This window comes from Hypanus sabinus, chromosome 23 (assembly GCF_030144855.1).
Source record: "Hypanus sabinus isolate sHypSab1 chromosome 23, sHypSab1.hap1, whole genome shotgun sequence".
In the NCBI taxonomy this organism is placed as follows: Eukaryota; Metazoa; Chordata; class Chondrichthyes; order Myliobatiformes; family Dasyatidae; genus Hypanus; species Hypanus sabinus.
In genome coordinates, this window is record NC_082728.1 from 13,410,603 (window position 1) to 13,554,781 (window position 144,179).

Sequence of the window (144,179 nt, forward strand, 5' to 3'; positions counted from 1 at the left end):
TTTTGAAAACAGAGCATTATATAAAACTTCTCTTCACTCCCATTTGAGGTGTAACTGGTATTAGTATAACTGAAGTATCAAATGGGAGCTGCTTCAATATCAGCATTCAACTTCCCTAATTACTGGTCAAGGGCCCAGCAATCTCAATCTCCTGCCCTCTTCAATAACCTGGGGTGAATCATATCATGAGAGGGGGAGGGGGGGAGAGGGGAGGGGAGGGGAAGGGAGAGGGAGAGGAAAAAAAACAAACAGTACTGTGTATAATTATATTCCTGCCTCTCTTCCACACAGAACAATCATCAGCATATAGTATAAAAATTTGAATGAGTGAACATTTAACAAAATCATTAATCATATTATTAAAAAAGGAGTGGGCTATGCACACTCCCTTGTGGAGTCCCAATCTCACTCATACACCTTAGAGAATATTATTCCCACCTTAATTTGTGTCTTTCTATTACGTTAAAAAATCTTGAGTCCTATTCCCAACTATTCTACCATCTATTCCCACCTTTTCCTGTGTGAGCAGCAACCCTTGTGTCCATAATATATCATAAGCTTTCTCTACATCAAAGAAAATTGCTACCAGAGGTTCTTTACCAACTTGAGCTTTAGGAATGTCATGGGTGACGAATTGGAGATATGTCTCTATCGAAGGAGCAGTAAGGCATTCCTTCTCTCCACTAGCCTGCAGGGTTACACCTTGGGCAAGGTGTAACACCTACTTAGCTCCCTCCCCACCCAATCAGGGTCACATGAAGCCATGGAAGCAGGTGGTGGATGGTCGTACGAGCAGCTGATGCAGATCACAAGCCCTGGTTATGCGACCACTGACGCCAGGCAGACAAACTCCGAAGTGTGTTGATAATGGCTGGGGTCACCTGTCTTGTAAAGACACTGCCCAGAAGAACCAAAAGCAAAGCACTTCTGTAGAAAAATTTATAAAGAACAATCAAGGTCATTAGAAAGACCAGGATCACCCATGTAATTATGACACGGCACATAATCATGATGATATTGATTACGGATATCAGATTGCAAATTTAAAACCAAGTCCATGGCCATTCCCCCTTTACAAAATCCGGATTTGTATATAGGTAATTATCTACTACTTTCCACAAAATAAGAAAGCCTTGCTATAACTATTTGATTCATTATCTTACATACCTGTGAAATTAATGAAATGGGTCTATAATTGGAAGGATCTGATCGACCTTTTCAAGGTTTCAATATAGGGATAACAACTGCTAATTTCAAGGAAGCAGGAAGTCACTCTTCAACACATACTGTGTTAAAGAATTTCAAAACCAACACAATTTTAGAATCCAATAACCATGTAAAAATAGTTTAGCAAATATCACCTTTCCCAGTCAGTGTCTGACCAGCATCAATAATAGCTCTGACAATGTGAACCCTACATCCAAGCAGGAACTAAAACATTCTTTTCTCTTGGCCATCTGAGGATTGTTTGCCAAAACTTTCTCTGCATGACTTCTGATCTTTACTTAAACTGGCCAGACTATGTACACTGATGTATACCTTTGCTAATAATTCTGCTTTTCCAGAGTCCGGAACTGCAACCTTCTCCCCACCACATAAAACTAGCACTGCATCTGACTAGCACTAACACAGAAGTTTTCTGACTCCTCACCCAGTTTCCTGCATCTTATCCCTAACTTCCCCTACCTGGATCAACTGAACCTTTTGGCCATGTCTACATGCTTTTAGGTGTTGAGTGGCTGTCACATGATTGGTTGATTAGATATTTACATTAACAGCCAGGTGTATTGGTGTTCCTAATACTGTGTGTTACTCCCCTTTGGACTCAGTATTAGGAACACCAATTAGGGCCACTAAGTGTATGGCGTCATATACAGTATATACTTGATAATAAAATCAAACTTTGAACTTTGAAGGCAAACAGGAGGAAATCTGCAGATGCTGGAAATTCAAGCAACCCACACAAAATGCTGGTGGAACACAGCAGGCCAGGCAGCATCTATAGGGAGAAGCACAGTCGACATTTCGAGTCGATACCCTTCGTCAGAACTTTGAACTCTACCCAGCAGCTGCCCGATCTGAAATGTTCTATTTTCTCCTCCGGTTCTTTCCAAAGCTCTAATCGTTATAAAAAACTAACACCTTAATCAAACAAATTAGCTGCTGAGTAAATTTGCAAGTTCCCTGTTAATTGGTGCTTAACAAACTGTAAAATAATTAACACTGAGTCGAATGGCAGCCATTTGCGACCAATTAGTCAATCACAGTTGCACAAAATAGTCTCTTTTCACACCACAATTAGCATGTGCAGATAAATGAAGCCACTTCTACTTTAATTATACCTGGTCCTGTTAGTCTTGCCCACACTGGATTTGTCTGCTGTCTCCTAATGTGTGTACACTACACAGAAAGCAGTACAATGAGGACTCAAGAGACTGTATATCTGTTTGGCTCCATCTGTCCATCATCTCTCATCTCTCTTTAGTCCAGCCATCATCTACTGGGTTCTAGCCAACTCGTCTCCTCCTCCCCTTTATACCAGTAATCATCCCCTCCACTCACAGTCCTGCAAAGTCTCAACCTGAAACATTGACAATTATGCCCCCCTTCACCCCTCCTCCTCGCCTCCTCCTTCTTTCCCGCTTTCTCCACTGAGTTTGCCCCGCAGTTTAAGTATTGTGGCTATAACAGCGCCAGTGACCTGGACAACACACACAAAATGCTGGTGGAACACAGCAGGCCAGGCAGCATCTATAAGGAGAAGCACTGTCGACGTTTCTGACAGAGACCCTTCCTCAGGACTAATGAAGTGCTAACGACCAGTGATCTGGGTTCAGTTCTGCAGCTGCCTGTAAGGAGTTTGTACGTTCTCCCTGCGACCATGTGGCTTTCCTCTGGGTGCTCTGGTGCTCTGGTTTCCTCCCACATTGCAATGACATGGTAGGTGAATTGATCACGTGGGTGTAATTGGGCGGCGTGGGCTTGTTGGGCCGGAATGGCCTGTCACTGTGTTGTATCTCTAAATAAAGTAGAAATTAATCTGTAAGCAACATACAAAAGGTGCTAAAATCCAAAGGGCATTGGTTTAAGGTCAGAGTTGTAAAATGGACGTCAGGGGTGGTTTCTTCATGCAAAGAATGTGCTTGGAATGAGCTGATGGAAATAGCAGTTGAGGCAGGAAACTTAGCAACACTTAAAAGCCATCTGGATGTGGGCATTGATGGGAGGGGTTGAGGAGGGCTATGAGCCAAATGTTGGCAGATGGTACTAACTCCCTGGGCAGCACAGTTGACATTGAGTTGGTCTATAGGGCCTGCTTCCATGTTGTTTGTCTATTTTTAAAAGTTGTTTGGGCAGACACATTGATAGAAATGCTTGAGTGGGAAACAGGCCAAATACAGGCAATTGGGGCGAGCTTGGTTGGCATGGATGAGTTGGGCCGAAAGGCCTACTTTCTTTCTGTATGTATGCTAATTGGATGCTTCCCTTAGATGGTTTTGATTGGAGTAAGGATGAAAATGGCATGTTTAAGAGAGAGCAGAGTACAGAACATTAAATTGCAAATTGGCATCGCTATCCTCAGTGAGGGTAATTCTTGGCCGGCTCTGCAGACATGCAAGCGTCCTCAGCCACAATCACATGCACAACTTCCTCAGCAATTTAGAGCTGTACATTGAAACAGATAGTGGAATGTGTCATTTGTGTTAACAATCGTGACCATCAGCCATCGGAGCAGAATTAGGCCATTCGGCCCATACAGTCTACTCCGGCTGATCTCCTTTCCCTCTCAATCCCATTTCCCTGCTTTCTCCCAATAACCTTTGACACTCCTACTAAATCAGAACCGATCACAGCCTGCATTTTAGGCCAAATAGTATCAAACATTGGTGGAAAATGGACAAAATACATGCTGTGGGAGGACTGGAATTTTAAGATGATAGTAAGCCATTTGAGCCATTGGGTCTTCACCATTCCACGATGGCCGATTTATAATCCCATTCTCCTGCTTCGCTGCTATAACCATTGACGCCCTTACTAATCAAGAACCTACCAGCATCTGCTTTAAATATACCCGATGGCCTGGCCTCCAGGGTCGTCTGTGGCAACGAACTCCACAGATTCACCACCCTCTGGCTAATGAAATTCCTTCTCATCTCCATTCCAAGGTATGCCTTTCTGTTTTATGGCAGTGCCCTCTGATGAGACTCTCCACTATTGGAGATATCGTCTTCTGCATCCGTTCTAACTATTAAATTCAATTTTCTGTGTGAAGTAGTGCTCTGATGGCACTTTGACTAGAAGTGTGGAATGTGTGACCCAAGAGCTTTTGTCACCAGAGCTCTGTAAAGAGAGAAAATAATACAACTGTTCTCTGCGCAGGTTTGCACGGATATCAATTTTATTTATGTCAAATTTCCATGGCAACAGGAGAGATGCTTAAACTCAGAACATCTAATCAGAGTAGAAAATGTGTATAATCAGATTGCTTTCTGCTGTCTGCTTTCATCTAACATTTTTTCTGGGTTTTTTTGAAAACCTCAATAGAAATTGATAATCATTCATCCCCCACACACACACAAAAAAATCCTGCAGACTTTGATGAAATAGCAAAACCAGGAATTTTTTCTGGATAATAATGTGAAATGATTTCTTGTCAATAACTTGCTTCATAGAACAAAATTTAGATTTAGATTCAGATTTATTAACTTATCACATGTACGTCAGAACAAATTGCGAAATGCATCGTTTGTGTTAACGATCATGACCATAAGATGTAGAAGTAGATTAAGGCCATTTGGCCCATTGAGTTGGGTCCACCATTCCATCATGGCTGATTTATTTTCCCTCTCAATCCCATTCTCCTGCTTTCTCCCCGCAACCTTTCTCTCTTGTTAATCAAAAACCTATCAGCCTCTGCTTTAAATATACTGAGCGCTAGATTGAACTGAACCGAGCTGAAACTGAACATTCCTACTGATTCGTTGCCTTTGTGGTTTGGTGCTTTCTAGACTGTGTTTCTCACCCTTTTTTTTGCCATTTGCATGATTTGTTCTTTTTTACTGTGTGCTGGGGGTTTGATGTTTTTCTTTGAGTAGATTCCATTTGTTTTGTGGCTGCAGGCATACTTTGATAATAAATGTACTTTGTATCTTTGAAATATACGCAATAACTTGGCCTCCACAGCCATCTGTGGCAACAAATTCCACAGATCAGTTTAAGGATGTGCTGGGGACAGCCTGCAAGTGTTGCCACAATACCGTGCCCACCATGCTTAGCAGTAAGCAGTACATTAGAGGAAGAGACCATTTGGCCCATCATGTCCATACTGACCATGATGCCAATTTAAACTGATCATCTCCCTGTTTGATTGTCTAAACTACTCTTGAGAATTTAATAAATGGCATTAGCCATCAGAAAAGATACCCGTTGCTCACAGATAACCTTCAGATAACTGGATGATGTATACTGAATGAATTGAACAGTATTTTGAGGCAAATGAAATAGTTAATGAAAAAGGAGTGTCAATGTTGCTGAGTGCAAAAGGTGGAAAAGCATACAGATTACTTAGAAGGTTTGGCTCCAACCAAACCAGCAGAAGTGAGCTTTGCTGATATCATGAACTTAATGCAGGAGCATTTAGAACTAAAACCATTATTGATTGCAGAGTACTTTAGATTTCATAATCAGAATCAAAAGGAAGGGGAGTCCATTTCAGCTTATGTGGCTGAATTGAACATTGTTCATTCAGTGAAAGGCTTAATGATCCACTGAGAGATAGTTCAGTTCATGGAATCTTAAAAGAAAGCATTCAAAAATGGCTCCTAACGGAAGCACAGCTCACATCTAAGAGAGCAGTTGAAATTGCTGTATCAATAGGAAAAAGCAGCCAGAGATGCAATTGAGTTGCAGTCAGGAATGAAAGTGAATGTGAAAAAAATTGAAATATCTTAACAGAAACTTGCCTGGCCAAACTAATTGTGTTACCATTGTGGCAGGGGCTCACATACGCTAGACCAACTTGCAGGAAATGAAACGAAGCAGGACACATCCAAAGACCATGTTGGACAGACAAAAATAAATGGACTGCACAGGGAAGAGAAACTGATAAAAAATCAAGTTGCGGTTCCCAAGAGAGCACTAATCTGGCACGGGACTGAGTAGCTTTGAGAATTACAATGTGAAAACTAACGGGAGAAAGGCAACACGGCTTACACCAGAAGCGAATGCAAATTAATTAAAATAGAATTGGATACTGGCTCATCTGTTTCAGTTATTCCACAAAATAAGTTTGAATGGCATTTCAAAGGTATTGAACTGGAGCCTGCAGATATCCAACTAGAACATATACTGGAGAAAAGATAACCCCTGTGGGAATGACTTTCCTAACAGTGAAATGCAACAACCTACAAGCAACATTATGTGGTAAAACCAGGAGGGTCAGCATTGTGGGGCCATGATTGGCTGAGACAACTACAACTTGATTGGAGATTCCTTCACTATTTGCATGCCACATCCCCTGTAATAGGGTCAACTAAAAGCAAGTTAAGAAAGGTGTATCGCTGAATTGAATAAATTGTCTGATCCTTACTTTGTCCATTGCTATTTTTTCCCAATCCATAGTAATGAGTTCAAGGTGTGGAGCATATTAGCCAGGTTTGACAGGGACCTGTTATATTGTGGTCACACCATTGACGCACAAGACTTACGCAAATGTGCTGAAAAAATTCAGACAGTGGTGAATGCCCCAATGCCAAAGTACATGACAAATTTGTGGACCTTTTAAGGATTTTTCAATTACTATGACAGGTTCCTGCCAAATCTAGCTACTGTGCTCCATGCCTTTAACTCATTGCAACAGATGAGGAAGAAATGGTGATGGACAAAGCAGTCTGAGGTGACCATAAGACCATAGCTATAGGAGGAGAATTAGGCCATTTGGCCCATTGAATCTGCTTCACCATTTCATCATGGCTGATCCAATTTTCCTCTCAGCCCCAGTCTCCCATCTTCTCCCTGTATCCCTTCATGCCCTGAGCAATAAAGAACCTATCAACCTCTACCTTAAATGTACATAAAGGCTTGGCTTCCACAGCTGCCTGTGGCAACAAATTCCTCAGATTCACCACTTTCTGGATAAAGAAATTCCTCCTAATCTCTGTTCTAAAAGGATGCCCTTCTATTCTGAAACTGTGTCCTCTGGTCTTAGACTCTTCAACCATAGGAAACTTCCTCTCCATATCCACATTATCAAGGCCTTTCACCATTCGATAGGTTTCAATGAGGTCACTCCTCATTCTTCTGAATTCTAGTGAAGACAAACCTAGAGCCATCAAATGCTCTTCATATTACAAGACATTCAATCCTGGAATCATTTTCGTGAATCTCCTTTGACTCCTCTCCAGTTTCAGCACATTCTTTCAAAAATAAGGGGCCCAAACCTGCTCACAAAACTTCAAGTGAGGCCTCACCAGTGCTTTATAAAGCCTCACACATTACATCCTTGCTTTTATAGTCTAGTCCTCTTGAAATGAATGCTGGCATTGCAAATTAACCTTTAGGAAATCATGCACAAGGATGCCCAAATCCATTTGCACCTCAGTTGTTTCTGTATTTTCTCTCCATTTAGAAAATACTCACCCCTTTCTACCAAAGTGCATGACCATACACTTCCCGACACTGTATTCCAAATGCTATTCCTATGTCTGTTCTCCTAATCTTTCCAAGTCCTTCTGTAGCCTCTCTACTTTCTCAAAGCTATCTGCCCTCCATCTATCTTTATATCCTTTACAAGCTTTGCAACAAAGCCATCAATTCCATCATCCAAATCATTGACACATAGAGTGAAGAGAATTGGTCCCAATACCCACCCCTGTGGAACACCAAGCAACACACACAAAATGCTGGAGGAACTCAGCAGGCCAGGCAGCATCCATGGAAAAGCATATAGTCAATGTTTCTGTCCGAGACCCCTGAGCAGAAGCACCTCTAGTCACTGGCAGCCAACCAGAAAAGGTTCCCTTTATTCCCACTCTTTGCCTCTTGCCAATTAGCCGCAGATTTATCCATGCTAGAGTCTTTCCTGTAATAGTATGGGCTAGAAGCTTTTTAAGCAGCCTCGTGTGTAGCGGTCTCATGTGTAGAGATCGTTGTTGGCTTCAGGAGGGCACGGAGTGACCACTCCCCGCTGAACATCAACGGCTCCTTGGTAAAGATCGTAAAGAGCACCAAATTTCTCGGTGTTCACCTGACGGAGAATCTCACCTGGTCCCTCAACACCAGCTCCATAGCAAAGAAAGCCCAGCAGCGTCTCTACTTTTTGTGAAGGCTGAGGAAAGTCCATCTCCCACCCCCCATCCTCATCATATTCTACAGGGGTTGTATTGAGAGCATCCTGAGCAGCTGCATCACTGCCTGGTTCAGAAATTGCACCATCTCGGATCGCAAGACCCTGCAGCGGATAGTGAGGTCAGCTGAGAAGATCATCGAGGTCTCTCTTCCTGCCATCACAGACATTTACACTACACGCTGGATCTGCAAAGGAACCAGCATTATGAAGGACCCCATGAACCCCTCATACAATCTCTTCTCCCTCCTGTTGTCTGGGAAAAGGCTCCGAAGCATTCGGGCTCTCATGACCAGACTATATAACAGTTTCTTCCCCCAAGCTATCAGACTCCTCAATACCCGAAGCCTGGACTGACACCTTGCCCTACTGTCCTGTTTATTATTTATTGTAATGCCTGCACTGTTTTTGTGCACATTATGCCTTCTGTTCTTGAAGAGTGCAGTGATATCTGCAATTTTCCATTCTTCCAGAACCATTCCAGAATCTAGTGATTCTTGAAAGATCATTACTAATGCCTTAACAGTCTCTTCAGCCACCTCTTTCAGAACCCTGGGATGTACACCATCTGGTCCAGGTGACTTATCTACGTTCAGACCGTTCAGTTTCCCAAGAACCTTCTCCCTAGTAATGGTAACTTCACACACTTCATGACCCCGACACCTGGAACTTCCACCGTACTGCTAGTGTCTTCCACAGTGAGTAATGGAAAATACTTGTTCAGTTCGTCCTCCATTTTGTTATCCCCCATTACTACCTCTCCAGTATCATTTTCCAGCAGTCCGGTATCCACTCTCACATCTCTTTCACAATTATGTATCTAAAGAGACGTTTAGGCAAAGGAAGTAATGATGTACTCACACATTATGATCCACATTGTCCAGTGCAGCTTGCCTGTAATACCTTGCCTTATAATATAACTGTAGTATACTATATACAAAGGCTTATAATATAACTGTAGTATACTATATACAAAGGTTTGAGGGATGAAGAACATGTCGAACATAACTGCATTGACCTTGTATTCAGTCTGTAGAAAGTCATGCAGGAAGTTCAAGGGGAACCTTGAACTATAGTATAACTGTAGTCATGTCACATGCTTTGAGTGATGGAAATGAACTTCCCATTGCCTTTGCACCACGTTCCCATCCCGCTGCAGAGAAAAATTAGGCACAGGTTACAGAGAGGCCTTGAATCCAGTTTGGGGTGTAAAATGTTTCAACTCGTACTTGTATAGGAGAGACAAGCAGTCCTGGCGTGGGACTGCAGAGCTGATCAAAACTGGGTACTCAGAAAGATTGAGGACAGACAGACCACTCTCCTACACAGTGGAGAGTGCATCTGACAACACATCAAGAGCAGAGTCGATTGTTGGAGAAGAAAGGTGACTATCGCTGTCAGAACAACTTCCTGCAGTCCCAGAGTCAACTCCTACAGTCGCCACAGAGGAGACAAAGAACCTCAGATTGTTTTCACAGCTGCAAGTTTCACTGCCCAAGATGCTTTCCCACAAGTGTATGAAATCCTCCACAGCAATTAAACCTCTAGGCCTGAATGGGACAATTTAAAAGTTACTTTGCTGTGGATGTCTATTTAGTAGATGTATTTTATTTATATATATATATATATATATATATATATATATATAATATATATATATATATACAGTAAATATATATATATATACTGTATGTATATGTGTATGTGTGTGTATAGATATAGATAATTAGAGAGCAATATGTTACATATTTGAGTTGAGGTGCATTCTACATTGAGTTGGAGCTTATAGCTAAACAGAGATGAGTGCAGTGCATTTAATATTTCAGTAATATTTTTATATTGTAATTACATTGTTTACTTGAGCATTTTTGTTGATACATAGTTCATTACGTGTCATATGTAAGAAGTACACGAATGGCACATATCACCACACCTCCGTGTCACACGTGAGCGCCTTGCTAAGAGGAAAGTAAGTCGAGCCATTCCCCAGCTCCTGTGTTTTCTCTTTTGATTAGCTTTTGGAGTTACATAACATAACGGAGGGGAAGCGTGGGTCAGAAAAGGAAAGAGAGTTAACGTTTTTGGATCATAATTTCTTCAAAGTGGCGTCACGGGTAGAAATAAAATAAAATTGAGAGAGTGCAAAGAATATTTTCAAGGATGTGCCGGAACTTGAGGCAAATGAAGGGTGGTTTGACAAGAGGTTTACAAAATTGCGGGGTTTCGAAAAGGTAAATACAAACAGGCTTTTATCATTGAGATTGGACAAGACTCAAGGTCATGGCTTAAGGGTGAAAGGTGAAATATTTAAGGGGAACCCGAGGGAGAACTTCTTCACTTATAAGGTGGAACCAGCTGCCAGTGGAAGTGGTGTATTACAACATTTAAGAGAAGATTGGGTAAGTATGTACATGGATGGGAGGAGAGGGATATTTTCAGGTGTGGGTCGATGGGACAAGGTGAAATATCAGTTTGAAGTGGACTCGATGAGCTGAAGGGCTGTTTCTGTGCAGTAGGCTCTATAACTCAATGTCAAGATCCACTAGCAGAGAAAGAAAAACAGATTAATTGTGCAGATGGATGACCTTGATCAGCACTGACTAGTTCGGAAACAAACCGAAAAGGCGACTTAGTTGGCATCGTTGAGTTTCATATTGAGTCTGCAAGGCTACAGCAGCCCCACTACATTGTACACAAGTACGTGTACAGATTATACACAGAAGGAATGAGAAACGTACCTACACAGACACACAGCATCAGAAACACAACATTCACAAGAGAAACATAAATTGAACGTAAATTATCGTCAATGATGAGGTGCTGTAACAAGCTCAACACAGCCTTAAAGTCAGAATCAGGTTTAATATCACCAGCATATGTCATGAAATTTATTGCCTTTGCAGCAGCAATAGATAACAACAGGGAAAACAACTGTGTGTTACAGTAAGTATATATAGAGCATAAAATAGCTAAATTAACTAAGTAGTGCAGAAGCACTTAGTTGAAATGGGATGTCTGAAATAGGTGTTATCTCCATTTTTCTCACACAATAGCAACCTGGATGGTAATAGAGGAGGTAAAATTAGGAAGTCTACAGCCAATACAAATATTGGTGCTGTTGTTAACAGTGAAGAGAATTTCCTTTGGCTGCAGACCAATACTGATAGGCAGAGGAATGGCAGATGGACTTCAGTTTGGAAGATGAGATTTTTGCACAGCACTGTCCTACCCTGAAATTCATTTTCTTTCAGGCATTCACAGTCAAACAAAGAAATATAAAATAATCAATGGAAAACTACACACAGGACTGAGAAGCAACAAGGTACAAAAGAAGACAGACTGAGCGCATATAAAAATAAATAAATCAATAGATAGATGAATGAATGATTTAATGAATAAATAAATACTATGAACAAGAAATAAACAGCATGAGTTGTAGAGTCATTGGAAGTTAATCCATAGCCTGTATTCAGTCAACACACATCAAATACTGAAGGAACTCAGCAGGCCAGGCAGCATCTCTGGAAAAGAGCACAGTTGACATTTCAGGCCGAGTCCCTTCAGCAGAAAAAAAATGAGTGGAGGGAAAGGGTGGAGGAAGGGGAGGGAGAACCACAAGGTGATAGGTGGAACTGGGAGCGGGAGAGGTGAAGTAAAGAACTGGGAAGTTGATTGGTGAAAGAGATACAGGGCTGGAGAAGGAGGTATCCGATCGGAGAGGACAGAAGGCCATGGAAGAAAGGAAGGGGAGGGAGGAACACCAGAGGGAGGTGATGGGCAGGTTCACACCATTCTTTGTAAATTCTAGAGACTGTTGTGCATGAAGACCATAGGAGGTCATAGATACTCAAACCACCCCCATCTAGCACCAACAATCATCCCATGGTTAAAGTCACTTTGATCACATTTCTTCCCGATTCTGACAGTTGGTCTGAACAACACCTGAACCTCTTGACCATGTCTGCATACCTTCATGCATCAGGTTGCTGCCACATGACTTTCTTTCTTTTTCAATCTTTTTATTGAGTTTCATATAAATATAAAAAAACATAACATAATAATGAATAGGTTATGAATACAATAGACTTAAGATTACATTAATAATAGGATAATGATATCCTATTAAACATCAACAACAAAAAAGTACATTAATCAATCAAGTCTATATAATTATATATAAAAAAAACAAAACTAATCATCAAAAGAAAAAGAAAGAAAATTAGAAATGTGTGAAAGAAAATATATATATGAAACAAACACTAAACTAAAACTAACATGGGCAATAATAACAGTTTATAAGTATATGATAGTGTCAAAGAACTCCGGAACTCCATACCTGAACAAGAATAAACAAAGAGAAGGTCTGGGAAAGGCCAAATTAATTCATATGAAAATGTCGGATGAACGGTCCCCAAGTTTCTTCAAATTTAATTGACGAGTCAAAAATAGTGCTCCTAATTTTTTCCAAACTCAGATAAGAAATAGTTTGAAAAAGCCACTGAGACGTGGTAGGAGGGTTTACTTCTTTCCAATTTTGTAATATAGACCTTCTGGCCATTAATGTTACAAAAGCAATCATTCATCTGATTGAAGGAGAAAACTGATTACCATCCTCATTTGGTATACCAAAGATTGCAGTAATAAAGTTAGGTTGTAAATCGATGTTCCAAATTGAGGAAATGGTAACGAATATGTCCTTCCAATAGTTATGTAAAGTAGGACATGACCAAAACATATGGGTCAGTGAAGCCACTTCTGAATGACATCTATCACATTGAGGGTTAATATGAGAATAAAATCGAGCAAGTTTATCTTTAGACATATAAGCTCTATGTACAATTTTAAATTGTATTAAAGCATGTTTAGCACATATAGAAGAAGAATTAACCATTTGTAAAATTTTTTCCCATTTATCTGTTGGTATATTGTATCGAAGTTCTTTTTCCCATTGTTGTTTAATTCTATCAGACATCTCTGGTTGTATCTTCATAATCATGTTGTAAATAAAAGCAACTAATCCCTTCTGACAAGGATTTAAGGTAAAAATCAAATCTGAGAAATCCGTTGAAGTTGAGTTGGGAAAAGATGGTAAAACTTTATGTAAAAAATTTCTGATTTGTAAATATCTGAAGAAATTAGATTTAGGTAATTTAAATTTATTGGAAAGTTGGTCAAAAGACATCAAAGTACCTTCAAAAAAAAGGTCATGAAAACATTTTATACCTTTCCTTTTCCATATGCTAAAGGCTTGATCTGTCAAGGAAGGTTTAAAGAAAAAATTAAATAAAATAGGGCTATCAAGCACAAAGTTTTCCAAAGTAAAAAATTTCTGAAATTGAAACCAAATTCGTAATGTGTGTTTAATAACAGGATTAGATATCTGTTTATTAAATTTAACTAAATCAGCAGGAAGAGAAGAACCAAGAACAGAGAATAAAGAATATCCCTTTACTTCATTGCATTCCAAATTTACCCACTGCGGACACAATAATGAGTCCAAATCTAATTTCCAATACGTTAGGTTATGAATATTATTCGCCCAATAATAAAATCTAAAGTTAGGCAAAGCTAAACCACCATCTTTTTTAGATTTTTGTAATTGCCTTTTACTTAACCTGGGGTTTTTGTTTTGCCACACAAATGAGGAAATTTTTGAATCAATGTTGTCAAAAAAGGATTTAGGAATAAAAATTGGTAAGGCTTGAAATAAATATAAAAATTTCGGTAAAATCATCATTTTAATAGCATTAATCCGACCAACTAATGATAAGAATAAGGGAGACCATCTTGTAGTAAGATGTTGTATTTGAAGAAGCATAGGTAAAAAATTCAGTCTAAATAAATCTTTATATTTCTTGGTAATTTTTATACCTAAATAGGTAAAATTATCAGTAACAACTTTAAATGGAATCCTGTCATTCAATAAAGTTTGCGCATTTAAAGGGAATAATTCACTCTTATCTAAGTTTAATTTATAACCAGAAAAACTACCAAATTGAGCCAACAAGGATAAAATAGTGGGAATAGATCTATCAAGATCAGAAATATATAACAGCAAATCATCAGCATAGAGTGATAATTTATATAATTTCTCATTACGAGTAATACCAAAAATATTAGGAGATTCACGAATAGCAATGGCTAAAGGTTCTAACGCAATATTAAATAATAAAGGACTTAAAGGACAACCTTGTCTCGTACCACGAGATAATTGAAAAAAGGAGGATCTATAATTATTTGTAAGAACAGAAGCAACAGGTTTATAGTATATTAGTTTAATCCACGATATAAAATTAGGACTAAAATTAAAATTTCTCAATGCATTAAATAAATATGTCCATTCAACTCTATCAAAGGCTTTTTCAGCATCTAATGAGATAACACATTCTGGGACTGTGGGTGATGAAGTATGAATTATATTAATCAATTTTCTAACATTAAAAAAAGAATACCGATTCTTAATGAAACCAGTTTGATCTTCTGAAATAATCTGTGGTAATACCTTTTCTAATCTAGTGGCTAAAATTTTTGTAAGAATCTTAGAATCTACATTTAATAATGATATAGGCCGATAAGATGTACATAAAGTAGGATCTTTATCTTTTTTAAGAATTAGAGAGATAGTAGCTTCATAAAAAGACTGAGGTAATCTCTTCTTAGCAAATGCATCGTTAAAGATTTCACATAACCAAGGGGAAAGCAAAGAAGAAAAAGTTTTGAAAAATTCTACAATATAACCATCAGGGCCAGGAGCTTTCCCTGAATTCATTGATGAGACAGCCTCACCTATTTCGGCCATAGAGATAGGAGCATCAAACAAGCTACGATCTTCACCAATCAGTTTAGGAATATTCAAATTGTTAAAAAAATTATCCACCATGGACAGATCACCATCAAATTCTGATTGATATAAAGATTTATAAAAATCTTGAAAAGTATTATTGATTTCTTTATGATCAGTGGTTAAATTACCATCTTGTTTACAAATTTTAATAATTTGTCACCTGGTCGAAATAGCTTTTAATTGATTAGCTAACAGTTTACCAGTTTGATCACTGTGAATATAGAATTGAGCTCTAGTCCTAATTAATTGATTTTCAATTGAAGAAGATAATAATAAACTATGTTCCATTTGAAGCTCAACTCTCTTCTTATAAAGTTCTATGGTAGGAGTCACGGAATAAATCTTATCAATTTCCTTAATTTTATCCACTAATAAAGCAATATCTAAATATCTTTGTTTCCTTTTACCAGCGGAATACGAAATAATTTGTCCACGGATAAAAGCCTTAAAAGAGTCCCAAAGTATTCCTCTGTCAATTTCTTCAGTATAGTTTGTTGAGAAAAACAAATCAATTTGCTGTTTTATATAGGTGACAAATTCTGGGTCTTGAAGCAGAGTAGCATTAAGTCTCCAAGATCTAACATTATTGGAAAAGTCCGGAATCTTAATAGATAACTTCAAAGGTGCATGATCTGAAATAGTAATAGAATCATATTTACAATCAATAACATCCGTTAATAACCGATGATCAATAAGAAAGTAATCAATTCTAGAATAACTATGATATACATGTGAAAAAAATGAAAATTCTTTATCTTTAGGGTTCAAAAACCGCCATATTTCTGTAATTCCCGAATCAACCATAAAAGAATTAATAAGTAAGGCTGATCTATTCGGAAGAGTTCGAATAGGTTTAGATCTATCCATCAAAGGATTCAAACAACAATTAAAATCTCCACCCATTATCAACATATATTCATTCAGATTAGGAAGGGAAGTAAATAAACGTTTAAAAAATTCAGGGCAGTCAAAATTTGGGGCATAAATATTAACTAGAACCACTTTCCGATTGAAAAGTGAACCAGTTATCAACAAAAATCTGCCGTGTGGATCAGAAATAATTTCGTGATGTATAAACAAAATTGAGGGGTCTATAAAAATAGACAGACCCCTAATTTTAGCGGTACAATTCGAATGAAATTGTTGACCCTTCCAGAACCTAAAAAAACTTTGATTATCCTCCCTCCTGATATGGGTTTCCTGTGCAAAAATAATATTAGCATTCAATCTATGGAATACCTTAAATATTTTTTTACGTTTAATCAGATGATTTAAACCATTAGTATTCCAAGAGATAAAATTAATAGATTTATCCATCATGCCAATATTAGTTGTGTATATCATAATAGGTTAAAAAGACACATAACCCATAATTTAGGAAAAAGGAAAATAGATTCAGGAGCAACCGGAGAACATGACACCTCAACAATATTAATAATTTAAAGTTGGCCCATAAACTAAAAGCAGAAAAAAACGCAAAAGCGTGAAAAAAGATCCCCACCCCCTCCCCCCACCCTTCGAAGAAAAGCCAAGCGGCAGGCGCATAATCTAACACTAGCCTTACCCCCATTTCAAGATGGCAGCTCCATAAAAAGTTTTTTTAAAAAAAACTATGTAACACCCATATTTAAATATAGGGTTGCAGAAAGAAAATATATGTCAATCAGAATGAGAAAACTAATATAATAAAACAAACAATCTTTAACAAAAAAAATAAACATCAAAATTTAAGAGTGTAATATACCTTTAAAAAAATTTCATATATAAATGCAAGAAAGATGACGTTTCAAAAGCAAAGACTTATGGGAAGAAGAAACGACATTTTGAAAAAGCCATCTTACAAAATATAAATGTAGATTCAACAATCTATTAAAAAAGTTTAATAATAAAAAAATACCAAAATAGGATCAAAAAAGATTCAATAAACACTACAACATATATAAAAAAATCTAAAAAAAAATTCAAAACATTCGTCCCATTTCTAAGTACAGGCAAACAAATAAATGTTTATAAAAAGCAGAGTCTTATGGGAAGAAGAAACGACATCTTGAAAAAAATAAATCATTATTACAAGATATAGATGTATATATCTGAAACAGAAAAAAGAATAAAATAAAAAAAAATATTGTAAAAGTTAAGAAAGCATCCATAAAACAGTGATAATAGTGAAAAATAAGAGCCAGACCCGTAGAACGGGATAGAAAGTTATAACCCAACTTCGTAGGTTACTTAAAATGAGGTGGCACCCTCTCTCCGAGGAATCTTCAACATGACACATAGTTCAAGTTGCACTAGAAGATCTATATTCTTCAACAAATTTCTTCGCTTCTTCCGGTGTTTTGAAAAATTGCTGACTGTTGTCGTTTAACGTAATTCTGAGCTTCGCTGGATACATTAAAGCTTGTTTAAGGCCAATTGAATAAATCTCTGCCATCACTGGTTTAAAAGCGATTCTTGATTTCATTACATCATAAGAATAATCTTCAACAATTCGAAATGAATTGGTGTTATAAGAAATCATGCCTTTTTTACGAGCTAATCGAATTAAAAGCTCTTTCTCCCGAGGATAATGAAGGCGAACAATCACCGCTCGTGGTTTATCAGACAGAGCCGAAAATCTCGCAACTCTGTGAACACGATCGATAACAGGTTTAGCTTGCAAACCTTCAGCACTGAAAGTTTCCCATAGTAAATTAGAGAAAAATTCAGTTAAATCACCGGACTCAACTTTTTCGGGAAACCCGATGATACGCAAATTCTGTCTACGAGATCGATTTTCGAGATCAGTAATTTTAAACTTATACTGATCCATAGTTTTAGCATTCGACTCTACCTTCTTCTCCAACGCTTCAATTGTACGTACTTTTTCACAAATGGATTTTTCAAGAGTCGCGATCTTATCTTCATGCCGCTGAATGTCCGATGCCTGTGATTGAAGTTTAATTTCAAGCGATCTATCAGCTTCTTCAAGTTCGGATATTTTCCTGGTAAGCTTATTTTCCAAACTTGTCAGTCTGCTTCCCAATCTACCATCCAATCTGCCTTCCAGACTCGAAAGTTTAATATCCAGTTTAGCGTCCAAAAGAGTAGAGATTGCGTCGATGGATACAGGTTCCTTAGACGATTTCTTGCTTGTAGCCATTTTAAGTTTGTCGAGATTAGATCAAATATTATTTTAGGAAGAAAAAGTTAATCAAAAGTATCAACCCATGTGATTAAATTCGAAAAGATTTAATTAAGGGGTGATTATAGTTGAAAAAATGAAGAGCGCCTAAAGGCAGATGTTTACGTCGCCATCTTGAAACTCCACCCCCTTGCTGCCACATGACTGGCTAGTTCGATATTTGCATTAACAAGTGGGTGTACGGGTGTAGATGGCCACTGAGTCTATGTCCCTACTTTATGCTCTGCATTCATTTCCAGATTGTTGTAAATAACAAGGCTCTCAGCACCAATGGCTGTGGCTCACCATTGGTGACTGTTATGTCCGTAGCCCCCTCCTTTGTGAGAATCGCAAGATCACTGTTGGGTTGGGTCAAGGGGCCCAGGAAATGAGAGTGGGACGTGCAAAATGCCTCGTTTCCCCAGCGATGTAAAGCTACGGGACATGGCCATTGTCTCTGGAAGACCAAGTTGTGTATTGAGTACTGTACTATTCATTGAAGCCCCTCAGGGGATGACCAGAGTGGGCTGGTTGAGGGATTGCATCATCCCAACCTGATTGACATCTGAGACCCCGTGAGGAAGTATAAAAGAGGGTCTGGGGAACAACCCCTTTAGACGCACCAGAAGAAATGTTAAGTGACCACATAACAGCAGAAAGTCATCGGAAGGAGGCCACGTGCGTTCGATTCCGTGGCTGGAATTGGTGGCTGGAACCACGGAAAACAGCTTTTAGCTAACAACGGGGGAATCCACTCCCCTGACTCCACGGATTGGCATCATAAAAGACTTGGGAAAGTTTAAACCGCATCGCTTTTAAACCCAACAACGCTGCAGCTTGAACGAACTGCTAGTGACTGTTATCTTTCCATCAGACAATACATTATCCCCTAGACAACGATAGAGCTATTTCTTATTGATTATTATTATACCCGCGCTTTAGATTTAGTATTGATGACGTATATTATCTGTATGTTTGCATTAACCTTAATTTTGTGCCCTTTATCAGTAAATACTTTTAAAAATAGTACCATCAGACTTCAACAGACCTCTCTATCTTTGCTGGTAAGTGATCCAGTTACGGGAATTCGTAACAAAGTTGGGGTTCTCATCTCGAGATTTGACACCAAATTGGGAGGCCAGTGAATCGGGATTGTAAATCCAAAACTTGGATCAGGTTACGCGGGTAGCCGGACGGGAAACCAGCAAAGATGGAGGTGGGTGAATTTATAGAAAACCCGACTCTGGAGGCGCTGGAGGTGGCCTCCAAATCGGACTTGATAAAATTGGCAAAGGAGTTAAACCTCGCAGGAGTGAGGTTGTCAATGAAAAAGCGGGAGGTTCGAAGGGCAATAACTCAGTATTATATTGGGAAGAATGTGTTTATGGATGAGGTATTGGAAAATATCCCTGAAGAGGCAACAGCTAGTGGGACGGCTCAGTTAGAGTTGGAGAAATTAAAGTTGGAACATGCAATTAAGATAAAGCAGCTGGAGGCAGCCGAGAGAGAGAAAGAGAGGGAGAGGGCTGAGAGAGAGCAAGAGAGGGAGAGGGCCGAGAAAGAGAAAGAGAGGGAGAGAGAGAGAGAGAGCATGAAATGAGGTTAAAACAGCTGGAAGCAGATGAAAAAGAGAAACAGAGGAAACATGACTTGGAGATGGAGAAGTTACAGCAGGAGCCACGAGTTCCGGGGTCAGACCGAGAGGAGTGGTTCAATGTTAGTCGAGAGTTGAGGCTAGTACCTCCGTTCGAGGAGACGGATGTGGATAGTTATTTCTTGCTTTTTGAAAAGGTGGCCGTGAATCAGAAGTGGCCCAGAGGTCAGTGGGTGCTGCTGTTACAGAGTGTGTTAATGGGGAAGGCACAGCGGGCATATATGGCGTTGGCCATGGAGGAGGGGGAGGAGGAGAGTTATGACAAAGTAAAGGCGGCCATTCTCCGGAGTTATGACCTAGTACCTGAGGCCTATAGACAAAAGTTTAGAAATTTAAGGAAAGGGTGGAATCAGACGTATACTGAGTTTGCCTATGAGAAGGGTGTGCTCTTGGACCGGTGGTGCACCGCAGAGAGAGTGGGAGAGGATTATGGGCGTCTCAGGGAGTTAATTCTGATTGAGGAATTTAAAGGTTGTGTTTCGGAGGATATCCGGACGTATTTGAATGAGAAGCCGCATAAGTCCATCTCGGAATTTGCTAGGTTCACAGATGAATATGCCCTAACCCACAAGACCAAATTTTCCTCGAATCAAAGCTCCCAGAGAGACCATGGGAACGATCGAGAAAGTCCGCCGGCTGAGGCAGAGGTCCCGCCGGAAGCTAGTGGTAAGGTTGAGGGGGAAAGGCAAGACGGCCAGAGATTTCCGGGCTTGACCTGTTTTAATTGTGGAAAGGGGGGGCATACTGCATCTCGGTGCTTTGCTCCGAGGAAGGAGACAGGGAAAGGGACAGCAGCAGTCCCTATCGGATGTGCCGTGGTAATCCGTAAGTCGACAAGAGAGCCTTGGGTAGACAGAGTACGAGAAGGGTCTGAGACTTGTCTGTCACACGGAACCGTGTCGGTGAAAGAGGGAGGCACACCAGTTCCAGTACGGATCTGGAGAGACATGGGGGCTGAGCTGTCATTGATTAGCAGTAAGGTGCTAGATTTTGGTCCTCAGACGGGAGAGTTAGCCCTGAGAAGCATAGGAAAATGGACCAAAGTGGTGCCCTTGCATAGGGTCATTCTGAATTGTGAGCTGGTGTCTGGACCAGTGGAATTGGGAGTACTGCCGGAGTTGCCGGGGGAAGGCATGGACGTCCTTCTGGGTAATGACTTAGCGAGTGGAAAGATGGGTGCAGCCGTGAAGCTGACAACCAAGCCTGTGAGGGTTGAGGTCCCGCCCCTAGATTCCAAGATCTATCCCGCATGCGCGGTCACTCGCAGCCTGCCGAGAGAGGCAGCTGAGAACGAGAGCAGTTTAAATCCGGCCAGTTTTGATTTGGCCGAGACGTTTCTACCGACCCTGTAACACGAGGGTTTAGAGGGTGGTAAAACGAAGAGTAGTAAAGTGAAAGAGGGTAAGGGAGCGGAGGTAGATCTGCCCTTAGCGAGGAGAAAGGCCCTAGAGGCAGAAAATAAAGATGAGGAACCGATAGAGCGGTTAAGAGGTCCAGAGTTGGACAGGGATGATCTGTCTGGTTTGGCAGAACTGTTTGAAGAAGTTGAAAATTCTAAAGGTGTTCCTGATAATGAAATGAGGGCAGTCCTGGATGAAAAGGGTGCCCTTGCCTTGAAGAAGTCTGCTGGGTTGGCAGATGACGTTGTTTCAGCCCGCGGGGTTGAGTTTACTCTGGAAGGGAGTTGCCCAGAGAGTACCTGGGAGGATTGGGGAAACATAGAATTTGAAAAGGGTACGGGTATTGTCCCGTTTGAGTGTGTCCAAGATGGGGATGCACATGGTACTGAACCTAGTAACGGAGCTCAGAAAAAGTCTGAGGTATTTGATTCAGTGGAACGAGACGGCCGTCCTTGTGGGTCAGATAGACTTGGTTCAGTGAAGAAAGGGTTAACCTTGGTAATAGTGGGAAGTGAGAGTTCCCAGGTGTGTGTGCTCGAAGGTGTGCTGAAAGTTAATGCGGAGTTCACAAATGGGGAGATAAATATTATCATTGAAGGAAACGGGAAATCTGTAGTTCCCAAATCGAATGAAGAAAATTTAAACCCTGCCGATCGCTTACCGATTCAGCCGGAAGGTGACGGGGGGGGGGGGGCCCACGCTATTGTTATTCCAGAATGTGGTGTGAAGAGGCAGAATTTGAAATGCTGCTTGAGCAAAGCTGTCGAACGAGAAACACATAGCCTGAAGGGTCCTGACGAGAGGGTTAGCCACCTGTGTAAAATTAAAGAGTTGGGTGGAAATTCAGAAGATGGTCTAAGTTTGGGACACGGTGTTGATAAAATAATTCCTATATCTCACCGCAATACCCACAATACCACATGGGAAGTACCCGGAAACGAGGCGAGGGTTAATGGGAACGCCATTTTTAAATAGCAAAGCCGGTTGTATGGGATTTCGACACAGCCTGTGAATAATAAAGACAATCCCCTTGAAGCCTGCCTGTTCAGTTTGAAAATGACAGAAAGATTTGTAGTTCCATAAACTTTTGTAGATGCACGGAAGCTAAGATCACACCTCCTTAGAGTTGTTGCTGAAGGAAAGAAATTAAAAAAATAGGTGGTTATTAAATTGAAGTCTGATGCTACAAGACTTTAGTACGGTACACGATGTTAAGATATTGAAGAAAGTGACACTGTAATTGTTAACTGTTTAGATACTGAAGTGAATGTATCACTGTATTACTCTGTAGAAAAAAAAACTTTGGTGTTGTGTTAGATTCTAACACCTTGTGAGACTCTGTATTCGTTTTTTTCCGATGGTAAAAAACGCGTTGAAGAAAGGGGGTGTTACGTCTGTAGCCCCCTCCTTTGTGAGAATCGCAAGATCACCGTTGGGTTGGGTCAAGGGGCCCAGGAAATGAGAGAGAGACATGCAAAATGCCTCATTTCCCCGGCAATGTAAAGCTACGGGACATGGCCATTGTCTCTGGAAGACCAAGTTGTGTATTGAATTCTGTACTATTCATTGAAGCCCCTCAGGGGATGACCAGAGTGGGCTGGTTGAGGGATTGCATCATCCCAACCTGATTGACATCTGAGACCCCGTGAGGAAGTATAAAAGAGGGTCTGGGGAACAACCCCTTCAGACGCACCAGAAGAAACATTAAGTGACCACGTAATAGCAGGAAGTCATCGGAAGGAGGCCACGTGCGTTCAGTGCCGTGGCTGGAATTGGTGGCTGGAACCACGGAAAACAGCTTCTAGCTAACAACGGGGGAATCCACTCCCCTGACTCCACGGATTGGCATCATAAAAGACCTGGGCAAGTTTAAACCGCATCGCTTTTAAACCCAACAATGCTGAAGCTTGAACGAATTGATAGTGACTGTTATCTTTCCATCGGAGAATACATTATCCCCTAGACAACAATAGAGCTATTTCTTATTGATTATTATTATACCCACGCTTTAGATTTAGTATTGACGACGTATATTATCTGTATGTTTGCATTAACCTTAATTTTGTGCCCTTTATCAATAAATACTTTTAAAAATAGTACCATCGGACTTCAATGGACCTCTCTATCTTTGCTGGTAAGTGATCCAGTTACAGAAATTTGTAACATTACTAACTTCCAAACTCCCTGATTATTAACACAGATGCTGGAAATCCACAGCATTACACATACAAATAATTGGTGAACTCAGCAGTTCAGGCAGCATCTATAAAGAGTCAATGTTCTGGGCTGACTCTTCATCAGGAAAGAGATGGGGCAGAAGCTGGAATAAGAAGGTGGGCAGGTGCTCTTTTATTCCATTCCCCAATTTGGCTCCCCACTTTTACCTCTTCTCTCCTCCTCACCTGCTTATCACACCCCCCTGGTTCCCCCGTCCCCTTGTTCCCTTTCTCCCAAAGGCTGCTTTACCTTTTCTAGCCATCAACTCTCAGCTTCTCACTTCATCCCCCTCCCCCTTCTGCCTACCTTCCCCCTCACCTAGCTTTACCTATCACCTGCCAGCTTGTTCTCCTTCCCCTCCCTTCCCAACCTTCTTATTGCAGCTTCTTCCCCCTTCCTTCCCAGTGCTGGTGAAGAATCTCGGCCCAAAACATCAACTCCTTTCCATAGATGCTGCCCGACCTGCTGAGTTCCTCCAGCATTTTGTATGTGTTGCTAAAGAGCAAAGAGTTGCTTTTCAATAAGTTAAATTTCCAATCAATATTCTTTGTTCAGCTTACTGGCATAAACAGGAGCCAGTCTTCAGTTCTTAATGTAAATTGTAAGCAATAATCAGTCTGAGGTTAAAAGGGCAGCTTTATAAACAAACAGCACTGCCTATAGAACACAGGATGCTGGCTGACAAACAGGGCTGGCTGCTCAGTAGATGCAGTATAAGACAATAGAGTTATGTTAACAGGCTTGCATCAAGCCAGGCAAAACTGGCTAGGTTATTTAGTTCAAGGAAACTTGCAGAACAGATTGATACTATTACTTAGCACATCAAATAACTGATCTGTTAATAGTTGGAAAGTTTGTGTGCTCAGAGAGTCAGCTTCACAGCATTAATTGTGGTTTCTGGGAAATCTCTCCCCAGAATCTTGTAGATCACTTGCGTGAAATGGTATCTGATAAAATATGACATGTGTGTGAAATCTCCCAAGTGGCAGAAAAACGGTATAAATGTAGAGAGCAGTCAGGATTTTTAGGAATGGTCCAGAAACACGAAGAAGAATAACAGAAAACCAGGGAACTTGAATCCATTCCTCTGCCTTCAATTTCTGTGACAAACAATTTCTTTGTCTGCAACCCATTGGTATGGCTTTTTAGCTTACAGGAATTGTACCTGTGCTTTGGAAATCCTTTGTCTTTGAGAAATGGTATGTAATTTGGGAAGATAGAAATCCACTGTGAGATTTAAATGTGCTTTAAGAATGTTGTTTAAATTTAATCGTGTATCACTAAAGGTAAGTGAACTGTATTTAAACTACTTTGTTAGCTGGAAGTATCTCTTCCTTGGTAGAGGGGGGACATGCCATTCAAACACTGATAGCTAAACTCGCCATGGAGAACAAATGGGGAAGTGAATTAGTCTTTGGAGATTGGGTAGTTACAGTATAATCTCCCTTTAGTAACGATACTCATGGCCATTTATAATTGGATAAGGGTTAAGACCTTCACCTGAGTTTAGAACTTCACGATCCAGAAACCCAATACCATCACAAAATTAGGTAGTGTTTAAGGTTGTTGAGATGTTGAAGGGGATTGGCCGGATAAAGGACGTGTGTGGTAAACTGGTCAATTAGTTTCATTTGTGGAGTCATGGACCACTACAGCATAGAAACTAGAATGGTTGATCAGATTAACTGTCTGGGAGAAGAAACTTTTAAGGTGGTTCAAAATCTTTTCTGCTGATGGTTCTGTAGTGCCTTCCAGTGCTTTTGGAAAAGGCAGTTTGCGGGTTAGGTAGTGTCCGCAATGATTTTACTGCTCTTGCCCTGGATGCACACAGGTCCTGTAGTGATGGGAGTTGCAGCCAATGACCTTTACTGCTGACCTGACAATTTGCTGTAGCTTCTGTAAATTGTGAGAGGATACATGGCTGATGTGAAGATGCTCTCTAATCCATCATTAGTAGTTCCCCAATCAATTTTGGCCCAATGTTTCTTAAACACAAACATCACAATATTTGAATTATGTTTATATCCATCCATAAAACAATTAATAAAGTAAATATTGGTCTGTACAGAGTGCTTTATTGGTTGTAAACTCTTGAGGGCCACCTTGTGGTTACACAAAGTACTGTATAAATATAAGTATTAAGTCCAGGAGTTGGATGTTATGTTGAAGTTGTAAGAGACATTGTTGAGGCCAAATATGAGTATTGTGCACAGTCCTGTTCACCACTGACAGGAAAGATAGCAATAAAATTGAAAGAGTACCGAGAATTTAGAAGAATGTTTCCAGGACTTTAGGACCTGAGTTATAGAGAAAGGTTAAATAGGTTGGAAATGTATTCCCTGGAGAATAGGAGAATAAGGGGAGATTTGATGTAGGAATACAAAATTGAGAGGGCTTAATGCAAGCAGGCTTTTTTACACTGAGGGGAATGAGAGGTCATAGGTTAAGGATGAAAGGTGAAATGTTTAAGGGGAATCTGAGAGTGAACTGCTTCATTCAGAGGGAGGTGAGAATGTGGAACGAGCTATCCGCGGAAGTGGTGGATGCAAGTTAGACTTCCACACTTAAGATATGTTTGGACAGGGATGTGGGTGGGAGGGGTTTGGGGGGCTATGGTTCAGCTCTAGGCAGAATAACATTTCAGTACAGACTAGATGGGCCAAAAAGCCTCTTTATGTGCTGTAGTGCTCTATGACTCCATAACTCTTTAATTATTGTCTTTCTTCATTAATTATCTCTTGTCTGGATTCATAGAACAAACCAAAATAATTCATTTGGAGCTCCGTTTTCACTTCCGCCTACGGCTCACCCCACAATCTCACCACCCTCTGAATGAAGAAGTTCACCCTCAGATTCCCCTTTCATCCTTCACCTTTAACCTTGTGGTGAACTACATATACCTGTCTGGACATGCCCCTGCTGACTGCTCCTGTGGCTCCTCCCATAGACCCCTGTATAAAGGCGATCAAGGCCTGAGCCCGGCCTCTCAGTCTCCAGGATGTAGTATGGCGGTCACTCACTGCTTGTTCCTTCTTCTAGTCAATAAAAGCCGATATCTCGCCTTACGTCTCAGAGTGAGTTATTGATGGTGCATCAAACCTCTAATTCCCCTCAGTGGAAAAAGCCTGCTTGCATTTACCTCTCATCATTTTGTATACCTACATCAAGTCTCCCCACATTCAAAGCCATTTCTTATGTGCCTCCTTTCAGTCATTGGTGGCTGAGTTTTACTTCCATTTCAAGCAAGTTTGATAGTTTAGTCAAAAGAATAATTAAGTTTGTTTTGGAACAGTTTCTGTGGAAAATAATACGGATATAGTGGTTTAAGAGAATTTAATCAGTGTCCCATAGGAAAAGTAACTTGCATTCATGGTATTATTCTAACAGGGAAAATCTCCCAAGACAAAACAGAGTTTAATATTAAGCATGAGTAGCCAAGGGTTGGGTGAAAGGAGTGGGGTTGTCTTTAATCTAGAACATTGAACACAGTACAAAACAGGAACAAACCTCTTGGTCCATTATGTTGTACCAGACTAATTAAACTAATGATACCTAAAAGTCCCAATCTGCTTCCGATAAGAAGAAAATTGTAAAAAGCCACATAAATGAGTATTACAACAGGAAACTGAAAATGTGTTTATATAAACATGAATAGAAGTAAGAGTGGATGCCCTTTTGAAGCTGCTCCTCCATTTCATAAGATCGAGGCTGATCAGATTGTCGCCTCAAACTCCGCGTTCCTGATGACCCGTAAAACCTTCCTCCTCCTTGCTGATCGAGCATCCGTTAAGCTTGGCCAAAGAGGCCAGTTTTAAATTGCTCCTCACAGGAGGAGGAAAGATGTGAGAAGTTTAAGGAGATGTAAGAAAGATGGCAGATGCTGGAAGTCTGGAGCAACACACACACAGAATGCTGGAGGAACTCAGCAAGTTGGCAGCTTTTATGGAGGGGAATAAACAGTCAACGTTTCAGACTGAGACCCTTCACCCACCATCTCGTACTTGTCCCCGTACCCCACTCGAAACATTAACTGTTCATTTCAAAGTTCAAAGTAAATTTATTATCAAAGTACGTATAAGTCACCATACACTACCTTCCCCAGCTATGGGTAATTAGCCCTATTGCCTTGCGGACAGCTTCAGGAGAGCTGAAGGCTACGGGAGTCAACTCAGACAGCAAATCCAGAGTGGAGCCCCTAAGGCAGTTGGACATCATTGAACATTCTTCCGGCAGCTCCGCTCCCGCAGCCAAGCTGGTGCCAAACATATTGCTTCATAAGCTTTCCTTTGGACTCCACTGGTGAGGCCGAGAGGAGGATCTTGACGACTGGGCATCTCAGGATATCCATACTTTCTGCCCAGGCTTGTGATGATCATTATCATCACCCATTGTCCCTCGAGACAGATGCCAATCAACCAACCACTACCTTGAGATACATATTGCGAGCTTCATGGATGGACAAACAAATACAAAAAAAAAATCAATGAAAAATGACACACAAAGACTGAAAAGCAACCAGTGTGCAAAAGAAAACAAAATGTGTAAACGCAGTAAATATATAAATACCAAGAGCACGAGTTGTTGAGTCATTGAAAGTGAGTCCATAGGTAGTGGAATCATTTCAGCGTTGAGGTGAGTGGAGTTGTCCACACTGGTTCAGGAGCCTGGTGATTGAAGCATAATAACTGTTTCTGAACCCAGTGGTGTGAGGCCTAAGACTCCTGTACCTCCTTACCAATGGCAGCAGCAAGAAGAGAGCATGGCCTGGATGGGGCGGGGGGGGGGGGGGATTCTTGATGATGGATGCTGCTTTTCTAGTGGCAGGGCTCCTTGTAGACATGCTGAATGCTGCCTGCAGATGATCCCTATTCTTCCATTCTCGGTATATTCATGAGCCTCTTAAACAGCTCCATCATACCTGTCTCCATCACGTCCCTCAGGCACCCATCACTCTGTGTCAAACACTTGCCTCTCATATTTCCTTTGAATTTCAACCCTCACCTTAAATGCATGCCCTCTAACCTTAGATATTTTGACCCTAGGGTAAAGAAACTGGATGCCTACTCAATAATCATAAACTTCCATCAGGTATCCCCTCAACCTCTACAGCTCCAGAGAAAACAACCCGAGATTGTCCATCTTCTCCTTACAACAGCGGTCCTCTCACACAGTAGTAACCTGGTAAAATTCCATTGAACTTCTTCTAAACTTTCTTCCTATAATGATGGTGGGGTACGTGGGAAGTTGGAAACCAGAATTGAATACAATACGCCAGATACCTAACGATTTACTCAAAAATGAGGATCAAGTTTATATGATGTGAAATGTGTTGTCTTGCAGCAATAGTACAATGCAAAGACATGAAATTGCAATAAATTACAAAATTTAAAAAAATGCAATAAAAGGGAATAACAAGGTAGTGTTCATAGGTTTCTGGACCATTCACAAACCTGATGATCAAGACACAAGAAGATGTTTCTGAAACATTGAATGTAGGTCTTTGGGTTCCTGTACCTCTCCCGTAATGGTAGTACTGAGAAGAAGGCTCGTCCTGGATGGTGGGGGTCCTTAACCACCTCTGGAAGATCTCCTGGTGAAGGGTCTCGGCCTGAAATGTTGACTGTACTCTTTCCCATAGGTGCTGCCTGACCTGCTGAGCTCCTCCAGCATTTTGTGTGTGTTGCTCGGATTTCTGCAGGTTTTCTCTTGTTCGAAATTTCACATTTGTCAGTGATAATAAACCTGATTCTGATTTTAAATACAGAACATTCTGCACTTGCCAAAAATCCAAAGTAGCATACGGGTCTCAGCCTGAAACTTCAACCATTTATTCCCCTTCATGGATGCTGCCTGACCTGCTGAGTTCTCCAGCCTTAGCTCTGATTCTGATGCTGACTCTGTTCATTTCCAGATGTGGCCACTAGGTGGCAGCAAATGCTTCAGCTTTCCAGGTACCGGTCAGCAGATTGCCTTCCCTTATTTTAGCATCTTTGCATATGTTGGTATTATATATGGATGTGAATATCCCTGTCCAACGTCATCAGTGTAATGATTCTGGTAGGAACAAAACTTCTGCACTTAAAGCACACACTTAAATGGCAAACTTTCAGTAATAATTCCCGAAAACTGTGCAGGGGAACAACGCTGTTAGAAACAGTGCAAGCAATCACTGTGAGACATCATTTTTTTAATATATCAAAACAAACTTTCATAAATTCATGAATTTCAAAATTATTGACAAGAATTAACTGTGCAACACCTTGTTTTCCTTACATTTAGTCAATAAGTAGTATTCAATACATTTCTTAAAAACCAATAGCATTGTTGCCTGTCATGTAGACCCTTGAGGTGGTATGTTACTACAGTAATTGAGGGGCTTCCTCATCCACCCAGCCCCTCCCTCTTGTAGGACTCTATACTGTGGTCCTTCCCCACTGAATCCTTGCAGTGGCTGCATCGAGCTTCAGTGGGTCCCTCAGCACGTACTCCTGCCGACTGGCAGCGTTCCTCCACGGACATCTCCATGTGCTGGTGTAAGGAAGACCAAGTCCAGGATGTGGCCCCACAAGCCCTTTGAACTAGCAACACAAGAAACATCAAGTGGTTATTCTTTTGCTGCCTGACCTACTGGGTTCCTTCAGCATTTTGTGTGTATTACACAGACAAGAAGGCACAGTCTGACCCCAATGCCTACTTAATTGCCATATTTATTCATATGGATTCCACCTATAAAGAGGTATTTCCTTTGTTCTAACCATCCCATCCCAACTTTCTTTGGGAATGAAAACTAACTTGTCTTCTCAATCTCAGTTCTGAATTATTAGCTTGTTTCTCTTTTCACAGATGCTGACTGACCTGCTGAATTATTTCCAGCAATTTTTTTGGTTTTACTTCAGATTTTCTGCAATTTATTGACTTTTGTTGCTCTTGAACCAGAGGGGATAACTTCACTCAACTTCACTTGTCTCATCACTGAGCAGTTCCTACGATCTATGGACTCACTTTCAAGCACCCATCTCACATTCTCAATATTTAATGCTTACCTATTTATTTATTTGATTGTTTGTTTATTATTTCATTTTTTCTTTTTGTATTTGCACAGTTTGTTATCTTCAGCACACTGGTTGTTTGACCATCCTGTTGGGGGTGGCTTTTCATTGATTCTATTGTGTTTCTTGCATTTACTGCGAATGCCTGCAAGAAAATGAAGGTCAGGGGTGACATTTCCTATATGTACTTAGATAATAAATTTACTTCCTACTTCGTGCTGTGTCAATAAAATTAAGTTACGGCCTGACATACAGTAAGCCCATTCTTCGTGCCACCCTTCTTTCGCGAAGGTAACTGTGGGTCCTGTGAGAAGGGAGGTCAGCTGACTGTGATGGCAAGTGGGTATCTGTAGCTGACACTGACCCAGGTAACAGGAGCCAGCCGGGGCTCGAACAGCCACCACGCGTGTGGAACTCATTGCCACCAGAGGGCAGAGCTGCCCTGCACCAGAGCACCCACCAGCCACAGGTTCAACCCCGGCTTTTAACTCTGGGATTCATTGTGAGGGAGAAGCTGTCTGAGGACATTGTCCAGGGGGTGTTATCACCTGGGGTTGGGGAGGGAGGTTGAGCGGGAAGGAAAGGAGAAGCAGTAGACATTATTTCAGTTCTAAACACAGAATAGATTCTGCAGATACTGGAAATGCAGAGGAACAGGCACAAAATGCTGGAGAAACTCAGTAGTTTAGACAGAAGCTATGGAGGGAATAAAGAGTCAAAGTTTTGGGCAAAATGTATGGAAACAAAGAAATCGATGTTTATGCCATCAGGTTGGAGGCTACCCAGATGAAATATGAGGTGCTGCTCCTTTAGCCTGAGTGTGACCTCACCATGACAGTGGACTGACATGTCGGAGTGGGAATGGGGAGCGAAATTAAACTGGTGAGCCTCTGGAAAATCCTCCCTGCTGCCGGCGCTAAACCCTGCAAGCAGAACACGCACTACAGCTGTCCATTCCGCTCCTCGCTCACCGCCATTCCGAGCCCCAAACTCTCCTTTCATGTGAGACAACACTACACCTGCCAGCCTCCATTCTCACCCCTGTCAGGGCCACCTACTGTATCCGGCGTAGCCTCCTCAACATTGCTGGGTCCTGACATAGATTGGGGGACCTTTGCTCTGTCCACAACAGGGAGGATTTGCCAGTGGCCAACCATTTTAATTCCAATCCCCATTCCCATTCCCATTCCAACATGTTGGTCCTTGGCCTCCTCTACTGTCACAATGAGGCCACCCTCAGGTTGGAGGAGCAACATCTCATATTCTGTCTGGGCAGCCTCCAATCTAATGGCATGAACAGCAATTTCTCTAACTTCTAGAAATTTCTCCTCCCTCCTCCTTTTCCATTCCCCATTCTGACTCCACTCATACCCTTTCTCTTGTCCTCCCCTGTCTAGGGGAGTGATGAGAATTCCCTGAGGGCTAGATCTGATGGGCTGAATCACCTCCTGAGTTAGAGAAAGCAAGTGCTGAACTGTGAAAGTTTCCCAGGTGCTTGTCAAAGTCGTGGCAGAGAAAGGGAGATGTTTGTCCTCAATTACCGGTTCTGTGTAATTCCTCTCCGCGCCTTGTCGCACATTGGGCGGCACCTTGCCGTTTCTTTGGCACTCGTCCGGTTTTTACGGGGCTGAGTGGCTGGGTCGATGCTCAGCCCGGCACGGATGGAGAGCGTGCAGGGAGCTGGCCGGATTCGAACCCTCGCCTCAAAGTCTGGTGCTGATGGCACTACACCACTGGCCGGTACATTGCCAGTTCTAAAGCAGGTTATCTGACGTACTGAGATGTTCCACACGGATGTACATCTAATACTCTTTGTCTGTCGGTGTATATGTAGCTAATGGGGTTTGAGTGTGTGAGAGAGAGAGAGAGAGAGAGAGAGAGAGAGTGTGTGTGTTCACAAGCACTAGACACACAGGTAATTATAAGCAATTATAGTGCAGACAGTAGGATCTGGAATCACATGAGGAGAGCTTCTCCCTCTCAGTTCCAGCAGTTGGTCCTGTGTGGACTTTGCATGTTCTCCCTGATAAGTTTTCCTCCCACACCTGTTGCTATCATATGCAGGTTAATTGGTGAGTATAAATTCTTTAGTCAGATTCTATTGTGGTTTATTTATTTAATGAGATACAGCGCAGAATAGATCCTTCCAGGCACGCCACCCAGCAATCCTCTGATTTAACCCCCAGCCTAATCACGGGCAATTTACCAATTAACCTACCAACCAGTAGGTCCTTGGACTGCCGGAAGAAACCAGAGCACCCGGAGGAAACCCACGCGGTCACAAGGAGAACGTATGAACTCCTTACGGTCCACGGTGGGAATTGAACTTGGGTCGCCTGTACTGCAAAGCGATGTGCTAACCACTATACTACTGTGCAGCCCCATTTAATTCTTACCTCCGTTCACCCACTACTTTTAAATCCTGCCAAAGGGTCTGGGCCTAAATATTTTTGAAAATTTGGCGCCCTTATTTACAAAAGACAGGATTAAATACATAGGTGCTCCGAAGATAAAATAATTGGTTATTTGAGGAAATAAATAAATATATATACTAAAGTTATTACGAACTCCGTGGAGCATGTGGGGATCTTCCGATATCCAGGCACTCTTTCTTTCTTTTTTCCTCTTTTTCTTTTTTTCTATAGGGATGTTAGGGGGAGGGGCTAAGGGGAAGGGGGAAGGGTATATATTTTTTTCTTTCTGTAATCATTTGAAAACTCAATAAAAAAAGTTTTAAAAAAAGGGTCTGGGCCTGAAACATCGACCGTACTTTTTTTTCATGGATGCTGCCTGGTCTGCTGAGTTCCTCCAGCATTTTGTGTGTGCTGCTCGAATTTCCAGCATCTGCAGATTTTCTCTTGTTGTGATTTCACTACTTTCAATTATTCACACATTGAATTTGATTGATTCATTTTATTCCATTTCCACCACTAACTGGGCAGCAATACATCAGAACAATTCTGTTTGAATGCACTAAAACAAATTGATTCAGTCAACAATCCCCTGTGGTCTTATGAGCACAAGAAGTTCTGCAGATTCCGGAAGTCCAGAGCAACACATAGAAAATGCTGGAGGAACTCAGCAGGTCAGGCAGCATCGATGGAAATGGATAAACAGTTGATGTTTCAAGTTCGAGATTTCTTAAAGTAATTTCCAGTACAGAAGTGTAAAGGAGAATGAAATAATCATTACTCTGGGTTTGATGAAGCACAAAAAACACAATAAGATAAAGAATACAATAATAATTAAAAAGCTGATTGTATGTACAGGTATTTAAGATGAATCAGAGTCAGAATCAGGTCCTTTATCACCAGCATATGTTGTGAAATTTGTTAACTTAGCAGCATACATGGAATACATAATACAGCAGAAGAAAAAAATTAACAATAAACAATAAATAACATTATATGTATCGTGCAAAAAACAGAAATAATATATTATATAACAGAAATAATATATATTTGAAAAGTGAGGTGGTGTTCATGGGTTCACTGTCCATTTAGGAATCGGATGGCAGAGGAGAAGAAGCTGTTCCTGAATCGCTGAGTGTGCACCTTCAGGCTTCTGTACCTCCTGCCTGATGGTAACAATGAGAAAAGGACATGCCCTGGGTGCTGGAGATCCTTAATAATGGACACTGCCTTTCTGAGACACCGCTCCTTGAAGATGTCCTGGGTACTTTGTAGGCTAGTACCCATGATGGAGCTGACTAGATTTACAACCCTCTGCAGCTTCTTTCAGCCCTGTGCAGTAGCCCCTCCATACCAGACAGTGATGCAGCCTGTCAGAATGCTCTCCATGGTACAACTATAGAAGTTTTTGAGTGTATTTGTTGACATGCCAAATCTCTTCAAACTCCTAATGAAGTATAGTCGCTGCCTTACCTTCTTTATAACTGCATCGATATGTTTGGACCAGGTTAGACCCTCAGCGATCTTGACTCCCAGGAACTTGAAACTGCTCACTCTCTCCACTTCTGATCTCTCTATGAGGATTGGGTGTGTTCCTTTGTCTTACCCTTGCTGAAGTCCACAATCAGCTCTTTCATCTTACTGACGTTGAATGCCAGGTTGTTGCTGCGACACCACTCAACTAGTCTAGTTACAGGAGTGTCTGTACATGATGTGACTGACTGGAACTGATAAAGTAGTGGTGGTGGGGGGGGGGGGGTGTGGAGGGAAGGATTGGTGGGTGGAGGTGTTAATCAGCCTCACTGCTTGGGGAAAGTCTTTTTTTTAGAATCTGGATGCTATGAAGCCTCTTCCCTGATGGGACTGAGATAAACTGCTGAAGAGTGAGTCACTTCATCAGGACTGGCATGGAAGGGGGGAGAAGCCAGAATAAAAATGTGGGGGGAGGAGGAAGTACAAGTTGGCAGGTGATAGGTGAGATGAAGTGAGAGGGAAGGTGGGTGGGGGAGACAGAGGGGATGAAGTGAACACCTGGGAGGGGATGGATGCATGGTCTGTTCTTATGTTAACTGTTTATTCCTCTCCACAGATGCTGCCTGACCTGCTGAGTTCTTCCAGCATTTTGCGAGTGTTGCTCTGGTTGTTTTCTTTGTTGCTGTGATAGAGGGATGGGAAAATCCTCTGGGGCGTCCTTCTATAAGACATCCCGGAGTGGTATAGAGGCAATAAAATTGTTTTCCAAGTGCAGTCATCATTGTAATATGAGAAAGATGACAGGCAGCGTATACCTGGCAAGGTGACGCAAGACAGAAAATGATACCCTCAGTGGCCACTTCATCAGGTGCACCTGTAAACCAGTCAATCAGGTAGCAGCAACTCGATGCATAAAAGCACACAGACGTGGTCAAGAGGTTCAGTTGTTGTTCAGACCAAACATCAGAATGGGGAAGAAATGTGATCCAAGTGATTTTGAACAGTGAATAATTGTTGGTGCCAGATGGCGTGGCTTGAGTATCTCAAATACTGCAGATCTCCCCGGATTTTGATACACAACAGTCCCTAGGGCAGGGGTTCCCAAAATTGTTTTATGCTACGGACCAAAATCAGTAATTAAGGGGTCAGTGGACCCCTGTCCTGGAACCCCAGCGTTAGAATTTACAGAGAACAGTGCAAAACATAAAAATACATCCAGTGAGTGGCAGTTCTGTGGGTGAAAACAGCTTGTTAATGTAAGAGGTCAGAGAAGACACAGGAGGACACAGGTTTAAGGTGCTGGGGAGTAGGTATAGGGGAGATATCAGGAGTAAGTTTTTTACTCAGAGAGTGGTGAGTGTGTGGAATGGGCTGCTGACAACGGTGGTGAAGGCGGATACGATAGGGTCTTTTAAGAGACTTTTGGATAGTTACATGGAGCTTAGTAAAATAGAGGGCTATAGGTATGCCTAGTAATTTCTAAGGTAGGGGCATGTGCAGCACAACTTTGTGGGCCGAAGGGCCTGTATTGTGCTGTAGGTTTTCTATGTTCTATAAGAATGGCCAGACTCGTCGAAACTGACATGAAGCTGACAGTAACTCAAGTAGCCATGCGTTGTAACAGTGGTGTGCAGAAGAGCTACTCTGAATGCATAACTTGTCGAATCTTGAAGTGGATGGGCTACAGCAGCAGAAGATCGTGAACATGCATTCAGTGACCACTTTAGTGGACACATGAAAGACCTAATAAAGTGGTCACTGAGAGTAGATATAAACTAACAGGTAAATTGGCTGGGACTCTTGCTTGCCTTTGTTCATACTGTGCCTGGAGAGAACTTTGCTTTAATGTACCACGAGAAAAGTCTTAATATTTGAGTAGTTGTTTGATCAAACCATTTTCCAATGTGAATTGTCATCAAAAGATTCACATCACTCCCAAAAAAATCTCTGGAGATAGAGAGGATGGTTCTGCAGGTTTAATTTACCAAGTTTAATTTACCAATTCACCATGCTCAGAAGCACTGGATGGAAAAATCTCTAACAATGCAAGAAATTGCATTCTCCTAAGCAAAGCCCCATAACATACTCTTGCCAAAGCAAAGCTGCAACGGAAATATTCGGCTGTCTGAACATGTGCTAATCAATTATTGAAACATGAGGATTACAGGTGCGACACTAGTGATGAGAGGTGATGGTGCAATCAAGAAAAATGGCTTTGGCTTCACCTGTTTACTGGCTGCGTCCAATTTCAAACCCTGTCACAGGAAAGCAGCATCCATCATCAAAGATCCTCACCGTCCAGGCTGCGCTCGGTTCTCGCTGCTGCACAAGTACCTCAGGACTCACACCACCAGGTTCAAGAACAGTTACCACCCCTCAACCATCAGGCTCTTGAACAAAAGGGGATAACCACACTTATCCATTGAGATGTTCCCACAGCAAATTATCCTACTTTAAGGACTCTTTATTTTGTTACTTCATGCTCTCGTTATTTATTGCTATTTATTTATATTTGTGTTTGCACAGTTTGTTGTCTTCTATGCTCTACTTGATCTGTCACTGATCCTGTTACAGTTACTATTCTACAGATTTGCTGAGTATGCCCGCAGGGAGAAGAACCTCAGGGCTGTATGTGGTGATAATAAATTTTACTTTGACTTTTTGACTTAGATTTTAATGTTCCTTTCAACTCCTTATTCCAGTCTGCACCTCTAATCTCAAACGAACTCAATAAAAACAAGCTGACATCCACAATGTAAATATAACCTTTCCCCTCATTCATTCATCTGTAAAATACCAGGCTTTGTAAATTGTCATGTTAATGAAACAGTGATTATATATTTTTTTACTCTCCACAATGCAAACATAAAATGCAATTCAGTTTGGTGAAAGAAACCCGCTGGTATAAATTATAGCTGCTCTCTAAGATGTTAATAATACTGAAATAAAATGTCATGTAAATGTATTAATGATAATAATGAATTTGCAAGCAGTAGTCTTTCTGGCTCACCTTGAAGGAAGCTCTGCATAAAGATTTGGTGATCCTTTGCGTGACCAGAACTTCTCCTTTTCTGCCTGGTTAGCCTCCAACCTGATGGCATAAACATCGACTTCCCCAACTTCCAACAATTTTTCCTCCCCCCCTTCTCTTTTTTCATTCCCCATTCTGGCTCCCCTCCCACCTCTTCTCTTCTCCTCACCTGCCCCTCACCTTCTTCTGATGTTCCTCCCCCCCCCCCCTTTGTTCTACGGTCTGCTGCACTCTCCAGTCAGATTTACTCTTGTTTAGCCCATTACCTCATCCACCTATCACCTCCAAGCTTCTCACTTCAGCCCACCCACCTTCCCCCTCACCTGGCTTTACCTATCACCTGCCAGCTTGTATTCCTTCCCTTCCCCTTGCCTTCATGATCTGATTCTTTCCCCCCCCCCCCCCCGCCAGTTCAGATGAAGGGTCTTGGCTCAAAATGCCAACTGTTTATTCCTCTCCACAGATGCTGCCTGACCTGCTGAGTTCCTCCAGCACTTTGTTTCTCGGGATCTCCAGCATCTGCAGGATGTCTTGTGTTTCCCTTTTCTGATGCTTGCTGTTGTTGGATATTGGTGCAGAGGGATCCCTGGCATCCAACTGTAGTGAGTCGATCAAACTGGTTCAGAGGATAATCCGTTTCTGAGTTCACGCTGGAATCAAACCAGATTGCAAATTTTAACTAAAATTTCACACAGTTTGAAGAGAACTAAATAAATATTTGATCTCAGTAAAACAGAGACTGAAATAAACTTTTATTAATTATTTTTATTATTGCTAAATCCATCATATTTTAAACTGTAAGTGTGAACAAAATACTAAGAACCTTCAGAAGATGTGTCTGGGACAAAGAACTGGGGAGGAACACCAGCTCAGATCTAACAACCCTAAATGGATTTAAAAACTGTTACAGAAGCAGCAATGAAGAATCCTTCTACATCTGTGTGTGACGGTTTTCCTGAGTCTCCACCGGGACTTGCATGACTGGCAGTACACCGAGGGGAAGCTACTGACAAGATGAACACTACCAGAGATGGAGGGCCTTCACTGTGGATTACAGGAGACAGGCTCGGCCCGATCAACATCAATGGCTCTGCAGCTGAAAGGGTGTGCAGTTTCAAGTTCCTTGGATTGCACATCACTGATGATCTCACCCGGACTTTACACACTGACTTTATGACAAAAAAAGAGACAGCGTCTCTTCCACTTTGGGCGACTGAAGAAGTTCAGCATGAGCTCCCAGATCCTCAAGACCTTCTACGGGGGCACCATTGAGAGCACCTTGACTGGCAGTATCACCGCCTGGTACGGGAACTGCGCCAACCTCGATCGCTGGGCACTGCAGAGAGTGGTACGGACAGCCCAGCGCATCTGTGGATGCAAACTTCCCTCCATTGAGGACATTTATAGCAGCAGGTGCAGAAAGAAGGCCTGGATGATCATCGGGGACACCAGTCACCCCAATCATAAACTGTTTCAGCTGCTTCTGTCTGGCAAATAGTACCGCAGCATTAAAGCCAGGACCAACAGGCTACGGGACAGCTTCTTTCTACAAGCCATTAGACTTTTAAATTCACATCTGTAACACCCTGGAAAAGGTTTCACTGCTAATGTAATGGTTTTTCTGTACCAGCAGTGTTTGGGTCATGCCTAGAGATAACGGGAGCTTTGGAATGTGTGCCGTCCATTGAAGGGAGGGTTTTTTTCCTGTTGTGTGCCTGAGAATGGGGTGACCTGTTCAGTGAGAAATGAAGAGAGGAGATGCCTGAAAGGAGAGGTCGTAGCCAGCAGGACGGAGTGGATTCGGAGTGGGTCCGGGAGTCGATGAAGCCCGGGGAAATCGATGGAGGACCAACAGAAGGGAAACGGTGAGCTCCAGCATGTGCACTGTAGGCTGTTTCATTAAAATGGGCCCTTTTCTTTACGAACCCTTCAGTCAAATTAAGAATTATAAAGCTAAATCTTTTAATTGCATATGGTGTACTGACTGTTATTTTGTGGTACTGACTCGTAACGGGGAACAGATCACACAACAAACAAGAGGCTTTGCACCTCAGAGACAGTCTTCCCTAAACTAATGCTGCCGACCGTTGCCATGGAGTCATAACGCAAAGATTTTTACTCCCTAACATTGTGGGATGGATGTAAGATTTAAATAAATTCTAATTCTAATTCTAAATGCCAGCGCTCTAATCGGCAACAGAAGAAGACAACCCAGGAAAATGCCTTTTCCAAAAGCTTCTTCCTGGAGAGCGCTTTAGACCTATTAAAGCAAAAACTTCACAATACTTCAAGAGTTTCCTCCTTCAGGCAGTTGATCTGATCGACCATTCTACTTAACCCCCCCCCACCCCAGCCCCCTCTATTTGTTACTCCCATCACTGCACTGTAAACACTTTAAGCTACTTTTTATAATACTGTTTACACTGCAAATACATTCTGGTATTTATGTATTTGTGCACATTTTATTTCATATCTGTGCTTCTAACGTTTTTTATCGAATGTTTTATTCTGCATAATTGTTAAAAGTTGTAATTTGTTTGTTGCCTGTTGTGCCAACACAACACATTCTGAATACATTTGAATGTATTTGGTGAATAAAGTTGGTCCTCAATCCTTGATAAGGTCCGAGTTTTATTCTGCTGCTTGATAAGTTTACCATTAAAGTATACTTTGTTCATTATGTGCCGTGCCGTATGATGTGGGTGATCTTTAAAGTATGCTTAGGCATGGTTTAACCGAAGTATAAGGCTTTTGGGGATAATAGTGAATAAAGGTTCACAGCACTACGGAGGAATTCCCCCATGTATGGTGCACTCTCAGAAGTTCAACTAATGAACGATTTCTCAATCATGTTTGTTTGTTTATTCAGAAATACGATGTGGAACAGGCCCTTCTGCTCCAACGGGCCACAGTGCTCTACAACCCACCTACTTTAACACCATCCTAGTCACTGGGCAACTTACAATGATCAATTACCCTGCTAGATAGGTCTTTGAACTGTGCTCAGGGGGAGAACATGCAGACCCCTTACATATGGCGCTGGAATTGAACTTTGAACTCCAGAACGCCCTGGGTTGCAATATCATCACGCTGACTGCTAAACTACTGTGGTGACGTCTTATGAGAGTAGGACGAGTTGTTTCATTGTCTCTGAACTGAAAAACTGGACCAAGATCTACTGAGGTGTTGCAACTATGCACTCCCCTCTCCACCCCTGCTCTCATTTTAAGACAGCTTTTGTATTCTATGGGCATTGCAAATTCAAACTTCTATTTGTTTTTATGATAGGTAAAGGTCACAGCTTCATCTCTCCTTGGGGTGGGAGTTAATTGGCTCCAAGGGAACAAGTTCTGAAATCAAAATAACGAGTGCCATTGCATCAAATTATCTGGTTACAAGGGGGAAGTGTATAGTAAAGCAAGCTTTCCCTTGTTAAAAAAACTTCTTAAAAATTTATAAAGAATTAAGATTAATTACACCATTCTTTTCCAGTCAACTAGGGATTTTCTTTTGGGATTTAATGTATTTTGTTCATTTTCTGCTGTGTAATAATTTTTCTTTTCTAATCTTTAATTTAGTTCTTTTCTCTCTAGGCTGCTTTAAATGTTAGCTTGTTCTGCAGTTTTATGAACTAATTGTGGGTGGGGAAAAAATAGATTTTTTTCGTACCAGACAAACAACAAAACAAATGTTAATTATAATCTCTAGAGTGGTACTTCCTTTCCTTAGTAATTATCTTTAACTACGCTGGAATATCTTCCCAGAAAGAAACACAAGACTTGCCTATCATAAACATTGATCAAGACTTTCCAAAGCATTTGATATCTGATGTATAATTCCTGTTGTATTCCTAGAAATTTTGCAATTAATTTGCACCCATATCTATTAAATAGCCAGACAACCTGTTTCAGTGATTGTAGTGAAAATACAGAGAGAAGGAGGTACAGGAGAGAGTTAAATCTGATTCCTCTTCAGTGTATGAAAATAGAAGTTACAATGGTTTTAGTCTGGTATGTAGGAATGTTCTAACAAAGCACAAGGGAACCGGTCCATAGATATGTTTTTAAAGCTTAAATGAGCACCCGAACAGTGGTCTACACCCTTGACAAAAGATAATGGTGAAAAGCATGTTTGTTTGGGGAAGTATTGGAGCACAGGATCTTGTGGGGGGGGGGGGTATACGAAGGGGCAATTTCTTTGTGTAAGTGGGAATCTTAACTTAGGCTGGGTCATGATGAGAAAGAGAGAGACAGACAGAGAGAGAGAGAGGGAAACAGAGAGAGAGAGACAGACAGACAGACAGACAGAAACAGTGAGAGGGAGGGAGAGAGAGAGAGACAGAGACAGTGAGGGGGTGAGAGAGAGAGAAACAGACAGATAGAGACAGTGAGGGGGTGAGAGAGAGAGAAACAGACAGAGAGACAGTGGGGGGGGGAGAGAGAGAGAGAGAGAGAGAGAGAGAGAGAGAGAGAGAGAGGGAGAGAATGGAAAAGTTTGTTGGGCATCTGTGGTTTCCTCCCGGCAGTGTATTGTTTTCATTTGTTTGGTATTTTCTTCTTTACATCATAATTTATAGGCATAATGGTAGTATAGTGGTTAGCACAACACTTCACAGTACCAGCAACACTGGTTCAATTCCCGTCACTGCCTGTAAGGAGTTTGTACGTTCTCCCTGTGACCGCGTGGGTTTCAATCGGGGGCTCTGTGTCTTCCCACAGTCCAAAAACGTACCAGTTAGTAGGTTAATTGGTCATTGTAAATTGTGCCATGGGGTACAATTAGGCTGGGGTAAAATCAAGAGATAGGTGGGCAGCACAGCTCAAAGGGACAGAAAGGCCTACTCCATGTTGCAGCTCAATAAACAAATAAGTAAATAACTCTAATAACAGTAATTTCTTATAACCTTTATGGATATCTCTTGCTGCCGAATCAGAAAATAGCAAGGAATAAATCTTAAAGTATTTTAATAACAGTGAAAGGGCCAGTACAGCACCAATGGGCTGAATAGGCTTGTCCTATGCTACACCAGTTCTGTGATTCTTGAATCAATGAGACAGCACCAGCTGCTAATACAATGTAAAAGCTAAAGGGAATCTGGAGGAAGGTTAATTCTTCCTTGCCAGCGTTAATGCTGCCTTGGAATCCCAGCAGTGTAACAGCACAGAACAATGGCATTTGACCATGCCAGCTGCGAGGGGAAAGGGGAGCCTGAGCAACCAAAAAACCCACCCACTAATCACAGTCACCACGTGCCGTCGCCTACACTGCACCTGAATACGTACATCCTGGATCAGACTACAACCACCTGCGGACCCACCAAGAGACAATCCCTCAGGAGGACATCACGCTTGACTCCAGTGATAGCACTACTGTCTATCAACACTCTTCCCCTGCTCCTTCCCCACAGCCCTGCAAATTATTCTCTCCTGCCTATCGAATTCCCTCTCTAAAGGGAACGATTAATTCTGACACTACCTGATTAACTCTGTTACCACCAGTCTTGCTGCATGACGTGCAGATGTCTCAGCATTTACTTATTTCAACTATTAATGACTTTGGCATTATCTTTTATATTTACTGGCCATCGAAGGGTGATTTTCTGGGCATCGAAAAGATCTGGCAAATCCGTGTGTAGCTCGGGAATAATCTGCTGTTGCTTCACTGTGCTGGCTCCCAGATGGAGCACTCCCTTGCTATTTTTTGAAAACCGTAGCTCTATTTTTTGATGTATCATTCACTCAAGATAAAAGATATTACTCTCATGAAGTTAAACAGCATTTTTACCCAATATCAGCAAAGAATGATGTATAGATGTTGTGGTGAACTACATATACCTGTCTGGACACGCCCCACCCACTGACTGCTCCTGTGGCTCCTCCCACAGACCCCTGTATAAAGGCGATTGAAGGCACTGCTCCTCCCTCAGTCTCCAGGATGTTGTGTGATGGTCTCTTGCTGCTGATAGTGCTTTTTCTTCCAGCTAATAAAAGCCTACCTCTCGCCTCACGTCTCCGAGAGTTATTGATTGTACATCAGATGTGAAGTAAAACTTCCTTGATTTCTTGGAGTTAGCAGCCTGATGACATGCCAACACTTCACAAACTTTTAAGAAAGTAGAGGCACTGTCGTGCTTTCTCTGTACTGGCACTTACATGCTGAATGCAGGACAGATCCTCTGAAATGATAACACCAAGAAATTTAAAAATGACGACTCTCTCCACTTCTGGTCCCTCGACACAGCCCAGTCCATCACAGGTAAAGCCCTCCCCACCACTGAGCACACCTACAGTGAGCGCTGATGCAAGAAAGCAGCATCCATCATCAAGGACCCCACCATCCAGGCCAGGCCCTCTTCTCACTGAAGCCATCAGAAAGAAGGTACTGGAGCCTTAAGTCCCACATCACCAGCTTCAGGAACAGTTATCTCCTTTCACCCATCAGGTTCCTGAACCAGTGTGTTTAAAGTCACTCACCTGAACACTGAACAGATTATGCAATCTAAGGACTCACTTTCAAGGATTCTACAACTCATATTCTTAATATTTATTTATGTATATATGTATGTGTAATGCCCTGGTTCATATTTTTTACTGTTATGCTGTATGTTCTCTCTTCATCTCCTCTCGAGCAAAAGCCCCAAGTCCAACCTTAGTGTCCCTCACCAGAGAAACCTCCCCTTAATCCAACCATCCTAGTTGGATGGCTCACAATTCTCCTCATCTCTTATCTTCAACAAAAATACAAACATAAGCTGAGAACAAGCAGCTCTCGGAACAGCAGAAAATGAAATACATACAACGTAAAAATATGAACCAAGGCAATACATATGTAATATTATTATCATTCTTCTTATTATGTTGCTTTTTTTGTATTTGTACAATTTGTTGTCTTCTGTACATTGGTTGTTTGTCCATCTTTGAGTGCACTTTTTCGTTGATTCCATTGTGTTTCTTTAAATTTACTGTGAATGCCCACAAAAAAATGAATCGCCGGGTTGTGTACATGACATATATGTACTTTGATAATAAATTTACTTTGAACTTGTAAGTCCAATCTCAGATCAGCATAGATTAACTGCTGGGATATTTTGTACCTACTGTGCAAGTCATACTAGGGGTTTTCCTTGGTAAGCCTATGAACCTGATGCTGAACTAGGCGTGAATTCTGCTGGGAGCCCAGTATCCAGTGAATCAGTAAAGCAAATTTCAAAGTAAATTTATTATTAAAGTGCATATATCTCACTGTAATTAACCCTGAGATTCAGTCTTGCAGGCATACTCAATAAATCCATAATAGAATCAATGAAAGATCGCACCAACTTGGGCCTTCAACCAGTTTACAAAAGACAACAAACTGTGCAAAAACAAAAAGGAAGAAATCATTAGAAGTCAACAAATAAGCAATAAATATTGAGACTATGAGATGAAGAGTCCCTGAAAGTGAGTTCATAGGTTGTGGGAACATTTCAATGAGGGGCAAGTGAAGTTGAGTGAAGTTGTCCCCTAAGACCAGGTTCAAGGGCCTGATGGCCGAGGGGGAATAACTGTTATAATTTGTTATCAAAGTAACTATGTGTCAACACCCTGAGATTAATTTTCTTTCAAGCATTTATAGCAGAACAGAGAAACACAATAGAATCAATGAAAAACTACACAAAAACAAAGCCCGACAATCAATGTGCACAAGATGACAAACTGTGCAAATTCAAGTAAAAACTATTAATGAACAAGTAAATAAATAACACTGAGAACATAAATTACAGTCATAGAGAAGTACAGCATAGAAGCAGACCCTTCGGTCCATCTAGTCCATGCTGAAACCTTTAAAATTCTGCCTACTTCCATTGACCTGCAGCAGGACCATACCCCTACTATCCATGTACCTATCTAAATTGCCTTGTGTTGAAATCGAGCTTGCATACACCACTTGTGCTGGCAGCTCATTCCAAACTCTCTAGACCCGCTGAATGAAGTAGTTTCCCCTCATGTTCTGTTTAAACTTTTCACCTTTCACCCTTAATCCATGTGTGGTGCATGGCCAAGTGGTTAAGGGTGTTGGACTAGCGATCTGAAGGCCGTGAGTTCGAGCCCCAGCCGGGGCAGCTTGTTGTGTCCTTGAGCAAGGCACTTCACCACACATTGCTCCAGTCCACCCAGCTGAGAAAGGGTACCGGCAAAATGCTGGGGGTTAACCTCGCAATAGACTGGCGTCCTATCCGGGGAGTGGTGGGGGGAGGAGGGAGTCTCAGTCGCTTCACCGGAAACCAGCATAAGCACCGGCCTGATGAGCCTATAAGGCTTGGGACAGACTTTAACTTTAACCTTAATCCATGACCTCTGGTCGTAGTCCCATCCAACCTCAGCAGAAAAAGCCTGCTTGCATCAACCCTATCTATACCCCTCATAATTTAGTATACCTCTATCAAATCTCCTCTCAAACTTCTACATTCTAAGTAATACAGTTCAAACATATTCAATCTTTCTTTATAGCTCAGATTCTCCAAGCCCTTCTCTGCATTCTTTCAACCTTGCTAACATCTTTCCTGTAGGTAGGTGACCAAAACTGCACACAATGCTGCAGATTAGACCTCAGCAATGTCTTATACAACTTCAACATAATGACCCACCTCCTGTACTCAATATACTGATTTATGAAAGCCAATGTGCCAAAAGCTTTCTCTATGAGGTAAAGCTTCCATCCCGCTGTTATAAGACTACTGAATAGTTCCCTCGTACAATAAGATGGACACATGACCTCACTATTGACATTGTTATGATCTTGCAGCTTATTGTCTATTGTCTACCTGAACTGCACTTTCTATGAAGCTATAGCACGTTATTGCTTTACCTCAATGCACTGTGTAATGAATTGATCTGTATGGACAGTGTGCAAGACAAGCTTTTTACCGTACCTCAGTGACCGATTCCAGTTGCCGAGATATTTCATACTGGCAGAGTGAAGGTAGCTTGTTCTAATGGCCTGCCAACTTTTGACCAAAGGATACTGTGCTCTATTTTCATTTACTTTTACTTAGACATACAGTTCGGTAATGGCATTTCTGACCCAATGAACCCCCCCCCCCCCACTGCCCAATTAACATACTAACCTGAACAACTTTGGAAGATGGCAGGAGATCAGGGAACCCAGAGGAAGCCCACACAGTCACAGGGAGAAGATACGAACTCCTTACAGACAGCAGTGTCACAGGCGGAACAATAGTGTTACTGTACTGGGTCTTTACAGCATCCAAACTATCTCGACGTGGGTTAAAAAATTAGACTCAAAATAATTAACCTATAAAGCCAGACAATAGTAGACCATAACAATTATGAACATAGATAAGCCATACAGTCTGCTTCACCATTCAACAAGGGCTCTGGCTGGGTGGATTCCGGCCTTAACTCCACTGTCCTGCCCGAACCCTATGATCAGTGATTCCCTTGTATAGTAAAACAGTTACTGAAAACATCTTGATGCCAATTACATCGTCTGTCTCCATTTATCACAATTATTACCAGATTTCCACTTGTGTGTGCTCATGTGCAAGATCATTTGGGAATTTTTCACATCATTCAACATTTACAGGCCTGCCTTATAAACTCCAACCCATTAACTGAGATTACTCCAAATGTAACAGAAAGAGAATCAGGTTTATTAGCACTGACAGATGTCACAAAATTTGTTGTTTTGGGGGCAGCGGCACAGAGCAATACTTTAAAAAATCTATAAATTACAATAAGAAATGAGCAGTACACACACACACGCACATATATACATACAGTAAATATATGTGTCACTTAAGCATCACTTTATGTACATACAATCAATCTGTGGATATGAGCCAATCTTATGTATTAATATTTATTGTGTTTTTAAATTATTTTTATAATTCTGTACTTTATCTTTGTGTATTTTTTAAATCTTTTAAAAGATTTTTTTTTGCTCAGCATAACAAAACTTTCAATTTCCGTTTACATTTCTTCCCCTCACAGATATCAGGTATCACAACACTTCCATCAAAATATAGACATCACCACAACATCCTATACAAAAGCCCTTATTAGTATAACATCTATATACTGCAGAAAAGGTTGCCATGTTTTATGAAAACTATTTGCTTTTGAGTGTACCATACATGTCAAAAAGTCCAAAGGAATGTATTCCATGATTAATTTATGCCAACCAAAAAATCCAGGGGCCTTATCAGATATCCAACAAAGTAAAATGTTCTTCCTCGCACAAAAAGTTAGTGTGTTTTTTTAATTATATTTCATTGGATCCTGAGTAGCAACTATTTCATTCTCCTTTACACTTGTGCGCTGGAAATGACATTAAACAATCTTGAACCATATACCTATATTTATATCGGTTGATTCGTTGTTTGTTCAGAAACCTGACGGTGGAGGGGAAGAAGCTGTTCCTGAAACATTGAGTGTGCGTCTTCAGGCTCCTGGGTGGTGGATGTTCTTAATGATGGATGCCACCTTTTTGCAATGTCCTCGAATGTGGGGAGGCTAGTACCCGTGATGAAGCAGGCTGAATTTGCAGCCTTCTGCAGTTTTTTTCCGATCCTGTAAATGGTCCCTCCATACCATATGGCGATGCAACCGGTTAGAATGCTTTCCATGGTATGTCTGTAGAAATTTGCTCGAGCCTTTGGTGACACACAAAATCTCCTCAAGCTCTGAATGAAATATAGCCACCGATGTGCCTTCTCTTTGATTGCATCAATGTGTTGGGTCCAGGATAGATTTTCATCAGAGATGAAGCCAATCTTATGTATTAATATTTATTGTGTTTTTAAATTATTTTTATAATTGTGTTCTTTATCTTAGTGTTTTTTTAATTTTTTTAAAATTTTCTTTTTGCTCAGCATAACAAAACTTTCAATTTCCAGTTACATTTACGTCTCTTCCCCTCACAGCTATCAGAACACTTCCATCAAAATATAGACACCACCAGACATCTTCGTCAGAGATGAAGATCTACTTTTCCTGCCAGCTTAAGGGTGAGAAACAATTCTGACTGAGGTTAGAGACAGAATCAGATGCACATCTGCTCTGGCAGAGTTTGCAGGCCATTACTTCCTAAAAAAGCAAAACTTAATATCCTGAATAGCAGTGATGCTTCACTTCCAGATGAGCTCAGTGCCTTCAAAGGGAAAATAAAACTACTCTGCAGCATCTGGTGACATTGTGAGCTCTCTCTCGGAGGCCAGCGTCAGAACATCCTTCAGGAGGGCGAACCCTCGCAAAGCACCAGGCCCTGACAGTGTACCTGTGCCCACCAACTGGCGGGAGTGTTCAAGGACATCGGCAATCTCTCACAGCTGCTGTCGGAGGTTGCCACCTGCTACCAAAGGGTGAAAATCATACCAATGCCCAAGACAGCGTGAAATGCCTCAGCAACTACCACCCAGTGCACTCAGATCTATTGTGACGAAGTGATTTGAGAGGGTGGTCATGGCTGGAAACAACTCCTGCCTGAACAAGGACCTGGACCCACTGCAATTTGCCTATCGTCACAATAGGTCAACAGCAGGTGCAATCTCATTGGTTCTCCTCTCTACCTTTTGGATTATCTGGATAAAGCAATACCTACGTCGGGCTGCTCTCTATGGTTACAGCTCAGTGTTCAATACATTCATAGCCTTCTTTATTGTGAGACCCAGTCAATGTGGATCACCTCCTCGCTAACAATCAGGGATGCATGCTTAGCCCACCGCTCTATTGTCTCTACCCCCATGACTGTGCGGCTAGGCACACTCAAATACCATCCAAAAATTTACTGAAACATTTCAGGTGGTGACAAGGAGGCGTACAGGACTGAGTTAGATCAGCTGGTTGAGTGGTGTTGCGACAACACCCTTGCACTCAATGTTCGTTAGGCCAAGGAATTGATAGTGGACTTCAGGAAGGGGAAGTCGAGGGAACACACAGCAACCCTCAGCAAGAGATCAGCAGTGGAAAGGGTGAGCAGTTTCAAGTTCCTGGGTGTCAGCATCTTAAGGGATCTATCCTGGATCCAACATATTGATGCAATTACAAGAAATTGTAACAGCGGCTATATTTCATGAGGAGTTTGAGGAGATTTGGTATGTCACCAAAGACACTCGCAAGTTTCTACAGATGTACTGTGGAGAGCATTTTAACTGGCTGCATCACCTTCTGGTATGGGGGGGGGGGTGTCACAGCACAGGATTGGAAAAAAGATAAACAGTCAACTCCGTCATTTGCATTAGCCTCCCCATCACCCAGGACATGCCCTCTTCATATTGCTACCATCAGAGATGAGGTACAGGAGCCTGAAGGCTCACACTCAGCGATTCAGGAACAGCTTCTTCCCCTCTGCCATCCGATTTCTGAATGACAATGAACCCATGAACACTTACTCAGCATTTCCCCCTCTTTTTTGCACTACTTATTTAATTTAAATACAGTATATATATTTCCTATTGTAATTTACAGCTTTTATTATTATGTATCGCAATGTACCACTGCTACATATATATGTCAGTGACATTGAATCTGACCTGATTCTAATCTCAGCAGGAAATGCTTATACAAGGAACTGTGAAACAATTACGATGCTGGAAGTCAAAAGTAAAGTCAGAAAATTCTGGAAATACTCAACCGTCAGGCAGCATCTGTGGTTAAAGGAACAAACGGCATTTCAATTGTTTTACATTTCCTTCTTTCAGTAGAGCCAATGAGATTAGCTGTTAGTTCTTGTGCAGAGTTAATCCTGTTACTCTGTGGATGCCGACTGAACCGATGGTACTTTGTGAACAATTTATTTCAGAAAGCAGAAGCCATCGCGGGGAGAGGTAGCCTCACAGAGAAATCAAACCCCCGTCATCTTCAGCTCCGAGCAGACGAGGACTGCCCTCTGTGGCAGGATGGTCCAGGTAAACTCAGACACTAATTGGCGGGGAAAGGCTTGAGTCGAGCAAGAACGAAAACTCCGATCAGCTGGACTGAACGTTCAGGGTCGACATAAGTCAATTTAACGCCTGAAGCTTCCCTGACAACTAACTCACCCTGGGGCAAGTTACAGAGCAGGTGATACCCCGGGGGATATGCTACTTTATGACTCCGTGAAGAATCTTTTAAACTGCCGCCAAAGTGCTGTTCAAGGGGGAAGGGGGATTCCTGAGCAAGGCGTGTGAGAGGGAGCGGGCCGCCGAGGCTGGGCAGGGTCACGTCACGCTGATGTCAGTGCACAGACTCGGCGAGTTCGGGAGCTCCGCTCAGTGTGTGGATGCGCCCCGTCGCCGAAGCTCGCCTGCCCCGTGTTTCTGCGTGCGTGCTTCCCCACAGCAGCGAGTGCATTGGCAGTAGACGCTGCATCGTAAGTGCAAGCAAATTGACTTCTTTTGTGTGTGTGTGTGTGTTCCGAAGCAAGCCTTGTTTAATAAGTTTTGCTTTTAGGGGTTGGGTCCCGTGGAGGGGACCGGCCGGGCTCTGTGTGTGAGGGCGGTGGAGGGGAATACGTGCCTTGGGCGCCGGCTGCGCACCCGGGACCCGTGTGTAACAAAAAGCAAACACACGGTAGAGTAACTCAGTGGGTCAGGCAGCATCTGCTGGGCGCGTCGACTGAAAAGGCGAAGGACTGCAAAACTTATAAAATGTATTTGCAGACGGTATCCGTGGTTCCGCCGGAGTTGGGAGGTTGGGAAGTGTATGGCCTCTCCGAAGCACGAGTCCGCGTCCGTGCGGGGAGTTTTCAAGCGAGGGGCTTTGTGCTGTGGAAGCAGCCTACTTTTACCTGCTGCTGACCCCCCGTTGATGCTCCCTCGGGCTTTCCTGCAACCGTGCCCGAGCTCCCTCTCCGAGCAAAGATTTCGAATCGTCCCAACTCTTCCCGTCCCATTGTGTTCGCCGCGTCCCCACGCCTTTCCATTGTCCGCCGGTGTCCGATTCCCCCCGGGGAGTTAGAAACCTCGCCTTCAGCGCTTCTCTCTGGTGGATGGTTCGGGGGGGGGGGGTCTGTTTTTATTTATTTTCAGTGTTTCCCCTTGAGTCTGAGGCTTTGGATTCTACTTCAGAGATAACACCGAACAAAGCGGAGGGCGATAGGTTCTTGTTTGGTCAGGACGTCAAAGGTTACGGGAAAGGCAGGAGAATGGGGTTGAGAAGGATAATAGAACAGCCATGATGGAATTATGGTGTAGACGCGATGGGCCAAATGGCTTCACTCTATTCCAATATCTTATCGTCTTAAAACTGGGCTGTAACTGATCTGGTAGTCTGGCAGTGTCGGAGATGCTGCCTTTAAACTCCACCTGCCCCCTCCTTGCGTTGTAGATGATGGACGCTGACGAAATGATTCTCAAGGTAGTATGTAGTGACGTTTACTAACCTTAATAATACATTTGCTTTATTTTGAACTTTGAAACGTGTTACCTTCTCCTCTCAAGTATTTATTTTCGGCGAATAAACTGGTTAGGTACCCAGACAGTGTTGTGTTACTGCGGCCACGTTTCCCACAACTTTGAAAGTCTCTCATCGTCCAGAGATGATTTTTTAAAAAAAAGTATTTTCTGTATTTTCTCCCTTTAAAACCCCACTGGCTTTATTGGAAGCTGTTTGATAGAAATGCCATTTCTTTATTTCATTTGGAGCGCAGAATTTGCAGGGTTCCAGTGGCTGTTCTCTGGAGTTTGGAGAGGGCACAGAAAGGATACCACCCGGATGAGAGGACATGTGCTGTAGACAAACTTCGAATCTGGCAGAGGAGGTGACCTGAAAAGTTTAAGATTTTGAGAAGCGTAGACAGTCCGTGCTTCTTCCCGGGATTAAATGTCTGATAGTAGAGGGCCTGAACTCTACGGCGAGGTGGGTATTCATTTTAGAGTAATGGGTGTCAGGCGTCCTGATAGGGGCAATCTCAATAGAGATGATTAACTTTTAGATAAGTACATGGATATGCAGAGAATGGAGGAATTGTGCTTTGTGTAGAAAAAAGGGACTAGTTTATTTGGGCATTAATTACTGGTTTAATTATTTTGGCACAGTATTGTGTACCAAAGGTCCTGTTTCGTTGTTGTACTGTTCTATGATAGACCAAGGTTACACTGAATGAGCTACCGTGTTGTTTGTGTACTGCATGGTAATCAGATAGCAAATAATAAGGGTGTAGATAGGGTAAATGCAGGCCTTTTTCCACTGAGGTTTAACAGGAACATGAGGGGGAACTTCTTCACTCAGGGTGGTGAGAGTGTGGAACGAGCTGCCAGCGCAAGTGGTGGATTTGGGTTCGATTTCAACACTTGACAGAAATTTGGATAGGTGTGCAGATGGGAGCGTTATGGAGGACCGTGGTCTGGGTGCAGGTCGTTGGGTCACTGGCATGCACTAGATGGGCTAAAGGGCCTGTTTCTGTGCGGTAGTGTTCTGTCTACGAGAGATCCTCCCTGTTGTCTTTGAGGTACCTTCTTAGTTTAAGCTCCAAATTGCCTTTCCCTCTGCACCAGGAGAAAGCACAATTGAAAACAAACAGGTGATTGTGTGTTCAAGCCTCACAGCAGAAGAGTGACACAGGATCATGTCTCTCTGCAAATTTGTTCCTCTACATCCTGCAGACTGTTTGTTGGGTGATCTATAAGATCACCTCATTAATGTGGTCACACCATTCTTACTCCTCGGATCCACCCATAACGCCCACAAGTTCTCTAGTCTGTCCTGACTGAACACTGCCGTAACAATTTCCCTAACTAGTAATGCCGCCCTCTCCCTTGATCTCTCCTGTTCCATCACATCTAAAGCAACGGAACCCTGGAATATTGAGCTGCCAGTCCTGCCTCCTGCAACCAAGTCTCTCTAATGGCCAGGTTGACATAATTCCACGTGCTGATCCAGGTCCTGAGCTCATCATTCTTTCGTACAATACTTTTTGCATTGAAATACACGTGGTCTAGATCATCAGCTGCACCATGCTCAAACTTTCGATTCCTGACTTTGTCTGAGGTCTTACACACATCTGTCTACACAACCTCTCCACTCTCTGTTCTGGTACTCTGGTTCCCATTCCTTGCACCTCTAGTTGAATCTAGTCATGAAGCTTGTTGTCTTGTGGCAGTGGTACTCTGCAATACACAGAATATACTATAATAAATGTATTGTTTTTTAAAAAATTAAGTACTGTAGTGCAAAAAGAGAGCATCTTCAGGCTCCTTGATGGTAGCAATGAGAAGATGGCGTGCTGTAGGTGGTGGGGGTCTTTAATGATGGATGCCACCTTTTTGAGGCATTGACTTTTGAAGATGTTCTCGATGCTGGGGAGTGCCCATGATGATGGTGGCTGAGTTTACTGATCTCCTTTTCTGATCCCGTGCATTTGTCCCTCCATAGCAGATGGTGATGCAGCCAGTTAGAATGCCGCCTGTATCTGTAGAAGTTTGCTAGTCTTTGGTAACAAGCCAAATCTCCTCAAACTCCTAATGAAATGTAGCCACTGGCATGCCTCCTGTGTAATTGCATCAGTGTGTTCAGGATAGAGATGCTGATACCCATGAACTTGCAACTGCGCACCCTTTCCACTGCTGACCCCTCCGTCATAAGGGTCCTGGGTGATTGTTTAAAGAGGCATCTTCTGAGTAAATCCTCCAAGAGGACAACAACCTTGTAGGGTTTGGAGGCTTGTGTGCCTCAATGACCCAGGGAGGTAGCTTGGCTGGAGTCAGAGTGTTGTGCTTTGGTGCTTGGTAGGGTCACCTAAACAAAACAGATCCAAGGGTAGAGGCCAGACCAAGTGGCCATCAGTCCTCCAGGTTTGGGTGTTCAGCTCAGGGCTAGCAATCGGGACAGGTTTAAAAATAAATTGTAACAGAAACAGCAATCTTCTTTACGGACAAACAGGGATGGAGGACCTTCACTGCTGCCTCAAATGCCAGTGGTGTAAAGGCAGTAAGTTCCTTCTGAGTGAATAGTAATCTGTCGCCTCTTGTACTGGACTCTGAACAAATTGTCCGACTTAATTAGCACAGCTAAGCCTGGCCTGTTCATATTGCTTACACATGCAACAAATACCACATAAATCATAATGATTTCCAAATAGTGTCAGGTGGTCCCTTGGAAATATACCTCTCAGTCTGAATCTAAGTTAGTTGTATTCCTACTTGCCAATTTTGGGCAAATAAACTTTTCACTTAACCATCTTTCACTTATTGATGATATTTGACACTGTCAAGTTTTATCAGAGACACAAAAAAACTGCTGTAGATGGGGTAGATAAAAGTGCAGCCTTCTGTGTAACCAGTTAGTAACACATTAAGTTTCTATGATTAATTAGTAGCTGAAGAACAAAATGTTTATCAGTGGAATTCAACAGATTTTTGCATTAGGACACCCATCAGTGTAACAAAGGTGTAAATCTATAATCAAAGGCTACTTAATCATTTGTACCATTTCAGTATGCTTTCCCGTCAGCTTGAACCAGTCTGGCCATTCTCTGTTAACCTCTCTTATTAACAAGGCATTTTTATCCACAGAACAGCTGCTCACTGGATTCTTCTTTTGATTTTTGCACCATTCTTTGTAAACTCTTAAACACTTGTGCATGAAAATCCCAAGAAATCAGCAGTTTCTGAGATACTCAAACCACCCCATCTGGCACCAATGTTCATTCCACGCTGCTCTTGACCACATCTGCATACTTATATGCATTGAGCTGCTGCTGTATGATTGGGTGATTTGATATTTGCCTTGATGAGCAGGGGTACCTAATAAAGTGGCCACTGAGTGTATATCTAGCTGAGGCATACTTCTGTGGAACTAACATTATTCATTAAGCCAATTGCCACAGCATCAGGGTTTACTTTGCAGATTTCTGAATATTTTAAAAAAAAAACACTTTTAACTTCTGTCTTGCAAAAATAAAATTAGAAGTTTTAGATGCAAGACATTTGTGAATACATTTATTAAAAGGAACCCCATCACCCAGGACATGAGTTCTCATTACTGCCATCAGGAAGGAGGTACAGGAGTCTGAAGGCACAAACCTAATTTTTTAGGAACAGCTTCTTCCCCCTGCCATCAGATTTCTGAATGTACAATGAACACTACCTCACTGCTCTTTTTGTATTACTTGTTTAATTTAATTTGTTATTGTAATTTAGTTTTTCTATCTATTGCTCTGTACTGCTGCCACAAAACAAGAAGTTTCACACCATATGTCAGTGATATTAAATCTGATTCTGAGGAGCTGGCTGTGCAGGGTAAGTTTATAAGCTTGAGGGGGATAGAGCAAGAAAATGTAGTTAGCACACCTGTGATGGGCCGAATAGCCTCCTTCAATGTTGAATGGGTTTGACCTTGACCTGTGCAATACTGTGAAACAGATGATTGTGACTTACCGTTCTATCATTTCCTATTTGACTACTTCATGATATAATGTAGATAGTCAGCTCTACACCCCCACTTTCTCAGTGTGGGACAAAATCTACAGAGACGACACGTTAGTACAGCTTAATGATACTACAGCACCAGTGACCTGGGTTCAATTCCTGCCGCTGTCTGTAAGGAGTTTGTATGTTCTCCCTGTTACCATGTGGGTTTCCTCCCGCGTTCCAACAAGATAATTTAGTAGATTAATTGGGCAGCATAGGCTCATCGGGGCAGAAGGTCCTGTTATTGTCCTGTATCTCTTAAGTAATTTTTTTAAAAACCTGTTTTCCTCAACAAACATTGACTCAGCAATATGTATTTTGAACCAGTCTGACAGGGCAAAAGTTTGTGCCTCTGAGGTTGCAGCTGGCCACTTGGGAGAGAAATTACTTCACTTGTTGGATAATTAGGGTTACAAACAACACCCTTATAAGTTAGAAACTTATGGTCTTAAGTTGACCATAAAATCTGACAAATCTCATTAGTCCAGTCTGTAAATATAAAACACATTCATTTCTCAATTTTTGTTTTTCCAAAATACTTAAGACAAAAATCAAGGACTGCAGATGTTAGAAATCAGAATTCATAACAAAAACGTTGCAAGGTCGGGCAGCATCTGTGGAGAGGTAGACAGTAACATTTGAGGTTGGAGACGAGTCATCAAAACTTTATCAGTTCTGAAGAAAAGTCTTCTACCTAAAACAATAATTGATTCTTTATCCACAGATACAACCTGTCCCACTGTGTAATTACAATGACTTTTTAAATTCCTTCTAATGATTGTTTTACTTAAATAGAAAATACAGTGGATTCCAGTTAATTGGGACACATTGGGGCTAGTACATTTTGGTCAAAATAAGTGTTTATCCCAACTTGCCAAGGTTTCATGGAAATAGTTAAAAAGGTGTATATGTAGTGGTGTGCTACACGCAGCGCTAAAATAATGATGATCAGAACCACCACCCGCTTCCCTCTGCCGCTGCCGCGATGTGTTCCTGCTCCACTGATGTACAGGTTAGGTTAGTAACAGTTGGTAACTCCACAAATTGCTGTGTAATACCTAAAATAATACATCACATATCTCGGGTTTGAATTTTTAAAAAAAATCTGGCGCACATATCCATTTGCGTAATGTTATAATAGACCCGTGCAGAACTGGTTTAATTAAGGCTCCACCTCTGAGGAATGCATCCTCAGCATTAAGTGAGGACTGAGTGTACAGATCAGGTCAGAAAAAAAATCAGCACTACCAGAGAGAATATAAAACAGTGTATTAGTCCCCTATAGTTACTGATGGAGGAATTGCCCTATCGTGTTCTCTTGACTGACTCTTAAATAAAATCATCCAAAACAAAATTGCAGACACCTATCGTAGATAATGTGCTGCCTTCATACAATATACAGCAATTGCAACCTCCAAAATCTTTCATTTTCATTCTAACATTCAAGACGATTGTCAATACCTTCAAATTCTTTCTAGTTCCTAACTTGTTGAAGCAGTGAAATCATCTCGATTGCAGTCCCAGGTCTGGCATCTTGAAATCGCAGTGAGCAAAACAGTTCTGAATTGTCTTTCTGCTTATTTCTCGCCAACTGTCAGTGACAAAAAAAATCTCTAAACACAAACACACGAAACTAACGTTATTTCAAAACAATTCTCTAAGCACAAGTAATACACGCGCGCGCACACACCCCACCACCACTCCCACCACCCCATTGGAGTAACCCTGCAGGTCAGGCAGCATTTATGGAAAAGAGTATAGTCGACATTTGGTCTGCAACACTTCATCTCTCTCTTCTTTGTAACCACAGTTTAGTGTCTAATTGGCCAAGCAAGTGCATGTGTCTGACGCTAGTTGGAAACTGTTCAGCAACAGTCTTCTGTCCCAATTAAGCGACATGATGTCCCGACTAAAAGAAGGGAATCCTGGCTGTTTTTTCAACTAGTTACTCTTTAAGATTTGTCCCAAATAAGGGGCTGCCCGGATTAACCAACAGCCTAATTAACTGGAATTTACTGTAATTTATGAAAGGGCAGTGTCTCCTCACAGAAACTAACTGGAGAATGGCAGCAGGGTTTTCAGGGTACACTTTACTTTACACTTTATATTTTATTTAAGTATTTTCTATTTGTGAAGTAATGTTGGTAAATTATAGAAATCTAATAATATTTACTTTGTCAATACTCTTGCAGCTTGAATGCGTCTACAACCTCAGATTAACAGAAGATTCTGCAGATGCTGACAATCCAGAACAACAAAATGCTGGAGGAACTCAGCAGGCTAGGCAGTTTCTCTGAAAAGGAATGAGCAGTCGATCTAAAAGATCCAAACCTTTTTTTTTAATGCCATGGACCCCAGGTTGAGAACTCCTGATGTACAGGGTCTCTTTTCACTTCACTCTAGTGCCTCTCTCCCTTTCTCCCATGGCCCACTCTCCTCTCCTAGCAGATTCCTTCCTCAGCCCTTCACTTTTCTACCCATCACCTCTCAGCTTCTCACTTCATCCCCACCTGTCCCCCTCACCTGTCTTCACTATCGGCTTCTAGCTAGTACACCATCCTATTTCTATCCCCCCCCCCCCCGCCATCTTTTCCAGTCTGACAAATGTCCATTTCTTCCCTCAGATTAATATTTGATCTACTCTGGCCACTTGATGTGGTTGGTACCCATACAATGGTGGGGCATTTGATTTTGCATTAGAAATGACTGAGCATTCTTGGGGGAAGTTGGCAAGAGGTGATGGTGGGAAGTAATATACCAGGGGAATATATAAAGTTCTTTTTTTTAAAAAAAAATGAAAGGCTAGCAGTCTTATTTAATAACTTAATTGGGTTCACATGTTCTTGAAACTGCTTGAATGGAGTTCTTGGCAACGTGCTTTTATTTAAAAAAAATCTTACATGGCAAATTATTGTTTTTAAGAATATTCTTAGTGATGAATTTGTTATCCTGAATTAGAAATTATATGCTTAATTTTGAAGTTGACCAAGTGCTTATTGTGGCACTGAGTGCAGATATCCATTTTCGCTTCTCGTTGCTGTAGAATTATATCGATGAGTACCCACTAGCTGAGTTCAGCATAGTTTGATAGCTGACGGTCTGTGTTCTTCACTTTTCCAGGTACGAGACAAGTCCTGAGCTCTGGTCGAACAACAGCCCAAGCTGGAGACGATGCTGATCTCGCCACTGTGTGCTTTGGTGGTTGCTCTTCTTCCAGTGACGGTTGCCGCCGCAGTGCCAGCGGGTTGCCCCGCCACCCTCGACCCCCTTTACTTCAACCTCTGTGACCTGTCGGCTGTCTGGGGGATCGTGCTGCAGGCGGTAGCCAGCGCCGGCATTCTGAGTTGCTTCGTGCTGGCACTCGTTTTGGTAGCGAGCATACCCTTCATTCAAGATGGCAAGAAGAAGAGTGCTGTGGGCGTCCAGCTTTTTTTCACTTTTGGCACCTTTGGGCTCTTCTGCCTGGATTTTGATTTCATCGTCAGCGAGGACTTTGCAACCTGCGCGTCCAGAAGGTTCCTATTTGGGGTGCTCTTCGGCATCTGTTTTTCATGCTTGTTGGCACATGCTTTCAGACTTAATTTCCTCGTCAGGAAAAACGACGGTCCCAAAGCGTGGTATGTCTTTCTCTTGGCTCTTTCTCTTGCCCTTGTGGAAGTGATAATTAACACTGAGTGGTTAATAATTACCATTGTACGAAACAACAGTACCCACCCTGTGCCACTTGGAGACCCTTGCAATATTGCTGAAATGGACTTTGTCATGGCTTTAATTTATATCATGTGCCTAATGGTGGTCACATTTGGCCTGGCTATGGCCTCTCAATGTGGTCATTTCAAACACTGGAAGAAACACGGCATTTTTATCCTGGTCACGATTAGTTTCTCCATCGCCATTTGGATTGCCTGGATTGTGATGTACGTTTACGGGAACGAGAAAGTGGGAAGCCGGCGCTGGAAAGACCCGACCATCTCCATCGCTTTGGTTGCCAATGCCTGGGTGTTTGTCTTTCTTTACATCATCCCCGAGATCTGCCACCTGACGAAGGCTAGCATGGAGCAGAATTATGTCGAAGAGGTCTATCCTACAAGAGGCGTAGGCTATGAGACCATCTTGAAAGAGCAGCAAGCCCAGCACATGTACATAGAAAACAAGGCCTTCTCGATGGATGAACCCAACGCAGGTTAGGTCATTTCTTTTTGAGTACTTTGGTAACATGATTTTGTAGAAACTTGTCCTGGTACATGTGGTAGCACGTTTCCAATGGCAGGTAATACTGAAATATATTGATACAGTGGTAGTAGATGTTTCAATGTACAGGTGACAAATGAAGATGATGCTTAGAATTAGAAATTTTGAAAGTGGGTTTCAGCAAGTACACTTTATTAGGTACAGGAGTGCACCCAATAAAGTGGCCACAGCTGTGGAACTCTTCTGTAGTCCATCCACTTCAAGGTTCAACGTTTTATGCGTTCACAGAGATGCCCTTCTGCACACCACTGTTGTAACAGGTGGTGATTTGAGTTGCTGTCACCTTCCAGACAGTCTGATCATTCTCCTGAGGTGTTTTCACTCACAGAACTGCAGCTCTCTGGATGTTTTTTGTTTTTCATACCATTCTCTGTTAACTCCAGAGACTGTTGGTGTGTGAAAATCGCAGGGGATCAGCAGTTTCTGAGATACTCAAACCACCCCAACTGGCACCAGTAATCATTTCAAAGTAACATTGATCACATTTCTTCCCCAATCTGGTGTTTGGTCGAACAACCAACTGAACCCCTTGACCACGACTGGATACTTCAGTTGCTGCCACATAAATTGGCTAATCAGATATTTGCATTAATGATTAGATGTACCTAATAATGTGTCCACAGTGTATATCATAAAGACAAGAGATTCTGCAGATGCTGGACATCTGGAAACACACAAACTGCTGGAGGAATTTCGTTAGTCGGGCAGCGTTTATGGAGCAGAATGAACAGTCAACGGTTTATCAGGACTGGAAATGAAGGGGAGCAGAAGAGAGAATACAAATGTGGGAGGGGAGGAGTATGATTTGTCAGGTGATAAATGACCCCAGGTGAAGTGGGGAGGGGGAGATGAAGTAATAAGCATGAGGTGATGGGTGGAAGAGGTTAAGGGTTGAAGTAGGAATCTAATAGAAGAGGAGAGTGGGCCATAGAAGAAAGGGAAGGAGGAAGGGCACCAGGGGGAGGTGATAGGCAGATGAGGCGAAGAGGTTAGAGCAGGGGAGGGGGAAAAGTTACTGGAAGTTAGAGAAATTCATGCCATCAGGTTGGAGGCTGCCCAGATGGAATATGAGGTGTAGCTCCTCCCACCTGATTTTGGATTCATCATCGCAGTACATCAACATGTATATTACTGTTCACATTTGCCACAAGTGAAGAGAAACTTCTTTTTTTCTTTGATTAATTAAGTGGGTTTGAATTCCCTCTGCTATAAAAATGTATCAAATCATTTTATTTTGAATTGCTGAAGTTTTATTCAGGTGTAGCATCCTTGTGGCCAACCATTTTAATTCCTGTCCCCAATTCTGTTTTGGCGTGTCAGTCCATGGCCTCCATCTTTGCGCAGGGTGGAGGAGCAATACATCATACTCCCTGTAGGTAGCCTCCAACCTGATGGCGTGAACATCAATTTCTCCTTCCAGTAACTTTTTGTTCTTTTCTCCTTCCTTCAACTTCTATTCCCCACTCTGACCTCTTGCCACTTCTCACCTGCCTATCAACGTCCCCGTGGTGTCCCTCCTTCCCTTTCTCCTGTGGCCTTTTCTCCTCCAGCCCTTTATCTTTACCAGCCTCACCCATCCCCTTCTAGCTTGTCCTCCTTCCCCCACCCCACCCCTTTATTCTAACGTCTTCACCCTTCCTTTCCAGTCCTGAAGGGTCTCAGCCCAAAATGTTGACTGTATTCATTTCCGTCGATGCCGCCTGACCTGATGCGTTCCTCCAGCAGTTTGTATGTGTTGCTGATCGATGGGCAGTCGTCGTTCCTCATTCCTTTTAATGAATTCAGTCGTCGTTGTAACAGGCCCTTCCAGCCCAACAGTCCAGTGACACCCAATTACACCCACGTGACTAATTAACCTACTGACTGGCACGTCATGGACTATGGGAGGAAACCCGAGCAACCAGTAGAAACCCACTGAATCACGGGGAGAATGTATAAACTCCTTACAGACAGCACTGAGAATTGAGCCTGGGTCACCGGCTCAACAGTGTTAAGCTAACAGCTAGTCTACCAAGCTGCCCACAAAAATTAGCCAGATAAAAATGAAAATTTAACATCATCCCAGATGGGAATTGAACCCATGATCCCTGCTTTAGGAGGCCAATGCCTTATCCATCTTCTTTCTCTTGACTTTTGAATAAATTCTACGATCATTTAAAAGGGGCAGTACTGGTTGGGGGTGATGAGTCCAGCGGTGAGATATCTAACTGGCATTGAAAAATAGAAAGCTGTGTTGCAGAAGTTTCTATTTCGTTTTTTTTAAGTTGTTTTAGTTGCACTGTTACCTTTGAACTTCCTCCATTGTCAGAAATGGTTCTCAGCTTACGGCCAGCGCAACGTATGGCTGTGGCCGATGTGAGATTGGTGTGTGGGTGTGGCCCCCTAGACATATTGGTTGGTGCAAATCTGACCCATTAAAGTAAATGACTGTAAACCAATCATGGCCATTTTTTCCCCATGACATTAAAAATAATTATAATGTTTTGTTCATTTGCCTCTAAGCATATTTAAAGAGTGGCTTCATTTGTCACGTGTGCATCAAAATGTACAGTGAAATGCGGTGTTTGCGTCATATCAGCAAGGACTTGATGGCCACGACTTGGAGTCTCCTGTCAGAAATGGTTGAGTGGGACTGGTTTTGGCTGTTAAATAAAGCAGAACATCTGGTTCAATGCCTGGAGTGATGGTTCAATCCCTCCTAAATCAAGGTGTTGTGAAAGCAAACAGTTTCACCTTGCCCAAGAGTTTCTGCAGGTGCTGGAAATCCAGAGAAACGTGCACAAACATGCTGGAGGAACTCAGCCAGTCAGGCAAAATCGATGGAGAGGAGTTAAAAAGCCAATGTTTCAGGCCGACCCTTCATCGCGACTGGAAAGGAAGGGGAATGAAGCCAGAGTAAGAAGGTGGTGGGAAGGGAAGGAGTATAAGCTGGCAGTTGATAGCTGAGAGTGGGTGAGGAGGTGTGTGGGTGGCGAGGGGGATGTCAGAGTTTCACCTGACTACTTCCTCGCAGTCACCATGTCCTCCCTCCCCTTCCTCGGACTGAACAGTGTGGGGAAGCAGGTTTACCTAATGTGAACGAGGGAAAACTAATCAAAACGGCCAAGAATAGGACTTTGAGTTTGTGTGGTTGGGCAGTCGCTCAGTGCTGAAAATTCATCCATTTTAACAGTGAGACTGGGCAAAACTAGCGGAGACTGGAGCAGAAGACTTGAAGGGTGGGCCAACTGCAGAGGACCTGACATCTGTTTTCAATCTCTCACGCTTCTTGGGCTCTCGATGGGGGCTGGGGACCAGGTTCAAGGAGCAGACATCTCTCAGGCTTGAGTTACTGATACCAAAAATACCCAGTTACTCCCTGGTGGGGAGGTCCCACCACGGGACTTAATTATTCCGTTCAGGGGTCTAAAGCTGGACTAGGCAAGAGAATTAATTTCATTACAGAGGACATTAGATGTTATCTGGGGTAGTGTTTACTTTGTTAGTCTCCCTTTTTAAGGATTTTAATGCATTGGAAACATTTTGGAGGTTTGCCATGCTTGTACTGGCAAAGGGTGCTACAGTAGTGTGCAGGAACAATTATAAGAGTTCAATTGCTGCAGCTGTCTGTAAGGAGTCTGTCTATTCTCCCTGGGTTTTCTCCGGGTCCCCCCCCCCCCACACATTTCAAAGACATTTGTTGGTAAGTTGTAGGCGTGCTAGCTTGGCACTGCAAGCGTGGTCACTCTTTGGCATGAACATTGAATTTTCCAACTTCTGGTAATTCCCTCCCTCTCCCCTCCCCCATCCCAATTTCACTCTGCCTCCTCCTCCAGCTGCCTATCACCTCTCATGATTCTGTCGTCTTCTACTACCCACAGTGCTTTCCCCTTACATTCCTCCTTCATCTTTCCGGCCTATCCCCTCCCTGCCTCCCCTCCCCCACCCCTTGATCTTTCCCCTGATTGGTTTTTCACCTGGCACCCACCAGCCTTCTCCTACCCACCCTCCCCCCACCTTCTTCATTCCTGACGAAGGGTCTCGGCCAGAAAAGTTGACTGTTCGTTTCCACAGATGCTGCCCGACCTGCTGAGTTCCTCCAGCGTGTTGTACGTGTTGTGTGGCCACACTTGTGGGCCCCCTTGACGCATCCTTGCACGGTCGGTGCAAATGACACATTTTGCTGTATGTTTCAACGTACGTGTGACAAATAATGCTAATCTTTTAAGTTGGCCTTGCTGAGAAAGGTGAACAGGGTAGGCTTGTGTCGGTTGAAGATGTTAGTATGAGAGAGGACCAGACTGAAACACTGAGTTGTGAAGGATTTGGCAGTGTGGATTTGGAGTCGGTTTTTTGTGTGTGTGGCAGAATCTAGCACTGGGCGGGGAGTCGGGCGTATGTCCCTTTTTAAAAAAAAAATAGAGGGCTGTCCGCGTAAAACAGATTATCGAAACTGTTTTCTCTAAGAGCCTTTGGAACTATCTTTCAGAGTATTTGCATATTTGATAAGTAAAGGGTTGCTGGGTTACTGTCGAGTTTACGAACGAGTTGGTTATGATCTTGTCAAATGTTAGAGCAGGCAAGAGGGGCTTGAATGACCTTCTACTCTTAACTAATTTATCTACATTAGGTGTAGTCCCTGCATTTTTAATCTGGAATTTAAAATTTCAATGGGACGGAGATTGTGTAGCCAGAGAGCTTTTGCATTGTTTAAACCAAAAAAAAAAGTTGATTTCCATTGAGGTTTGGACAGCATAGTAGTGTAGTGGTGAAGTGGAACGTGATTGTAGTGCCAGCAACCAGGGTTCAATTCCCGCCGCTGCCTATACGAAGTTTGTATGTTGTCCCTGTGGTTTCCTCTGGGTGCTCCTAGTTCCTGCCACGTTCCTAAAAGAACTACAGATTAGGGTTAGTGAGTTAATGGGCCTGCTACGTTGGTGCCAGAAGCATGGGGACACTTGCAAACTGTCCCCGGCACATCCCTGATCTGTATTGGTCGTTGACGCAAAAAAACAACATGTTTAATTGTATGTTTGGATGCACATGTGACAATTAAAGCTGAAAAAGGACATATGATCTGATCAGTGTGACTCCTGCCTCACCAACGTGTTGGATTCATAGCTCACCAGGAGGTTGCCCACTTCACTGTTACACGGGGAGGGTCCACGCCCCATGTTGCTCAGGGCTGAGAAAGAAATGTAATCGATGGGGGGGGGGGGGGGAGAGGAGGAGAAACAACGCCTTTAATGATTGGCACTAAATGTGTACAAGAGGGCTGGCTGTTGGTCGTTCTCAGTTCGGAGCTTTGTAAGCTGATTCGTGTGGTGACTGTGTTCTACAGCTAATTCTCCGCACCATCTCCATTGTGGACGTCTTGATCGGATGGTTCTTTGTCTGGAACCTTTCCCAGAGTGGCAGGTTCTCCTGAAAGCCATTGTGCTAGATGGTGCCAGAGCCCGGACGTGGCTGAACATGGGTGCCTCTGTACTGACAGTCCCCAGCTGGTTGGACCTGACCGTTCACTGGTCCAAGGGTAGTGCCATGTTCTAAGGGGCTGTCCAGTGGTGGGCCCGCAGGTTGTTGTAGAGGCTGATCTGAGGTCCACATTCAGGCATGGAACATAATCCTGGGTGTTAGGCTGGATTTCCATAATGGAGAATGTCAGTGCATGGCATTGTTTAACGTGGGGAGGCAGGATGAATGGGCAGCCACTGCACAGTCCTTGATAGATCTGATAGATCTTGATAGATCTGGCAGTGACAGGCCTAGGGACCCTTCACAGCCTCTTCCGCCAGCTCCGCTGGTGGATCGTTCTTTCTCTGGGATCTTCCCTTGACCTTTAACGTCGTGGGTGACCCCGATCAGGAGCTGAGCACCAAATGGTTAAACTTCAGACATCATCACTCTCAGGGTCTCAGGAATTCAAAAGTCTCTCCAGCACGAGGTGACAATCATCGGAGGGAGGCCCAAGTGTATCTGCATACTGAGAACCCTTTCTCGCTTCCTTCTCCCTGCTCATCCCAAATGTTAGGGCAACCTGCTGCAATCTTATCAGACCTGTACCGCTGGAGCTTTGCTGGCTGTGAGATACTTTGGGGTTTTAAATCTCTCTGCCTTTTGATATTACTGAAAGACTACTAAAAATCAATTGGGAGAAAAAGTCTAAATACAAACAACAGAACATTTTACTGGTGTAAAATCATTAAAGGACTAATCTTCCACTTTGCATTGTAATTCAGCTTGATAATTCCCTTCTGGAATTCAAAGATTCAGCATATGTATGTAGTATACGACCCTACGATTCGTCTTCCCACAGAGAGCCTTGCAGCGAAAAAAAAACCATGGAACCTGTTGAAGGAGAATCCCAACAAAAATGGGGTTATCCCATTTTTCTCGCAGTGACAGAAAGCCATGATATAGACAGCAATGTCTATCATTCAGCACTTCCCAGCTTCCACACAGAAGTCTTGAATTTGCAATTCTCTGGTTATTTCTGAGCTCTGGCTGCCTGGCCGAACCATGTACCACCAACTTCAGCAAACCTAATAAAGGGTCTAACACCTGAACTGTTTCCATCCATCAATGATGCCCAACCTGCTGAGATTTTCCAACATCTTTTGTTTTTTGTGAAGAACTCCTAGCTCTACAGATTTAAAAAAAAAAATTTGAATTAATTGCTGATTAGCCATCTGGAACGGAACCCAAGCCAGTTTTCTCCCCCTCGAACGCACAGAAGCCAGTTCCCCATCACCTCTGACCCCAGCTGAACTCGGCACACATCTGGAATTAAACTTTGTGGAAAAGTTGTGGAGAAATTACTCCAGGGATAGTTTTGCTGAGAGCCCAGTGAGTTTGGAAGTCAAGCTACTTGTTATTTTCTCAAGATAACATAAATTTCTCTTTACTTTCCCAGCAAACAAGTCCAAGTCTCCTTATAGCGGCTACTCTGGTTACAATGGACAGCTTCGCAACAGTGTTTATCAACCGACTGAGATGGCGCTAATGAACAAGCCCAGTGTAAGTTGTCTTAATTTGTTTACAGATAGCTACAAAGTTAATAACTATTATGTTAAAATGACCAAAGGTGGCAGGGTGGATATATGTCCCTGCCTAAGGAGGTGTAACACACTCCTTCCCTCCGCTAGCCTGCAGGTCGCCCTTGGGCAAGGTGTAGTACCTGCTTAGCCCCTGAATCGGGTCATGGGAGTAGCCATGGGAGTAGGTGGTAGATGGTCGTAAGAGCAGCCGGTGCACATCACAATTCCTGGTTCTGCGACCACTGACGCCAGGCAGACAATCTCTGAAGAGCATTGATAATGGCTGGGGTCACCCCTCTTGTAAAGACACTGCCCAGAAGAATGCACTGGCAAACTACGTCTATAGAAAAGTTTGCTAAGACCAATCATGGGCAAGACCACGATCACCCATGTCATACAACATGGCAATTGATGATGAATAACTACAGGACTGGCAGTGTTTCTGTTCTAGACAGCTAGCCCTTAACTCTGTCTGGAGTTCAAAATCAAAAATGTTTGCAGTTATTAAAGAGGTCATGATTGGTTACTATAAATCATATTTTTATATAAGAAAGTCATCTCTGAATTTACAGCTGATTTAGTCCACCTTTAACTAGCATTCAAACTCTAAAAATGCATTATTGAAGTTCCAAGTACTATATACTTGTATCTGTATATATATCCAAGTTATATATCCAACCACTCAGAGATTTATTTTCTTGTGGGTGTTCACAGTAAATACAAAACAAAATGGTGGAGTCAATGAATAAACTACACACAGACAAACAATGTGCAAACAAGGACAAAATGTGCAAATACAAAAATATAATCAATAAATATTATTGAGAACATTGGTCACTGATAGTGAGTCTATAGGTTGTGGAATCAGTCCAGTGTTGAGGTAGGTGAGGTTCTCCAAGCTGGTTCAGGAGCCTGATGGTTGAAAGGTCATTTAGTTATAGAGATACAGCACAGAGCAGTCTCTTCTGGCCAGCAAGCTGTGCTGTTCAGTGATCCACTTATCAATTGTAGCCTAATCACACGACAATTTATAATGACCAATTAACCTACCAACTGGTATGGCTTTGGACTATGGGAGGAAACTGGAGCACGCGGAGGAAACACACACAGTTGGTGGGGAGAACATACAAATTTCCTTATGGGTGGCACTGGAATTGAACTCTGAACTCCAGAACGCCCTGAGCTGTAATATCATCACGGTAACCGCGACGCTACCTGGTGCCCTAACCTGGCGGTTTGTGACTCGGGGTTCTTGTACCTCCTTCCCGATGGCAGCGGTAGGAAGAGAGCAGGTGGGGCCCACGAGAATATTATTTCCTGCAAGTCTGGACCATTTATTCTGGAGCAGACCTTTGTAGTCATTGAATGCAGTGCCTTGGGTTGGATGAATGTGTGAAAGGCACAATTTGTTTTTCACCAAATGATCAGTAGAGATTGTTCTCCTGTCAATCTAAATTTTTGGGGGTGTTTGAGCCATAAAATGCAAAAAGAATTAGCAAAGAAAAATTGGTTTAAATGTTTAAGTTAAAATTTAGAATCTTAGAACACTACAGCACAGGAACAGACCCTATGGCCCATCTAAGTGTGTAACAAACTATTATTCTGTCCAGTCCCTTGACCTGCACCTGGACTATGGCTCTCTATACCCTCCCATCCATGTACTTGTCCACATTTCCCTTAAAGGTTGAAATCGAACTCGCATCTACCACTTGCCCTGGCAGCTCATTTCATACTCTTGAGTGAAGTTCATCCTCATGTTTCCCTTAAATATTTCACCTTTCACCCTTAACCCATGACCTCTGGTTCCAGTCACGCCCAACTACAGCGGAGAAATCCTGCTTGCACTTGCCCTATCTATACACTATATAGATTAAAGATTTATATGTATTTCAACAGTTTAAGTGTCATTGTATACTGGTAAATCACACTCAGTACCTTTTCCAAGGAGGAGAATCTCTCTAAAAGAACCCAATATGCACTGCACTTGCATTGGCCAAGTGCCATTGCTGTAATGCCTTTGCATGTGAAGAATGTGATTCCATCCGGCAACCTGCTAAACTCATAGACAATTTGTACAACTTTATTTTTGTTGCTTTTCATTACTTTTGATCCAGATTTGATTCTCCTTTGAGAAAAGCTGTAATTTATACTATAACATTCAGTCAGAATGTGCAAGGTTTTGTGAAATAAGGAATTGCAGCTATCACTTCCCCTAGCTTTTTTTTTCGGTTAGAAATCGTAAAGAACTCTTTTACCTCCAGATGCTCTAGTTTCCTCCGACATTCCAAACATGGAACGCTACATCACAGTGTTGTGCCGATCTGTTAATGTGCCCTAATATCAATCTAACCCTTCCCTCCTACATTTTTCTATCATCCGTGTGCCCATTTTTTTTAATGCCCCTAATGTATCTGACTCTATCACCACAGCCTGGCAGGGTGTTCCATGCACCCACTGCTCTGTTTAAAGGAAAAAAATCAAACTCACCTTTGATACCCCCCCCCCCACACATTTTCCTCTGGTCACCTTAAAATGATACCCCCTGGTATTACATATTCCTAGGAAGAAGCCTCTGGCTGTTCACTCCAAAGAGAAATATCATAGCTCGCTTAACCTATCACAAGTCATGTACTCTAATCCAGGCAGCATCTTGGTAAATCTCCTCCTCTGCAAAGAACAAAGTTGGAGGATTAGGGAGCTGTGCACGTGTGACGTTGGCGCAGAAAGTGTAGCGACACTTGTGGGCTGCTGCCCCCAGCACAATTCTCCCTGATTTGACACATTTCACAGGACGTTTCGATGCGCCGTACTCTTGACAAATAAAGCTAATCTTTATTTGTTTGCACTGGCATTCACATGAAGGGAATTAGGATTGCGTTCAGTGACCTTGAACTTGTATGGAAGAATGAGGCAGTAGATAGGAGCTACAGGGAGGTAGTCGCCCCTAAGTTGCACGATTCAGGTAGCTGGCTGACTGTCAGGAGAGAGTTTCCTCCGGCTGCTCCGGTTTCCTCCCACATTGCAAAGACTTTGTATGGGTTTGTGGGTTAATTGATCACGTGGGTTCAATGGACCGAATGAGCTCTTTGGGATGGAAGGGATTGTTACCGTGCTGAATTTTTAAAGTATAAAATAAATGCATTGCTATCATTGAGATCCCTGAGCAGGTGCCTCTAGGTTCATGAAACTTGAGCCTAGTGATTTGGGCATAATGGTATTACTGTTGTGGTACATTAGTCTCCTGAGAACGCAGGGCAGTTGCCTCATAAATCAGCGTCATTTAAAGCAAATGCAATCAATAGAAAAATATTTGCAAATAGTTCTTTAAATTTTCAGTGGGAGGTTTGTAAGCCACTCCAACACTGCACACTTGATGTGGGAATCCTTTCTGAAGGGTGCCCTTCGTGGGATTGTGGTTAATGTGGGAGCGCATTTATAGGATATACTGTATAATCGTTATATAAGGTTGTAATGCTGAGGGTTTATGAGGCACTGCTAAGACTTCACTTGGAGTATTGTGAAGAGTTTTGGGTCCCCTTAAGGATGATCTGGCATTGGAGAGGGTCCAGAGGAGGTTCACGAGAACGATTCTGGTAATGAAAGGGTTAACATATGAGGAGAATTTAATGGCTTTGGGCCAGTACTCACTGGAGTTTAGAATAATGAGGGAGATCTCATTGAAACCTATTGAATATTAAAAGGCTTAGATAGTGGATGTGGGGAGGATGTATCTAATAGTGGGGGACCAGAGGGCACAGATTCAGAATAGCAGAACGTCCCTTTAGAACACAGATAAGCAGGAATTTGCTTAGCTGAAGGATGGTGAATCTGTGGAATTCATTGCTACGGATGGCTGTGGAGGCCAAGTTTTGGGTATCTTTAAAACCAGGTTCTTGATTAGTAAAGATGTCAAAGGTTACGGGGGAAAGGGAGGAGAAGGATTATAAATCAGCCACGATGGAATGATGGAGCAGACTCGATGGGCTGAATGGCTAATTCTCCTCTTGTGTGGGTCCTCTGGGTTCTAGAGTCGGGGGTAGCACAGTTGCATTGTCTACCTGATCAACACAATCTGCCCCAGCGAGTGTGATCTATTTATACAATGGGGAAAGCCTAATTTAATTATTTACTTTGGCATTTTAGTCTTTGCAAACAACACTGCCCTTCAAGGGTGGCTGTGAAACAGTGATGTATTCTGAAACAGTGCAGCCTTTTGTCCTGCACAGCGGGGTCAAGCCATAGACATATGCCGCAATGAACTTGACAAAGCAGCGAACGGGCAGAATGAGGAAAGACTCTGTCAACACGTGGGCTCGGCCAGAAGGCCTGTTTGTTTTCTCCAACAGTGGAAAATCAGATCCTGGTGTAATGATGACAGACTCTGAAGGCTTCCTTTCCACCCCCACCCTGACTGAGTGCTGATTCTCTCTCTCTGCTTGTTTACCCTTCACCCCCTTAATGGCCCCTGCCAAAATCTGCTGGCTGGAAACAAAGAGAGACTGTGAAAGGAGAGTGTAAACGGGCTCTGAGAGTTTTGTGTCTGGTGGCCAATTTCAACATAAAGGCATTTTTCATCTTGTAAGCCTCTACAGCTCTCTGCTATGGGCTTTAGCCCTGCTGCTCGTATATGGGGGGTGGGGGATGCTGAGTGGCCAGCTCCTTTGTGGTTGTGTCTCTGGGTGACTTCACCCACCCTGCTGCCCGATTGACCCTTGCCTTTGCCTTCAGCGAGAAGGTGCACTGGCCATTGATTGCCGATCCAGGCAGCTGGAATCTCCCAGCAGGGGCAGATCTCCGTCATTCAGCTTTACCGTTATACGATATGGGGGCAGAATTTGCCCTGTTGAGTCTGCTTCACCTTCAATCATTCCTGATCTTCTTCCCCTCTTCAGCCCCACTCCCCCAGGCCTTCTCTCCATAACCTTTTATGCTGTGTCCAATCAACAACCTATCAATCTCTGCCTTAAGTACACCCAACGACCTGACCTCCACAGCTGCACGTGGTAACAAATTCCACAAATTCACCACCCTCTGGCTAAAGAAGTTTCTCCACATCTCTGTTTTAAATGGATGCACCTCTATCTTGAGGCCATGCTGTCTTGTCATAGACCCCCCCCCCCCCCACCATGGGAAATGTCCTTTCCACATCTACTCTGTCAAGGCCTTTCAACATTTGAAAGGTTTCAATAAGATCTCCCCTCAATCCTTCTAAATTCCAAATTTGTAGAGGCTTACAAAATTACAGACCTGGAGCCATCAAATGTTCCGCATATGATAACCCTTTCATTTCCGGAATCATCCTTGTGAACCCTCTCTGAACCCTCTCCAATGTCAACACATCTGTTCTTAAATGAGGAGCCCGTAATTGTTCACAATACTCAAGGTGAGGCCTCACTAGTGCCTTATAAAGCCTCAGCATCACATCCCTGCTCTTATATTCCAGACCTCTTGAAATGAATGCTAACATTGCATTTCCCTTCCTCACCACCAACTTGATCTGCAAGTTAGTCTTTAGAGGGTTCTACACAAGGATGCCCAAGTCTCTTTGCATCTCAGATTTTTGGATTTTCTCCCCGTTTAGAAAATCGTCTGCTCATTTATTTCAACTACCAAAGTGCATGGCGATGCATCTTCCAACATGGTGTTTCATTTGCCACTCTCTTGCTCATTCTCCTAATCTGTCCAAGTCCTTCTGCAGCCTCCCTGTTTCCTCAACACTACCTGCTGCTCCACCAATCTTTGTGTCATCCGCAAACTTGGCAACAGTGAAGTTTTTGTTTTAATAGCCCTACAGCACTTTCCAGAGGGAGTTTTTGGAAAAGGTAGCTTGCAGGGTAGGTAGTGTATGCAGTAACTTTTTTTCCCCCCTACCAAGCTCTGCTTGTACAGGAATTTTGACAGATAAAGCCATTTCAGATACATATCCATGATTGCTAATATAGATATGTTAGCAAAAATAATGTTCTGAATTTTCATGTGCAATTGTTTGTGTAGATGTTTTACCGTTGAATCAATTGGACATTATATTGTACGTTACAGTCGCTAGCACTTGGTTTCTGTTAGTTTTATTGCTTTCTCACTCATTTTCTCTCTCTCTCATTCATCAAGCCATTGGAAAATCCCTATGACCATTACATCCCGAGGGTCACCATCAGTCAGTCGGCATTTTCCAGTAATGCTTCCACTCTCCGTGCGGAGGATGCGTTTACAGCTGAGAATCGTCAGACAGCCCAGCAAGAGGGCAGCAGTGGACAGACATTTTAAAGTCTGCGCGCCTGGCCACAGAGGGATCAACAAAAAGTATACAACTTTTTCTGTGTGTGTGTGTGTATGTGTGTCTGTGTGTTTATAATCAAGGATCAACCAGCAAAATGCTAGAGGAGCTCAGCGGATCAGGACGCGTCTGTGGAGGGAAACAGTCTGTCATTCTTTTGCGTCAACCACTGACTTCCCTCCACAGATGCGGCTTCATCAGCTGAGTCCCTCTGCTTTCTATGTTGCTCCAGATTGCAGCATCTGCCGTCTCTTGTGTCCGCTGTACCAAGGTAGCCCGTGAGACGGATAACTGAAGGTGCTTGTTGAGTCCAACTAACTGACTGGAGAGAACAGTTAAGCTGCTGTAATCACAGGTGTCAGCACAGTTTTTCCTTTGACTAGAACTTGCAGCTTGGTCTCCCCTACATTTTGAGTGTCCTTGGCTGCCTTTCCCTTTTATAGTTTGAGCTGTTTTTTGGACACTGTTCCAAAGATGATAAAACTATGGAACCGTGACTCTCCTCCCTAGCAACTCTTCCAACTTTACAAGCTTAATAAAAATCTAAGCTAAATATCAACTAATCTCACTATTTACTCTTGTAATCTTGTTGGCCTGGGTGACACTGGGAATGAAACCAGGATTCATTATCTTAAAATGGGCGCCACCTCCCCAGGGCCCACCAGTTGCCTTTTTGAGACCTGCTGGAAGATAAGAATTGTCCTGTGGGTGGGGAGTGGAAGAGGGAGTCTGTGTGCTAAAACAAAAATGCAAAGGTTCCATATTGTACCAGGAGATGTCCCACCCTCTTATCAGTTAATTACCTGCAACAATGACACAGGCAGGTTTGGTTTGATCCTGAGAATTTCTCCACAAGTCAGAAATATTCAAATTTCATAGATTTTCATATTGTATCTCTATATACATGAAATATTCACCCTAACACCACCCATTATTGAATGATTTATATCTATAGTTTTTCCATCGATTAATGAATGCCATAAATCTTATTGTTATTATTGCTAACTTCAAAGCATTTGAAAAAGGTAAGAATTTGTGTGAAGTATGGTTCGGTGTATCAGTTTATCCATAACATGTAAGCCCTTGTATTGGGGAATCTGCAGTAGTTCTGAAGGTTTCTCACACATCTTGGTGTGCTTCCCAGTCTGCTCTATGTTGCATTTGAGAGATCTGCGTCAACCTTCGCATGCTGCCTGTTTGCCCGTTGCTCCTGAAGCCCAGCATGGACGCACCCATATAATCGCTGGTGCTCCCACACCAACCAACTTGTTCGGCAGATCAGAAGCAGGAGCCAGGCATCCTGAGAAGAGGGGTCTGGGCAGGCTGCACAGTTCAATTTCAATACTAGTCTTTGTCCTCGAGAGTTCCTTTTAAATTTTGGGCTTAGTCCTTAGATTCTGCAGGTGTTTCCAAGTAGTGTGCTGGACATTGAACTTGGGCTACTGCTGAGAACAACATGCTCTTGTGAGCTGGACAGGTGTTTTGAAATAATATTTATTTTAGGCTTAATAAAGAGATTTGTTAACATTTTGTGATGTTGTAGTAGTATCTTTTCCAATGTGCCTAAATTTGTCTTGGTTTGTCTTTCAACTGAGCCAATCTGATCCAAAATATGCATTCAAAGTCCACTCTGATTTACCCAGTCAAACATTTAACCATAATCTTAAAGCAAAGTTGGTACTTCCCAACATTTGTGCAGAGGTTTGCAACTTATTCCCAGGGCCTAGTGGCTTCTGCTGCGGAGATGTGTGTCTGGTAAAATATCTCCTCAATCCTAGAATGACTTTTGAAAATGTGCTCACCAAACCATTTTTCCAGCTAAACATGAAAAGTAGATGTGAGCTGGACAGGTGGAAATATCATTAGATGTTCTTGTGCAGGTTGAAAAGCATTGGCAGGTTAGCCTTTTGGTGTCTGAGTGAGTGAATTGGCTGGGGCTGGATTGCTGCAGATGCTGGAACTCTGAAGTGAAACAAGGAGCACTTGGCAGATTAGACTGTATTTGTGGAGTGAAATCTCACTGCCCCTCCTTAAGTGGATGGGAGAACCTTTAAGTTCTTTGTTATCTGTCACTGTACATCCAGTAGATGCATAGTGACAGTTAAGAACTTAAAAGCTTCTCACTTAAGAACTTAAAGGTTAAAATTAACATACCATTTTAACTTTAGTTGTTATTTAGACTAAGAATACCACAGTGCAGAAGCAGGGCCCTTCAGCCCATCTAGTCTGTGCCAATGTTATTCTGCCTTGTCCCATTGACCCTTACCTGGAGCAAGTCCTCCATACCTCTGTCATCCATGTATTTAACCAGACTTCTCTTAAATGTTGTAATCCAGCCAGCATCTAGCACTGCTGGCTGCTCATTCCACACTCTCGCTACCCTCTTGAGTGAAGAAGTTGCCCCTCAGGTGCCCCTTGAATATTTCACCTTTCACTCTATATGACCTCTACTTCTAGTCTCATCCAGCCTCTGGCAAAAGCCTGCTTGCATTTGCCCTTTCTATACCTTAACTAATTTTATAAACCTCTATCAAATCTCTCCTCATTTACAGGGATGAGAATGCTAACCTATTCAACCTTTCCCTATGAACTCGGGTCCTCAGGTCCCAGCAAAATCCTAGTAAATTTTTGCTGTACTCCTTCAATCTTATTATAAACATTCCCTGTTAGGTAGCTGACCAGAGATGCATACAATACTCCAAAATAGGCCTCACCAATATCTAATACAACTCCTCCCAACTTCTGTAACATGTCAAAAGCTCTCTTTACAACACAATGCATCTGTTGTGACATAATTTTCAAAGAATTAATCCTTAAAGTCCTTAACTTTGATCAATTTTGGAGAATCTGCTTGTGTAAGACAGTCTGATTTCTTTTTGTCCCCCACACCCCAGACTGTCATTGGAGATGATGCTTCTGCCATTGTGAAGGTTCAAACAGGGTGGGTTTAAGAAACTTGTCCAGATGAGTTCATAAAACATCTTTTCTCTTGTAAACAGGTCAATTTGCGATCTGGAAAATCTGTGGTGAAAGGAATCTCTCAGTTGACAAGAACCAAACACTGAAGCTTCAGGCCTTTTCTGATTACTTTTCTTTTCATGCTGTACTGGCAACCATTGGACAGGACCTAACCTGAAGATCAAGCTGATTGGATACTGTAACTGGCTGATGGGAACCCATGAGCGGCATGATTTTGACTTTCCTTAAAAACTTGCAGTAAGATCATTCCAGTAGATTGACAAGTGGGCAGAACTTTTGCTGTGTGTTCCCTCTTCAAGACGCTTTATGGATTCAGTCCGGGAAACTTCCAAATCCAACCTGCCTGTGATCAAGCAGTCAGTGGAACACCAGCATCTCCACTGGAAGTGGAACTCATTCAGTAGACTACTTGATTCTGAAACAATGTGTGTTCAAGTCTCACTCCAGACTCTAGTCTGACACACTGTGGAAAGCTTCGCCATTTTAGTTGCTGAGACGTTCTGACTCACTTAACATCTCAAGGGTTGTGAAGTATCTCAAGGCACTGTCTCAAAGAAGAACATGCGAGCAAACTCGGGGTGCTCTGCCCAATTCCTCAATCAGAGTACCTGAGAGAACATGCGAGCAAACTCGAGGTGCTCTACCCAATTCCTCAATCAGAGTACCTGAGAGAACATGCGAGCAAACTCGGGGTGCTCTACCCAATTCCTCAATCAGAGTACCTGGAAAAACTGGTCACCTGATCAACAATGGTGGGAGCAGTCAGTGTTTTCTACCGTACTACACTCCAAAGGGTATTTGTTGGTTGTAGAGCACTTTGGATTCTCTTGGGGCTTTTAAGAAGGTGCTATATAGATGTACACCTTTCTTGCATTTCCTGGTTTCTTTCATTTCGGTTTCATAACTGTGCAACTCGCTACATCATGACACTGGCCACCAGGAGACTGTGTGGTCTGAGAAGCAACTCCACCTCTTGGGGGTTTTTGTGAGCAAGGGTAATAAGTTTCCTACAAAAAATGTTCAAGTGAAGTGAAGGGCATCGGCCATGAAGGTGACTTTTACTTGCCTGGCTCTACACCTTGTCCATTTGCTGAAGGTAGCTATTCATTTTGCCCTCCAACTGAAGATATTCAGCCAAAGAGCGCTGGAAAAGCATTGCAAGAGACTAAACCAGTTAAACCTAAATCGGCAATGGGAAGCACAAAGGCCAGATACACACAATTTGTTTGGTATCTTAAAATGATTATGATAAGCTACTTTATCAGAACATAGTAGGTTATGAGTTCTCTCACATTGCTTACGAGATAAAATGATGTATATTAAATCATCCTAAAGATAATGGCCAAAGGGCATTTTTTGGAACATCACACATGTTGTAAAGTAACAGTGCCATATCAGTGGGAGGTTGATCGGTGTTGAAGTCATGCTGGTATGCTGTACCTTTGTGCACGTACACAGTCTGATACCTTTTACAGGTGGGACTAAAGCACAACCATTCACAATATCAAAATATACTGTTGCACAAGGAGTTGGAATGGAAATTAATCTATGTTCCTTTTTCCAGAGTGCTTACTGGAAAAGGCAACATTTAATTCTGTCGGCAAAAATAAAAGACGAAGTGTCTTTCCATTATGGGGACAAGTGTTGATCGAGTGAACCAAGCTGTCTAAAAGTCTGCCTACGACTGCTGAGCCTGCAGAATCTAAAATCTGTAATTATGGTGTTCCTATTTTTCTCCCCACCTGTACAGTAAACTGCTAAACTTTGTACCCCTGTTGTGAACAGATTACAAAGGATTGTTCTGTTTTTTTTTTCCTTTTTGGCTCCCCCGATGCATGTGTTTGCAAAGAGGGGTTAACCTGTGACCTGGGTTCCTCTAGGGTTGGCCGCTGATTAGTAGATGCATGAGATACATTTCTACCTAGATGAGTTTCAGAATATCCTGACACCAGCCTTGATGGACCAGATGGCTGTCTTTGGCCCTCTCCGTTTGTGATCAGAACACAATGGGGTTTACTCATCAATTACTGAACCCTGATACTTCCAGCATTGTGTTCAGGTTAGTGACCATGTCTAGGTTTCAGTCTCACCACCAGCTTGTGTAGAGGTAAATAAGAACATAGAATAGAGCACAGTACAGGCCCTTCAGCCCACAATGCTGTGCTGACCTTTTAACCTACTCTAGGATCAACCCTTCCCCCTTGCTCAGCCCTCTATTTTTCTATGATCCATGTGCCTACGTAAGAATCTCTGAAATGTCATTAATGTATGTACAACCACCCCTGGCTGGGGGGGGGGGGGGGGGGGTGGCATGCACCCTCAATTCTGTTTTTTTTAAAAAAACAACTTGCATCTGACATCCTCTCCCTATATTTTCCTCCAATCATCTTAAAATTGTGTCTTTGGATGTCCATTCAATTTTTTTTTTAAAGAAATCTCTGGATGTCCAATCGATCCAAGCATCTGGTTTTGCCCTAAAGAGCTCCTGGTTTTCCTGTCTTCCATGTAGAGGACTGTTGGCATGCAAGTGCTATTGGACTCCAAATAATTCTCCATTGGTGTTTGACCCTTTGCCATTGAACACTCCATGGTGTTATTATTTTTTGATTCATTATCACATTAAGGAAAGCAACAGAGCATTCATTAATTTTAGAAATTGCTGCCCTAATGTCACTGTCAATCCTATAAAGTGTCTTTTGTATTTTCATCCCCATGTGTAAATGCTTTTAAGAATCATCAGACTTTAGATAAAGTCTTTATTCTGGAACCCAAATGTTAATCGCCAGCCTGCCAAAGTGACTATTATATCAGTTTATGGTCTTGCCTCCCTGACCTTCTCAGGAGTGTAAGTTTTACTGTCCCTGAAGCCCTCCATTTTCTGAGCACCACAATGATCTTCTGACCGGGCAACCTTTCACTTGGGTCTCTAGCAGAAAATTAGTACATGGTGATTGACCATGTACGTCAAGAGATTAATTGTCCTCCCCGTTGTCATGGGGATGGGGAGAGATTCATCCAGTTGCATGTGACTCCAGGCCGGGTGATTTAAACAAGAATTAATATAAGGAATGTATAAGTTGCACCAGGAGAGGTGTGTTGAGAGGGGTTTTTAACCCCTGCATCACATTAAGGAACAGAATTGTACAGCCGTTGACATAATTTTAACATGATTAAAGGGGGGGGGGGCAGTGGATATCAGAGACAAGTTCTTCACAAGAAGAGTACTAAGTGCCCTGCCAGAGACGGTGGGAGGCAGATACACTAGGGAGATTAGGGAGCCCTCCATGTTTCTATCATGCATTTGCCCATGTAGGAGGGAAGGTTGGCACAGTATTGTGACCTGAGGAGTCTGCACTGTGCTGTAATGTTCTGTGTTGTAATTTAGATTTACCATTTTCTGCAAAGAAGGAGAATACCTGGTAGTTTTTTTTTTAAAGCCTGGAGTTTGCCAATTACTACTTATTTTTCTTTTCCGTAAATTCTGAAATTGGTCTAATAATTGAAAGCTGTAAGAGCTTCAGTAATTAAGTCCTCTGCTCGCCAAAGACTGGACCCTTGAAGCAGATGAATTGCATATTACGTATTTTGAAGATGTTTTATCCTTCGTGCAATGTCACTATTTTTGACAACAAATTTAGTTGTAAATCAGCATATATGACATTTCAATATTGAAATAGCAGCTGTGTGTCTTGTGTATATTTGTTTAAATCAGACCAATTTGTATCTTACTCAGATGCATGAATAGTTGACTTGAACCAGACAGCCCATTGCTGCTCTTTTGCATTTATTTTGCAAGTGTTATCGCACACAAGTTTGACTTCCAAGTGGGATTGATCTGTGCAGGAGACTGCGGTTCTGAAAATAAAATATTGCAGATGCTGGAAATCAGAAACCAGGTCAAGAAGTGCTCAGTGTGGAAGGGTTGGGGTAGGGCGAATGAGGTAAAGTTTCAGGCAATGGACTGAATCAGCTAAGCTGGACTTGCCCCAGTCCCGATTAGAGGCTGTTGACTTGAGATATGGACTGTCTCTTTCTGCCCAGATACTTCCTGACCTGTGTTTTTGAAGCATTTTCTTTCTGAAGTTTTAATTTTCTGTTCAGCTGGTGATGGTGGTGGGGGGCTTCACTTTTACAGCATGAACAGTGGAGCGTTGTACTGAGAGAAACCGACTGTAATGTGAATTCACTGGTCTATACACTGAGCTGCTTTGGAGGGGAATGACACTCAGTTCACTGTCATCAGGGCCCTTCTCTTTCAACTCCTTTTGAGGAAAACTAAATCGAAGTAGTCCTCCCCCCCCCCTCCCCCATAGCTATGATGTTGGGGGGTGGAGGACAGCATACTGGAAGAACAGCAGGCTGAAATCCATTTTGTGTCTTGCAACCACACAAAATGGTGGAGGAGTTCACCAGGTCAGGCAGCATCTATGGAAGGGAACAAACAATTGACCTTTGGGCTGAGACCATCAGAACTAGATGGGAAGGAGCCAGAGCAATAATGGTGGGGGGGGGGGGGCGGTGGTGTGGAGCATAGGGGAAGGAGTACAAGCTGGAAACAGGCCTGTTGACAGAGAAGATGGGTACTTGCATGTTGTAGTCTTTAGATCTTTCAAAAAGTCCAGTCCTGTTCTCCCAATCAAAGCTCCACTTACCTAGTGGTCCTGCATTAAGGAGTTGCTTTCTAATCGAGATTGTTGGAAGTACCAATTGTCCATTTTCTGGAAGTATTTCTATCTGGATTTGCTGAACCTGAAGCAGGAACTCAGCAGGTTAGGCAGAATAAACAGCCGATGTTTCAGGCTGAGACCCTTCATCGCCTGAGCAAGCAACTGTTCATTCCTCTCAATACAGCAGATGCTGCCTGACCCACTGAGTTCCTCCAGCACTTTGTGTGTTTGATTATCACCATCTGCAGATTCTCTTGTACATCATATGCCTGCGAACACAAATACCATTTCTGCTTATCCCACGTGCAGTGACGTGCAGACTTGTTTGTTTAACCACATGATCCATAGAATTTTTTTATTTATGACGTTATTACACTGAATATCAACAGTAGGTTTTTATTTAATCTATTTTGTTGTTTGCTTCTTAAAGGAAGTTATTACACAAATAACTGTGAAAATAAATGTTATGAAATAAATTGGTGAGATGTAATGGAACAATATACATGAAGATTAATAATTAAAGGCAAGCTATTTACTCTGGCTCTGTTCATTGTACAGGAGGCATTCCTATGTTATAGCTACAATTTTGTTAAATAAAGCTTTGCTTGCACATCATTCTCCAGTTTGCTGCTTCTGCAGAGCCCTCTGGCAGTGCAACATATCCTAATGAATCTGTGAAATTTATTCCCACAGGGCTGTGAAGTCCAGTTCATTGGGTGTGTTTAGGGGAGTAGTTTATAGATTCTCGATTCGGTAAGGGAGTTAAGGCACGGGGAGAATGGGGTTGGAGTTCAGAATTTGGGGCCCTGTCATCGGCTGATAACCAAAGACTGAAGCTTCGATACTGGGAGACCAGCAGGCTGGAATCTCTTTGACTCCGCAACATGCACAAAATGGCGGAGGAGCTGGGCAGGTCAGGCTAAATCAAGTGAAGGGGACTAAACATTTGCTGTTTCGTGCCAAGACTCGGCTCAAAGCTTTGGCCGGAGGGCTTCAACTTCTGATCAACCTATGGAAGTTCGGAGGCGCGTCCTGCAGTTGGAGGACTTTCGGTGTGCGGGTAAGTGGGAGGAAGGAAAGGAGCTTGTTTTGCTGTTGGTCATTGCTTGTTGTGTTCTGTGTTGTTCTGCCAGTGCCTTGTCGACACTGGAATGTGTGGCAACACTTGCGGACTGCCCCAGCAGATCCCAAGGTGTGTTGGTCATTAACACAAGGGACACATTTCACGCTGTTTAGTTAGATGTACAGATCAATCTGAACCTTGGGGGAAAAAAATCAGCCACACTTGAATGGCGGAACAGACCCAATAGGCTAAGTGGCCTAATTCTACTCCTGTGGTCCTGTCATTGTTCCTCTCCACGTGGCAACCTTGCCGTTTCTTTAGTATTTGTCTTTTTAACGAGACTTGAGTTACTAGCTCAATGATCAGCCCAGCGTGAATGGAAAGGGTGCAAGCAGTGGCTGGATTTGAAGCCACAACCGTTCGCTTTGAAGTCCAGTGCGGATGCCCTACACCACCGGCTAGCACTCCCACGGTCTTATTTCTGTATCATTCATTGACACTGAGATACATTCTAGCACTAAGACACAAGTGATGTAACCTGGGCTCATCAGGTGTTTTGGGTCTTCCAACATCGGGCATCCTCACCCAACCAACCCAGCCAGGGTTGATCAAGCCCCAGGTTATGTCACATCCCTTGCTCCACAGCCATCTGGAGGTTCGCTCAGCAGCCTCTGTGACAGTCCTGATGGCTCCCCTTTGCAGCCCCTGTAATGCCAAGGAGAGAGTAGGCCAGCAAAACCTCTACACCCCACCTCTAGGCTCACGATGTGCCCTCCACCCCTGTCTCTGGCACTACTCTACCTGCTCCAGGTATTTGGCTTTCTTATGGTCCTCCCCCAAGGCACTGTCAGAACTTATTTATAATAAGGCAGGTGCCAAGAATGATTACCATCAAAAAGGGGAGGATGGGGACATGATGGAGAGAGCTAAGTGGTTCAAAGTAAATTTATTATTCAATTACTTGTGTGGCAACATATACAAGCCTGAAATTCATTTTCTTGTGGGCATTCAGAGTAAATCCCTACAGGACGGACGAACAACGTGTGAGCAGTCAGGAGAGCAGAGAGGGTAAGTGAAGGAGATGCTACAGCCTGTGGAGAAGCGAGCTGGGAACCAGACAAGAAGTCTTGGAGAAATTGTGTGGTGAAGAATGATCAAATACCGCTGGGAGCCAGCCACCACCACGAACAGCAGGCTGGAATTCGCTCAGCCCTTGTCCTTGGCAATCTTAGGGTCATTCAAGATGGATGTCCATACCCCTGCTGAGTTCCACCTCATACGGAGGAAACCCACACAGTCACGGGGAGAACGTACAAACTCTTTACAGGCAATGGCGTGAATTGAACCTGGGTCACCTGTACCGTAACGCGTTGTGCTAACCACCACGCTTCCTGCATCAATCGGATTCTTGGGTCATTGACTCTCATGCAAGTCGTTTAGTGAATATCTGAGTTCTGTGGAGGATGTTACCAATCATGAACAGATGCTGGAAATCCAGAGCAAAACACTCAAAATGCTGGAGGAACTCAGCAGGTCAGGTAGCATGTGTGGAGAGGAATGAACAGTCAATGCTTCGGGTTCAGGCCCTTCAGCAGGACAGAGATTTTTGGACTCGGAAATAAAACCTGCACACTATTTAACTTCCAACTGATACTTTGTGGTGAGTGAAACCAATCAATGGGTGTGGAGTGTGGGGAATTATGATTCTGTCCCATTGAAACAAAATAAGGGAAGACACCTCCTATTTTCACATCGCTAAAGGCATATAGTTATTCCTAAACAAGACAAAATCTTAAGGCGCTGGAGGTCAGAGTGACACACACAAAATGCCGGAGGAGCTCAGCAGGCCAAGCAGCATCTATAGAAAAGAGTAAACAGTTGACGTTTCGGGACGAGATCCTTCATCAGGATGTGTCAGGTTTTATTTCCAAGTCTGAAAAACTCAGTCCTGGTCCAAAACGTCAACTGCTTATTCCTCTCCATAGATGCTGCCTGACCTGCTGAGTTCTTCCAGCATTGTTATTCCTGCCACTTAATGCACAGTTCAGAGACAGACAGACATACTTTATTGATCCCGAGGGAAACTGGGTTTCGTTACAGTCGCACCAACCAATAATAGTGTAGAAATAAAACAATATAAAACCATAAATAATTAAATAATAATAACTAAATTATGCCAAGTGGAAATAAGTCCAGGACCCGCCTATTGGCTCAGGGTGTCTGACACTCCAAGGGAGGAGTTGTAAAGTTTGATAGCCACAGGTAGGAATGACTTCCTATGACGCTCAGTGTTGCATCTCGGTGGAATGAGTCTCTGGCTGAACGTACTCCTGTGTCTAACCAGTGCATTATGGAGTGGATGGGAGACATTGTCCAAAATGGCGTGCAACTTGGACAGCATCCTCTTTTCAGACACCACCATCAGACAGTCCAGTTCCACCCCCACAACATCACTGGCCTTACGAATGAGTTTGTTGATTCTGTTGGTGTCGGCTGCCCTCAGACTGCTGCCCCAGCACACAACAGCAAACATGATAGCACTGGCCACCACAGACTCATAGAACATCCTCAGCATCGTCCGGCAGATGTTAAAGGACCTCAGTCTCCTCAGGAAGTAGAGACGGCTCTGACCCTTCTTGTAGACAGCCTCAGTGTTCTTTGACCAGTCCAGTTTATTGGCAATTCGTATCCCCAGGTATTTGTAATCCTCCACCATGTCCACACTGACCCCTCGGATGGAAACAGGGAGCAGACCTGCTTTGTCATCTAACCTTCTGGTTAGTTATGTATGATGAAGAGTCTAAACCTGTGAATGGTCAACTGTTTATTCCCTCTATACATACTGCCTGAACATCACCAACATTTTATGTGTGAGTTACCTCCCCACCAACTCTACTCACTGTCTCCTTCCTCTTCCCCAATTCCCAATCCTATGCTGTCTCATCCAATGTGAATCCTCACTGACCCTTCTCAGCGCCCACATAGACACTATCAATCGACGTTCCTCCACCTTATCAATCACTGCCTTCAGAAAATTTAGTGACTTCACCAGACAGTAGAGACTTTTCACAATCCAGGTGGAAGTGTCAGGCTTTGATTGGCTGGCCTCATATTTCCTTCTGAGTTAGAGGTCTGTAAGATTCAAGCCCTGATTGTGCAATTTGAACTCTCACTCAAAGGTTCAAGATCCAAGTTTATCTGTCACATGTACATGGAAACATTGTGTTAGCAGCTAACACAGTGTGGGAGTGCTGGGCGCAGCCTGCAATTGCCACCAACATTCCAGTGCCAATGTAGCCCACCCACCATGCTTGGCAGAACAACACAGGACACAAGAAAACAGAAGGTTTTTTAACCGCAGCCTCCTGCAGACGTGGACTTGGGCCTGCGGACACTAGGCTTTGACTTTCCCATCGGACTCACAGGCTCGGCTCCAGCCAATGGACCTGATTCATTGCAGGGCATACTGATCACCGAACACCAGGCCTCGGACTCTGGACTTGGCCAATAGGGGGATCCCGAACACTAGGACTCTAAACTGCTACGGCAGCGCAGCACAAGGTGATGGCAGCAATGTTGGAACAGAAACAACTACCAGCCACTTTGGGATGTGGATATGAAAGGATACCATGGATTCTTTTCCTAGAAGGGTGGGACAACTTTCAGGAGTTCATTAGACCATATGATACAAGAGCAGAATTAGGCCATTTAACTCATTGATTCTACCCTGCCATTCCATCATGGCTGGCTTATTTTCCGTCTCAACCTCATTCTTCTTCCAGCTCCCTGTAACCTTTGATGTCCTTACTAATTCGGAACCTATCATCCTCTGCTTTAAATAGACCCAATAACTTGGTCTCCACAGCCATCCGTGGCAATAAATTCCACAGATTCACCTCCCACTGACTCTAGAATTTCCTCCTCATCTCTATTCTGAAGGGACACCTCTTTATTCTGAGGCTGTGCCCTCTAGTCCTCGACTCCTGCACTATAGCAAACATCCTCTCCACCTCCACACTATCTAGGCCTTTCAATATTTGATAGGTTTCAATGAGATCTCCCCTCTTCCTTCTAAATGGCAGTGAGTACTGGATCAGAGCCATCAAACGCACCTCATACATTAACCCATTCATACTGTGGACCTCCTCTGGACCCTCGCCAATGCCAGCGAATCCTTCCTTAGATAAGGGGCCCAAAACTGCTCATAATACCCCAAGTGTGGTCTGACCAATGCTTTATAAAGCCTCAGCTTTACATTCTTACTTTTACATTCCAGTCCTTTCAAAATGAATGCTAACATTGCAGTCTTGACCAATTCCTTAGCAAAACCTAAAATTGGCCAATTGTTTAACTATTGTTATTAGCATCTTGCTGAGTGCAGGTTGACCTTTGCTCACATTGGCAGCAATGCCCTTAAAACCACCACCTTAACCTCAAAGCATTTTGAGAAGCTCACGGACTAGGAAAGGTGCTGGATCGTGGCAAGACCTTTGACGTTGAAGCTGACTGGAAGACCAAGGTGGATGAACAAAGCCACAATTCGAGGCATCGAAATGATGAAGAGGATGTTCTGAGAAATGTCTAAATGATAGTCTTGCTGTTAATGTGGCAACAAATTACTATGATGAAATATTAATAATACAACCCCTACTAAAATCAGAATCAGGTTTATTATCACTGATATATCTTTTGAAATTTGTTGTTTTGTGGCACCAGTGCAGTGCAATACATAAAAGATACTATGAATTATAATACAAAATATACAGTTAGTGGCCACTTAAGGTTGTTATAGCCAGGGGTGGTGATAGGGACAAGCTCGCACTGCCTATTAAATGCTCCCAATGGTATGTACCTTAATTAGCCTCTGACAGCCAAGTCCAGCTCTCGGCCTTCACGCGTGGCTTAGCTACTAAGCCTGGGGGAGCTGTCTTTACTGACAAGAGAAGGGGCAAAAGCAGGCTACTGGTGACTTAAAACCAGTCACCTTGGGTAAATGGGGCTTGTCAAACTCATCTAGGAGAAGGAAATCTCTGTTCTCAAACCTCTGCTGCCTTTTGGCTATACCCACTCATGGGGAAGGCTTCGGGAGTAAATCCTGAGGGAAGAATGTGGAGCTGGAGCTCCTAAGGCAGTCCTACGTTGAGTGCACTGCTGACTAGTAACTCCTGTGATGCTTCTGGTGCCAAACCATACCAGTCTCTACCATTCCTTTGGGTTTCTCAGATGCGTGGAGAGGGGGAGCTTGCTACATAGGCAACAGCTTGCCCTCCATATTGTACTGCCCTGGCTCGCATATCTGGACAACTTGGACCCAAAATCCATAAAATCCATGGTTTACCCTGACTGTCAGAGGCCTCAGAAGTGGCCACTTTATTAGGTACGGGAGTGGACCCAGTGTGGTCTTCTACTGCTGTACTCCATCCACTTCAAGATTCGACGTGTCGAGTGTTCAGAGATGCTCTACCGCACACAAGTGTTGTAACACGTGGTTATTTGAGTTACTGTTGCCTTCCTGTCAGCTTGAATCCGTCTGGCCATTCTCCTCTGACCTCTCTCATTAACAAGGTGCTTTCACTGCCCACTACCCTCCATACAGGAAGGTGATGCAAACGGTCAGAACGTTCTCCATGGTAGATGAGAGATGGGATGTTATGTTGACGTTGTATAAGACATTGGTGAGAGCTAATGTGTAGTCACTGAAAGTAAGCATGCAGGTACAGCAGGCAGTGAAGAAAGCTAATGGTATGTTGGCCTTCATAACAAGGGGAGTTGAGTATAGGAACAAAGAGGTCCTTCTGCAGTTGTACAGGGGTCTGGTGAGACCACACCTGGAGTATTGTGTGCAGTTTTGGTCTCCAAATTTGAGGAAGGACATTCTTGCTATTGAGGGAGTGCAGCATAGGTTCATGAGGTTAATTCCTGGGATGGCGGGACTGTCATATGTTGAAAGATTGGAGCGACTGGGCTTGTATACACTGGAATTTAGAAGGATGAGAGGGGATCTGATTGAAACATATAAGATTTTTAAGGGATTGGACACGCTAGAGGCAGGAAACATGTTCCCGATGTTGAGGGAGTCCAGAACCAGAGGCCACAGTTTAAGAATAAGGGGTAGGCCATTTAGAACAGAGTTCAGGAAAAGCTTTTTCACCCAGAGAGTTGTGGATCTATGGAATGCTCTGCCTCAGAAGGCAGTGGAGGCCAATTCTCTAGATGCTTTCAAGAAAGTGTTATATAGAGCTTTTAAAGATAGCTGAGTCAAGGGATATGGGGAGAAGGCAGGAACAGAGTACTGATTGTGGATGATCAGCCATGATCACAGTGAATGGCGGTGCTGGCTCGAAAGGCTGAATGGCCTCCTCCTGCACCTATTGTCTATTGTATTGTGTGCAGGTTTGGTCACCTACCTACAGGGAAGATGTAAATAAGGTTGAAAGAGTGCAGAGACAATTTGCAAGGATGTTGCTGGGTCTGGAGGACCTGAATTATATTGAAAAATTGAATAGATTAGGGCTTTATTCCTTGGAATTTAGAAGCTCAAGGGGAGATTTGATAGAAGTATACAAAATTATAAGGGTTATAAACAGGGTAAATGCAAGCAGGGTTTTTCCACTGTGGTTGGGTGAGACTGGAACTGGTGATCATAGGTTAAGGGTGAAAGGTGAAATGTTTAAGGGGAATACGAGAAGGAACAACTTCACTCATGGAGTCATGAGAGAGAGGATCCAGCTACCAGCGCAAGTGGTTCATGCGAGTTCGATTTCAATGTTTAAGAGAAGTTTGGATTGGTACATGGATGGTTGGAGTATAGATGACTATGGTCCTGTTGCAAGTCAATGGGAGTAGGCAGTTTAAATGGTTTGGTGCAGACTAGATGGGCTGAAGGGCCTGTTTCTGCGCTGTACTTTTATATGACTTCATGGTACAACTGTAAAGGATTGCTAGTGTGTTTGGTGATATACCAAATATCCTTAGTCTCCTGCTGAAATCTTGCCACTGGCTGCCTTCCTCATAATTAGATCGGTATGTTGGGCCCAGGATAGATCTGCAGAGATGTTGACACCCAAGGACGTGGAGCTGCCCATCATTTCCACTGCTGACCTCTTGTTGAGGACTGGTGTTTTTTCCTCAACTTCCCCTTCCTGAAGTCCACAATCAATTCTTTGGTATTACTGAGGCTAAGAGTAAGGCTGTTGCTGCGACACCACTCAACTGACAGATCTACAGTATCTCACTCCTGTACGCCCTCCTCATCACTATCTCAGATTCTGCTGACAACAGTTGAGTCATCAGCAAATTAGTCAAATAAACCTTTACTGAGTTACTGTCGTTATATTAGCATCTTTTCCTTTAGCTCGGGAGTGCTTGTGCATGAATCATAAAAGGTTAGTTTGCAGGTGCAATGGGTTACCAAGAAGGCAAAAGGAACTTAACTAAAGGAATTTAATTTACTGGCAGGAAGTCTGTGCTCCAACTGTACAGGGTATGGATGAGGTCACAGCTGGAGTACTGCATGCAGTTCTGGTCTCCATACAATGTTCAAGATTCAAAGTAAATTTAATTATCAAATGCATACTGTGTTTGTCACCATATACAACCGTAAGACTATAAGACATAGGAGAAAAATTAGGACATTCAGCCCATTGAGTCTTCTCCACCATTCTATTATGGCTGATCCTGGATTCCACTCAACTCTGTACATCTGCCTTCTCGCCATATCCTTTGATGCTCTGAAATGATCAACTTCAGTCTTAAATTTACCCACGGACTTGGCCTCCACTGCAGTCTGTAGCAGAGCATTCCACAGATTCACTACTCTGGCTAAAAAAATTCCTCCTTACCTAAAATGTTACCCCTCAGTTTTGAGCCCATGTCCTCTAGTTCTGGATACCCCCATATAGGGAGCATCCTCTCCACATCCACCCTATCTAGTCCTTTCAACACTCAGTAGGTTTCAATGAGACCCTCATGCATTCCTCTAAATTCCAGTGAGGACAGGCTCAAAGCTGCCAAACGCTCTTCATATGTTAACCCCTTCATTCCCAGAATCATCCTAGTGAACCTCCTCTAGACTCTCTCCAATGACAACATATCCTTTCTGAGATATAGGGCCTAAATACTCCAAGTACGGCTTGACTAGTGTCTTATAAAGGCTCAGCATTAACTCCTTGTATTTATGTTCTATTCCCCTGGAAATAAGTGCCAACATTGCATTTGCCTTCTATACCACAGACTCAAGCTGTAAATTAACCTTCTGGGAGTCTTGCACGAGGATTCCTAAGTCCCTCTGCACCTCTGATGTTTGAACCTTCTCCCCATTTAGATAATAGTCTGCACTATTGTTCCTTTTACCAAAATGCATTATCATACGTCTCCTAGTGTCCTCCACAGTGAAGACAGATGCTAAGTACCCATTAGGTTCATCTGCCATTTCTTTTTCCTATTACTACTTCACCGGCATCATTTTCCAGTGGTCCAATATCATCTCTCACTTCCCTTTTACTCTTTATATCACTGTAAAATCTTTTGTTATCCTGCTTTATATTACTGGCTAAATTACCCCCATATCACATCTTTTTTTCCTTCTTATAGCTTTGTTCAGTTGCTTTTTGTTGGAATTTTAAAGCCTCCCAATTATTCAACTTTCCACTCACATTTCCTACCCTAAATGTCTTTTCCTTGGCTTTTATGCGGTCCTTAACTTCCCTTGTCAGCCACGGTTACCTACCCCTGCCATCTGAGAACTTCTTCCTTGGTGGGACAAATTTATCCTGTGCCTTGTGAAATATTCCCAGGAACTTCAGTCATCTCTGCTCCACTGTCATCCCCGCCAGTATCCTCCTCCAGTTCACCTGGGCAAGCTCCTCTCTCATGCCTCTGTAATTCCCTTTATTCCATCGCGGTACTGATACACATGAGTTATGCTTCTCCCTCTCAAACTGCAGTGTGAATTCAATCAGATTATGATCACTGCATCCTCAAGGGTTCCTTTACATTAAGCTCCCTAACAAGGGTTATTACACAACACCCAATCTAAGATAGCCTTTCTCTGAGTAGGCTCAAGCACAAGCTGCTCTAACAAGCCATCTCGTATGCACTCAACAGATACCCTCTCTTGCAATATGACACCAATCTGACTTTCCCAATCCCCTTGAAGTTCCCCAATACAATTGTGTCTTTACTCTTATTACATGCCTTTTCCAGCCCCCTTTGCAATCTCAACCCCTATCTTGACTACTATTTGGAGGCCTATATATGATTCCCATAATGGCTTTTTTTACCCCTGCAGTTTCTTAACTCCATCCACAAAGATTCAACATTCTCTTACCCTTCATTGGCTTGTCCTTCCTTACATCCATCATCTACTTGTAAACCCACTGGCTCATTCTCAGCTCTATCATACAGGTTCCCATATCCCTGCCATATTAGTTTAAACAACTCCCAACAGTTCTAGGAAACCTGGCCCCAGAATACTGGTTCAAGTGCAAACCTGCGACCATGCTCAGCAAATCTGTAGAATAGTAACTATAACAGGATCAATGAAAGATAACCAGAGTGCAAAAGACAACAAATTGTGCAAATGCAAATTCAAATAAATAGCAATAAATAACAAGAGCATAAAATAACAAGATAAAGAGTCCTTAAAGTGAGATAACTGGTTGTCGGAACATCTCAAAGAATGGGCAAGCTAGTGTAGTTATCCCCTTTTGGTCAAGAGCCTGATTGTTGTGGGGTAGTAACTGTTCTTGAACCTGGTGGTGCAGGTCCACAGGCACCTGTACCTTCTACCTGATGGCGGCAGAGAGAAAAGAGCATGGCCTGGGTGGTGAGGATCTCTGATGATGGATGCTGCTTTCCTACGACAGCGTTTCATGTAGATGTGCTCAATGGTTGGGTGGGCTTTACCCATGAGGTACTGGGCTGAATCCACTACCTTATGTAGGATTTTGCAGTCAAAGGCACTGGTGTTTCCATACAAGGCCGTGATGCAGCCAGTCTCCACTACACATCTATACAAGTTTGCCAAAGTTTTTGATGTCATGCTGAACTTCCACAGCCCCCCTAAGGAAGTAGAGGTGCTGCCATGTCTTCTTCACAGTTGTATTTGCATGCTAGATCTTGAGGAGAGATATTCTGATTTTGAAGATTGACTCTGGAGGTGAAGGAGGAGAGATTGAGTTGCCTGGGACAAACCTTACTGCAATTCAGAAGAATGTGAGAGGATCTTACAGAAACTCATAAAATTGTGAAAGAGATAGATAAGATAGAAGCACTCTGCCCAAAGTACCCAATGCTTATTCATTCCCATAGATTCTGCTTGACCTGCTGAGTTCCTCCAGCAATTTGTGTGTGTTGCTAAGGAAACTTTCCACCCAGGAAAGTTGTTTTCACTGTTAAGTGAGACTAGAACTAGAGGACATAACTTCATGATTTGGGAAAATACTGTAGGTTTAGGACAGAGATGAGGAGAAACTTTTTCCTAGAGAGTAATGTATCTGTGGAATTCTCCGCCTATGGAAGCGGTAGAGGTTACCTCATTAAATATATGTAAGGCACAGTTAGATATATTTTTGCCTAGCAGGGGAATTAATGGGAGAGGCAGGTAGTGGAGCTGAGTCCACAGGTCAGCCATGGGTTTATTGAGTGGTGGAGTAGGCTCAGTGGATTAATCAGATGGCTAACTCCTGCTCCTACTTCTAAAGCTATGATCTTATAAGGAGACCAATACTGTACAGAATACTCTAGGTGAGGTTATACTGATTTATTTTATTTTATTTCAATTAGACATAGTCTAATAGTCTAACAAGCCCCAGTGAGCTTGTGCGGACTATTTACACCTATGGGACCAATTAACCTAGCAGCCTTTGGAACGTGGGAAGGAAACCGGAGCACCCAAAGGAAACTCATGCAATAACAGGGAGAATGTACAAACTCTCCACAGACAGCAGCAGGAATTGAACCAAGTGAATATTTTATTCATTGAGACATATCCTCGCTAATTTCATATTCAGAATCAGGTTTAATATCACTGGCATATGTCATGAAATCTGTTGTTATGGGGCAGCAGCACATTACAATACATAACAAAAACTGTAAATTACAGTAAGTATATATACATATACTTAAAAAGTTAAATTAATTAAATAGTGCAAAAAGTAGTGAAATATTAAATAAGTATTGAAAAAGAAGGTAGGGCAGTTGTGTTCATGGGTTCAATGTCCTTTCAGAAATCTGATGGTAGAGGGGAAAAGCTATTCCTGAACTGTTGAGTGTGTGCCTTCAGGCTCCTGTACCTCGTCTCTGATGGTAGCAATACGAAGAGGGCATGTCCTGGGTGATGGGGGTCCTTAATGATGGATGTCCTGGATGCTGGGGAGGCTAGTGCAAATGATGGAGTTGATTGAGTTTACAACCTTCTGAAGCTTATTTCAATCCTGTGTAGTGTTCCCCTCCCCCCCAATAAACGGCAGCCAGTTAGAAAGCTCTCCATGATACATCTGTAGAAATTTGCAAGTATCTTTGGTGACATATCAAATCTCCTCAAGCTCCTAATGTAATATAACCACTGTCATTCCTTTGTAACTGGATCGATACGCTGGGCAAGATAGATCTCCAGAGATGTTGACACCCAGGAACTTAAAATTGCTCACCCTTTCCACTTTGATCCCTCGATGAGGATCCCCTGCTGGACATGCCCTTCTTGCTAGTGGAGATTGTGTGCTTGGCAGCTGCTGTCGTGGCCAAGTTGGGTGAGCAATTGCAGTGTACTTTATAGATCATACAGACTGCAGCCACTGTGTACTAGTATTGGAGTGAGTGAGGTTTTGGTTGGTGGATGGGGAGTCAATCAAGATGGCTGTTTTGTCTTGGATGACTGTTAGGGCGTATTCTGGAAATTATATTAATTTCAACAGCAACCAGTCTTCAGATCTGAATGTGGATTGCAGCTCAGAACAGTGGTGTTCTTGGAGCTGCAGACTGGGGTTGATTGCAAACCAAGAAACACTCATTGACTTGAGAGTTCTGCATTTGCATGCAGCAGCTAAGAGACAATGGTGATTAGCATTCATTTTGGGTGTCTGGAATGTTGGTGTGAAGATCTAGGTTGTTGAAAAATTGTATGTAATTCAAAGGAAGCAGAATAGGTACGTGGTAACTATAGAACTGTCCTGCCATTACCTTTGATCTTTAGCATATAAAAATGTCATATAATATTGGATCAGGGAGCCTCTTCTTGTAAGAGTGTCTCCACTATGATGCCTGCTTGTCTTGCTGATTTAAGATTTCTATATCCACCAATGCCTCTCCCCGGTGACTTTGTTTGATCACAACAGATGGTGTCAAGCTTCTTGAGAGCTGTGTGAGCTGCATTCAACCCAGACTGATTTGGAAATATAAACGCAAGGCATTCTGCAGATGCCGGAGGAACTCACCAGGTCAGGCAGCATCTATGGAAGGGAATAAACAGTTGAACTTCCAAGCCAAGACTCTTCATCAGGACTGGAAGGGAAGGAGCCAGAATAAGGAGGAGGGGAGAGGAGAAAAGGAATACAAGTTGTTAGGTGATAGGAGAGACCAAGTGAGGAGGGAGGTAGGTGGGTGGGGGAGGGGGATGAAGTGAGAATCTGGGAGGTGGAAAAGTGAAAGGGCTGAAGAAGGAACTCAGTGGGAGAGGAGTGGACCATGAGAGAAAGGGAAGGATGAGAGGCACCAGAAGAAGGTGGTGGGCAAGTGAGGAGAAGAGGAGCAGTAAGAGGGAAGCCAGAACCTGATGCATGAACCTCAATTTCTCTAATGTCTGATAATTTTCCTCTCCACCCCATTTCTCACTTTCCCATTCCCTATTCTGCCCAGCACAGTACATTATAAACATGAAAGCAAAAACTACATAAACTTAAATAGTATAAATTATACATGACTTATATGAATAAGCAAAAAATAAATATACCATCATTAGTCCAGGTTGAGGTAAATATAGTCTGAGGTAAGTATAATTAGGGTTTTTATCAAGGTCGGAACAAGTCCTGACAGCAGTGGGATCGAATAGTTTTTGAATCTGTCCAACTACAGTGATGTCATGGCACCAATACCTCGACATCCTCAGGAAGCTACAGAAATTCAGAACATCCCCATCGCCTCTTTCCAATTGTTATCAATGCACCATAGAAAACCTTCCGTCTGGATGTACAAAGGCGTTGTATAACAATTGCTTTGCTGGTGATGACAAGAATCTGCACCGCCCAGCACGTCACAGGAACCTGTCTCGTCTTTGTCACTGCCTCAGTAAAGCAGCCGGCATGGTCAGAGACTCCACCCACCCTGGACATTCACTCTTCTCCCCTCTCCCATTGGGTGGAAGATACGACAGTCAGAAAGCACGTAACGCCAGGCTGACGGACAGATTCTAACCCACTGTTATCAGACTCTTGAACGGACATCTTGTTTGATAAGATGAACACTTGGCCTCACAATCTACCATGTTATGATCTTGACTTTATTGTTTGCCCGCACTGCTTTTACACTCCATTCTGCATTGAATTGAATTGACTTTATTACTTACATCCTCCATGTGTCTGAGGAGTAAAGATCTTCATGTTACATCTCCATCTAAATGTGCAATGTGCAATAATAGTAATTTATAATAAATATTATGTACAACAGGATAGTTAATATAACATAGAAATACAATTGTGTCAGCATGAATTAATCAGTCTGATGGCCTGGTGGAAGAAGCTGTCCGGGAGCCCGTTGGTCCTGGCTTTCATGGTGCGGTGCCGTTTCCTGGATGGTAGCAGCTGGAACAGTTTGTGGTTGGGGTGACTTGGGCCCCCGATGATTCTTCGGGTCCTTTTCACACACCTGTCTTTGTAAATGTCCTGAGTAGTGGGAAGGTCACATCTACAGATGCGCTGGGCTGTCTGCACCACTCACTGAAGAGTCCTGTGATTGAGGGAAGTACAGTTTCCATACCAGGCAGTGATGCAGCCAGTCAGGATGCTCTCAGTTGTGCCCCTGTAGAAAGGATCTGGGGGGGTCATACCAAACTTCTTCAACCGTCTGAGGTGAAAGAGGCGCTGTTGTGCCCTCTTCACCATACAGTCAGTATGTACAGACCACCTGAGATCCTCGGTGATGTTTATGCCGAGAAACTTAAACCTTTCAACCCCAGATCCATTGATGTCAGTAGGGGTTAGCCTGTCTCCATTCCTCCTGTAATCTACAACCAGCTCCTTTGTTTTTGCGACATTAAGGGAGAGGTTGTTTTCTTGACACCACTGTGTCAGGGTGATGATTTCTCTGAAGGCTGCCTCATTATTATTTGAGATTAGGCCAATCACTGTAGAGGGGTCAGGAGATTTAATTAGCAGATTGGAGCTGTGGGTGGCGACACAGTCATGGGTATTCAGAGAGTAAAGGAGGGGTCTGAGTACATAGCCCTGAGGGGCTCCTATGTTGAGGGTCAGAGGAGCAGAGGTAAGGCAGCCCATCCTTAACGAATTCCATGTCACGTGCTAAGTTAACAAATTTCATGTCACATGCCGGTGATAATAAACCTGATTCTGATTCTGGTTCTGACCACCTGCTGTCAATCTGACAGGGTCCAGGATCCAGCTACACAAGGCAGGGTGAAGGCCGAGGTCTCTGAGCTTCTTGTTGAGCCTGGATGGAACTGTGGTGTTGAATGCTGAACTGTAGTCCAAGAACAGCATTCTCACATAAGCATCCCTCTCCTCCAGATGTGTAAGGACAGTGTAGAGCTGTAGCTATTGCGTCATCTGTCGATCGGTTGTGTCGGTAGGCGAATTGTTTCATTTTACCTTATTCTAGCTGACTTGATCTGTATGAATAGTATGCAAGACAATCTTTTCACTGTATCTTGGTACACGTCACAATGATAAATTAATACCAATACCTTGTGGCGTAGGACTTCAGGTTCTAGTACCTGCATGGCTCTCGGATGGTGGGGCTCCCTAATGAAGGATTGTCCCTTGTAGATAACCTTGATAGTGAGAAGAGCTACCCCTGTGATGGAATTGGCAGAGTCCACTGCTCTCTGTAGCCTTTTCTGTTCCTGTGCTTTGGAGTTCCCGTACCAGGTTATGGTGCAACCAGTCAGAAAGCTTTACACTGTGCAACTGGTTCGTCAGGTCCTGACGAAGGGTCTCGGTCCGAAACGTCGACAGTGCTTCTCCCTATAGATGCTGCCTGGCCTGCTGCGTTCCACCAGCATTTTGTGTGTGTTACTTGAATTTCCAGCATCTGCAGATTTCCTCGTGTTTGAGGTGATGGGTGAAACTGGGAGGGAAGGGGTGAAATTTACAGCTGGGAAGTTGACTGTTGAAAGAGATACAGAGCTGGAGAAGGGGATATCAAATTGGAGAGGACAGAAGGCCATGGAAGAAAGAAAAGGGGGAGAAGCATAAGAGGATTGTGTTTTTGCTTGGAAGCTAATGGTCAGGAATTTCTGGCATTTCCTGAAGGAGAGAAAAAGTATTGTTTCCTCTTTTATCTTCTCTGGAGAGGTCAGGCAGACTAGATAACATCTGTCTATAAATAGAGCTGTGCAAGATCAATTCTTGGCCAAGGAGGGAATGACATGACTTTACCCTATAGCTGATGATTACAACTAGACTTCTAAAACTTCACAGAAAGTGGCCATCCATCCCTGATAACTCAGCATTTGCACAGCATGCGTTCCTGGTCTGAATGGACCACCTCAGCCCACTGTACCTCTCCCCTGGGGGGAATGGTTTCCTGCTTCTCATCACAAGTCTGAGTCGTGTCTGTGTGTGTGTGTGAGAGAGAGAGAGAGAGAGAGAGAGAGAGAGAGAAAAGAAGGAATAAGCTTTTTAATAAACTTGGGAACAGAAGGAACAAACTTGAGTGTTATCCTTGATTCAGATTTGAACTTTAAATCCCCCATAAGGGAAGTGACCAGCGCAGTGTTTCTACACTGAAGAAATATTGCAAAGACACGTCTGCTTCTGTCTTGTAATGATGCTGATAAACTAATTCACTCCTTTATATTGAATAGACTAGATTACTGCAATGTGTAATTTTTAACTGGCTTTCCAAAGCAATCTACTGACAAACCTCGAATCATTCATAATGCTACTGCTAGACTTCTTACTAAAAACAGGATGAGGGAGCATATCGTTCCTGTCCTCGCTTCTCTGCATTGGCTTCCTGGATTTTTAGAAATTATTTTAAAGTCCTCTTGCTTGTTTCTAAAATTCCTAATGGTCTGGGACCAGAGTACATCACAGAATCACTTTTGTTTTATAATCCTGCTCGAGCTCTCAGGTCTTAGAAAACATAGAAACATAGAAAACCTACAGCACAAAACAGGCCCTTCGGCCCACAAAGCTGTCCCTACCTTAGAAATTACCTAGGGTTACCCATAGCCCTCTATTTTCCTAACCTTTCTAAATTTGAGAGGGAGTGATTAAAATCCTGATGCTGGTTTCTTAAATTTAAACAACCTCCTTCAAAAGTTAGTTGTCAGGTTAGCTTTTTTGAACTGTGCTCCTAAACTTTGGAATTCAATACCTGAAACTATAAGGGATGCAGGCTCAATCGAAAATTTAAAATGCCAGCTCAAAACCTATTTATTTGCTTCTACCATTTTTTGTCTTCTATTTTGATGTTTATGTTTTATTTTTTATTTTATTTTTGTGTTTGCATTTTATCCCATTGTAAAGCACTTTGAACTACATCATCTGTATAAAAAGTGTTCTCTAAATTGTTCTGCACTATACTTTGATCCATGTAAATGCACGTGACTTTGTATCTCTGTGCACAGTTTGCAGATAGGTGTGAGTATGAATTTGCACACATGTATATGCATATATATGTGTGTGTGTGTGTGTGTGTGTGTGTGTGTTGGACAAGCTGATATGTAACTGTGTGCATATACACACACACAAGTGCCTATATCATATGTATATCATGTGCCTGTATCACTGTGGATATGTAGACAATAGTAGTAATGTGAGCACTCAAGTCAAGTGAAGATGTAGATACACACGTGTGTTCCCCCGCCAATGTGTGGATATGCATTCTGCACACTGTTTATTAAAGGTGTTAGCCATGCAGAGAAAGAGCCTAATTCAGTCTGTTTGTTTGTTGCTAGGGCTCCCATCCTGAGAATGGGCCCTTGTGTGAGTGCTGTTCTTCATTGCTTGTGAAGAGAGACAGAGGTACTATCCAACGAAACTTGCCGGCTTTGTTACTGTGATCACTTATTCCAAACCGATATCCACAGACTGAATTTGCAACAGCAATGCCGCTTTTAAGTAACATTGCCGGAAAGAATCGCAAGAAAATCTAAGGGAAAAAAACTGCATCATTTCTGCAACCCCCTTCACATAACTACAAACCAGTAACAGAAGACTTGTGGGAATATTTAATCTCAGTAAAGTTAACATTATATTGATTGGTACCTTGTTTGCTTGTGATATTTGCTTTGAGCTCCCTCACGTTCCCTGCCAGAGATCATCTGGGAAAGCCAAATACAAAATAGTTCTGCAATAAGTAAACACAAGAGATAGTTCGAATACATTTAAAATACATTTAAAAAACTTCGTAAACCTGACTCCAACATTGGCAGAAGCCTTTGATCTCCAGGCCAAGAGATTCCTGAATCATTTCCCGGAATGAACACTGAGAGGTTCCTGTAAATTTCCCGCAAATGAACTCTCTAGGCCTTAGCCGTAATGGAACCACACACCAGAGTGTTACCGATTTTCCAAAGCACATTCCCCGGCATTGTGAAGAAAGTCACAACACAAAGGAAGGTACATGCAAGGCCTAGTCAATAACCAAACTAATCCTATTGACTTTGAGTAGACTCCAGACTCCAGAGTGTGTTTCCAGTTGAACTGGCTGATTTTCATCAAAAGGTTGTGTACTTAAGCAGAACTGATATGCAATTGTGAGGAGCAGCAATTATTAGTTCATAGTTGATGTCATATTTTATTATCACATACACTCAATGGCTGGTTTATTAGGTACAGGAGCACACACCACTTGTGAGGTTATGTGAGTTACTGTCGCCTTCCTGTCAGCTTGAACCAGTCTGGCCATTCTCCTCTGACCTCTCTCATTAACAAGGTGTTTTCACCCACAGAACTACCGACCGCTGCATTTTCTTTTTGTTTTTCACACCATTCTCTGTAAACTCTGGCGACTGTTGGATATGAAAATCCCAGCAGTTTCTGAGATACTCAGATCACCCCGTCTGGCACCAACAATTATTCCACAGTCAAAGTCACTCAGATCACATTTCTTCCCCATTCTGATGTTTGGTCTGAACAACAACTGAACCTCTTGACCATTTCTGCGTGCTTTTATGCATTGAGTTGCTGCCACATTATTGGCTGATTAGATATTTGCATTAACGGTTTTGTACAGGTGTACCTAATAAAGCGACCACTGCGTGTAGAAGGAGGCTGTTCTGCCCTTCAAGTCCGTGTATTCTCACCATTCCAGTTTCCACCCCCCACCCAACTCGCCTACGATCCATTCCCTCACACTGCCCATTGACTCCTCTTTGATTTTCCCCCCAGTCACCTGCAACGGAAGTAATTTACAGAGGCCAAATAGCCTAACAGTCTGCACATCATTGTGAAGTGGGAGAAATCTGAGTACCCAGGGGAAACCCACACAATCATGAGGGGAAAATGTTATCTTATTCACTTATAGAGATACAGTGTGGAATAAGCCCTTCCCGCACTTCACATCACCCTGCCCAGTGACCCCCCGATTTAATCTGAGCCTAATCACAGGATAATTTACAATGACTAATTAACCTACTAACCAGTACATCTTTGGACGGTGGGAGGAAACCGGGTGGTTACGGGGAGAACGCACAAACTCCTCACAGGCAGTGGCAGGAATTGAACCCGGGTCACCTGTACAGTAAAGCATTGTGCTAACCACTACGCTACCGTGCCGGCCTAAAAATGTATTTATTGAGATACAGCACAGAATAGACCCGCCCGGCCCTTGGAGACACACAACCCAGCTCTCCTATGATTTAATCCCGATTTAATCATGGGGTAATTTACTCTGCAGAGACAACGCTGGAGAAGGATCAAACCCAGGTTGCTAGAGACTGCAACCCTGGCTGTATCACCATTGTGGGTGGAGCTTGGAATCCCAGCCAATGCCGGTAGGTTATGGCGTGGGTCTCAGACCAGGGTCATAACTGATAACGATAAAAATTAGGTTTCCTTTATCACATGTACATCAAAACATACTGCGTGATGCACTAACGTCCAACACAACCCAGGGATTGCACTGAGGCAGTCAGCCCATGGGTTTCTGGTGCCCACAACTCACTTATAGAGATAAGTAACTATAAGTATATAACTTATAGACATACCTAACCGGTATGTCTTTGGACTGTGGGAGAAAACCCGTGCTGTCACGGGGAGAACGTACAAACTCCTTACAGACAGCAGCGGGAATCGAACATCGATCGCTGGTGCTGTAAATCGTCACCCTAACTGCTACATCGCCATGCCATGAAATAGGTAGTTTCATCTAAACAAAAGCCACTTGATTGCACCTAGTTTTAACATCGCGGTAATGACAGCATTTTTCTATGGCTCTATGACATTCCGAACGACACTAGGAAATGCACGTCTTTTCTATTTTCCGAGCCACAGGTTTGAAGCCAACACAAAGTCAGGGCCCATAGAATTCCAAAAGAATTCTATATTTCTATAGAAATATAGAACAGGCACTGATCAAGGCATCACTATGATAAGGCCAGCTTCTGCAGGGTGAGAGAAGAAATAAAAGCAGAACTGGGTACAGTGACACTCTCTCAGCACTAGCACTAAATCTCTGCCACTCCTGGGTACACAGGGCATTGGGCCATGTTATTTACTGCTTACCACAATGGACGCTGATGAGCATTTTTGGATAATCCTGAAGTTACTGTCATTTTCCCAAAACACGCCTCATCCAGTTGAATCTTATTTTTACCAAGGATTTCACTCGTGGTTCTTAATTTGCTTCTTCACAATTACAGAGTAGAGAATAGCAACCAACAGCAAGGGACTCGTCAGGAAAGAAATGTGGAGACAGCTCACAAAAGAGAAGGCCAGAGCTCACCGGTTCTGCTACCAGCCCGGTGCTGGATTGGTCTGTGTTAGAGACCTGCAGACGCGAGTTCAAACTCCCAATGGAAATCCGTTCATTAAGTAATCCAAAACAACACTTTATGGCTTGGCCCATAAGACTGTATGCTTCACTCATACCTCTCTAGTGAAGGTGCTGGTGTGGATTAAAGAAAAGATTAATTTTATTTGTCACATGGCCAAAGTTCAAGGTAAATTTTATTATGGAAGTACATATATGTCACCATATATAACCCTGAGATTCACTTCCTTGTGGGCATAATCTATATATCCACAATAGAATAATAATCATAACAGAATTAATGATAGACCACACCAACTCGGGCATTCAACCAGTTTTCAAAAGACAACAAACTGTGCAAATACAAAACAGAGAGAAATAATAGTAAAAAATAAACTAACAATAAATATCAAAAACATGAGATGGGTCCTTGAAAGTGAGTCCTTTGGTTGTGGGATGGGTCAAGTGAAGTTGAGTGAAGTTCTCCCCTTTGGCTCAAGAGCCCGATGGTTGACATGTACATTGAAACATCAAAACTTACAGTGGAGAGCATTCTGACAGACTTCATCACTGTCTGGTATCAAGGAGGGGTTGGAACGACTGCACAGGACCGAAAGAAGCTACAGAAGTTTGTAAAATTAGTCAGCTCCATCTTGGGTACTAGCCTCTGTAGTACCCTAGAACATCTTCAAGGAGTGGTGCCTCAGAAAGGCTGCATCCATAATTAAGGACCCCATCACCCAGAACATGCCTTCTTCTCATTGTTACCATTAGAAAGGATGTACAGAAGCCTGAAGACACACACTCAGCGATTCAAAAACAGTTTCTTCCCCTCTGCTGTACGACATTGAACCCATGAACACTACCTCACTTATTTTTTATATATTATTTCTGTTTTGCACTATTTTTGATCAAACTATTTTATATATATATATACTTATTGTCATTGATTTACTTATTTATTTTTTCTTTCTATATCATGCATTGCCTTGAACTACTGCTGCTGAGGTAAAAAATTTCACGACACACACCGGTGATAATAAACCTGACTCTGATTCTGAGATGTCTTGTTTTTGTGCCAGCGACCAACAAGGTCTGAGAAACTCAGTCCTGGTGAAAAGTCTCAGCCCAAAATGTCAACAGGTTATTCCTTTCCATAGGTGCTGCCTGACCCGCTGAGCTCCTCCCGCATTCTGTGCGTGTTGCTCTGGATTTCCAGCCTCTGCAGCATCTCTTGTGTTTAGCACATCCTGAGGATTGTGTTCGGGACAGCGAGCAAGTGTCGCCACGCTTCCTAAACTGCTCGCACGTGTGCCCCCACGTTCTTTGGTGAGGCTTGGCAAACTGTACAGTTCACAGGTAAAGTAATGGTGACTCTGAGAGAGTTCCCCTTGTCTTGTAAATGAGACGGATTGGAATTGGGAATGGAATTGATTTATTTTGTCACATGTAACACAATGCAATGAAAAACTTTAGTTTGCGTGCTATACAAACAGGTCATGCCATACATGAGTACACCAAGGTAATAAAAAGGAAATGCAGAATAGAGTGGTACAGCCACAGAAAAAGCACCGCGAGGGATCGCCCTTGCACTATTCCCCCCACTGCCGTCTGTAAGGAGCTTGTACGTTCTCCCAGTGACCGCGTGGGTTTCCTCCGGGTGCTCAGGTTTCCTCCCACAGCCCAAAGACATACCAGTTGGTAGGTTAATTGGTCATTGTAAATTGTTCTGTGATTAGGTCAGGGTTAAACTGGGAACTGGTGGGAGGTGTGGCTTGAAGAGCTACACCATGCTGTTTCTCAATAAACAATTTAATATACCACCATGAGATCCACTTTCTTTCAGGCATTCATAGGAAAGCAGAAATAAAGTGGAATCCATGAAAAACTACACACAAAAACTGACAAGCAACCAATTGCCAACTCGTGCAAAAATGAGAACTAAACAAACAAATAGAAAAACAAATAATAAATAAATATACGCATACATAAATGGATGAAGTAATAAATAGGTAAATAAATAAATAACACCAAGAACATGAGGTTTCAAAGATACACTTAATGTCAGAGAAATGCATACAATATACATCCTGAAATGCTTTTTCTTTGCAACCACCCATGAAAACAGAGGAGTGCCCCAAATGATGAATGACAATTAAATGTGAGAAGCCCAAAGTCCCCCCGAGCTCCCCTCCCTCCCGCGCGGAAGTGACAGCAAGTAACGATCCTCCCCTCCCCCCACCGGCAAAAGAAAGCATCGGCACCCGCCACCGAGTACTCAACCGTGATCAAAAGCAACAGCAAAGTTACAGACTTGCAGTGCTCCAGACTGTGCGTTCACCCGGTACACGACATGACACGGGCTCTCTCTCCCTCTAATAAGGGAGGAAGAGATGTCTCCGTTTCACAGCGAGAGGGGCGACATCTCTTTCTCTACATGAGTTGTAGAATCCTTTAAGTGAGTCCATAGATTGTGCATTCAGTTCAGAGCTGAGGTGAAAGAAGTTATTCACACTGGCTCAGGTTGAAGGGTGAGCACTGTTCCAGAACCTGTCGCTTTGGGACCTTGGGCTCGTGTACCTCCTGCCTGATGCCTCACCAATAGCAAAACCAGCTCATGAGCTTTGCTTTGTCCCCAGCAGTGGGAAGACACATACCTTTGGTGAATGGATGGAAGAGGGAGAAGATGCTTTGCACCGGAATGCATTTATCACCTCGTGAGGGGCTCAAACCGTCGGATCTCTGTAAAGGTTTGGAGACGTGTACTTAGGGAGGAGAGAGTGGAGGTGAAGAAAGGACAAGGATGAGATGAGGTTGCAGTGGTTCATGTTGTTCACACAAGAAGGATCAGTTTCGGCAGCAGAAGGCTCATGCATTATTCAGGACCCTGTCAGCAGAAACCTCCCTTCAGATTAAAAGACTTGTTGTATCTGTGCACACCACTATGACTGTTAAACTCTGAAGCTGGGGAGGTTACTGCTGGGATGTTGTCAGATGACTGATGTGGTGTTTAACAGAATAAACTGAAACTTTCGGAAGTCTGGTGTTGGGCAGAAGGGTGACTTGGAACTGGGCTGAGTGCAATTGGAACCAGAGTATGTAGAGCACAGAACACAACGGCACCATACAGACTTTTCCACCCACAATGTTATACCAACCTTTTAACCTACTCCAAGATCAATCTAAACCCTTTCATCTCTCAGAGCCCTCCATTTTTCTTTCATCCATCTGCCTATCTAAGAGTGTCTTAAATTTCCCTGATCTATCTTCCTGTACCAGCACCTCTGGCAGTGCATTCCACAACTACCCGGGATATTGTCTTGGGAAAGGATACGGCCAGCAGTTATTCCGTCAGTTATCCTGGGAAAGCTCACTAAATCGGAATCGGTATTTAATTACACTCAGCCCACCTCCACTGATGAGGCCAAGTCACCCTTAGGCCCAACACCTGAAGCCCTAAGTCAATTCCAAACTACAGTACATCATCGCAAGAGATTTCCAGGACGATGGAGAAAGTACTTTGGGGAAACTCACAGTCTACCTGCCCAAATGTAAAATACCCCCTTCCCATCATTTGTGGGAATCTGATCCACGGCCACTCAGAATGGAGAACCATTGTCTGAGAGGGTTTTCTTCATAGATGTTACATAGAAACCCAGTTGGAGGAGTTTGTTCCATAGACAGAACTAGTTTGCAAAGTGGTGTTATTAGCTTCAAACTGATTACTGCTCGTCACTTACATTTTAAGAACTGAAGACTAGCTCCCGTTTATGACCAAAAGCTAAACAATGTCAGTTGGAAGTTTACTTACAACCCCGTTTGATCTTACAAGTAGTAGCTGTTGTCTTTAGAAAGTGAGCTTAGCAAAATATGAGGCTCCCTGATCCAGGAAGCAAATATCCAACACGTAACAAGCACACATATGCGTTCACCTAATGAAATGGCCATTGAGTGAATTTTCCTCAGGGGATAAATCTCATGGGTCCAGTATTTCAATGGATTTGCATTCAGGTTTACTCTTTTCAATCATAATTCTCACTCCTGGCATTTCCCCAGAGTCAGCATCCCTCGAAAATTCAGGAAGATTACACATGAAGACTTTTATACTTGAAAATCGGCTTCAGCTCATCGACCTGCCCAGAAATCCGCAGGAATGTCTGTGCTTCCTGAAATTTCCCAAATTCACTGCGAGTTCAAATAAAGTCGTCAAAATCATAGCCATTGCTGTTTTTATTAATATCATTGAAAGAAATTGCGGATTCTTTTATGTCATATACTGAAGGGTAGCATTGTTAGTGTCGGAATCCAAAATAAATCAAAGCCCTGTTGTCTTCCTGTAGTCTGAGTGGCGGGTGTGTTGAGTGAACCAGCAGCAATTATGGATAGAATTACAGGATCGACAGGAAACACTTTAAAACAATACAGGAAAAAATGCTGCATCATTAAATGGGAGTCTGTTTAGCGATTTGCCTCATGATACCTTTACAATGGTGCTCTTTTAAATTAAAGCTTTAGAATGCAGAAATTAAAATGAACATGGATAGTGCAGCAGCAAGTTATTAGAGATGAAATTTTAAAGGCTTTCATTGTCATGTCGTTCCACAACCAATTCACAGAATATTAGAGTGCAGTACAGGCTCTTTGATCTACTCTAAGATCAGCCTAAACCTTCCCTCCTAACATAGCCCTCCAGTTTCCTATCATCCCTGCCCCTCTCTAAGAGGTTCTGAAATGTATCCCCTAACGTATTCACCTCTATCACCAATCCTGGCAGTGGGAATGAGACAGAGCTAGCATTGAGTCAATGGACTGAATGGTCTCCTTTTGTGCCTTCACAATTTTATGATTTTGCAGTAAAAACAACAGACAAAATGCATCGTTCACTCAGTGGCCACTTTACTAGGTATGCTTGCACACCTGCTCAATAATGCAAGTATCTAATCAGCCAATCACGTGGCAGCAACTGAATGCATAAAAGCATGCAGACGTGGTCAAGAGACTCGGTGTTCAGACTGTTACAACAGTGGGGTGCAGAGGAGCACCTTCGAATGCCAGCATTTACTCTGTTTAGCATCCTAAGAATCCCATGTATCGTGCTGGTGTAGTGCTCTACACTGCCAGCTGTGAGATTGGGGTTCAAATCCCGTCGGTGTCTGTGAGGAGTTTGTACGTTCTCCTTGTGACTGCGTGCTTTCTCTCTGGGTACCCTAGTTTCCGCCCACAGACCAAAAACATACACGTTGGGGTTAGTGAGTTGTGGGCATGAAGTTGTTGGTGTCAGAGATATGGCGAAACTTGCGGGCTGCCCCCAGCATATCCTATACCGCGTTGGTCGCTGATGCAAACGACGCATTTCACTGTACGTTTTGTTCTTTCATTGTACGTGTGACAAATAGAGGTGATCGTTCTTTCTTCTTTCTTATCCTTCTAAACTCCAATGAACAGAGTTCTCATCTGCTTGACCTTTCCTAGTAGAGTAAAATTACCAAAATCTAGATCATCCTGTGAACAGCTTCCCCTTGGGACAATATCTTTCTTTAAACAGAGGGGATGAGAGCCTCTTGCAGTTACCTTGGAAGCGCTTTCACCTATGCCATAGACATTTGCAGCAAGACCTCCCGGGTTTTATACTCCAGCCCTGTCGTAGCGAAGGTCAGCGTTTCATTACCTGCCACACTGGAGTGCACTGACAAGGGGGTGGCTGAAAGGCATTAATTTACATTAATCTTCTGGCTCCGTTTATTTCCTTGCCTCAATAATTTCAGTACCTGAGATTTCCTCTGAACAGCGTCCACTCTGCTCACTGTGCTGCAGCTTTCACACTACCCTGACACTGTAAATGAACACTTTAGAATATAAAATGACATAGGCTCTGTATTTACCTGTGCCTAAAAAATAATTGCACAGACCTCTGTTATCTACTATACCCAGATGGACAGCTGCAGGAATATAAACAGAGCCACGAGACTCGAACTGCACATTAGTTCAGGGGAGCCTTGTTACCGTGACATCTCTAAATTATCTGGCAGAATATTTCAGTCAAACCTGTTTTTTCTCTCTTTTTCAGTGAGATTAGCCCATACATTAGAGCATGCATGGCAAATGAAATGGAGAGCACACCTTGCAAAGCACAGGGGACTGAGCCCTCAGTGTTACCTGCTTCTCCGCTCTAAGTAGATGGACGGAAGGAGATTTTGAGAGGGGGTGGCGTTAGACCTGATCAAGAAGAATCTGATGTGTGAAAGAACTTTCAATATTTAAATCAGATAAAAATTCAATCTGAAGATTAGCCTTACACGCGCGTTGAAAAATTGAAACATACAGTGAAAAGCATTGTTTGCGTCAAAGCAGATCACCGAGGACTGTGCTGGGCAGAGTGCAAGGGTCACCGATCTTCAGGCACCAACATAGCATGCCCACAACTCACCAGCCCGAACCGTGAGTCTCTGGGACATGGGAGGAGACAGCAGCACCTGAATCGGTGATCACTGGCGCAGCTGCACGTACCACTACGTTAGCATGCCGCCCACTTACTGACTTGCCAGCTCGAAGCTGAAGGTCTCGCACGTCCAATCCATACCATTACCAGGGGATTACCAGGGGTGATTGATAAGTTTGTGGCCTAAGTTAGAAGGAGTCAATTTTAGAAAACCTAGCACATTTATTTTTCAACATCGTCCCCTCCTACATTTATACACTTAGTCCAGCGATCGTGGAGCATATGGATCTTGGACCTCCAGAAAGTGTTGACAGATGGGGATTGATAAGTTTGTGGCCTAAGGTAGAAGGAGATGAGTTATGCAGCTCTCATTACATGCACATGCAGGTCAACTATTTGAGTGATTACGCAGAAAGTTTGAAGTTAATAACTCATCTCCTTCTACCTTAAGCCACAAACTTATCACTCACCCCTGATGAGTTATTAACTTCAAACCTTCTGCATAATCACTCAAAGAAGTGAACTACATGTGCATGTAACAAGAGCTGCATAACTCATTTCCTTCTACTTTATACCACAAACTTATCAATGACCCCTGCTCTGGACACTTCCTGGCGGTCCAAGATCTGTATGCTCTACGGCCACTGAACTAAGTGTGTAAACGTAGGAGGGGACGATGTTGAAAAATAAACGTGCTAGGTTTTCTAAAATTGACTCCTTCTACCTTAGGCCACAAGCATATCAATCACCCCTCGTACTTACAAGCATGTTATATCACTCCAATGAACATGACCTAATGCTGAATAGTAAAACTGATAAGATTATTTTTAGTGTTAGTAATATTCTAAAGAGACTGGTGGACCTTAACCAGTCAAGGCTGGTTAACCACTGATTAAAAACCTTGTGTGTTACTGTTTGAATGGTTTTCAGCAACTTGATGTACTGTAATCTATTTTATACTTTAATAAAAGGAAGTAAGACTTGCCTTTGTGCCTTAAACATCTTTACAGTCCCAAAGGTTTGGGAGCCTTTAGAACTGAGGCACAGTAGTGCGGTGGTTAGTGCCAGCGATCACTGATCGAGGTTTGTTTCCCGCCACTGTCTGTAAGGAGTTTGTATATTCTCCCCCTGGCCGTTTGCAGTCCTCTAGTTGCTCCAATTTGCATGCACATTCCAAAGATTGCCGGGTCTTCAGGAGTTGAGTTACAGGGCAAGATTGAACAGGTTAGGACTTTATTCCTTGGAGCGTAGAAGAATGAGGGGAGATTTGATAGAGGTTTACAAAATTATGAGGGGTATTGACAGAGTAAATGCGAGTAGGCTCTTTCCACTTGGATTAGGAGAGATGAATACGAGAGGACATGGCTTTAGGGTGAAAGGGGAAAGGTTTAGGGGGAACATTAGGGGGAACTTCTTCACAGAGAGTGGTGAGAGTGTGGAATGAACTGCCATCTGATGTGGTAAATGTGGGCTCACTCTTAAGTTTTAAGAATAAATTGGATAGATACATGGATGGGAGCGGTCTGGAGGGTTATGCCCTGGCAGAAATATTTTAAAAGTCCTTAGCCACGGGTGGGGTGCCGGAGGACTGGAGGGTAGCTCATGTTGTTCCGTTGTTGAAAAAAGGCTCCATAAGTAAACCAGGTAACTACAGGCCAGTGAGCCTGACATCAGTAGTAGGTAAATTATTGAAAGGTGCACAGACTAGAAGGGCCAAATGGCCTGTTTTCTGTGCTGTAGTGCTCTATGAATGAGGTAGGGTTAACAAGTTGTGCTGGACTGACACTGGAAGCTTGACACTCACAGGCTGCTACCACAGGACCTCCTCGGACACACAAACGATTGGTCAACGCAAACGATCCGTTTCACTGTATGTCTTGTTCAAGTTCAAGTTTAATTATCATTCAACCATTCAGAAATACTCATGAATACAGCTGAACGAAACAGCGTTACTCCGCGGCCAAAGTGCAAAGCACAGTACCAACAGTCATACACAACACAAGGCACACAGAGCACGTATAAGCTAAAAAGGAAACATATGGACACACAAACATTATATATCTACAGCCTGTGTCCCTGAGTGACATGTACTGTAAATCGATGGTGCATAGATACTATCAACAAAAACAAGCAGTTCTCAACAGTCTGCAGACTAACGTATGCACACACACAATCCAGTTTCTCATTCCCCTGACAGGAGAGACCAGCCCCCAATCCAGCATGGATGCTGCGCTACACTGCCTCTGGCGTCTCCTCTCCTTTACTGCAGAAACAGGTAACCCATGGCTTGAGGCCTAGTTCTTGCTGCAACTAAGGCCTTGCAGCTCCCCTGCCACCTGTCTCACCAGACGAGCAGCACTTTACATTATCAGTGTTCAAAAGGGCCTTGCGATTGTAAGAAAAACATCCAAGTCGATCACGCACAGTTAAGACTGCGCGCTGCCTTCGTGCAGCAACTCTGACGCCATCCTGTGGCCTGCTGTAACACGGTCCGCACCAAGTCCAGCTCCTCCGGCAACGAGCAACTCCCTGATGGAGTAGACTTGCAGTAACTGAAGTTGTTAATGTCTAGCGTTATCCTGCAATCGTAAAGGAGACATTTTAAAAAGGCAAAAACACATCTGGTAGGCCCCTGAGAGGTCATCATGCCTGAACGCGTTGCCATCTTACCAGGAAGCGTTGATGTTTCGATGTACATGTAAAATTAATCTTTAGCTCTTTAGAGCATTCTGTGGGTGGATGATAATTTCTATGAGACAACAATGACTGCCTTCGAGAGGCACCTCATTTGTTGTAAAGACTCAAGATGGTGAACGGCCTTGCAGAGGTCTGTATAATTCCTTTCATGCAGCAGTGACATCTTGTGAACAATCTGCCAATTCTGCATCTCATTATGGACTGGTCAACCTTCACAAGGAATTAGCTGGGAGTGGGCATGCTCCCTCACTTCACAACCTAATGAACCAGTCTTCGAGCTGAGATGTTCCTCGGTGTCCTGTATGACCTCACTGTGAAGCATCCCCAGAAGACAATAATCCTCTCTTCCAGTGAAGCTAAATCTGTGCAAGCAGGAGGCACATGGAGGTATGAGGGCTGCTGAGCTGTCGTGCTCGGAATTCAGCATCCCATCATTGGCTAGACCAGGGATCAATATGGCAGATCGAAGCCTGAAGGTCGATTAGAAGTCCGCAAGTCAAAGCCCAATGGCTGGAGTCTGGAGTCTGGAGTCTGGAGTCTGGAGTCTGGAGTCTGGAGTCTGGAAGCTGGAGTCTGGAGTCTGGAGTCTGGAGTCTGGAAGCTGGAGTCTGGAGTCTGGAGTCTGGAGTCTGGAGTCTGGAGTCTGGAGTCTGGAAGCTGGAGTCTGGAGTCTGGAAGCTGGAGTCTGGAAGCTGGAGTCTGGAGTCTGGAGTCTGGAGTCTGGAGTCTGGAGTCTGGAGCCTGGAGTCTGGAGTCTGGAGCCTGGAGTCTGGAGTCTGGAGCCTGGAGTCTGGAGCCTGGAGTCTGGAGGTGTGTCCTGTGAGTGGGTCAGCAGGGGTGGGGGGGTGTTGGAGGTAGAAAAGGAGCTTGTTCTGTGTTGTTCTGTTGAGCTTAGTGGGCATGCTATGTTGGTGTCAGAAAGTGTGGTGACATTTGCGGGCTGCCTACAGCACATCACTAAAGGCTGATTTATACTTCTGCGTCAAATGATTGCCGTAGGTACGGCGTAGCTGCGTAACCTACGCTGTATCCTACGCCATAGCCTGACACACACCTCTCCAAAAATGTAACTGCGCGTCGCGGCAACACAGACTGCAACAACTGTGATTGGTCCGCTTGGTAGCATCGCGTTTCTTCCTGTCCATCTCCTCATCCATGTCTCTCAGTGGCCAGACGAGCACAGAAAATTCACCCTCCTTCTGTCTCAAAGTAACCCTTGTTCAACATTTATTAGCTCCAACTCCAACATGGTGCACTCAGTCGCCATTGGAAACCACACCGCCAACTAGCAGAAGTATAAATCAGCCTTAAGTGTGTTGGTTGTTAACACTAACAACATGTTTCGCTGTGTACTTTCACGTGCATGTGATAACTAAATCTGAATCTGAACTGCCAGCAACACATAAATAGTTAAAGAAAAGGAGACTCACGGCATGAGGTCAAGATGAGTCAAGTCGAGTTTATTATCACACGCACAAGCACAAGCGCAGTGGGATACGGTTACAATGAAAACTTGCTTGCAGCACCAGAGCTACCTAAGTACCGAACACACAGAACATGAATTATGTATAAATGATGCAAGACAGTAAGGAGAGAGAAAACAACAGACTGCAAAAGCAAGAGTTTAGTGCAAAAAACAAAGACACAATCAGAGGCAAGTCCACGGTCGTGCAAGAGGAGGCCTGTAGAGTTCCTTTGCTGGGGGACTGATGGGGTTGTGCAGGCCAGCGCAAGAACTAGATGACACAAGAGATTCCGCAGACTCTGTGGGAAATCTTGAGCAACACACACAAACTGCTGGAGGAAATCAAGCTAAGCGGCGTCTACGGAGGGGAATAAACAGTCGTTGTTTTGGGCCGAGACCATCCGGCAGGTTGCGATGAGAATAGGAAGCTACCTCAGAACCAGAATCAAAATCAGGTCTATAAATACTGGTATAGAGTGTGTCGTGAAATTTGTTGTTTTGTGGCAACAGTATAGTGCAATACATAAAAAACTATGAGTTACAATAAGGAATATTAAAAAATAAATGGTGCAAAAAGAGAGCAAAACAGTGAGGTGGTTTTTAAGGAATCATTGAGTGTGTGCCTTCAGGCACCGATACCTCTTCCCTGATGAGAAGAGGGCATGTCCTGAGTGGTGGGGGTCCTTAATGATGGATGTCGCCATATTGAGGAATTGCCCCTTGAAGATGCCCTTGATGGTGGGAAGGCTTGTGCCCATGATGGAGCTGTGTCTACAACCCTAAACTCGAGTCAAGTTTGATGTTTTCCCAAGGGATCATTCCCTTAATTCAGAATGACTGTGTGTGACTTTGTTTGACCAGGGAGACTGATACATTGGCAGCCACTGCAAGGTTCTTGGCAGCTCAGGGTCAGGGTCCAATGGCATGGCATGCAAGACCAATGGGTCCCGTTCCTGCTGTAGCCTCCCTCTGCCTTTACCGCCATTGTCGTGTGTTGTCATCTTCCGCTAGCTCTTTGTCTCATGGGTAACCCTACCATTTGGCATCACTCTCAGGATCTCAGATAAACTCGCAAGCCTCTCACCACGACAAGGTGATGATCCTCAGAGAAGATCTTTAACATTTTATTTTATTGAGAGAGATAGTATGGAATAAGCTCTTGCGGCCCAATGAGCTGCAGTGGCGAACAACACTCCTACTTAACCTGAGCCTAATCACGGGACAATTTATAATGACCAATTCACCTACCAACTAGTATGTCTTTGGAATGTGTGGGGGGGGGGAACTGGAGCACCCGGAGGAAACCCACGCAGTTCAGAGTTAATCCTTTGTATGCCCTTACAGAGGGTGCCGGAATTGAACTCCGTACTCCAACACCCCAATCTGTAACAGCATCGCACTAACTGCTACTCTACCATAGCACCCAAGATCATGAAAATCATGGGTATTAAGTTGCATAAAATCCATTTAACGTGAAGAGCAAATAATGGGTTAAAGGCTGAGAGGTCAGTGTTCACATTGCTTCTCATTGATGTCAACAATGGACATTTTTAAATCCTAAGAGAGTATAAATAGGTTACTTGTTCACCACACTTACAGCAATGTAATATTTAAGGTCAACGAGTGATCAGTTTACCATGTGTCAGTGGTTAACACTTGGCAGGCACTTTGGCAATAGTTGTTCCTTCAGATGTACTGCTCCACAAATATACCCATCATTCCCTTTGAGCAATAAACCAGGGGAAATAGGATCAAAGTTCAAAGTAAATTTATTATCGAAGTATGTATATGTCACCTTGAGATTCATTTTCACAGTAAAAATTACAATTTAATCAATGAAAAGCTGCACACAAAGACTGGCAAACAACCAACGTACAAGTGAAGACAAGACCATAACATAAAGAAGCATAATATATTTGGCCCATCAAGTTTGTTCTGCCATTTCATAATGGCTGATCTATTTCTCTCTCCGCCCCATGTATAGTTATTTCTCTCTCACTCTGACAGAGGGTCCACTTTAATTCTCTGAGCCAGTGTCTAGTGCCCCTTCTGGGGGGCACACCCAGTCTCCCAGTTGATAGGATCTAAACAAGCTGCAGAGGGTAGTGGACTTGGGCGCAAGCCTCGTTGCCCCAGATGGATGTCACTCTTTAGACCAGGGAGTTCTCATCCTTGCTGAATGGTATTGGTCCATGGCATAAAGCAGGTCGGGAAACCCTGCCTTAGACTGACCTTTGCCATAGAAACGCATGCGGATCCAGTCACTTAGAAACAGTTGCTTTTATTCAGGAGTTGCCATGGTTCTTCGACCCCAAAACTATGCACTGTGGACTAACTGTTCCTGTATGAGCTTGCCCTTTCTGAATTCTCTGTGTATTGCCTTGAACAAGAACTCACCAGACGAGTAATGAGTCCAGGGATATTTTTAGACATTTTGTTAACTACCTTCCCCAATCTATTGTCAGTGGACACACTGTGCTCTTTTCATTTAGAACAAACATTCACTGCAGGAGGACCACAAATCTGAAGCTGGATACATGTCCAGAACTGTTTGTTTCAGATAAGCTTGCCAAGTCCCAATCATCCTGGACCGCGTACAGTCTCTGGGAATGAACTATCAACTTCCAGGGCCTGGAAGAATCAGAATCAGGTTTGCTGTCACTGACTTGTGTTGAGAAATGTCTTGTTCTGTGGTAGCACCACAGTGCAACACATAAAAAATCACTGTAGGTTTTTATAATAAATATATAATAAATAAATGGGGCGAAATGAGAGCAAGATAGTGAGCCAATCACAAACCAGAGAAAATATGCAGATGCTGGAAATCCGAGCAACACCAACAAAATGCTGGAGGAACTCATCTACGGAAAAGAGTACAGTCAACATTTTGGGCGACTGGTCTTGGTTCGAAACATCGACTGTTTACTCTTTTCCATTGATGCTGTTTGGCCTGCTGAGTTCCTCCAGCATTTTGTGTGTGTTGCCAAATAGTGAGGTGGTATTCATGCACCACTCTGAAATCTGATGGGGGAGGGGAAAACTGTCCCAAAAATGATGAGCGTGTGCCCTCAGTCTCCTGTACCTCTTCCCTGATGCTGGAATGGTTCCTCTAGTGGGACAGTCTAGGACTAGAGGTCACAGCCTCTGAATAGAGAGACAACTATTTAGAACAGAGAAGAGGAAAAAGTTTCTTAAGCCAGAGGGTGGTGAATCTGTGGAATTCATTGCCACAGACAAAAGTGCAGGTCAAGTCACTGGATATAGTTAAGGTGGAGGTTGAGAGGGTCTTGATCAATCAGGGTGATAAAGGTTACTGGGACGAGGCAGAAGATTGGGGTTGAGAGGGTTAATAAACCAGCCATGATAAAATGGTGGAGCAGACTCGATGGGCCAAGCCACCTAATTCTGCTCTTGCATCTTATGGTCTACTGAGAAGAGGGAACGTCCCGGATGGTGCAGGTCTTTAATGATAGACGACAACTTCCTGGAGATGTCTTTGATGGTGGGGATGCTTGTGCTACAACCCTTTGCAGGGTTTTTTTTTTACAGTCCTGTCCTTTGGAGTAGAATTTTTCTGTAGTCTTGGGTGAGATACGAAATCTCCTCAAAATCCTGATGGAATATGGCTGCTGCTGTGCCGTCTTCCCAGTTCCGTCAACACGTTGGGCTCAGGGTTGAAGAAAATTACAAGTTGCTATAAAAACATTCTGGGGCTTTCTTTCCCTTCCTTTGCTTGTATATTTATTATTTCCGAAAGATGAAGTAAAATAGCTAAAAAAAAACACAGCTCATGTTGGAAATCTGAAGTAAAAACAACAAGCTAGAAACACTCAACATGTTGGGCGGCATTTGTGGAAAGACAAACAGTGCCAAAATGTCTGACGAAAGGACTGAACTCCAATTTCCTCTCCACAGTTGCTGTCTGAACTGTTGGGAATATCTGAAATGGTTTTGTTTTTATTTTAGGAAAATGGCTGTGGCTGTTGGAGGTGGAGTTTGGGGAAGGGGTGAAAAAATGGGCAATCTTAGCCTGGGCTGACACACCAACTCAGTGGAGTCCCTCAAATACAGAAACCTTGGAGCTTGTTGACAATATTTTCCAATACTAAACTGTTATCATCTAAGTAATGTTAGCGTAGCCTGGTGATCAGCATTGCTCATAATGTAAAACACATTTCAGTGCAGTTACGAGACATTCTCCTACTCACAGCTTTAAGGCCATTAGACATAGGAGTTAGGCCATTCAGCCCATCGAGTATGCTCCACCATTCCATCATGGCTGATTTATTATCCCTCTCAACCCCATTCTCCTGCCTTCTTCTCATAACCTTTGATGCCCTTACTAATCAAGAACCAATCAACCTCTGCTTTAAATATATGTAATGACTTCACTCCCACAGCCATCTGTGGAGTCACTACCTTCTGGCCAAAGAAATTCCTCCTCATCTCTGTTCTAAATGTACATCCCTGCATTCTGAGGCTGTGCCCTCAGGTCCTAGACTCTGCCACTGTAGGAAACATCCTCTCCATGTCCACTCTGTGTAAGCCTTTCAGTTTTTGATAGGTTTCGATGAGATTCCCCCCCCCCCCCCGCCTTCTTCTAAACTCCAGAGAGTGCAGGCCCAGAGCCATCGGTTGTCAATCCTTTCATTCCTGGCGTCATTACCACTCATAATTTTGCTTAATTTGGAAAAAATGGAAAAATGATATTCATTCCTTTCAGCTGAGTTGTTAATACAGACTGTGGCTAGCTGGAGCCCAACCAGCAAGGCCTGCTATCCTGCAGATCTTTCTTCATCATTTATGTCAACATATTGCTCCTACTCCCAAGCTGACCAACTTGAATGGAACCTGATTTAAAGTCTTTGAAAATCTAAAATAATTTCTTATCTAAATGGAGTGGACAAGAAGAGGTTATTTCCTACATTGAGGGTATCACAGCTTCAGACAGAAGGATGTCAGAACAGAGAGAGGAGGAGCTTGGTGAAGGCCAAGTCATTGGATATATTTAAAGTAGAGGTTGAAAAGTTCTTGACTAGTAAGAGTGTCACAGATTATGGGAAGAAGGCAGAACGGGGTTGAGAGGGATAATAAATCTGCCATGATGGAGTAGTGGAGAAGATCTGATGGGCCGAATGATCCAATTCTAATCCAATGTCTTATGGTTTTAAATTACCTCCACAGGTCTTTTACCTGCTCTACTTAGTCATATCCTTAAAGAAATCCAATACATTATTCAAACACAATTTTCTTTGATAGATAAGCTCTTTGATAAAAATCGGTGGTGGGTTGGAGATATATCTTACCTAAGAAGGTGTAAGACACTTCTTCCCTCCACCGTTAGCCTGCAGATCACCCTTGGGCAAGGTGCAGCACCAATTTAGGCCCCCCCCAGTCAGGGTCACGTGAACCCATGGGGGTAGTTGGTTGATGATCATGTGAGCAGCTGGTACAAATCACCAGTCTTGGTTATGTGACCACTGCCACCATCTCCAAAGAGTATTGATTATGGCTGGGGTCACTCATCTTATATAGACACTGCCCAGAAGAAGGTAATGGCAAACCACTTCTGTGGAAAAATTTGCTGAGAAAAATCATGATCGCCCATGTCGTATAACACGGCACATAATGATGACATCACACAACACGACACATAATGATGACGTCATACAACCGCCCATAGTAATGATAACGAAGTCGGCTCAATCCTATTATTTTTCTCCAGCTACTCTTACATCCCTGAAAACTCAATTGCCAGCAAGAAGCTAACAAGCTAAGGGATTTGACATCAGCTGAAACAATGCACAAAGGTGTGTTGCAGCTATTGTGCATGTTGCAATGATTAATTGGATTGCATATTTGCAGTTATTCACTTCCTAACCTCACCTTCCAGTCCATGAGATTCAAGAGACCTGTTCCTCCATTCAATCAGCCAACTGAAAAACAAGAGCTGACAGCCAGGGCATGGCTGAAACTATTTGTGCAACAGGTAGTCAGGTTGTAAACAGTGAGCTGAATCATTAAAACCACAAATCCTTTGATAAAAGGAGGTCCAGCGGATGTTGGTCAACTGTCTGGGAAGCCGATCCCTGTTACATTTTCTGTTGCAGGGTCAATACATGGGAAATGACTAGGCCAGAAACCTTCAGGAGTTAGCCACAACATATAGTTCCCTCAGCTCTGAAATGGTTTCTGGCTGGGCTTTGTCAATAAACACTCACCTAAGGAGATGACTAGCTTACAATAAATAAGACATTAGTCAGAGCACATCTGGAGTATACTGAGCAGTTTTAGGTCCATATCTAATAAAGGGTATGTTGGCATTGGAGAGGGTCTGGAAGAGGTTTATGAGAATGATCCCAGGAATGAAAGGGTTAACATATTAGGAGTCTTTGATAGTTCTGGGCCTACACTTGCTGGAATTTAGAAGAATGAGTGGGGGGATCTCACTGAGACTTAACAAGTATTTAAAGGTCTAGATAGTTTCCAATAGTGGGAGAGTCAAGGACGAGAGAGTGCTATCTTAGAATAGAAGGATGTCCCTTTAGAACAAAGAAAGGAAGAATTTCTTTAGTCAAAGGGTGATGAATCTGTGGAATATTTTGCCACTGACGGTTGAAGAGGCTAAGTCTTTGGGCATATTTAAAGTGAAGTTGATAGGCACTTAATTAGTAAGGGTGTCAAAGTTTATGGAGAGAAGGCAGAAGGAGTAGGATTGACAGGGAACATAAATTACTATGATTGAACGATGGAGCAGACTAGATGGGCCAAATGGCCAGATTCTGCCCCCACATCTTATGGTCATAAAATAAACCCTGCCACTGCAACGGACAACTCGAAGTCTGAGTATTCCCAACCAATTCCAATATTTCACAACACTGAGCAATACAACTCCTTGCCTCCTCAATCCTGAATGTCCGACTCTCTCTGCTGAGATTATGACTTCTAGTTATGGACTCCTCAGATGCAGAAATCAGATTCTCAGCATCTGCTGAAACCTCTAAGACAAAGTTTAGGACAGCCTCTTCCCCTCCACTGTCAGATTTCTGAACAAACAATAAACCTATGTACAGTACCTCACTATTAGTTTTTCTCTCTTTTTGCATTGAAGTTAATTTTTTATATATTTCCAATTTATAGTTAGTACTATGTATTGCACTGTCCTGCTGCAAAACAACAATTTCACAGCATTTGTCAATGATATTACACCTGATTCTGGTTCTGACATTTTACTGAAATCTCACATTCTTCCAGAAAGCAAAGACTCATTCTACTCATCTCACAGTTGGACATCTTTGTTTGTATTCTAATTTGCTAAGAGCCCCTATTAACTCATCCATCAGGTGACCTCTACAATTTATCTCCAAGGCAACACTGACTCTGCCCCCCACCATCACATACACCCAGTGGCCACTTCATTAAGTACCTCCTCTACCTAATAAAAGTGAGAATATTCAGAGACTTCTTATGGAGGAAGCTGGGATTGAACCCCAAACTCTGACACCATGAGCTCTAATAAAGCTACTCTACCATGGCACTCCACGTTCAAGGTCTTCTCCTGTTGTAGCCCATCCACTTCCAGGTCCAACGTGCTGTGCACTTAAAGATGCTCTTCTGCACACCACTGTTGTAGTGCGTGTTTATCTGAGTTAACGTCGCCTTCCTGGGAACCAGTCCGGCCATTCTCCTCTGACCTCTCTCATTAACAAGGCATTTTCGCCCACAGAACTGCCACTTGTTGGATTTCCTTTTTCATTCTTTTTCACACCATCCTCTATAAACTCAAAAAGGCGGCGTCTGTCATTAAGCACCTCCATTACCCAAACTACGCCCTCTTCCCATCGCTAGAAATGGAAAGAGGCACTCACTCAATGATTCAAGAATAGCTTCTTCCTCCCTGCTATCAGATTTCTGAGTGGACTTTGAACCCGTGAACACCTCCTTAATACTTATTTTCTCTCTTTGCAACCCTTATTTAATTTAATAAACGTATATATACCTCTTACTGTAATTCACAATTTTTATCATTATGTATTGCAACGTACTGCTGCTGCAAAACAACAAATATGCCCGTGGTATTAAACTGGATTCTGATTCTGAAATTCCCGAGCAGGTGTTCCCAACCTGGGATCCACAGTCCCCTCGGTTAATGGTAAGGTTGCAAGGGCTTATGAAAGGTTGGGAACCCCTGCTCTAGAGTCAGTTATGCATGGAATTGCAGGAGATCAGCAGTTTCTGAGATACTCAAACCACCCCGTCTGGCACCAACAACCATTTCACGGTCAGGGTCATTTAGATCACATCTCTTCCCTATTCTGGACAACAACTCAATCTCTTGACCATGTCTGCATTCTTTTATGCATTGAGTTGCTGCCACATGATTGGTTGGTAAGATATTTGCATTAATGAACAGATGTACAGGTGTACCTAATAAAGTGGCCACTGAGTGTAGACTCCCTTTGTCCTCTGCACCTCTAACTTACCTTCTCTGCTACTAAGTAAGTTATTATTATACTCTTTCCTTCATATAACGAAGGGCATTTGGTGGAAACATTATCTTTGTTTCTCTTTCCATGATGCTGCCTGGCCACTTTCTATTTATAGAACATAGAGTATAGAAAAGTCCTTTCAACCAGTGATGTCTGTGTGCTTATTGCTATGAAAAATTAAAATCATCCCATTTGTTTGGGAATGATCCATATTTTTCCATTCCCTGTATATTTCAGCATCGGTCTAAGTGTCTCTTAAATGCCATAACCGTGTCTGCTTCCACCGCAGTCCACGGCAGCACGATCAGTCACTATCATAGCCTTTAGTAAACTGCATCACTCTTCGTGCACTTGGGTATTGAGGATGGTCCTCCCCTGGTAAAGCAATGCTGGTGGTCACTACCTCTCGTCCAACTTCTTCTCTTCTGCCATCCGATTTCTGAATGGACATTGACCATCTCACTACTGCTTTATTGCTGTTTGTTATTGAATTTAACTATTCTAAATGCTATATTGTGGCGACCCATTTCCTGGCACATCCGAACCAGCTCACAATTAGCCAGCGTTCCGGCTAAGGGAGATAGCCTACGGGGGTTTGCGAGCACAGAGCTTTGGAGCCTCTGCGCCACGGGGGGCAGGTTGAGGGAGGCTTAAAAGTGAGGCTGAGGATTTCGAATAAAGTTTTTCCTTCGACTGCAGTTACCGACTCCGTGTCGTAATTTTAGCGCTGCTTGTAGCACACCACTACAATTGGTGACCCCGACGGTCCAAACGATTTTTGGACCAGAAATGACCGTCGCCGCCTCTGTTCATGCGGTTTCGTTGAAACTGCCGGGTTTCTGGACACAGCGACCGAACCTATGGTTCCAGCAAGCCGAAGCCCAATTCCACGTTCGCCGGATCACCTCAGAGGACACCCGCTACTACTACGTGGTGAGCTCCCTCGACCAGGACACAGCTGCCCAGGTCGTGGAGTTCGTACAGTCGCCCCCGGCAGACGGCAAGTACACGGAATTCAAAGCCCTGCTCCTCGGGACTTTCGGACTCTCACGGCGCGAGCGGGCTGCCCGTTTACTGCACCTGGATGGCTTGGGAGACAGACCTCCATCGGCTTTAATGAATGACATGTTGTCTCTGGCCGGAGGACACAAGCCCTCCCTCATGTTTGAGCAGGCATTCCTGGAGCAGCTGCCCGAGGACATACGCCTGCTGCTGTCTGACGCGGATTTCAGTGGCCCCCGGAAGGTGGCAGCCCGGGCAGACTTGCTGTGGAGCGCCAAAAAGGTGAGCGGGGCGTCCATCGCACAGATCTCCCAGCCACGCTCCCAGCAGCAAACCAGTCCAGGCCCGGCCGCAGAGCCCGCCAACCCCCGGCCCAATGAACACTGGTGCTTCTACCACCAGCGGTGGGGCGCAGAAGCCTGCCGTTGTCGCCCGCCCTGCAAGTTCCCGGGAAACGCCAGGGCCAGCCGCCGCTGATGGCTACGGCGGCTGGCCATCGGGATAGCCTCCTGTATGTGTGGGGTAGAAGGTCTGGACGCCGGTTTTTGGTCGATACTGGTGCTGAGATCAGCGTTTTACCTCCGACGAGTTACGACACCCGCAGCAGGGCACCGGGTCGTGAATGGCAGCACAGTAAGGACCTATGGCACCCGTCAGGTGCAGCTACAGTTCGGCTCCAGCCAGTTCACGTGGGACTTCACACTGGCCGCCGTAGCCCAACCGCTTCTGGGTGCGGATTTTTTGCGGGCTCACAGCCTACTGGTCGACCTGCCCAGGAAGAGACTGGTACACGCCGAGACCTTTCAGACATTCTCCCTGGGTGCAGCCCAGTTGCCAGCCCCTCACCTCGGCTCCATCACGCTGTCCGACAACGACTTCACCAGGGTCCTGGCGGATTTCCCATCGGTTCTGGCACTGCAGTTCACAGCGGCCATGCCCCGACACGGTGTACAGCACCACATCCCGATGCAGGGACCACCCCTCCACACCCGCGCTCGGCGGCTTCCCCTGGACAAGCTCCGACTGGCGAAGGGGGAGTTCCAGAGGAATTGGGGATCATCCGGCGGTCCGACAGCCCATGGGCCTCCCCACTGCACATGGTGCCCAAAGCGACGGGGGGCTGGAGACCGTGCGGCGACTACCGCAGGCTGAACGAGGCTACCACACCGGACCGCTACCCTGTGCCGCACATTCAGGACTTTGCAGCAAACCTGCACAGCGCACGGATCTTCTCCAAGGTAGACCTCGTCCGAGGGTACCATCAAATCCCGATGCATCCGGACGACATCCCCAAAACGGCTCTCATCACCCCGTTTGGCCTTTTCGAGTTCCTCCGCATGCTGTTCGGCCTGAAGAATGCCGCACAGGCGTTCCAGCGGTTAATGGACGCGGTGGGACAGGACCTGGACTTCGCATTCATCTATTTGGATGACATCCTCATAGCCAGCAGCAGTCGTCAGGAGCATCTGTCCCACCTCCGTCAACTCTACGCCCGACTGAGTGAGTACGGTCTTACAATCAACCCCGCCAAATGCCAGTTCGGACTCGATACCATTGACTTCCTGGGCCACAGGATTACTAAAGACGGGGCAACCCCTCTGCCCGCTAAGGTAGATGCGGTCCGCCACTTCCCCCGACCCACCACGATCAAAGGCCTTCAGGAATTCGTAGGTATGGTCAATTTCTACCACCGCTTCCTCCCTTCAGCTGCCCGGATCATGCACCCCCTGTTCGCCCTGATGTCGGGTCCGAGCAAGGACATTACCTGGGACGAGGAGTCCGCCGCCGCTTTCGTTCAAACGAAGGAAGCTTTGGCGAACGCCGCAATGCTAGTACATCCCAGAATGGATGCCCCTACCGCCTTCACAGTGGACGCATCTAACACGGCAGTCAGTGGGGTGCTGGAGCAACTCATCGCAGGTCGCTGGCAACCCCTGGCGTTTTTCAGCAAACACCTGCGACCACCCGAGCTTAAGTACAGTGCTTTCGACCGGGAACTGTTGGCGCTCTACCTGGCAATCCGGCATTTCAGGTACTTCCTAGAAGGTCGGCCCTTCACCGCGTTCACGAACCACAAACCGTTTACCTTTGCGTTTACGAAAGCGTCCGACCCCTGGTCGTCCCGCCAGCAATGCCACCTGTCCTACATCTCTGAATACACGACGGATGTCTGGCACGTCTCGGGTAAGGACAATGTCGTGGCGGATGTGCTCTCTCGCCCTACCGTTCATGCCCTTTCCCAAGGGGTAGACTTTGAGGCACTGGCAGAGGCACAGCAGGCGGATGAGGAGATTCCAAGTTACAGAACCGCAGTCTCCGGTTTGCAGCTCCAGGACCTCCCCGTGGGCCCTGGTGAGAGGACCCTACTCTGTGACGTCGCCACCGGCCAGCCCCGTCCCATCGTCCCGACAGCCTGGCGGCGCCGTGTTTTCAACTCCATTCATAACTTGGCGCATCCCTCCATCCGGACAACTGTCCGGATGGTTTCCAGCAGGTTCGTTTGGCATGGACTCTGCAAACAGGTCAGTGAATGGGCCAAAACGTGCATGCACTGCCAGACTGCCAAGGTGCAGCTGCACACCAAAGCCCCACCGCAGCAGTTCCATCCCGCCCACCGGCGTTTCGACCACATTCATGTGGATATCGTGGGCCCCCTGCCAGTGTCGCGCAGAGCACGGCACCTCCTGACTATCGTGGACCGGTTCACAAGATGGCCAGAGGTGGTCCCGCTCACCGACACCACCTCTGAATCTTGCGCCCGAGCCCTGATCACCACCTGGATATCTCGCTTTGGTGTACCGGCCCACATTACCTCCGACAGAGGCGCCCAGTTCTCCTCCAGCCTGTGGTCAGCTATGGCCAACCTTTTGGGGACTCAGCTGCACCACACAACTGCCTACCACCCACAGTCGAACAGGCTAGTGGAGCGTTTCCACCGTCACCTGAAGTCGGCCCTCATGGCCCGCCTGCGAGGAGCCAACTGGGCGGACGAGCTTCCCTGGGTCCTACTTGGCATCCGCACAGCGCCCAAGGACGACCTGCACGCCTCGTCGGCCGAGTTGGTATACGGCGCGCCCCTGGTCGTCCCCGGGGAGTTCCTACCAGCCCCACGGGGGCAAGAGGAAGAACCCGCAGCAGTCCTGGGCAGACTACGCGAGAAGCTCGGTAACCTGGCCCCCATACCCACTTCACAGCACGGGCAGAACCCAACATGTGTACCCAAAGACCTGCAGAACTGTAAGTTTGTGTTTGTACGAAGGGGCGGGCATCGGCCACCGCTGCAGCGGCCATACGAGGGGCCGTTTATGGTGCTCCAAAACAACAGGTCCATGTTCGTGCTGGACATTGGGGGGAAAGAGGAGGTTTTCACGGTGGACCGACTCAAACCGGCCCATGTGGACCTGGCGCAACCGGTCGAGTTTCCGGCACCTCGTCGCAGAGGCCGACCTCCCAAGCAGGTTCCGGCCCAGACTGTGGACATTGGGGGGTGTATCGCCGGTTCTGGGGGGGGTTATGTGGCGACCCATTTCCTGGCACATCCGAACCTGTTCACAATTAGCCAGCTTTCCAGCTAAGGGAGATAGCCTACGGGGGTTTGCGAGCACAGAGCTTTGGAGCCTCTGCGCCACGGGGGGCAGGTTGAGGGAGGCTTAAAAGTGAGGCTGAGGATTTCAAATAAAGTTTTTCCTTCGACTGCAGTTACCGACTCCGAGTCGTAATTTTAGCGCTGCATGTAGCACACCGCTACAATATATACTTACTGTAATTCACAGATTTTCTTTTCTGTATTATCATGTATTGCATTGTACTGCCGCTGCAAAGTTAACAAATTGCATGACATATGCCGGTGATATTAAACCTGATTCTGATTCAGATTCTGAACATTCTGGTCAGTTTGCGCCCTACGTCTCCCCGAGCCGGGGTGCCACGCAGCCTCCCAGAGCAAAGGGGGGTTGACAGCTCATTTGCTGCTCCCAGTCTCCTGGAGAAGGGGGCCGGTGGCCCCGGTTTTCTTGGAGATGCTATGATTTGGATGCCGTACTCCTCCCAGTCTCCTGGCCTCCATGCTGTCCCTGCCTGCGTCATCAGTTTCCCGTCTTTCCTTCCGAAGAGGGGCTGCTGGTGTCTGTTTGCTGTCCTGCCTTTCTCTTCCTGTTTATTTTTGATCTTGGCTGCCTGTTGTCTCTTGGATGGTGTATTCTGGAACTTCACCTTCACAACCCACCAATCTTCTTGCCCCACACACAAAATGCTGGAGGAACTCAGCAGGCCAGACTGCATCTATGGAAAAGAGTACAGTCGACTGTAACCTATGGTAGGACTGGAGAAAAAAAGCTGAGGAGTAGATTTAAACAGTGGGGGAAGGGATGAAGTAAAGATGTGGGAAGTTCAGTGGTGAAAGAGGTACAGGGCTGGAGAAGGCAGAATCTGATCAGAGAGGGCAGAAGGCCATGGCCCTCAACTAGAAAGGGGAGGAGGGAAGAGAAGAGAGCGTTAGTTTTAGGGGATTCTATAGTTAGGGGGGAAGATAGGAGATTTTGTGGGGCAGATCGGGAGTCTCGGATGGTATGTTGCCTCCCTGGTGCCAGGGTCCGGGACATCTCAGATCGGGTGCAGGCTATTCTTGAGAATGAGGGCATGAACCCAGATGTAGTGGTCCATGTAGAGACCAACGATGTAGGTAAGGTGAGTGAGGGGGTCCTGCTTAGAGAGTTCAGGGAGTTAGGAGTGAAGCTGAAAGGCAGGACCTCCAGGGTGACAATCTCGGGATTGCTACCTGTGCCACGTGCGAGTGAGGCGAAGAATAGAATGATTATGCACATTAATACGAGGCTGAGAGCATGGTGCAGGAAGGAAGGGTTCAGGTTTTTGGATAATTGGTCTTTGTTCCAGGGACATTGGGATCTGTTTCGAAGGGACGGTCTACATCTGAACCGGAGGGGTACTAGCATTCTTGCAGGAGTGTTTGCCAGTGCTGCTCGGGGGGGTTTAAACTAGATGTGCAGGGGGCAGGGATCCAGATCCAGAGGGTTGGTCAGAAGGAGCATGGGGTTAAATGTGTAGAAGGTTTGGGTGATCTTGAGAAGGTCATCAAAATTCAGGGTGCAATTAGCCCGATGGAAGTTCAAGGAGCTGGGTTAGGTACAGTAGACAGTGTTTTAAGCAAAGAGAGGAGGAATGGGCTAAGAATTCTATACTTGAATGCGCGTAGTGTCAGAAATAAGACAGATGAGCTTGAAGCTCAGATGAAAATGGGGAACTACGATATTGTTGGGATAACGGAGACATGGCTGCAAGGGGATCAGGCCTGGGAATTGAGTGTACCAGGGTATACGTGCTATCGTAGAGACAGAAATATGGGAAGAGGGGGTGGGGTGGCCCTGTTGGTGAGGAATGAGATTCAGTCCTTAGCAAGAGGTGACTTGGGAACAGGGGAAGTAGAGTCTGTGTGGACTGAGCTGAGGAACAGTAAGGGTAAAAAGACCCTATTGGGTGTTGTGTACAGGCCCCCAAACAGTAGCGTGGATATTGGGTACAAGTTGATTAGGGAGTTAACATTGGCATGTGCTAAAGGTAATGTAGTCGTTATGGGAGATTTCAACATGCAGGTGAACTGGGAGAATCAGGTAGGTGCTGGACCCCAGGATAGGGAGTTTGTGGAGTGTCTAAGGGATGTATTTTTGGAACAGCTTGTGCTTGAGCCAACCAGGAACGAGGCTATTTTGGACTTGGTGATGTGTAATGAACAGGAATTGATAAGTGATCTTGAAGTAAAGGAGCCATTAGGAAGTAGTGATCATAACATGCTAAGTTTTTATCTACAATTTGAGAGGGATAAGGGCAGATTAGAGGTGTCAGTGTTGCAATTAAATAAAGGAGACTACGGAGCCATGAGGGAAAAGCTGGCCAAAGTTAAATGGGCGGATGCCCTGGCAGGAAAGACAGTGGATCAGCAGTGGCAGATATTCTTGGGCATAATACAAAAGATGCAAAAGCAGTTCATTCCAATGAGAAGGAAGGATTCAAAGAGGGGGAAGGGGCCACAGTGGTTGACAAAGGAAGTCAGAGATTGTATAGCATTAAAGAAAAAGAAGTATGACAGGGCTAAGATGAGTGGGAATACAGATGATTGGGAAGGTTTTAAGGAACAGCAGATCTTAACTAAAAAAGCAATGTGGAGAGAAAAAATCAGGTATGAGCTCAGTCTAGCCAGGAATATAAAAGGGGATAGCAAAAGCTTTTTTAGCTATGTGAAGAGAAAGAAGATAGTTAAGAACAATGTTGGCCCCTTGAAGAATGAATTGGGAGAAATTGTTATGGGAAACAGGGAAATGTCAACAGAATTTAATGCGTACTTTAGATCTGTCTTCACCAGGGAGGACACAAGCAATCTCCCAGATGTATGGATGGGCCAGGGTCATAAGATATCAGAGGAATTGAGACAGATTGACATTAGGAAAGAAACTGTGATGAGTAGACTGGTAGGACTGAAGGCTAATAAATCCCTGAGTCCAGATGGTCTGCATCCGAGGGTTCTAAAAGAGGTGGCTCAGGAAATTGCGGATGCATTGGTAATCATTTTCCAATGTTCCTTAGATTCAGGATCAGTTCCTGAAGATTGGAGAGTGGCTAATGTTATCCCACTTTTCAAGAAGGGAGGGAAGGAGAAAACGGAGCCTAACGTCAGTCGTGGGGAAGATGCTTGAGTCCATTATTAAGGACGAAATAGTGGCACATCTAGATGGCAGAAATAGGATTAGGCTGAGCCAGCATGGATTTACCAAGGGCAAATCATGCTTGACTAATCTGTTGGAGTTTTTTGAGGGTGTAACAAGGATGTTAGATGAGGGCAAGCCAGTGGATGTTGTGTACCTAGATTTTCAGAAGGCATTCAATAAGGTGCCACATTGGAGATTGATGAGTAAAATCAGAGCTCATGACATTGGGGGCAGGGTTTCAACATGGATAGAGAACTGGTTGGCAGATAGAAAGCAAAGGGTAGCAGTGAATGGGTGTTTCTCGGACTGGCTGGAGGTGACTAGTGGGGTACCACAGGGCTCTGTATTGGGACCACAGCTCTTTATGATTTATGTCAATGATTTAGATGAGGGCATTGAAAACTATATCAGCAAGTTTGCTGACGATACTAAACTGGGTGGCAGTGTGACATGCGAAGAGGACGTTAGGAGAATACAGGGAGACTTGGATAGGCTGGGTGAGTGGGCAGATACTTGGCAGATGTCATTCAATGTGAATAAATGTGAAGTTATCCACTTTGGAAGCAGGAACAAGAGGGCAGAGTATTGTCTGAATGGTGTAGAGTTAGGTAAGGGAGAAATGCAAAGAGACCTAGGAGTCCTAGTTCACCAGTCAATGAAGGTGAATGAGCAAGTGCAACAGGCAGTGAAGAGGGCAAATGGAATGTTGGCCTTTATTACAAGGGGAATTGAGTACAAGAGCAAGGATGTCCTTTTGCATTTGTACAGGGCCCTGGTGAGACCACACCTGGAATATTGTGTACAGTTTTGGTCTCCAGGTTTAAGGAAGGACATTCTGGCAATTGAGGAAGTGCAGCGTAGATTCACTAGGTTGATTCCTGGGATGGCAGGGCTGTCTTACGCAGAGAGATTGGAGAGATTGGGCTTGTACACGCTGGAATTGAGGAGATTGAGAGGGGATCTGATTGAAATGTTTAAGATAATTAAAGGATTTGATAGGATTGAGGCAGGAAATATGTTCCAGATGTTGGGAGAGTCCAGTACCAGAGGGCATGGATTGAGAATAAGAGGTCAGTTATTTAAAACAGAGTTGAGGAAGAGCTTCTTCTCCCAGAGAGTTGTGGAGGTGTGGAATGCACTGCCTCGGAAGACGGTGGAGGCCAATTCTCTGGATGCTTTCAAGAAGGAGCTAGATAGATATCTGATGGACAGGGGAATCAAGGGATATGGGGACAAGGCAGGGACTGGGTATTGATAGTGAATGATCAGCCATGATCTCAGAATGGCGGTGCAGACTCGAGGGGCCGAATGGTCCACTTTTGCATGTATTGTCTATTGTCTATTGCCTATTGGAAGAAAGAAAAGGGCGAGGAGCACCAGAGGGAGGCAATGGGCAGGCAAGGAGATGAGGTGAGAGAGGGAAAAGGGGATGGGGAATGGTGAAGGAGAGGGTGGGGGGCATTACCAAGAGTTTGAGAAATCGATGTTCATGCCATCAGGTGAATGGGAATGGGAAACAGAATTAAAATGGGTGGCCACTGGGAGATCCTGCTTTTTCTGGTGGACGGAGTGTAGGTGCTCGACAAAGCAGTCTCCCAATCTATGTCGGGTCTCACCGGTATACAGGAGGCCACGCTGGGAGATAGGACCAAAGAAGGCCCATTCTGAGCATAAACTTCATCATGGATCTGATAAGCTGAATAGTGTCTTTGTTTATGGCAAGTACTCAAGTTTAGACATACAATAATGCTGGAGGAAATCAGGATTTCCCAGTGGTAAGACATTTTAATTCCAATCCCCATTCCCATTCCAACATGTCTGTCCATGGCCTCCTCCACTGTGAAGATTGAGGTGACTCTCAGGTTGGAGGAGCATCACCTCATATTCCACCTGGGTAGCCTTCAACCTAATGAACATCGATTTATCTAACTTCCAGTAAATTCCCTCCCCCTTCTCTCTTTTCCTATTCCCCATTCTGACACCCCTATCACCCTTTCTCTTTTCCTCGCCTGCCTAATACCTCCCTCAATGCCCCTCCTCCTTTCCTTTCTGCCATGCTCCTCTCTCCTCTCCTATCAGATTCCTCCTTTTTCAGCCCGCAACTTCTTCCACGCATTGCCTCCCAGCTTCCCTCCCCTCCCCCTTCCTTTCCAGTCCTGATGAAGGGTCTCGGCCCAAAACGGCGAATTCCCTGACCTGCTGGGCTCCTCCAGCATTTTGATTGTGTTGCTTTGGATTTCCAGCATCTGCAGAATCTCTTGGGTTCTTGTTCAGAGATTACCGCCAGTGAGGGATGCTAAATGCACCATATGGCCACATTTGTCTTCTACTTCAACTCATTCTGTCAAAAGTCAATAGGATGAATTTTGAAGGCAGAGGACTATGTGCGTACTCAAATAAATTTCCAGACATGTAGTTTATTGCTGCAGATAACTCTCCTGCCTTTCTTCAAAGTGGCCCTGTGCAATTTTTCTGTCTGGGAGAGGTTACAAGGAACCCTGGTTTAACTCCTCATGTGAAAAATGTCACTCCTTGCAGGGAAGCACTCTCTCCGAGAGCCAGTTTGCGCCTCTGGGGTGGGACCTGTCTCAATGCTCAGATGCTGGTTACGGATTAATGAGCTTGAGCCCCAGGGCATTCATAAATCCCGGCACATGGACCTGCATTAGAATAATCAGCCGGGCAACAACGACATCTTTGTGTGAGGGTGTGTCATTTTGTGGAATGAGAAGTTCCAAGGTCCCCTGAAGGGAGCAAATTAATCTGGTGGGGGGGGGGGGGGTGGGGTGGGAGGACACAAAATACTGACATACTTCTTGTTAAAAGAGCACACATGCACTCAGTGGCTAATTTATCTGATAATCCTCTGTACCTAATAAAGCGATGTCTGAGTGTATGTCCATAGTCTTCTGCTGCTGTAGCCCGTCCACTTCAAAGTTCAGTTTGTTGTGCGTTCAGAGATGCTCTTCTGGTGTAACACAAGTTACTGCCGCCTTCCTGTCAGCCTGAACCAGTCTGGCCATTCTCCTCTGACCTCTCCCATTAACAAGGTGTTTTCACCCACAGAACTGCCGCTTATTGGCTGGCTTTTATTTGCTTTTTGTCCCATTTGTTGTGAATGTTAGAGACTGTTGAGTGTGAAAATCTCAGATCAGCATTTTCTGAGATACTCAAAGCACCCTGTCTGGCACCAACAATCATTCCATGGTCAAAGTCACTTAGCCCACGTTTCTTCCCCCATTCTGATGTCCGGTCAGAACAACAACTGAACCTCTTGACCATGTCTGCATGCTTTTATGCACTGAGTTGCTGCCTACATATTTGCATTAACGTACAGGCGTATCTAATAAAAGTGGCCACTGTGTGTATACTTGCCTGCTGCTTTACATATTATTGCTCTCGCCAGCCCTGCTTTTGATATGAAGCAGTGTTGCTAGGCTCTGCTGTTCCTTTCACCCTGCCCGATCACACCAAGGTAATAGAATTTGCTTAAATCCACAACACTGGAATTGCTGAGAGGGAGGGGCGGGACTTGCTGTTTGCAGATAATTAATCCCAAATGTATCATTTGCACCATTTTGTACTAAGTGTGACAACATAGATCTGAACATTTTGTAAACAAAGAAAAATACAAGAAATGAGAAACAGCTCACGTCACCTTTTCATCTGAATTGCTCCAATCTAGAGGAAATTACTTTTCTCTATTTACACAATCGACTCATTTTAAACAGAGTGAATAATCAGTGCTTGACCTTCAAACCCCAGGAGAGTGCAAGCAAAGGTTATGCATCAGGGCCCCATAATTTAACCCTTTAACTCCGGTGTCATCCTGGTGAAATTGAGCTGTGCGCCTCCTCCTTAAGGTTAAAGCATTCACAACTGGGTTCGGGGGTGATAGCAAGATCAACCAGTGAGATGATGTGAGTGGAAGTTGGGCACAAGGAAGGGAGTTTACTGCAGACAGGCGGAGCAGACTGGCAAACTTGTCAGAAGTGCAAATACAATGAGTAACAGAAGATTTCCCTAATGTTAATTAGGGTTACATCAAAATAAAAGCTATAAAGTCTGAAAATCACACCAGCCAAATTTGTTTCTTCATCTGGTATCATGTCTAATTCTCTACTGCCCCACACTCCGCTGGCGCATTTAGGGCAGCAATGGAGGTCCTCCATCACTGGTGGTGTTCAAGATTTCCTTTATCAGGTCAGTAGCTCTTCACAACTGTCAGTCATGAAAGCCCCGGTGGAGACTCAGGAAGACCGTCACACTCAGATGTAGAAGGATTCTTCATTGCTGTTTCCGTAGCCATTTTGATTGACCAGTCAGGGTTGTTAGCCCTGAGCTGAATCCCTGAACCTGGAGGACCAGTGGACCTCACTTAGTCTGGCCTCTAGCCTTTGACCTGTTTGGCACGGGTGACCCTACCAAGAGCCAAAGCATAAAGCGCTGGCTCCAGCCAACATAGCTCTCCGGGTCATTGAGGCACACAAGCCTCCGAACCCTACAACAAGGCTGTGGTCCTCTTGGAGACACGTCAACCTCAATTGCCTGGAATGAACTTTCAGGAGAACTGCTGTACCATGTCCACGGGAGGCAGCCGGTGTACCGCATCCGAAGGCTGTTCCCTGACTGCCCCGATGTACTGTGCTCATAGGTCACTAAGGGTTCACCATGCCTCGAGGCTGTGTCTGGTGTACTGTGCCCACGGGCTTTCGCTAGAGCACTGTGCTCACATGTTGTTCTTGTGTATCATATACCATGTGCACAGGTTATTACTGACAATGTCAGAGTCAGCTGAAACAGTTCTATCACAAAATCTATCTGCACTGAAAGGCTGATAAATCTTAAAGGTATATATTAGCTCTGTCAAGTACCAGGGTGAGACAGCTTTAAGTATTGATAAAAGAAATTATGTTTTACCAAAATATATTCCAACTTGTCATTAATAATTCAAGTTTTCTTTAATCTGACTGAGGTGTTCAGAAAGGACTTCTCTTATCGTGGCTCTGGCATCCAGTCCCTGACAAGCAACAAATCTCCTTGAAGGACGAAGCTATGAAAAATGAATCCATTTGCTGAAACATCAAAGGGCTCTCATCATTCACCCTCAAGACTGGCTCCTTCAGTTCTGGAGAGCCCTCTCTGCTCTACCAGAACTCCATTATCCCTTCACGAGCCTCAGAAGCGAGGGCCCATTTATGTTCAGACACTATTGAAACTCTTGGGACACGGACCGTGCTGATTGGCAGTCACTTTACTCAGTACAGTCGAAGATTTATTAATAAAATATAACAGGAAATGAGGCAGGAGGCAGTTACTGCAAGAGCAGACTCTGATTTATTGTAGACTGGTTGTGATTTTCTTCTTAAAAACTGTGTGTATAAATAAAGATTGTGGAATGTTCAAAATATTCAGTAGCTCAGGCACAAAACTGATGTTTCAAACGTTATGGTGGGGGTGGCTACTGTAAGCATTGCTACCGCCCAGCGCCAGGGCTGCTGGTTCAATCCCAGCAGCCAGGGCAGCCCGTGTGGAGTGTGCATGACCTTTCCATGGCCCAGCTGCTCTGGTCTCTCTACACATCCCAACAAAGTGCTAATTTTATTTATTTATGGGGATCAGGCCCTTCCAGTCTAATGGGCCACACTGCCCAGCAACCAACCTACTTAACCCTAGCCTAATCACAGGACAATTTACAAAGACCGATTAACCTACTAACTGGTTTGGCTTTGGGCTGTGGGGAAAAAACAAAGCTCCCTGAGGAAACCCGCGTGGTTCATGGGGAGGATGAGCAAACCGCTTACAGATGGCGCCAGAATTGAACTCTGACCTCTGGAATGCTCTGAGCTGTAATAGCGGCACACTAGCCATGTGCTCTCAATCTTAAGTTACTGGGGGCAGTTAACAGGATGCAGAGAGAGGGTGGGCTAAAAGGAAAGATAGAGTGGACATTGAGATGATGTTTCCCATTGCTGGAGGGTCTAGGACCAGAAGGCACACTCAGAGTACACCGATAACTCCTTAGGACATGAATAAGGAGGAATTACTCTCTCCAAAGGGTAGTGAACCCACAGAATTCATTGCCATAGACGATTGTGGAGCCCAAATCATTGGGTATAGCTAAAGCAGAGGTTGATAGGTTCTTGATTAGGAGGAGTTTCACCAGTTACAGAGAGCAGATGGTATGGTACCACGGGGCACCATGGTAGCGTAGCACAATGCAATTACAACTAGGGGCGTCGGTTATCGGAGTTCAATTTTGGCACCCTCTGTAAAAAAGTTTGTACTTTCTTCATGTTAGTGTGTAGGCTTCCTCCAGATACTCCAGTGTCCCTGCCCAGTCCAACGATGCATTGGTTAGTAGGTTAATTGGTCACTGGAAGTTGCTTTGTGATTAGGCTGGGATTAAATAAAATAAAATGATTAAATAAAACAGGAGGATGCTGGGCTGTACGGCTCATTGGACCGAAGGGCCTGTTCTCCATATACAAAATAATAAGACAGGGGAGTGCGTTTGAGAGGGATAATAAATCAGTTGTGATCGAATAGTTGAGCAGATGATTTGATGGGCCAAATGGCTTAATTCTGCTCCTACACCTTATGGTCTAGGTGGGGACAGAGCATAGGTAGGATTGCCCTGAGAGTTTGCATGAAGTCAATGGGCCGAATGGCCTTCTACCATGTTGTAATGAGATGGGAGACATATGGGATTAGCACAGCCACATTTAAGTGGTAACTAGATGAAAGGAAAAAAAGTTATTAACTAAATGTAACAGGAAGTAAATACGAGGCAGAAAGTGTGTACTGAAATAATAGGCTAAGATTTTCTTGTAAAGCACTGTGGATATTGGTGATATTAAATAAAAACACTAAAATGTTCAAAATATTCAGCAGCGCAGGCACAAAGTCAATATTTCAAAACTACATCTCAAATCATTTACAGTCTTTTCAAAGTGTTTCTGAAGTAGCTGCAGAACTGAGACAAGCACAGCTGTTGCTTGCGCAGAGCAAGTTTTCACAGACAGCAACAGGACAATAGCAATCTTATCTTGTGAGATAAACTCCCCAATGAACGGTGACCTGCAGGTTAGCGGAGGGAAGGAGCGCCTTGCACCTCCTTTGGTAGAGACGTATCTCCACCCCGTCACCCAACGAATTAGTAAGGGTTAATAAATGACGCTGTTTTGGCACTGGAAACATGGCGACACTTGCAGACTGCCCCCGGCACATACTCAGACTGTGTAGGTCGTTGACACAAGCTACACATTTCACTGATTGTTCTGATGTATCTGTGACAAGTAAAGCTAAAGCTATTCTCTCTAGTCCCTGCCTGTTCATGTGGCTGTCTGGATGCCCCCTAAACCCTGCCATTATTTCATCTTCCACTGCTTACCCTGGCAGTGCATTCCAGCAACTTACCATTCTCTATGTCAAAAAAACTTGTTTCACCAACTTCTTTTAAGCATTCCCTCTCTCATTTTAAACCTAAGCCCTCTAGTATCTGAAAGTGCTAAGACCTTTCACTGCCATATCTATGTCTTTTGTAATTTTATATATTTCTCATTGGTTGCCCTCTGCGTCTGAAAACAATACAAGTTTGTACAACTTCCTCTCATAGCTGATACCTTCCCGTCCAGACAACGGGCTGGTGAACCTCTTCTGTACCTTCTCCAAAGCATCCATATTCCTTCAGAGTGTAGCAAGTGGTACTACACTCAATATTCCAAATGTAACCCAAGTACGGCTTTATACAGCTGCAACATGATCTTCCACCTTTCACCTTCAAGGTCCAGAACAATGAAGGCGATCATATCTTAAGCCTTCTTTACCACCTCATCATCTTGTGTTGCAACTTTGAGGGAGCAATGGACATGCATGCAAGATCCCTCTGCACATGGTGCTGCCATTTACAGTATACATTCCTCTTGCATTTAACCTCCCAAAATGTATCACTCCACTCTTGCCAGGTTAAACTCTCTCTGCTGCTTCTCCATCCAAGTTTCTAACTGATCTATATTCTGCTATATCTTTTGGCAACCCTCCTCGTGCTCCTCAAATCCACCAAAACTTACCATTCAGATCATTTCAGATTTCCAGCACCTACAATTTTTCAGGTTTTCCAAGCTCTTTATGAAACATAGAACAGCGCAGGATATTTACTTCCAAACAAAAGAGTAAAGGGAGTCTTGGTTTAACCCTTCAGGAGAAAGACTGCACTTCTGATAGGTAGCACTCCCTCAATCCTGTACAGTGTCTGTCTGTATTCTGTGCTCAAATCCCTGGAGTGGGATTTCTTTTTTTTTTGTGATTTAATTGAAGTTCATCATCAAACATTTCCATAAGATGTATTTCAGATACTGTACATATAGATCATGTAGTCATATTGGCCACAAACCTCCACATACTTCTATGAGGTGTACACTTATAGAAAAGAGAGGAAATAAAGAACAAGCGGAAAGAGAAAACTATGTACAAGTAGGGAGTGATCTCTTTTTACAACATATTCATTGATTTGTGAGAATAAAAACAGGCCTATGAGGCGTTATGTAGTTAAACCATTTTTCCCAGTATGAATCAAATTGTACAAGTTTTTGATTAACAGATGCTGTTTTCTTCTCCATTTTGTAAATGTCCATTGTAATTTCCATCCATGTATTTAAAGTTGGGCTCTCCTGTGATAACCATTTCCTACTAAGAGTCTTTTTACCAGCCACCAGCAGTATATTCATTAAATACTTATCTCTTTTCAACCATTCTTGTGGTATATACCCAAAATATATGGTCTTACTTTCTAAGGGTATTTCACATTAAAAATGTCTTGTAGAGCATTGTTTATCCCACTCCAATATGTGATAATAGTTTGGATTTTGATTGCCACAGTTTCTCCAGCAAACAGGGAGGTTACTATCATAATGGAATTTCTGAGAGGGCGTAATAAAATATCTTATCAAGTTTTTCCATCCAAACTCCCATCTGGAGTGGGATTTCAACCCATAAACTCATGACTCTTCTATTCCTATTTACCTTGGAGGGCATTAGTGAACAATTGTCAATGCCCCTTGGACTTATTGATCTTACATATTATACAAATAAAAAAACTAGTGTTTTATCAGGGTACCCCATTCAAAGTCCAAAGGTCAAAAACATTTATTACCAAAGTATGTATACATTATACCACTTTGAGAGTTGCCTACTGACAGGCAGCCAAAAAACAACGAAACACTAAAGAATCCGTTAAAGAAAAGACCATCAAACACCCCAATGTGCAGAGAGAAAAACAAAACAAATAGTGCTATCAATAAAAGCAAACAAATAGCATTAGGACCAAAAGTGAGTCCACAGACACAAAATCTGGAGCAGCTGGACCAGGCCACAGCCTCACCCTCAGTTCAGTGCAGATCCGAGTAAACGTAGTGAAGCAGCAAGCAAAATCCCTCGCCTCTGCCTTTTCAAACCATCTGGCCCAGTGTTTAAATCACCCAAGCATCAGGTCGTTCCTTGTTCTAGGACCTGGGCCCTGTTGCATGGACCCTGCTGCCATGTTTTGGCCTGTACCTAACCTTTCCAAATCGGCCTGATGCTTAGATTGATCAAACCTTGCGCTTGGTTTAGGTGGAAGGGTCTCATATCTGCCTCTCTTCCACCCCAACTTTAACTTGAGTATGCCTCAACCTCACCTTTTCCTCGTACCCACTCGCTTCGACCTTCGATTCAGCCTCACCTCTCCATTGCTTGTGGTGATCATTTACCATTAATTTCACCAGAAAAAGTGTTAATAATAAAGTATGTATTTGTATTCTTTTTTGTTTGTTGCCAATAAGTAGTCACTAGGCTTCACCAACGCCATCTTAAACTAGATATCACATCTGCTTCCAAAGAGTCTTTGAAGGATAGTTCCAGTATTGGATGCATTAATATTAGAAACTAAACTGCCCCACTGAGTCATGTTTACAGGCATATCCAAGGCTGAGACATCGATACTGCCTAACCCAAGTTAAACAGCTTGCTAACATTCACCCTACCCAACACCGAACCTCCTTTTGATAAGCACGTCTACTGAACAAGGTGCCTTTTGTGTCTCAGTTTCGCCCTGTGGTGTGAGTGTTCCTGCCTTGGATCTGACTGTGACTCAGATCCCTATTATCCCAACGGCTAGTCAGTTTCTCCTTCACTCAATTTGGCTATCTGGTGGAGGAGAGTTCAGCACTGTAAATGAAGCAGCTGACTGGTATGGCTGATAAAGTGCTCAACTATATCCTCCTCCAGTTGTCCCGCACTGCAAGGCTCTGTTGCAGCCAATGTTTCTGGTTGCACTGATCTGTCCAATACACATTGTGCACTGATTCGAGGCAGCAAAAATTATCTGCAAAAGTCCCCACCATCCATCCGGGACAGGTGATCACCTGTCCTTGGCTTCTCTTGTCACTCTGACCTTTGATGACCCTAAGAATCAGTCCTTGCTCCCCATATTTCAGATCTACGTTGTCCAGCAACCCCCACTGGTCCACTGACAACATGCTGTCCTGCCTGACTATCACCCACAGTACAAGCCCTTCAGTCCAAGATGTTGTGCCCACCTTTTAACTACTCCAAGATCAATCTATTTTACCCCTTTCCACATAGCCCTCCATCTCTTTCATTCATTTGTCTAAGAGACTCTTAAGTGTCCCTAAGATATACCTCTATCACCACCCTCAGCAGCACACCTACCACTCTAATCTACATCTGACACCACCCCCCAATACTTTCCTCCAATCACCTTAAAATTATGCCCCTTCATATTAGTCATTTCCACTCTCGGAGAAAGTCTCTGGTTGCCCACTCTCCTATGCCTCTTATCATAGAACACTACAGCACAGAAACAGTCCTTTTGGCCCTTCTTTGCTGTGCCAAACCATTTTTCTGTCTAGTCCCACTGAGCTGCACCTGGACCATATCCCTCCATACACCCCTCATCCATGTACCTGTCCAAGTTTTTCCTTAAATGTTCAGTCAGCCCGCATTTACCACTTCATCTGGCAGCTCATTCCACACTCCTACCACTCTCTGTGTGAAGAAGCTCCCCCTAATGTTCCCTTTAAACTTTTCCCCCTTCACCCTTAACCCATGTCCTCTGGTTTTTTTCTCCCCTAGCCTCAGTGGAAAAAGCCTGCTTGCATTCACTCTATCTATACCTATCGTAATTTTATATACCTCTATCAAATCTCCCCTCATTCCTGTACACCTTTATCAAGTCACCTCTCATCGTCCTTTGCTTCAAAGAGAAAAGCCCAGGCTCTCTCAACCTATCCTCATAAGACATTCTCTCTAAACCAGGCAGCATCCTGCTAAATCTCCTCTGCACCCTGTTCTAAAGCCTTCCAGTGACCAGAACTGAGCACTAACTTCCAAGTGTAATCTGTTACGAACCCCGTAACTGGGTTACTTGCCAGCAAAGATGGAGACGTCCGTTGAAGTCTGATGATACTATTTTTAACAGTATTTATTAGTAAAAATACACAAAAATAATATCAATGCAAATATACAGATAATATACGTCGTCAATACTAAATCTAAAAGTGTGGGTATAATAATAATCAATAAGAAATAAGCTCGTTCGTTGTCTAGGGGATAATGTATTGTCCGATGGAAATATAAAGTTCACTCAGTTCATGCAGGCTGCAGCCTTTGGGGACCGCTGTGTTGCACTGGTTGGAGAGAGAGAGAGAGAGAGAGAGACTTGGAGAAAAACTTGCCAACTTTCCTTTCATGATTTCGATCCGTTAGGAGTCTCGTTGTTGTGGCCTTTCACTTATGGCCTTCTCCTTTAGCTCAACCGTTCTTCCGTGATGAGCCCGCCTCCCAGGCAAGGGAGGACGCACACGAGCCCCCACCGGCTTTTGCTATAAAACGCTATCACGGGATTTCCAGCATTTCTCCTGGTGCATCTAAAGGGGTGTTCCCCAGACCCCTCTTTTATCCTTACTCACGGGGTCTCAGATGTCAATCAGGTTGGGATGATGCAATCCCTCAACCAGACCACGCTGGTCGTCCCGAGGGTTTTCAATGAATAGTATAGTACTCAATACACAATTCCGTCTCCAAGAGACAATGGCCGTTATCAGTAGATCCGTTCCGCTGAGGCCAGGACACATTCCAAACCTTGTGTATTCTGCGTGTCTCTCTCTCATTTCCTGGGTCCCAGACCCGAATTAATAGCAATCTTGCCATTCTCAAAAAGGCGACTTTGTACCCTTCGGCCCCTCAGAGTTGCTGCACATTCATAACAAATCTAATCAGGGTTTTTAACAGAGCTGCAACATTACCTTGCTACTCTGCCATGGACAGTCTCAAGCCCAGGTGTGACAGGAGGAGGTGGGGCATGGGGCTAGCAACTGCATCCCGTAAAACCCAGTGCTCTAGAAACACCACGAGCTCCAAAAACCTCAACACAGGGTGACATCTGGACTTGAAAAAACTGGCCCAGGCCAAAGCTCTCTGGCAAGCTGTTGTCGGTGGCCTAAACCCCAGTCAGCATGGTAGCCTTAAGAAGAACATTACTCACAGCTCTCAAACTCCCTCCTCTTCTGCTTTGTCCAGCTTCCATCGCAGGATTGGCAAGATATCCACCAATTTCTTAACGATGATGTGTTAAGGGAGTGAAAAACAACTTGTTTTTCCATGGGCCACTTTTTAAAACATAGAAATACAGAAAACCTACAGCACAATACAAATCTCCTCTGCACCCTTTCTATAGTTTCCACATCCTTCTTGTCGTGAGGCGACCAGAACTGAGCACAGTACTCCAAGTGGGGTCTGACTGGGGTCCTTTTTCCTGAATATATGAAAGAGACAACTTTAAATCTTTGGCATTGCATGGAACATTGGTCATTAACTCAGTGTTTTCCTTTTGTTCCTCAATCCATTGTGATCTGCTGAAGGCATTGATCCACAACAGAGAATGGATACAGGAACCAGGTTTCTCCTCTTGAGCATTGATTGACTACTTGGCTGAGATCAATACTGGCTTCTCTTCCATCCCATGGTTCAACACTCTCCTCTATCAACGAAGGAACCTTTTCACCAGTAGCCTAGCTTTATCAATATGTATTGAGCAATTCATGGGGGAAAAAAATGGCCCATGAGAAATAAGGTTTTTTTTCTCTCCCTTAACACATCATCATTAAGAAAGGTCTCTGTAACAGGATGAAACATTTGTAGCTCATTAGCTGGGAAGCTGGTTTATTATTGTCGTACTTACCAAGGTTGTTTTTGCATGTCACCCATACAGATCATCTCACTACAACAGTGCGTCGTGGTCGTGCATGGGAAAACAGTAACAAGAATGCAGAATGAAGTGTTTGTTACAGAGAAAGTGCAGAACAGGCAGGCAATACGATGCAAGGCCATAACAAAATAGCTGGTGAGGCCAAGAGTCCATCTTATTATATTAGGCCATTCAATAGGCTTATAAACAGTGGGATAGAAGCGCCCCTTGAGCCTGATGGTATGTGCTTTCAGTATCTTCTCAACTGAGTGGGGGGGGGGTGTTGTGCAAGAGAGATTCTCTGGGCTGGGAGGGGTTTTTGAATACCTAGGCTGTTTTACTGAGGTAGTGATAAGTACAGACCAACCCTATGCAGGGGCATTAGGCTTCTGTGATGAGCTGAGCTGTGTCCACAATTCTTCACGGTTTCTTACGGTCTCAGGCAGAGTAGCCTTACCAAGCCATGACAGCATACTCTATAAGGTGAATCAATAAAAGCTGATAAAGGTCAAAGGGGACTTGCCATATTTCTTCAGCCTCCTGGGGAAGTAAAGACAACTGTGAATTTCCTTACTCATATTTACGTTGATATCAGTTATATCCTTTGGACCTAGTTTGTTAGATTTCACCATCCCACCTGTGATTGAAATAGTAAATGTGAAAAACTATGAATAAGCTGGAGTTCTAACTCAGTCATGTTCTTATTAAGAGGAGTGAACATTTAATTAATACATTCCTCCAGATAATGTCACCCTGGTTGGCCCACGGGCCAGGAATGTCTCCCGAGTTTTCTGATTAGGGATGTCAATGCATTTTGTGGAAATTTAATACATGGGCATAACTGCAGAAACTATTGAAAAATGGGTTAGTTTCATTGTAAATGAGGGCAAACAGATTCTTTTCAGTAAAAGGAACAATAGAACAGATTGAATTTGAATCACAGAATGATGATAGATTTAGCATTATGTGCAACAGTAAGAATTTATACACAGACAACTGAAAGATCCTATTTCCAATCCAATTGACCAGAGGGAATTGCATTAACATTGATATGGTGGGGTGGAGATATGTCTCTACCAAAGGGGGTGTAGGGTGCTAGCCGGCAGGTCACCCCTGAGCAAGGTTTAGCACCTGCTTAGACCCCCAACCTGATCAGGGACATGAGAAGCCATGGGAGCAGGTGGTCACATGAGCCGCCGGTGAATATCACAGGATCTAGTGATGCAACAACTGACTCCAGGCAGACAATCTCTGAAGAGTATTGATAATGCCTACGGTCACCCATCTTGTAAAGACACTGCCCAAAGGAAGGTAATACCAAATCACTTCTGTACAAAAATTTGCCAAGAACAATCATGGTCAAGACCATGATCAACCACACCATATGGCATGGCACATAATGAATTAATTATGACATTAAATTTCTTAGTTTTTAATTGGCACAGCCAACATCGATGATCCTGGGAATGAAAGGTTCATGTACGAGGAGCATTTGATGGTTCTGGGCGTGTACTCACTGGAGTTTAGTAGAATGGTGGGTGGGGGGTGGGGAAGAGATAGGGGCGAAATCTCATTGAAGCCTATCGAATATTGAAAGGGCTGGATAGAGTGGACATGGAGAGGATGTTTCCTACACTGGTGGAGTCTCGGACCAGAGGGCACAGCCTCAATGATGATCCTTTAGAACAGAATAGGAGGAATTTCTTTAGCCAAAGGATGGTGAATCTGTGGAATTCATTGAGAGGTT

At 43.7% G+C, this 144,179-nt stretch overlaps 1 protein-coding gene and 2 long non-coding RNA genes across 12 annotated transcripts; 1 reads left to right on the forward strand and 2 right to left on the reverse strand.

The window, feature by feature from the left end:
• Window positions 1-29,797: 29,797 nt before the first annotated feature.
• LOC132379980 (uncharacterized) lies at window positions 29,798-51,914 on the reverse strand. 5 transcript variants are annotated; one of them, XR_009507589.1, is made up of 5 exons: window positions 50,220-50,313; window positions 46,693-46,880; window positions 38,062-38,236; window positions 30,666-36,943; window positions 29,798-30,200 (listed from the first exon to the last, which is right to left on the reverse strand). It is a non-coding gene; the product is annotated as an uncharacterized LOC132379980 (long non-coding RNA). The 5 variants fall into 5 exon arrangements; XR_009507590.1 differs by having other exon boundaries at window positions 29,799-30,200; window positions 46,693-46,837; window positions 50,220-50,352; XR_009507591.1 differs by lacking the exons at window positions 46,693-46,880; window positions 50,220-50,313 and adding an exon at window positions 51,354-51,914 and having other exon boundaries at window positions 29,843-30,200; window positions 30,666-30,816; window positions 36,781-36,943.
• Window positions 50,357-81,771, forward strand: gprc5c (G protein-coupled receptor, class C, group 5, member C). 6 transcript variants are annotated; one of them, XM_059948408.1, is made up of 6 exons: window positions 50,678-50,936; window positions 58,167-58,332; window positions 59,095-60,157; window positions 67,118-67,221; window positions 73,350-73,541; window positions 76,515-81,771. In XM_059948408.1, exons 3-5 carry the CDS (start codon window positions 59,146-59,148, stop codon window positions 73,503-73,505), a joined length of 1,272 nt encoding a protein of 423 aa, XP_059804391.1. In that variant the 5' UTR covers window positions 50,678-50,936; window positions 58,167-58,332; window positions 59,095-59,145; the 3' UTR covers window positions 73,506-73,541; window positions 76,515-81,771. The 6 variants fall into 6 exon arrangements, with proteins under 6 accessions (XP_059804390.1, XP_059804392.1, XP_059804391.1 ...); XM_059948406.1 differs by lacking the exon at window positions 50,678-50,936 and adding an exon at window positions 52,405-52,423; XM_059948407.1 differs by lacking the exons at window positions 50,678-50,936; window positions 58,167-58,332 and adding an exon at window positions 50,357-50,493.
• Window positions 81,772-94,544: 12,773 nt separating this feature from the next.
• Window positions 94,545-107,995, reverse strand: LOC132380299 (uncharacterized). The gene is made up of 3 exons (XR_009507728.1): window positions 107,947-107,995; window positions 99,669-99,724; window positions 94,545-94,673 (listed from the first exon to the last, which is right to left on the reverse strand). It is a non-coding gene; the product is annotated as an uncharacterized LOC132380299 (long non-coding RNA).
• Window positions 107,996-144,179: the final 36,184 nt, after the last annotated feature.

What these genes read in the sequence shown, in the direction of transcription:
- gprc5c (XM_059948407.1), top strand. Translation starts at nt 59,146, where the DNA reads ATGCTGATCTCGCCACTGTGTGCTTTGGTGGTTGCTCTTCTTCCAGTG. An exon ending in GATGGATGAACCCAACGCAG is followed by an intron (nt 60,158 to 67,117) that starts GTTAGGTCATTT and finishes TTACTTTCCCAG; the next exon opens with CAAACAAGTCCAAGTCTCCT. An exon ending in CGCTAATGAACAAGCCCAGT is followed by an intron (nt 67,222 to 73,349) that starts GTAAGTTGTCTT and finishes TCATTCATCAAG; the next exon opens with CCATTGGAAAATCCCTATGA.